Source organism: Delphinapterus leucas, unplaced genomic scaffold (genome assembly GCF_059928025.1).
Source record: "Delphinapterus leucas isolate spDelLeu-1000000601 "Yukka" unplaced genomic scaffold, BTC_Dleu_Yukka2 spDelLeu_asBTCV2_sq25, whole genome shotgun sequence".
NCBI lineage: Eukaryota > Metazoa > Chordata > Mammalia > Artiodactyla > Monodontidae > Delphinapterus > Delphinapterus leucas.
The window spans coordinates 5,938,278-6,060,173 of NW_028322234.1; the positions used below are offsets into that span (position 1 = coordinate 5,938,278).

General features: G+C 50.0%; 2 protein-coding genes across 22 annotated transcripts in view; one reads left to right on the forward strand and one right to left on the reverse strand.

Moving 5' to 3' along the window:
• KLF2 (KLF transcription factor 2) overlaps positions 1-357 on the forward strand; it is a 2,476-nt gene extending 2,119 nt beyond the window's left edge. Inside the window, exon 3 of the mRNA XM_022558666.3 lies at positions 1-357. This exon is cut by the window's left edge and continues 307 nt beyond it. The gene's annotated coding sequence lies outside the window, so the exon portion shown is untranslated.
• A 21,292-nt stretch (positions 358-21,649) lies between these two features.
• On the reverse strand, positions 21,650-121,661 carry EPS15L1 (epidermal growth factor receptor pathway substrate 15 like 1). 21 transcript variants are annotated; one of them, XM_022558735.2, is made up of 25 exons: positions 100,568-106,390; positions 100,026-100,067; positions 99,738-99,827; positions 99,225-99,272; positions 97,492-97,587; positions 96,722-96,784; positions 88,969-89,094; positions 85,445-85,504; positions 81,384-81,617; positions 77,112-77,269; positions 74,566-74,722; positions 74,235-74,320; positions 71,216-71,288; positions 64,906-65,067; positions 64,166-64,363; positions 62,568-62,639; positions 57,576-57,699; positions 56,624-56,674; positions 55,372-55,508; positions 50,758-50,818; positions 49,665-49,747; positions 43,097-43,229; positions 40,592-40,639; positions 27,686-27,891; positions 21,651-22,299 (listed from the first exon to the last, which is right to left on the reverse strand). In XM_022558735.2, exons 1-25 carry the CDS (start codon positions 100,661-100,663, stop codon positions 22,153-22,155), a joined length of 2,751 nt encoding a protein of 916 aa, XP_022414443.1. In that variant the 5' UTR covers positions 100,664-106,390; the 3' UTR covers positions 21,651-22,152. The 21 variants fall into 21 exon arrangements, 18 of the variants coding, with proteins under 18 accessions (XP_022414447.1, XP_022414443.1, XP_022414444.1 ...); XM_022558732.2 differs by lacking the exon at positions 100,568-106,390 and adding an exon at positions 121,574-121,661 and having other exon boundaries at positions 21,652-22,299; positions 62,475-62,639; XM_022558730.2 differs by having other exon boundaries at positions 21,652-22,299; positions 62,475-62,639; positions 100,568-106,389.
• Positions 121,662-121,896: the final 235 nt, after the last annotated feature.

Below are 121,896 nucleotides of genomic sequence, written 5' to 3' on the forward strand. Positions count from 1 at the left end.
GGCTCCCCCCACGACGACGACGGCGACGCCCGGCCCCCATCAGAGACTGAAGGCCCGGTGGGAGAAGACCACAATCCTCCTTGACGAGTTTTGTTTTCAAAATGGTGCAATAATTAAGTGTCGTCTTCCCCCCTGCCGGGTCTACACTAGAGGATCGAGGCTTGATGCCTCGTGAAAAATACAGCCTTAATTTGTACTGTGCAACATTTTTTATAATATTGTACATAATGACTGTGACAGATATTGTATTACTGTAAATAGGAAGACAGGTGGGCATTTTGACTGCCTGGTTCGTTTTTATAAGATTTTGCTGTTTTTTAATTAAAAAAAAAGTTTTGCATCTTTTGAAAAAAATCACAGCACTGGTCTGGCTGCTTGGAAGCTGGGGGCTTGGGACACGTGGGAGGGGCTGGGGGGAGCGGGCAGCTTTGATGGAGGGCAGCCTGGCAGAGGCAGGGTGAAGTGGGTCCTGCCCTGGCCAGCATCCGAGGTTGCCAGCTGCAGCCCCCAGCTGCCAGGAACCTGTGGGTTTTTCTATAAATTTAAACACTGCCTTTTAGGACTGAGGGACAGTTATTTTAAGGTTGTTCCCTGAGCCATAAATTGCCTCTTTTTCCCCAGAGCTGGAGAAACTGCTGGTCCCACTGACGTGGCCTCCCCTGGGCTGAAAAAAGCCTTACCTCCTTTTGGAAGCTTCTGAGGTTTTAGCCAAACTTCTGTAGTGTGCAGACTTTTTTTTTTTTTTTTTTCCTTCAGAAGGGGCAAAACGCTGAGTTTCTGACCTGTTTTGCCTTTCACTAGTCTTGCCTTTTAGCAGAATTTTTTTTTTATTATTTTTAAGATGAGTTCCCCATCCTGTTAGAAAAAAATGAAATCCACGTTTGAGGGTCATGGATGGTGAGTACGCTTTTCCAGGTGAGCAGAGGCCCAGAGAGGTAGCTATGGAACAGTGGTGTCAGGGTGCCAGCCTGGTCTGGCTGCCTCCCAGGGGTCCCTGAATCCCACTAGAGGGATTTCTGCAACAACCCACCTGTTGCTGGTGGTGGAGGGTTATAAGACCCTCTCCTGCAGCTGCCCTTGTGTGAAGGAATCACATCAGAGCCCCAGCCTTGCTGGCTGGAGGCGGCCACTCCAGAAATGTACCTCGTGAGCAAGAGAGGACCCCTGTACAGCACCCTGAATACCTCAATCAGGCGAGGAGGTGCCTCTCCCTGGCAGGTTCCCCCTCCTCTTCCCCCTTCTGGGGGCCCTGGGTGGGTAACCATGGCCACTAACAATTGCATAAGTTCTTTCCAGAAAGTGAAAATAGCTTGTAAGCAGCGCCTGTTTTAAAACACTCTTGCCCTATTGCGACAGAGGCTGGGATTTCCTCCCTTCCTCCCTCTCTTCATCCTTCCTCACCACCCCCTACCCCTGACGGCAGCCCTGGAAACAGCTGAGAGCGTTTGGTAATCCACAAAAAGCAGAAATGGGAGATGACAATCTGATGCATCTTTCTCGAGTAAAGAGCCTGGGCCCACTTCCGCTGGCGATGGGGTGTGTGAGTGTGCGTGTGTGTGAGCCTCTGTACCCTCTCTCTGCAGCTTTTGCAAAAAACGATTCCAGAGCAGAGCACTGGCCCCCTCAATCCGTGGCAACGCCCCTCTTTGCTCAGAGCTGGTTTCAGAGGCAGTAGGAGTAGAAGACTCGCAAGAGATTTTAAATAATTTTTTGGTACGGTCCTCCGGTCTTTCTCGTTGAGTTTTTAAACTTACGGGTAAAGCCATGTTTCTGGCTTGCTCGAAAACACCTCCCAGAGGCCTCTGAATCCAACGAGAGGCCACTTGTAAGGGGACTGAAGCTGCTGAGTTTCTGTTTCCTGAGTGCCTCCAACTGATACAATAGAAAGTGTCAGGCTCCTACGTAGCAGTACGTTTCAGCAAGACGACACGTTTCAGCAAGACAGACACGGGGCCGGCAAAGAGCTGGTTTGCACTGATTAATGCAGAAACACTCCCTCATCGTTTTCTCTGCCCCTTTCTGAAACCCAAATGTTGACTTCCGTCAAACAGCTTCTGGATGGGTGGTTCTCAGCCAGTTGCAACCCAGTCTTGAGATATTTGGGGTTTTCACAACTGGGGGATGCTGCTAGCATCTAGTGGGCGGGAACCAGGGAGGCTGCAGAAACATCGTAGAAGGCACAAGGTAGTCCCCTCCACAGAGAACCATTCGGTCTCAGTGCCGTTAGTGCCGCGGCTGAAACACCTGCTCGAGTTCCTAAAAGATCATCATCATTCATCCCCTTTACTAGCAAGGAGGGGGCTCCATCCCAGGAAGTAAGTTTCCATGACAGATGCCACCCAGAGAAAAGTATGAATAAAACCTCACTGCTGGGCCCTGTCCCCATCCCTGTGACAAGACACAGAACACTATTCCTTCCTGGTGTCCACTTGAGAAAATATAAAATATCAAAGCAGAAAAAATTTTTTTTGCCCTGCATTCTACAACCCAATTTTCGTCAAAGTTTTTTGGAGGAAGGGGTTTCTGGTCAGTGGTTGAATTGTTTTCGCATGGCTGTGACTCTCACTGTATCCTCTTTTTTTTTTTTCCAGGAAAAGTTATAACCATTTTTCCATATATTTTCCTCCACAATATGTTTTTATTATTTTAAATGGCTGCATAATATAACATTTGGACGTGCCAGAAGTTGCTTATGCAAACAAGCGCTGGGCATCTGTATGTACACACTGGGCCACATTTCAGATTGTCCCCCAGGGTTGGAAAGGATGACAGTTTTGGAGGACTTTGGGCATTGCCAAAATGCTCTCCCAAGAGTGACTCCAGTGATGGGGGAAAGATACAGGAGCTGTTTTTCTACTAGGAGTTTCCTGTATGTCAGGGAGCCCCAGGCATCCTAGAATGATGTGGTGTGAAGTGGGGGGAGGGAGAGACTTCAGAGGGTCAGGTGAGTCCCAGCACATGCCTGACTCAGCACCTACCCCTTCAGCAAAGCTGAGCTAGCACCCAGGCTTAGCCACACCCTGGGGAGTTTCAAGGCAGCAAGCCAGAGATGAATGGCTCTCAGAGGCACCAGCACCAGGTGTCTCTGATAGCCTGGACCCACGCTGAGCTGGTGTGTGACAAGCACAGGGGTTTCTCAACCCCATGATCATCAACATCGGGGCTGGATCATTCTCGGTGGCAGACGCTGCCCCGTGCACTGTAGGACGTTAGCAGCATCCCTGGCCTCCACCCACTCGATACCAGCAGCACCTACGCCCCCAAGTTTTGACAACCAAAAATATCTCCAGACACTGCCAGTGTCCCCTGAAAGCAGGTTCACTCCAGTTTGAGAACCACTGGGTTAGGGAGCTCTGTGGACACGTGAGACACTTTGCATCTGTTAACTATCTGACCTGAGGTGCTAGGATGCTGCACGTATTTAAATACAGAAACTGAGTGGGAGGGAGAGAAGAGGTAACACAAACACTGAGGGATCAGCCTGGTTTATGCCATCTAACCCATCGGGAATTTTTTCTGGTGTGCAGTGTGAGCTACGAAGCTACATAAATTTTTTTTCCAAATAATTCATACAGGGTTTCTCAATCTCGACACTGCTGACATCTGAGGCCGCATCCTTCTTTACTCTGGGGGACTGTCCTGCACATTGTAGGGTGTTCAGCAGCATTTCTTGTCTCGACCCAGGAGATGCCAGTAGCACCCCCAGCCCTGCAGTCCTGCAGTTGTGCCAACAAAAATGTCTCCAAGTGTCCCCTGGAGGGGGAGGGTGCAGAATCGCCCACAGTGAGTACCACTGCTTAGGGAAAACCATTCTTTCCCATGGAAGCCCTCAGCTCTGCCTTGCGGGCCTGTTTCCTCGTCTGAGAGGTGAGGGGGGTGCTGCGGGGATGGAATGACAGACGGGAGATGAGTGCCCAGCACTGGGGTGTGGACTGCAGGGTGAGTCTCCCCTGTGAGGTTGGTGTGTGAATTTCAAGTCTTGCTACCCACCGTCTGTCTGTGTCTCTAGATAGACGGACGGACCGACAGATGGATGGATGGATAGATAGATAGATAGAAAGGTGGATGGATGGATGGATAGATAGGATGGATAGATGATAGATAATCTTTCTCTCAATCTCTCTCCCTTCCCTTCTCTCCACCTCTGTCTCATTCTCTCTCTCTCTCAACCTCTCTCTCCTCCACTCATTCATTCAGCAAATGCTCCCAATTCCTCAGCACTGATCTGAGTCCTGGGGAAGCAGGAGTGACTCAGAAGTGACTCAGCCTTGCCTCTTCAACCACAGCCACTGTCAACAAAAGTTTGTTGAATGACTAACCCAGCGTGAACTTGAGCTGAGCTTCAGGCTGGGGCAGGTGCTTTCATCCCGGGCACTTAATACAAATTCTCTCTTTCAACCTTCCCACCAAGCTGGGGGGTTTGGGGGAGTGGAATAGCCACCCCCATTTTCCAAATGCAGAAAGCTGGTGCGGAGAGAGGAAGGCTAGCCCCTTGCCCGGTGTGGGTGTAGGTGGTGGAGTGAGGGCTCCAACTCAGGTTGGTCCAATCTTGACGTCACAGCTCCTACCCACGCCTGGAAACATCTACATGCTAAACTGCATCAAGCTCGCCTTGTTTTCTTCCACGCACACAGGCTGGGGGTTCCTGGAAGCCCCAGTGAGTTCCTTCGAGGCTTCCGTCTGAATATCCCGGAAAACTCACTTTCCAGGAAAATCTTGGGCAGGGAGAAATGGGGTCAGGAAACACAGGTGTCAGGGGGCAGCCTGGCTAGGTGAATGGAGTTCCCTGAGATGTTGTAATAAGAAACAAAAGGAGGCCGGAAGGAAGACGTTTCCCCCAAAAGCTCCCACTCCTAGGTGTAGACCCCAAAGAATTAAAAGCAAGGACTCAGACAGATGCTGGTACATCAGTGTTCACAACAGCGGGATTCCCAGCCCCCAAAAGGTGGAAACAACACACATGGCCATCAACTGATGGATGGATAGACAAAAGGTGACACATCCATGGAACAGAATATTACTAAACCATAAACGGGAATGAAGCACGAACACAGCTACCAGGTAGATGAACCTCAAAAACATTATCCTGAATAATATGTGAGGTCCTAGAGCAGCTAAATCCACAGAGACAGAAAGTAGAAGGGTGGGTGCCAGGGGTTGGGGGAGAGGACCAGGGAGTTAATGTTTAATGGGGACAGGGTTTCTGTTTGAGGTGATGAAAAAGTTTTGGAAATAGTTAGTGAGCATGGTTGCATAACAGTGTGAATAAAATTAATAGCACTGAATCGAATACTTAAAAATGGTTAAAATGGTAAATGTTATGTTATGTACATCTTATGATGATTTTTTTTTTTAAAAAAGGCTTGGGAGTCTCCATAGGCATGAGGTAGGGAGAGAGATTTCTATGAGTCAGACCCTGTGATGAGTGTTTTCCAGGCATTTGTGCCCATTTTACAGGTAGGAAAATGGAGGCCTGGGGAGACAAGGCCACTGTCCACATAATGGAGCTGAGCTTTGAACCTGAGTCTTCCTGAAATGAAAGTTTTTCTCCATCTGGATGTCTCTGCAGTAGACAGTCCCTGGGTCTCTCTGACCCTCTGTTTCTCCACCTGAAAACACCCAGGGCAATGGCTCCTCTACATGGACCACATATTGGGGACAATTTTGTCTTCCCAACAAAATCAGATGGTATCCTATAGCAGGTCACTATCATTCTAGAATAAATCCAAAGATTTCATTGTGGTCTGGGGAGCCCCGCCTCCTCCTGCCCACCTCTCCTTCATGCCTATGTGTTCACTCAGCCACACTGTTCTCCTTACTGTCCAGCAGACATGCTCCCCTTCAGTGCTGCCTCAGGGCCTTTGGACCTGCTGTTCCCTAGACCTGAAATGCTGTTCCCTGGATTCTTCCCATAGCTACTAGTAGCAGCCACGCCAAGCTGCACTGGGAGAATCTCTGCAGCCTCAAAGCCAGAAACCCGATCCTCAGGTGAAAGGCAGGAGGCCACCAGACAAGGGGCCGGGGCCCTGCTGGCCCTCACCCCACAGGGGGTGAAAGAAGCTGTCCCTGGAATCTCAATTCCCATCACCTTTGCTTCTCAAGCCGTGCCTGGGAAAACCCCTCAGAGGCGTCATCTCTCCTCTTGTAGAAGAGGAAACTGAGGCCCAGAGGTGTTTCCCAGAGTCATACACTGATGCTAGGACTCCCACTCTGAAGGTAGGGGTTTTCCCTTAGCTGTGCACTCGCAGAAGGTCAGGTTCACTCTGGTTCATGAGGGAGGCTGAGAGAGGAGGCAAATCTCAACGCCCCATCCTCCACCAGTTTTAATTCTTTTCTTTTTGGAGGAGCGTAAGGGTGGAGCAGGGTTACATTTATGGCCATTTGTGGCTCTGGGAATAAAAAGACATGCCCTCCAGACCTGCCTCAGGGCCTTTGCACTTGCTGTTCACTCAGCCAGAAATGCTGGCCAGCTGCTCCTTGTCCTTCAAGGCCCTGACCATCCATCCAGCTGACCTTACCCCCTCCCTGGGATGGAGGACTCAATGTCCTCCTCCCGCTGGACCACACTCAGCAACTTCTTTCAGATGAATGGGCTCCTCCAGGCCTGACTGCACGTTGGCAAACGTTACCCAAGCAGGTGGAACTCGGCGGTGGGCGGGGCGTGTGGGGGCGCAGATGAACTCTTCAGTGTGCCAGGGAGGTGAGCAGTGCATGGGGAGGCTCAGAAGAGGGGAGGAAACTGCCCGAGGTCACACAGCAGGAAAAGCCAGAGCTCCCTGGAGTTCTGTCTCCCAAATCCTTACCCAGACTCCCCACGGCTGAGACCCTGTGGCCGTCCTGTCTCGGAAGGCTCTGTGCCCCACACCCGCCTCACCCCTCTCCTCCACAAATCCCAGGGCCTTGGCTGGGCCTCCTGGGAGAGCACAGCTGATTCAGCTTCATGGGACCCCCATCTATCCTGCCTCCAATGTTGGGGCTCATGGATTGGCCCACCTGGGAGGGAGTGGAGTGGAGGGAGACCCCACATATGGGGCTTTCAGGAGAGCACAGGAGGGCACAGGGGTGACCATCAGCTTTGTGCTCTCTCAAGCCCTATAACACGGTTCTTCCACCATGACCCACGCCTGCGAAGGCACCCCTTTCTCCTCTGAGGTCCCACACCCTTCTCTACCCTTCTCTGGGTTCCTTAAGCATTTTTCACCCCAGAACCTGGAGGCTGGTTCTGACTTGGGGTTCCCTGGGGGCGGAGGCCAGGCCCTGGCTGGGACCAACCAAGGGAGACAACCTCACTGTTCCAGGAGGGACACAGCCCTGGGAGGATGGGGACAGGTACCCCGCCAAGACCCTGCTCCAGGCCTGAGGACCTTCTCTAGGCTGTGTCTCCTCCATTTCCCTATTCTCTTCCCTTCCATCTCTTGTTTTCTTTCTTTTGTCATTGCCGTAAAATACACATAACATAAAATTAACCATTTTACCCAGTATCAAGCGTACATACAGTTCCGTGGCCTCAAGTACACTCACACTGTTGGGCAACCACCATCCATCTCCAGAATTTGTTCATCTTCTCAAACTGAAACTCTGGCCCCATTAAACACTAACTGCCCAGCCCCTTCCCCCAGGCCCTGGCACCCACCACTCTACCTTCTGTCTCTACGAATCTGACTACCTTAGGGACCTCATGTAAGTGGAGACCTACAGTATTTGTCCTTTTGTGACTCGTTTATTGCACTCAGCATAATGTCCTCAAGGCTCATCTACACTGTTAAATGTCAGAACTTCCTTCCTTTTTAAGGCTGAATAATATTCCATTGCGTGGATAACCCACATTTGTTTATTTATTCATCCCTTGATGGATACTTGGGCTGCTTCCACCTTTTGGCTGTTGTGGGTAAAGCTGCCATGAACATGGGTATGCAGACATGTTTCTGAGACCCTGCTTTCGGGGATCGACCCAGAAGTAGACTTGCTGGATCCCTTGTTTTCTTTTGAAAGCCTTATTCGCTGCCTCTCAGAAAGTCAGAAGTGTTTTTCTTTTCTGAACAGCTCACCCAGGAGCTGAAGGCTCAGGCCGAGCATCTGCAAATCTCTCAGTGTTTGGATGTCCCTTCTGCACCAGCTCGCCACTGTTAGCTCCAACCAGCCACTCTCTGGGCCTCGGTTTCCTCCTCTGTGAAATAGGGGCAACAGAAAAGGGGAGGGGAGCGCTGCCAGCAGCATAGCTTCGGGGTCGCCCGGAAATCGGGGTTTTGCAGCAGCACGGGCTGTGCAGAGAGGCAGAGGCTCCCCAGGAGCTGGACAGGCCTGCGGTCGAGGTGCCACTCACACCCGGCACGCCCGTCCGCCCGCTCAGCCTATAGGCTGCTCTGCTTGCAGCCAGCACCCGGCCCCACCAGGCCTGGACTACCCGGGACAGCCTTCTTGGGAGGGAACACAGACCCCCTGGAGGCCAGATCAAGAGACCCTCCACTGGGCCAGGGCCTGAGCTGGGCTGACGTCATCCACCCTCACTCCGAAGAAGCAGAGGCCGTGCAGTGGGACAGGCCAGCCAGGCCTCCTGGTCCCTTGTTCACCTTGAGCCATGGGAGTGGACACGCTGGCTGAGTGCCTGCCAATGGCACCTGCTTGCCAGGACCTGCTCCATTTTAATCTAGAACAACATGAACAGAACATTCTATTGACAAGCCTTTCTATTTTTCCCTCCCCTCCACCACTTTTTTTTTTTAACAGAGGGAGTCTGGAAACCAACTAGACTGAACAGACACATCTAGAACACTCCACCCAACGGCGGCAAAATACACATGAACATTCCCCAGGATGGGCCACCAACCAACCTCAACAAATTGAAGCGGCTTGAGATAATACCAAGTATGTTCTTCGACAACAATGGAATGAAATTAGAAACCCCAAACAGAGAGAAAGCTGGCAAACCCGGAAATACGTGGAAATTAAGTAATAATAGTACAGAATTACCTGCTCCAAGATCGAACCAGCAAATCCCGGAGGCAGGAAATTAGTTCCGGGGCCGAGGCTGGGGGGAGCTCCGAGGCTGGGGGGAGGTGGGGCGCAGATCTGGCTTTGCTTGGGGGCCTGCGTGCACCCAGGATTCATCTGCAGATCTTGGGGGGGAGGGCGGGTCCATGAGGTCTCCGGGTGTCCCTTGGGGATTTCTTGTGGTTCCCATGGGGTCGTGGCCTCCAGAATGGGAGCCTGCCCTGATGCGCGCGGGTGACCCCAGAACCCCCAAGGGCAGCTCACCTCGTGGCTCCAGTGGGGTGCGCTGGGGGGCTGCTTCTGAGAGCCTGCCCCAGCCGTCCAGAAAGCCTCCTCCCTTGCTTGTTTAGAACATGCTGGAGACTCCTTCACTCTGCATTCTGGTCCTTAATGGTCAGCAGTCTCTCTCCTCTGAGCCTCTGCTTCTCCCACGTCACTCTCCACCTTTCACCCTAATCTCCGAGCCACCCCACCCCCCCACCCCGACCCGACTCACTCTTGCTCCTCCCCAACCCCACATCTTTGCAGAGGCTGTTCCTTATGCCAAAAAGCCCTTCCTATGTATCCATGGAGGGACAGTCCATCCTTCAAGGCTTAGCTCAAGCGTCACCTCCTCTGGGAAGACTGCCCTGACTCCCCCAGCAAAACCTCTTCTCCCCACCATGTGGGCCCGACGTCTGGGGCGGGGGCACCTGCATGGGTATCTGGCACCCCCATCCGATGGAGCCTGAGCAGCGAGGAGTGAGGGGTGCCGCATGACCGGGGGTCCTGGCTGAGAAGGAGTCAGCACCATGAGCAGATGTAGTGGCTCTGTTCCCGGGGCCCTCATACGCAACCAAACCCCAAATTCAGGCTCTCCTGGGGTAGCAGGATTTCTGACCAACTCCAGGAGTCGGTGCTGATGCTAATGCGGGGGAGTGTGCAGCACGCAGTGTAGACAGGACTTGGAGTCTGACAGCCCGGGTCACCCCAGCTCTGGTGTTTGCCTCTTGGCTGCGGCCCCCAGCAACTGCCCAATCTCTGGGAGCCAGAGCTTCCCCCGGGCTGGTCAGAAAAGTAAATCAGAGTCAAGTTCCCTCTGACACACGTACTGTGGGAGCTCAGCCTCTGCTGTTTCCTCCCCTCCATCCTCCATGGGGGATTGAATCTTATCTGGTGGGTCTTGGGCAGTGCCCAGAAGTTGCCATGTGTGCCGCGCCCCGGGGGCTGGCTCAGCCACACTTTGAGACACGCGGCTCTAAATTTTCACAGTCATTCAGGAAATAGTTCTGCACCCGCCGAATGCCAGATGCTGTTCGCTGTTCGAGAGGCTGCCATCCTGCCTTCTTCAGGACATCCTGATTGCCCTCCGCCTCCATCACCCCTGATTTCAACCTTGACCCCGAGTTGGCCTTTTGGGGACTGTCCCAAGACCGAAAGACACACTCCTTGGCCAAACCCCCTGTCTGTGGCCTCAGGGTTCTATGATATTTCAAAGCAAGGAGAAAAACCAGGAATCAGGAGTCCAGCCAGCCCCATTTTTCACTTGGCTTTAAAATATGCCCAGAGGTGCCAATCCCAGCTCTCAGAAGCAGAATTCTCCACATTCCTGGTGTATTTCCGTTGAACCCCAAACCTCAAACACATCCTGATGTCTCATTTCCTCAACAAGGTCTGGGGTGACTTAGGCCAGCTTGCCGGGGGCTCATCGGTTCATTTTGAGTCATCATAAGGCAGGGGCTGGGGACACTGGACAGGTCTGAGCTGTGCTCCTGAGTTCATCACTGTCAACCTGTGACTCCCAGGCCCCCATTTCCTCCCCTGTCAAAAGGGGTCCTTAGCAGCTGTCTTGGTAGCTGCTGTCTGATGGATGGGGCCTGCCCTATGCCTGGCACACAGTAGGTGCTCAATGAAGGAATGGTGGCCGTTATTAAGAGAGAGACAGGGAGTTCCCTGGTGGTCCAGTGGTTAGGACTCTGTGCTTTCACTGCCGAGATCCTGAGTTCGATCCCTGGTCGGGGAACTAAGATCCTGCATGCCTCGTGGTGTGACCAAAAAAAGAGAGAGACAGTAGAACTCCAAAGGAACACGCCCACTCATTCCACTTACTCCTGCTGGCCTCTGGGAGGTGGGACTGGAGGTGGGGGGACTGCCATGTCTGGGGACAGTCCTGATGTCACTGGCAACTGAGCCGACTTCTGCACAGGGAGACTCAGGCACCCTATGGAAATGCACAGGGAGAGCGTCAGTGCAGGTGACCTCGTCCTGGACCTGTCTGCAGTGTAAGCGGGCGTCTCAGGGGTGCCTCTTTGAGTGGGAGGAGCCCCTGCAAGATTTTTGCCTGGAAGAAAAGTTGTGGCAATTATTTTTATTATCGTTGTTGCCGTTGTTGGCATGTTGGTTTAAGAAATAATTGGGGTGTTCATTGCAGCACTATTCATGACAGCCAAAAAGTAGGAAGAACCCGAGTATCCATCAAAGAATGAATAAACTAACACAATGTGGCCCATCCACACAATGGAATATTACTCAGCCATAAAACGGAAGGAAGCGCTGACAACACACGCTCCAAACGTCGATGAACCTTGAAAACATCAGACTGAGGGAGAGAAGCCAAACGTGAAAGGCCATGGGGTGTATGATTTCATTTATGTGAAATGTCTAGAACAGGCAAATCCATAGAGACAGAAAGCAAGATCAGTGGTTGTCAGGGGCTGGGGGAGGGAAGTGGGGAGTGACTGCTCATGGGGATGGGTCTCTTTCTGGGGTGATGGAAATGTTCTGGAACTAGAGGTGGTGGTTGCACAACATCGTGAATGTATTAAATGCCACTGAATTATATACTTTAAATGGTTAATTTTATGTTACGTGAATTTCACCTCAATAAAAGCAAAACGATTTCTAAAGAAGCAATTGGGAATAGAGGTTTCAATGGTAAAACTTTGCTATTTTTTTTTTTTAAACTTTGCTATTTGTAACGAAATTCTTTTCGTGAATGTAAAAGTAAAATAAAATTGATCAAGGGATGCACGGATAACAAAACATCGTATATACATACACACAAGGTGCATACGACGTGCACAATGTACATACATCTATACGATGGAATATTATTCAGCCTTAAAAAGGAAGGACATTCTGACATATACTACGACATGGATGAAACTTGAGGACGTTATGCTAAGTGAAATAAGCCCGTCACAAAAGGACAAATACCGCATGATTCCATTTACGTGAGGTCCCTAGAGCAGTCACCTCCAGGGTGGGGTGCCAGGGGCTGGGGGAGGGGGATGGGAAGTTAGTGTTTCATGGGAACAGTTTCAGTTGGGGAAGATGAAAACGTTCTGGAGATGAATGGTGGTGATGGTTGTACAATAATGTGAATGTACTTAATGCCACTGAACTGTATTCTTAAAAATGGCTGGGATGGTGAATTTTAAGTTATGTGTATTCTACAACAGTTTAATAAATAAGCAAATAAGTAGGAAAATCAGAGTAACAACAAAAAACTAACCTGCAGCCTCTTGGACTCCCAAACAGTAATTTCACATCTGCTTTGCTGACAGTAACATTCACTCATTATACTAACAACGGACACACAGGAAGGGTGAAAGTTCAAACCCTCTTTTCCATTTTCATTACGTTATACTATATAGAGTGCTAGCACTGTGTATCACTGCATACACGAGTGATCTTCAGGAAAACGATGGATTTCCCATTTTATGGTTAAAAAAAAAATTCCTTACAGCCTGAGCATTTGCCAGCCTTGAGCCAAGATGGGAAAGAGGGCCCCGAATATAGAGAATGAGGGATCGAAGAAATGGAATGACCTTGACACTATCGTTAGATTCCCAGAAGGAGCCATTCCTTCTGTGAATTTCACATAATTTCCTTTAAATATATTGGTTCTATGGGAAAACTGGGAGGGGACTTCTGGTTTAACAATGTTGCAAACAATGTAGCATTTAATTTTTATTCTTCCAAGTAATGCCACCTGCACCCCAGAGAGAGCTAAAAATCAAATTACACAGGAATCAGAAACTGTTCAGCCCTAATGAAAAAATTAATTCAGCTGGAGCTCCGTGGGGGCAGAGAAACTGGCTCACCACTGCCTTTCCAGTACCCAGCTCAGGCCCTATATCTGGCCGTGGCAAACTATGGCTTGAGGGCTGAATATGGCGCTCCAGCTGCTTTTGTAAATCTGCTTTTGTAATAAAGCTTTATTGGTACACAGCCACACGCATTCATTGACATCTACTCAATGGCTGCCTCTGTACTATAATGGCAGGCTTGAGTCATTGCAACAGACACTGTATGGCCTTAAAAGCCAAAATATTTACTACCCGGCCCCTTACAGAAAGTTTGCTGTCCCCTGGTCTAGAACAATATAAGTGACAGTAAGAAGTGTGCTGAATTAAATCAGATGCAAAGTAGAATTGGCTGCTGGCAGCATCTCCTGTTTCTGGAAACACAAATGCATTTGCGTGCATCAGGTTCTTGAAGAAATACAGCAAATCGACTTTGTATGGTTCTCCGAGGCTCCTAGGAGAAAGTTACAAACGACAAACAGTAGGAAAGAGTGCCCAGGCCTCGGGACTTGAACAGAGTAACTGGAGCCTCTCAGGTAATTGGAGGGAGGTGATTTGGTGAGAATGGGCGCTGCTGTCATTTAACCAACTGGAAGTGGGAGGAATTTTCTAGATCCAGTTTCACAGCCACCACAGGCCCTCGGTGAAAGTCAGATGAGGGTAGCTTCCTGAGTCTCACTGCCTGACTTCAACCCTTATAGATGCCTTGCAAAGTCTCCCATCAGTCCTGGGTCCCTGAAGCCCACAAGAAAGTGCACAAGCCCATGGAGACTCTTAGTCTGTTTTGTGGGGAGGTGACCCAGCCCATGACTGATGGAAAATGCCTGCTTGTTTGCTCAGCCATGCTTCCAAAGAAGAATTTTAGTTCAAGGAATACATGTGGCACTGCCCTAGGGATTGGGGTGCAGTGTCAGCAAGACAGCATGTGCGAAAACAGGGTTCAAAAGGGTTGGTGTGGATGTGAGAGATGCTGTCAAAAATAGAGGAAAAGAATTTCTGGAAATGTGTCAAAGGCCCTAAAGACAAGATATCCAAAAATGCCACCTGCAGGGTCTCCTCCGGAGCTGGCACATAGGCCTGGGGGACAGAGAGAGCACTGCTATGGGTGATGCATTCTATGTCTGAAAGGAGCCCCACACCCCCAGCTGAAAATCAGGTTCCCATCACTTCCTCCCATCAGATGAACCATCTTCCTTGGCCCAGTCAATGCTTGGGGGCAGGGGGGGGTGCACCTGGGAAGAGCGTACAACTCAAGAAAGTGGAATGGGGAATGGAAAACGGTGGAATTCTCTTCCTCTGTTGGGCAGATGCATTTCTTTCCCGGGAGGGCCAGGTACGAGAGGTGAGGTAAGCCTGGAGTAAGGCTTGAGGGTCAGAGGACCATGATACCGGAGAGAGGATGATGGCTCTGTGGCGTCAAACAGGTGTCCTAAGAGAACGGGTCTTCAGGAAGGCTGAGCATCCCTGGAATTTCTCCTGGGCTGGAAGTGATCCGCTCTGTGGGAATGTCTTGGTCCAGGGCTCATACCAGGACTCATGCATTCCAGCTCCTCAGATGTAAGTGCAGGAGCTTTCTACACAAGAATGCCAGGCCATTTCCAGCAAGTCTCACCATCAGCTATAAAAATAGCCACTGTTGAAGTGGTGACGAGCTCATGATACAGTCCTGTAGTGCCACAGAAGGGCCGTGGCATCTGGTCCCCCTTGCGTGGAAAGTCCCCTGGCTAAGCCTCTGGATTAAAAGTAACATCTTGGTTTCAGACAAGACCGCCGTTTTCCTGAATGGTGGCTGATAATGGACTTGGTCTGTACAAGGCACTCAGTACACTCGAGCCCCCTTCTCTCGTAAGACCACAGAATCATACAGAAAGTTAATGGCAGGGCTGGGCCTCATGTCTTCCTCAACCCAACACTATTTTCCTTTAGAACGAGACTCCCATAATAAGAAGGAATAATGTAGTAGCTAATTTAGTACAGACAGAGTCACCTCTCCGCATGCTCCTGGGTAGTAGAACTAGGATATGTATGCCCTGCTCTCAAAGTGCAAAGCAATCACTATCACAGCAGCCATAGATTTAATAATAACCATCTGACTCAGTAATAACAAAACCCGCTACTACTGGCTGGGGGGAGGGAGAATTGGGGAGCTGTCGTTCCATAGGTACAGAGTTTCAGTTCTGCAAGATGAAAAAGTTCTAGAGAGCTGTTGCACAACAATGGGAATGTACTTAACACTACTGAACTGTACACTTAAAAGTGGTTGAGATGGTAAATTGTATGTTATATGGTTTTTTTTAAAACCACAGTTAGTAATAAAAAGAAATCAAAAACAAAACAACAACTACTACTGTTCTGATTATAGAATGTTCTGGGAACTCTGCTGTGGGTTCTCACAAAAGCCCTGAGAGATAGATATTATCATCTCCACTTTACAGATGAGGAAAAATGACACCAGAGGTGAAATCACCACCCCAAGCTCACCCCACTACTAAGAGAGGAGCTGGGTTTACACCAAGTCTGCCTGACTCCAAGTCTGTGCCCTTTCCAACACACCCATGGCCTCTTCGTAACTTTGTGTCTTCTGTGGTCTCCCTCAGGGGAAGAGAAGCCATACGGTTCTTATCCCAGGATCTAGAACCGGAAAGGAATCGGAGTTCTGGCCTACCACTTTGTTCTCTTAGAACCGGGATCCCTACTTCCTTTAAAAACTATGTTTGTGGTAAAACAATGGCTGCATCTTGTCTTGGGTCTTTTTTTGGCTCTTGGAGTGGAAACTCTGCCCTTTGTCTTTAGTACAAAGAAACAGTATTCGTAGCAGACCACTATCTCAAAAGTCCTTAGGCTTCTAGTCCTTGGAAAGGGCTCTCTCTCCCCTTGGTTGAAGGTTAGCATAGAAAAGCCACTGGAAGTTCACAGAATTGTTCACTTATTAAACTAGTGCTTCTTATACTAGTTTTTTAAAGTTTATAAGATACATACAATTATATAATTGATATTGATATAATTATACTATTGATTTATATTTATATATTACATTATATGAGATTATACTATATCATATTAAACTAGTACTACTTAAATTAATATTTCTCCCTTACCTATCAAATGGTTATCAAGAGCGGGCAAAACATTAAAACAAAATTTTTTTTACACTCCCACCAGCAGTGTATGAAATTCCTGGTTGTTTTACATTCTCATCAATATTTAATGCTGTCAATCTTTTAAATTGTAACCACCTATATAGTATATCATGTGGCTTTAGTCTGCATTTCCTAAGTCACTATTATCGGTGAGCACTTAAGCTTATTTGCCCTACGCACATCTTCCTTTGTGAAATGTCTTTTTAAGTCTTTGGCCCTTTTTTATATGAGTTGTTTGTAGGAGTGGTTTATATATTCTGAATACAAATCCTTTGTCAGATATAGGCATTGCAAATATTTTATTTCAGTCAGTTACTTACCTATTTATTTTTAATGACACCTTTGTTGGGATATGTTTAAAAATTTTATGCATGGAAAATATTTATTTTTATTTAGAAAAAATTTTGAAATATATTTGACATTTAACATTGGGTAAATTTAAGGTGTATAACACGTTGATTTGATACATTTCTATATTTTAATATGATCGCCATAGTAGCAATCAGCACCTCTATCACATTAGATAATTATTTCTTTTGAGTGGTGGGAATAACTTATTAGAACTCACTAGTCTGTTAGCAAGTTTGATGATTATAATACAATATGGTTGTCTACATGTGGACAAAATATTTTCAATAAAGATGAAACTGACAGGATGACATCTATTCCATTTCCTTCTTTTATGTTACCTGAGATCCTAAAATATGTGTTTCTAGAGATTTGAATATTAAGTATTCAAATATTAATCAAGAATATTAAGTATTCTAGAGCTAGAAAGGTCTTCTTTAGTCGTCTAGTCCAACCTCCTCAGCCAAATGAGGAAACTGAGGTAAGGGGCCCAAGGTCACGAAGCAGAGATCACACAGCACGGCCACCAGAAAGCAAATCAAAGCGAGATATTTAAAGACCCACTAAACATAAACACAACTCCAACCATGCAAGCCCACATCACGTAATTTCTTTGGAATATGCTCGTGATAAGGATCACATTTCCATTTCCCTCTATGTTTTTCCAACAAAAGCTCATGATACAATTTGTACAGCCCCTGGTAACCTTTACTGGGGAAAATTTTGGGAAAGAAAAAAAAAAGGACCATGTTTCAAAGGCACCAGATCTGATAAGGGGGCAGAAATATTTACTTCATTATTTCAAGAGGCAGGTTCTTTGTTGCTCAGACGCTTCCTGTTTTAAAAATAGCTCTCCACCACTGTTCCAGAACTAGAATGTCCTTTTAAATGAAATTGGCTTTGAAGATGTGATTTCATTTACTTGGAGCAAGTTTGCAGAAAATCAATCATCCTTTTGCAAAATGCTGCTCAGACCAGGTACCTGGGACCTTTGGGTTCTGGTCCAACTGCAGCCAGAGCTGGGTCGCTGGACCGTGAGGGGGGTTGGGAACCAGCTGCCACAGGTGGGAGCCATCCTAAGGGGACAGAGACTTTCAAGCACCCGGGCAGTAAATCAATGACGCTGCAAAATCACAAGTTGCCACTCATCTGAAAGATGAGATTGGTGGAAGGAGGGTGTTACTCTTAATTTTGTTAGGTGTGATCATAGCCTGGCAGTATGTGAGAAGGTCTCACATGTCTTGGCCATGTGCATTTGACCGTGGAAGGGTGAAGTGACGTCATCACTGAATTGCTTTAAAGCACGTTCGTGGAGAGAAGGAAAGGAAGAAGGGGATGGATGAAGCGAAGGTGGCAAAATTCGGAGGACAGTGACGCCGGGTGATGGGTATTTGGGGGTTTATTGTACTCTTCTTGCTATTATGCTTGGAGATTTTTCACGATAAATTTTTTCAAACTCGATACTCTGTTTTTCAGGAAAGGGTGTGAATGTTCTCTGCCAAGGAAGAGGCTGAGAGAACCCATGGGAGTGTAAATGGATTGGTGGATTTGAGGCTGGTTATTTACACAGCAGGTGTGTGTGTGTGTGTGTGTGTGTGTGTGTGTCTGTGTCTGGGGAAAAGGAAACAGGATTTAAAATTGTCTGCGGGGGGGGGGGACTTTAACACCCCACTTACACCAACAGACAGATCATCCAAACAGAAAATTAATAAGGAAACACAGCCTTAAATGACACATTAGACTGGATGGATTTAATTGATATCTATAGGACATTCCATCCGAAAGTAGCTGAATACACTTTCTTCTCAAGTGCACAAGGAACATTCGCCAGGATAGATCACATCTTGGACCACAAATCAAGCCTCGGTAAGTTTAAGAAAACTGAAATCATATCAAGCATCTTTTCCAACCACAGCACTATGAGATTAGAAATCAATTACAGGAAAAAAAAACTGTAAAAAACACACATGGCGGTTAAACAATATGCTACTAAACAACCAATGGAAAGCTGAAGAAATCAAAGAGGAGATAAAAAAATACCCAGAGACAAATGAAAACGAATACATGGCGATACAAAACTTACAGGACACAGCAAAAGCAGTTCTAAGAGGGAATTTTATAGCAATACAATCTCACCTCCAGCAACAAGAAAACTCTCAAATAAACAACCTAACCTTACACCTAAAGCAACCAGAGAAAGAAGAACAAACAAAACCTAAAGTTAGTAGAAGGAAATCATAAAGATCAGAGCAGAAATGCATAGATGAAGAAAACAATAGCAAAGATCAATGAAACTAAAAGCTGGTTCTTTGAGAAGATAAACAAAATTGATAAAACTGGCTGGTAACTTTTTTTGAGGGGGCGTTCTGGGATGCTCTAAAAATCAAATAAAAAAGTCATGGATACCCTCTGCCTCCCCAAAAAAGGAAAGATTCACAAATGTGCATTCAGGGGTTCACAGATGCCCGAAAGCCCATCTCATCCCCTTGGATGAGAGCTCTTAATTCAATGCATGGTCTTCCATTTCTAAGACACAAAGAGACAATTTCTGTACCTTTTCTAGGTACAATGGCTATGTAAGGAAGCAGCAGGCAACAAGAAATACATCTTTTAAAGATCAGCAAAACGCTGAGCTACAGCCACTGGCTGGCTTTGGGGCTCTGGGCAAATGACTGCAGACAGCGAGCCTCAGTTTTCCCATCAGGAAAATGGGCTAACACCACACCCTCCTCACCTACAAGGTTGTTCTGAGGTAGAACAAAATAACAGATGTTGAATGCTCTGAAAACCGGGAGGTTTTCACCAAATATAGAGTGTGGGTCACATGCTCAAATGGGGACCTGTGACCACCTCGGAGAGAGGTGACGTGGTCAGTGCCTTCCCCAAAGGGACATAATTGTAGGGGTACGCAGCATGGGGCTTTCGGATTTATTCTGATCGTTCCACTGCAGGAAGAAAAAGCCTTAGGGATCACCTCCAGCCATGTTCCTGGAGCTGCTAGCTCTTCTAGAGAGGATTAGGGGCACGTCAGAGGCTAGGAAGCCCACAGGCCTTGGCACCAGGCACCAGGTCCCAGACCCACGTCACGGCAGAGAGGCAAGGCCCTTCCACGGGCACCGAGGAAGCCCACCCACTCCAGGACCTCAGAAAGACTACCAAGGGCTTGGGTTGTCCTGGTTGATCTCTACATTCCCCTAAATCTGTCGTAAACACCAGTTTATGGTTTACTTTCAATCTCACAGAGTATCGGTCTGATGCAAGACTGTGAAACTACATACCTGGGTCTGAAAAACTGTCTTTCGAAAGCAATCTATCCTCAGGTAATGCAGGTCAACAAATGGTGATGAATCCTATTGATGACATGGACTCCATACGATGTGATGAGAAGGGCGTTTCACCCCTGAGGTCCTCCCCAAACCCGTCACCCCAGGCTAACCATGAGAAAAACATGGACAGATCTCAACGGGGGACAACATACAAGACAGCTGACCACTCCTCAAAACTGTCAAGGTCATCGAAACCAAGGAAAGTCTGAGAAACTCAGTCCAGAGGCACCTAAGGAGACACGACAACCAAATGCCATGTGAGATCCTGGGACAGAAAAAGGGTATTAAGGAAAAAACTGAGGAGATGTGAATCAGGTGTGGACTTTAGTTAATAATCATATCTCAATATGGGGTTCCTTCAGTAACAAATGTACCAGCCTGAGGTAAGACGTTAAAAAGAGAGGAAATCGTGAGGGGTTTATGGGAACTCTTTGTATTATCTTTGTGATTTCTCTGCACATCTAAAACTGGTCTAAAAAAATTGAGTTTACTAAAATGCAAAAACAAGCAAGTAAGTGCCTCTGTCAGAATGATTCCCTGGCTGGGATAAAGCATTTGGGGTAGGTAGGGGGCTGTCAACAGCCCTGCCCTAGTTGGGGAAGGAAGGGGAGAAGGTAAGACTGGGACCCAGAGACCCAGAACACACACTGAAAAGGAATTTTTCAAGAGAAGGGTTTCTAGGTATCAGAGCCACAGATACCTAGAAACAGGGCCTGTGCGTGCCCTGCCATTTCCAGTAAAGGCTCCTTCTGATGTGGAACATTCTGGGCCTCTTTAAGTCCTGGCAACTGGGGACTTCCCTGGTGGCACAGTGCTTCAGAATATGCCTGCCAGTGCAGGGGACACGGGTTCAAGCCCTGGTCCGGGAAGATCCCACATGCCATGGAGCAACTAAGCCCGTGCACAACAACTACTGAGCCTGTGCTCTAGAGCCCGCGAGCCACGACTACTGAGCCCATGCACCACAACTACTGAAGCCCGTGTGCCTAGAGCCCGTGCTCTGCAACAAGAGAAGCCCCCGCAATGAAAGGCCCGGGCACCGCAATGCAGAGTAGCCCCCGCTGGCCGCAACTATAGAAAGCCCGCGTGCAGCAAAGAAGACCCAACGCTACCAAAAGTAAATAAATAAAATATAAATAATTAAGTCCTGGCAATGGTGTCTCACCCCCTTTCTGCATGGTTTTAAGGTCAGAGGTTCTGCACTGCATTTTTCGGTGCTCAGGCCACTCAGACTCACAAGTTTTGATCATCTTTACCCAAGGGAAGTTGGCCGGGACTGTCTCGTCTCCCTGGGGACGTGAGAAGCAAAGCAGGGGGCAAATCTGCAATATCCTCATCAACTCCTGAGGTCGTCCCAACAGTTATGTCCAAGCTTCTGGAAGGTTCTAGGGGAATTCAGCTGCATCCCGGTGGAAAGCTCTCCCCGTGTGCTGACTCTGTGGAGACCACCCTGCCGGCCTCACCCCTCGTGCAGACTAGACGAGGCCCCAGTGAACTGTATGCAGGAATCTCGTTTCAAACTGCACTGTTGGGACAAAGGGCCACCTGCCCTAGTCGCAGTGAGGTCACAGCCCACCATTTCAGAAGCACGCTGCATCCCGAGGGACAGGGTGACCCTTGAAAACTTCCAAAACTGGCTTTCTCTGCTCAAACACTTAGGATTTAAACGGGAACGTTCGACCTGGTCTTCCACCTCTGCCTGGTCTGCCTCATGTAACATCACGTGTGAACGTTAATGCAAGGAAAACAACGTTTAAGTGGAAAAGAGAGAGGAAAAAAAAGAATTCTAGTGTTTTGTATTAAAATATTTTATATTAATCATTCAAACTTAATTTTTATACAATGAATGCATACATCACCGGGGTGTCTGTCTCAGAGGGAGGTCGGGGAGGCGACGGGGTGGGGTGCGCCCCGCACGCTGGTACTTGCCCAGCTGTGAGCAGGGGATGAAAGGCAGGAGACAGGCGCTTTCCTCTGCTCGTCCTGCTGGTTCCGGGAGGGAGACGGGGATGTCACAGCGAAGAGGTGGATCCTTGGGCGTCTCCTCGGGCCTCCTGCACTGGGATGAGCTGTGTTTCCGTGCCCTGGGTGAGCCACCCAGAGCCCGAGGCCCTCCGACCAGCGAGCCCTTGACATAACAGTGGCTGTGACATGTCACAACGTGAAGCGGGGACCGCCGAGACCGAGTGTGCGTCTATCTATAGGGACTTCCGAGGCCTCGCCTGTGGCAAGCCTGGCCCGCGGCTGTGCTGCCCGCCGGGCGTGAGCACGGGGCCGCGCCTAGGCGGTGGGCATGTCAGCCTTGCTGAGCGCGATGGCCAGCTCGAGGTCCTCCTGCTCCTGCCGCCGCAGCCGCGCCAGCCTCTCCTGCTCCGCCTTCTCGCTCTCCCGCTTGGCCCACGCCAGCTGCTGCTCCTCATTGCCAAACTGCGAAGGAAAAACAGAGGGTGGGTTACACGGCCCCGGCGCTGGCTGCCTGCTTGCTGGGGCGGGGAGGGGTGGGGGCGTGCTGCTGGGCGAGGAGGCGGAGGCCTGTCGTGGGTGGACGGGTGGGTGCGGGGAAACGCAGTGCTGGGGTGTGTGCGGGAAGGTGCCCGGTGTGCAGGTGAAGACCAGGAAACGCCAGAAGCCCTTGTCTTGGTTGGGGAGGGGGAGGGGACGCGCACGCCCCAGTCCTGACCCCCAGTCTGGAAGGGGTCAATGCACTGAGACACAGGGCTGAGTCTGACCTTAACTGCCACCAGAGAAACCAGCCGTTCCGTCCCTGCAGGGACCTGAAGCAGGCGGAAGCCAGGCATGATATCGGGGACACTGAGAGACTTCCAGGGACTCCCCCCCACAGCACGCCCGCGGGGCCTCTTCTCGGGGGACGGCAGGGGCGTCTCTGGAAGCAGCTGGAGAGCAGAGTCAGTGGAACCCCAAGGAGCTGGGACAGCAAACCCCACGAAGCCTGGGCCTGGACGGGCCTTGATGCCCGGGTGAGAGGCGCTGGGGCTGGAGAGTTCCGGTTCAAACAGATCTCTGCGTCTCAAACGCGTAAAGGGGCCTTGAGGCCAAGCAAGACGATGAGGTCCTGAAACGCAGCATCTCCGTCTCAGCCACAGTCCCAGGAGCTCTGGGAGACGCTCAGAGCCGCCTTGTACTTGGACGTTTACAGGAGCCCTGGCATTTACACCGCCATCTGGTCCAGGAGTTTTTTATTCCTGGGGTCCTTTTCCGAAAGGTTCAACTTTTTAAAGAATAATTTTTTAAAACAAGGGAAGAAATCGTTTTGATCCTGAGATGGGTGAATTCAAACCATTCGGGGTACCTTAGCTCTATGGAAAGAAAAGCAAAGCCAGACCTCACACGCTCTTCCCCTGGTGGGGGTCCCCAGCCCCCCGAGGCCCCCAGTTGCTGTACTCTGCCTCCAGTTGAGGGGCCTCCAGCACCACTGGCCCCGAGCAGAGCTGCAGCCCATTCGGACCCCTGGCCTGCCTGGATCAGCGTCTCTCTTCCGTGCACTGACTCTGGCTGGCTCTCTGCTAAGCACTGGATGACACACCAAAGGTAAAGGGGGGCCTGGCGCCACTCGGGAACAAACAGACCTACAGACAATCCCAACCTGAGAGAGGCTCTTGTGGAGCCCCGCGGCAGGAACAGAGACAGGAATTCATGGCTACTTCTTCACACACACAGTCTGAGTGGCAACCCAGGAGGTGGGCTGACAGTTGAGAACACTGAAGCCTGGGGGTGGAGGTACAGGTGGCTGCAGAGCCTGGGCCCTCGGGACTCTGGACCTCCTCCCTGGTTTGGGGGGCAGTGGGGATGGCAGTGGTCAGCTGTAACTGCAGAGTTGAGGGCACAGGACAGGCCCTGGAGGTCTGGGCACCATCCCCAGTGAGGTGCCACCTCTTGGGCGCCAAGTGCTCAAACTTGGTCTGCCAGAACAGAGCACAGGGTGGAAGGGGCCAGACCTTGAGGGGCTTACAGGCCCCAGAAGGGAGCTAAGATTCTCCTGAGGAGGCTCCCTGGGCAAGCGAACAGGGCGATGGGGTTGGCAGCTTCTGAATGTTTCATGACCTGACAGCCAGTGTGCGGGTGAGGCAGGGCCAGACAGCGGGGACTGGGGCTGGGAAGGGCTGGGTTGGGGGAGGCTGCTTTGGAGCTGGATGTGGCCCCGAGGAGGAGAAGGAGGAAGCAGGACAGCCCGGGAGGCCTCTCTCCACCTGCCTGGGGAGTGAGACAGGGGCAGGTAAGGGTCAGCACGAAGAGGGGCCATCCCCGGGAACAAAGGCTGGTCCTTGTTTTCTAGAGAAACTGCCCAGAAAAATGCTCAGAGGGCTGATGGGTCTCCAAGTTGGACTCCTGAAAGCCAGTCCCCGCCCCTCGTGTTTCCACCACTGGTCACAGATAATCGCCCTCCCCCCCCCACCGCCACCGCCCCACCGTATTCTTTGGGGAATTTTTCAACACCTCTTCAGGAGAAAAACAAGGAAAAAACAACAAATGCTGATGGGAATGACTGCGGTGCTGCTGACAGCAGCGGGAGGGGACAGCTGGGCTGACAGGGACCTCGCCCTTGCCAGCTCAGAGGAGGGGGCGGGTAGGGGCCAACAAGTAATGACCGGGGTGGTCCACACCAAAGCTGAAAACCAAGGCCCGGAGGGGTCAAGGGATTGGCTGAGGTCACATGGCCAGGGACGGGCAGGCTGGGCCCACGCCACGGTGCCTGCTCAGCCCGGGTGCCTCCTGCTCAAGGAGTCTGTGTGTTCACAGTAAACGTGCCGACAGGAACGTTCTAGATGCCTTCGGAGTGGACTGGTTTGAGGCCAGCTTAGGATCCAGGATGGAGACTCGCAGCAGGCACGTGGTCTGCTTGCACTTGAGGAGCACAACAGGCTGTGATGTCTGAGGGATACTGGAGGAAGGGGCTTCTCTGTGGCTCCCTCTGTGTCTCGGAGCAGCAGAAAATCCTTCCCCCGGCCCCGGTGGAGATACCTTGACCGGGCCGCGGTCTTGTCTTCTGACCTGGATGCGTTACACGCCGGCGCGAATCTGGACCGCCTGAGGGTGCAGGAGCTGCTCTGTAAACGGCAAGCTCCGATTTCTGCTTCACTCTTGTGCCGTCGAGGAACCGAGACCCGGCTGGGCACGAGCATTCTGCTCTTCCGAGATACCTCCCGCGCCGGGGCCTGACGGACTCTAAGCGGTTTGTTTTCGGCGGCCTCTCCACAGAAATCCGAGGTTCAGAGGCCTCTGAAGAGGCACGTGAAGCACCGGCACCCTTCCTCCCCAGGGATCGACATGTGCACCCGTCTGCCATCATCACGCGTGGGGACACTTCTAGCCACTTCCCATTAACTCGCTTATCCTGCTATTGCAAGGATAGCAGGATAATGCATGTGGGATCTGCGGCATGTGGGATCTTCCCGGACCGGGGCACGAACCCGTGTCCCCTGCATCGGCAGGCAGACCCTCAACCACTGCGCCACCAGGGAAGCATCCGACTCGTTTGACGGCGCAAAGCGTGACTGATCCTGTCTGATATTTGCTCTGCTCTTAATGCAGACTTCCCAAAAGAAAGCGCTGTTTTGCTCACCTCTAAATACTACTTCCTAGTAAACACATTCACCTGAGACTGAAAGGCTTGTTTTAAAAGAAATACCAGAGAGATTTCCTGTGAGCCGCTACAAGCACAAGTAACCCACTGACGGAAACTGGGGGCTTATAAATGAGAGGGTTCCAGAGTGGCAGAGCCAAGGGGGGGCGGGATTGAGTACACTTGTGACACTGGCGTCCCTGAACTCCAACACGGACCAAGCTGCTTTTGCACGGGTAACAACATGTCCTGATGGCACGCTTAGAACATCCAATCTGAAAGAGTCACGCTGCCAGGCTGCTGGGCAGTTAGAGACCTCTCTGCATTTACTCAGGGAAGCTGAAGTACACAAACCAGAGGAACCAACTTTGGCCTTGAGTTGGCATGTATATTTGAGGTCCAGTGAACACAGAAACCACCGGCCAATGGACTGAGCCCCCGGACGCCATGAAAACGCAAGGACATCCTGAGTCCCTGGAGGTGGGACACTTTTGACCATGTTTTGGACCATGGTATGACTGAGAGGACAAACCAAACCAATTACGTGTCCTGCCTCCCATGCATCCCATCCCATTAGAGTGGGCTGAATCTCCCAGTCAGGTGATTTCCCCTGGAAAGACTGGGGCGTCTGAAACGGGAAAGGTGATTTTAAACGTAAAACAGCAGGGCTGCAAACTGGGCAGAATCCAATTCCTCACCTGCAGTTGAGGGTGATTAAATCCCAGGGGTGTTTTAAAATCGTTGTTAACAACTGTGCTGGAATGACCAGAAATGATGTGTCAAATGATAACTTGAAATCTTGGGGTTTTAAAAAAAAAAGTTTTCCAAAAACCAGCTGGGGACGGGGGGGTGGGGTGGGCACAGGAAATAGAACTGTGCATTTCAGAGAGAGAACAGTCATTTCTTCCAATTGCCATTCAAATCCACTTACCCTTCCGCCCTACCCTAGAGTACCTGAGTCATGCGTGAATAGCTCTATTTTTTTTCATCAGTGTTTCACAGTTTTTCCATTGAAAAATAAAGGCAGTGCTATCTAAGAAACTGTAGATAAAGCGGGTTTTGTTTCTGGCTTTTATTAACAATGTTGCCACTTGTATATATATCCACACTGTGCCCTGGCTGTCAGCAAAACCCCGCTAACTGCAGTCATAAAATATTTACAGGTCGCCAAGAGCCAGGAATGTGTCGGCGTCTTGGGCGATTTCAATAAGCCACGACAGCTGTGCGCGAGGTGGATCTGAAAGGAACTGGGTGTTCACTGGGCACTGATACGGCAGAGCGTGCTTTAAGACGGATATTCTAGGAGTGGAAGCATCTATAAACAACACATCTCACAACGAACGAGGAAACTGCAAAATCGAGGGAAGAAAACCTTTTAAAAAACACAGGTGCGCAACAGACAGTGAAACTGATTCTGGGAAGACAACGTCTGAAGCTCTCTGAGAACAAGATCTCTGGGTACTGATGAGGGTACTGAAAACACTCTAATGTGACAGCGTTTTACAATCTGGAATCTTTTTTCACACCAAGACGCAAAACCAGACTTTCAAAATCCCTGGATTAGCTTCGAAAAAGGCACTTAACTCTGCGAATGGCTTTCTGAGTTTTTGGGTTTTCTCCCTGCAAAAGGAAGGGGATTCAGAGTGGCTGTTCTAGGTTGCATTTCAGTTTTCATTGTAGCTGGTAACTGAAATAAAAGTTTTAAAAAATCAAATTTGCTTTCCCTTCATGTGATCCGGCTGGGTCCTTCAATTCGCACTTGCTGCCCAAAATGCACTGGGTGGGACCATCAGAACTCCCCCACAAAGACTTTTTTGAGGACAGCAAGACCCGAATGTAACCTTAGCAGTCTTGTTTTCGTACTTCAGAAGCGTCTGATGTCGTGGCTTCCAAAAAAATCAATGAACACAACAGGCTCTGGGCAACAGAACTAATACAAAGAGTCTACCGTGAAGGACAGAAAAACAGGCATACTGGGCCACCCTGCTGGAAGAAAACGTGCCCTTATCACAGAGTATCCAAACCAGAGCTCTTTTTTTTTTATTGAGAAACCGTTTTTCTTACAGAAAGCAGCAGTACAGAATAAATAACACGGGTGATGGTGTGAGGTACCGGGAGACTTGAGCCAGGAGGAGGTTTGCCATTCGAAAGAGACAAAAAAGAAATAACCCCAAAGAAGCTGCAAGCGTAGGGAGGGGAGGGAATGGCGCGGAGGCGGAGAACTTAACTTACAGAGGTGAAGTCTGCAAAGCCCAAGGAGGAGGCTTTAGAAGGTTTAGCTGAAGAGGAGGGAGCAAATGGATCTTTTCCACTAAACGGGTCCCCAAACCCCTTTTTATTTTGGAACGGGTCACTGCTGTCAGCCCCGAGTGGCTGGAATGGATCGGGGGGCTCGGGAAAGTCTGCAGAACCAAGCTGGCTTACGGGTGTACTTTTACCTGGAAAGTTTAGGAGAAGAAAAAAAAAAAGGAGAAAAAAAAGAAATACAAGTTACTGACCACGGACAGAACAGAGTCCTGACTGAAGAGCCTGGGCACCAGCTCCCTGGGAAACCCTATCCCTCTTTGGAAAGAGCTGGAATGCCGCTCGTGGGACAGACCCCGGGGAATCTGCGTGGATCTTGGCTTTCCTCTCCATTTATCCCGGAGGCTTAATGGTTTGTGGGCGTTACAAGAAAAGCACTTCAGATGACCCCCTCCCCTCCCCTCCCACCGCAGCTAAAATTTACATCATCTTTAAAAAGCTCACATGCAGGCGTGTTTCAAAGTGATTCATTTTAGCATGGCAACACATTTACTATCACACTGAGTTTTTAAAAAGTCATGGCTGAGCAGAAAAATACACTGCAAGCTTCCAACAATTAAAAAAAAGGGGGTGGAGATTACTTGCAACTAAACAGGGCGATTAGTTTCACAATGTGGTGTGTGTAGAGTTAGCCGTGTTAGTCGTGAGGGTCCGGAGGCAGCTCACCAGACAAACCCACTCTGCCGTCCTGGGTTTAAATTCGTTTCCAGCTCCCGCTTCTGTCCCTTTGGCTCCAAGGGGCAGGCTTTGGGCCTTTCTGGGCTCTTGCCAAGAGGGTGGCTCTGGGATGCCCCGGTCCTGGCAAGGCAGATCTCCACGGGGACGCGGGAGAGAGGTGTTTAGAATTGGAGGGAAATGAGGTTGTGAGGCCATGCTTCGGGGGTATGGCCTGAGGACAGGTGGCTTCTCCCAACAAATCCTGCCAATATGTCAGAACAATCCGCTAGGAACCTGAACCTTCTCCAGGCCTGCTTGGCAAGAGGGGGGCGGGGGGCCCACGTGATGAGCCTCAGGGATCTGCCTGTTTTGCAGGCCAGGTTCCTGCCTGATGCCATTCATTTGCCCAACAGCTGCCCAGGGTACTGGGGTAACCCAGGGGGTGAGACGTTCAATTTGGCAGCTCTGTGTCCAAGCCCGGGCTAGAGGCTCAAGGATACTTAACATGATTCTGATTTGTTAACTGAGCTGCCTATGTTTACTCTTGCAATTTCAAAGTAATGTGCAAAAAGAACCCAAAAGCCGAGGGTCACATTCCACAGAAGACCCTGGACATCCAGCTGCACGTCCAGAGAATGCCCCTGGCCCTGAGCTACAGCTGACCCCTGTAGCACCTGAGCCCAGGACGCCTGCCTTCTTCACCTTGCTCGCCTCCGCCACCCCACCTGCCCGCACGTCCATCTCCGTGCCCAGCTCCAAAACCACCCTCTCTGACGCTGCTTCCCAGGCCACATTTCTGACCGCCTCAAGGTGTCCCTAACGACTCCTGCCTCTGTCACCCTTAGTTCTGAGACCCAGATGAGGACAAACCCCTCAGCTCCAGCTGGCCTCAGTTTCCTGTCTGGGAAGTGGGAACGAAGAGGTAGGGGTCAGACCAGGTGACTGGTGCACGGCATGCTCCTCGGGGCTGCACGGGGCTGCGCCCCACTCCAGGCCACTCAGCATCCGGCACCGCAGTGCCTGCGCAAGCAGGGCTCAGTGTGTGTGGGGCCTGTGAGAGCCTGGCCCGAGGCCCCCCTGGACACGCAAGTTTATTTACTTGTCACTCGACGCAGCAGCTGGGTGGCCGTAAGGTACAAATGCCACCCTGTCTGTCAGCTTCACCCATGCATGAGAAATTCGAGTTACCAGTGACGCGGTCCCGCCTGGGAGAGCCCACGGAGAAGAGATGGGCGCCGAGCCCACCAGAAGCACTGGTTAAAATCCCCACACCCCATCCCACCTGAATCGGGACTTCTGGGTGGGCGGGGGATGCCAGTGCATGGATGCCCCCACCGACAGCTGGAACACAGAGGCCCCAAGCCGCCCCCTCCCGTCAGAGCTGCTGCTGGTTTCTTTTTGCTTGTTCAAGGAAACCGAGAGTCTTAACTTCCCGAGGCTTGCCCAGGACTCTGAGACACATGCAGCCCTGCACCCAGCCCTCTGTTGCTTCCTGCGGTCAGAGCGGAGCACCTCTATGCCCTTGCCTGTGGCCTAATGGGGCCCCTTTGCTGACCCCTGGCCTTTGCAGGCTCTCACTGTCACGAGCAGCACCCCCACGCACGTGTGTTTATTTATAGGAGATGTTTCTGGAGGTGGAGCTGTGGGTCAGAAGGTGTGCCCACTGCAGCCTGGCCTTCCCTGTCACACTGCCTGTCCCAGGCTCCGACAGTATACACCCCGACCAAGAAGGGAGGGTGGAGAGGAGGCTGTAGGCTGGGACATCGGTCAACCTCTCCCTGTGGCCACGAATCAGTTCAGTCAGCCCTGAGGCCCAATAAGCCAGGTGAGCCACCGACAAAGCCCCTGGGTGGGGGGCCCTTCCCCAGAAGGGCGGTGCCAAGTCCCGCGGCACAGCAGGAATTAGGGCCTCTCTCCCCCAGGGTAACTGCTTCTCAGGGTGAAGTCCTGGGGCTGATCCCCACGACCCATCTTCTGTGCAGGCTGAGTTCTCTACCTCTGGTCCCTTCTCTCCTACTTGTGACAGAGCCACAGACCTCAGGCTGCCCACCCCACCCAGCACCAAATGCCCCTCCCTGAGACATTCTCCCTGCTGTTGGCTATCCCGCCTCCTCCTCTCCCTCCTGGACCTCAGCCCCTAGGCTTCAGAGAGCAGGGCGATCTGGGTGCTGGCTTTGAAGAAATGCCTCCCCCAAGGCCACCTTACACAACCAGCCTACTCCCTGGTCCAAGGGTCGAGCCGATGGGTGAGCCAAGGCCTCCCGCGCTACCGTGTTGCCGCGGACCCCTTCCCCTCTCTTCAGAGGCGAGCGTGCAGCTCTGGCGGGAGGGGTCGGGCAAGAGCTGCCCGGCAGCGTGTCAACTCCAGGCTGTGCAGCTGCGAGCAGTCGGCAGCCAGGCGGAGCCCAGGGGCACCCTGGGCAGGAGGGAGGGTGGGCGTGAGGCAGGGTGCTCTGGTCCACATGGCCGCACCACCACCTCAGGCAAGTGGTCCTCACCTCTCCCGGGTCCCTGGGAATCACCCCTGCGACAGCCACTGGCTGCTCACCCTCTCAGCTTCTCACCCCATGGGCCATCCACACCCAGCAAGGTGGCCTTTTAACGCAGAGCTGACCCGACACTGCCGAGCTCTCCCCGCTGCTCTGGGAATACACACCCCAGCCTCGGCCATCCTGCCCCTGCCCAGCGCAGTCCTCTCCATTTGCTGCTGCCCAGGCTGGAACGCTCTTCCTCGTGTGGGTGCCGCACACACAGAGGCCGCCCTCCCCACTTCTGGCTCAGACACCTCTGCAGCCCTCGTCATGCTCCGTCGTTATTATGTCACTTGCTGCGTATTTTCTCTCTTTCCCAACAGAACGTGAGCTCCACGAGGGTGAGGGCCCTGCTGTCCTCAGCTGTGTCCCTGCTGCCTAGGGCAGGGCCCGCTGCTTAGACCCCTCTGTTGAACGGAGCTTTCTAACATGCAAGCTCCACCATGCCTGGCCCTGCCCTGGGGGCCCGCATCCGCTGTGGCGAATCCAGAAGGCCCTACAGCCCACACGAAACCCTTCCCGACTTCATCCCCCAACAGCCCTCCAGGGCCTGAGCGGCACCTCCCCCCCCCCAGGACCCCCCAACCCAGGGATTCTTTTCAGACAGTCCCTCTGCCCAGGTGGCATCTCCACCTCAAACGCCTGTGACCCGCTGTCTCCCCATGCCTGTGTTCAGCCCTCCCAGCTCAGCCCTGGGCAGGGAGTGGGGTGTGGGCCCCTGGAAGACGGTGCAAAGCACGGCCACCACCCCACTCAGCCTTGCTCTCTCAGCCTCAGTTTCCTTATCCATGAAGTGGGGTTGTGATGGGCTGAATTGGTTCCCCTCGCAGCGCCCCCCAATTCACTATGTTCAGGTCCTCTCCCCCAGTACCTCGGAATGTGACTGCCTTTGGACACGGGATCTTTGCAGAAGTAATTAAATTAGTATGAGGTCCTATGAGTGGGCCCTAATCCAATAGGACTGGTGATCTTGGAAGCAGAGGAAAGTCGGACACAGACATGCACAGAGCGGAGACCACGGGAAGACACGGGGGGAGGACGCTGTCTACAAGCCAAGCAGAGAGGCCTCAGGAGAAACCAACCCTACCTATACCTTGATCTCGGACTTGCAGCCTCCAAATCTGTGAGACGATCAGTTTCGGCTGTCTAAGCCACCCAGTCTGTGGTATTTGTTACGGCGGCCCTAGCACACTCACACAGGGTAATAGAGCACCGGCTGTGCACGGCTGCCGGAGCCGGGCTCGGCCTGGGATGGGCTGCCTGCTTTCGTAAATCAAGCGTTACTGGTCTGCCAATGCCAGGCCAGGCTGGCGCAGCTCCAATCCCTAGAGGTCAGGACAGCTTGCCCCTATGGGCCCCACTAGGAAACCGAGGACCCCTGACTGCAGCTCTCTGCTCTAACAGAGCCACTCGTATGTCCTGTGAGCAGCGTGGTGGGCATGTGCAGCCCCTGGGCAACAGTGTCCTCCCCTTGAACTGCTGAGTTGTGTGCACTGGCCGCCACCATCCTGCTTCCTCAGTGCCTCCAGGCAGCCTCCTTCTGCAGGGTGGAGTAGCACCACGCCCCAGGTGTGCTCCACACCCACCACAGAGTCCCCCTGCAGGGCGCACCAAGATGCAGACCCCGCCTCGCTCTCCAAACCCCAAGCCGGGGCATCACTGGGGCTTGATCGTGGACGGACAGACATGTTCCCGAGTGAACTATGCTCGGGGGGTGGGGGGGTGGCCTGAAACACCTGCAGCCTTCTCTGGGCCCAGGGTGATGGGTCCTCACCTGCGAACTGAGCCGGTATAATGTGTGCCTCTGGCAGGGGCACTCTGGGAGACGCGGTCCTGAGGGGTGGTGACACTGAGGGAAGGGACACTGACCTCAGCGGGCACAGTCCCTGCAGCCTGGCCACCGCGGCCTCCTTCCCATAGCAACTAGCGACTTCCACCATGCTGACCGCCCTGCACTGTCCAGCACGGCCAGTCTCCCCCGGCCCTGACACAGCCTTTCCCTTCCCCTGGAAGACCCTTCTCCAGGGCTCACTCCACCCCCGCAGGCTTCCCCACTGCCCTGTCTACCTCCCGTGCACCAACCTGTCTTGGTCTAGCCTCCAGCACACCTGAGGGTCAGCTCCACGTAGGCGGGGCTCAGCACACTGCAGGTGCCAGTAATACCACCCCCTCTTCCTGGTGGGGGTCCTCATGGGCGGGGTGCCACCACCCAGGCTCCACAGGGCCATCCTGAGGGGCCTGAGGCCTTTGGGGGAACCCCACTGATGAGCCAGGAAGGCATCTGGCTTCCCTCCTTTGCAAGAAAGGGCAACAAGTATTCATCGGTGCACTCTTGGGCTAATTTTTTTAAAATCAGAAACTAAAAGAATGGACCAAATAGCAAAATCCAAATCCAATTTAAAGTAAGAGTTGCCAGGGACAGGCTGAAAAGCCCAGGGCCCAGAGCAGCCTCCGGTTCCAGCAGCAAGTCCAGGGTGGACGGCTGCTTGACTTCCTGGAGCACTTCTTGCAGGAGCTGCTCACAAAGGGCAGACATCTGAGCCGGGATAAGTGGGTCAGTCGACCCCAGCCAGGCCCTGAGAGCGACCACAACAGTCCAAATGTTCAAATAAACACATCATCACCCACTTGTGCGCTTTTCTTTTTTTTCCTTTTTCAATTAAGAAGACCTTCCTCCCCTGCTTTGGGGAATTTTTTTTTTTTTTAATCAGTTTTTGGTGGGGGGTGGGGGGCAGTTAAGAATCCAGCCAGCTAGAATGTCAAGTTGAGGTTTCCGACAAGCAAAGAGATGATCGGGGAGATGAGAACTGTCAATCATGTCAAGCACAGCCCAGGACTGGTTTTACTCTGCTGCCGAAACCGTTGTTATTTAGAAATCATGACTGTGTTAATATGAAACCAGGGCACATCAACTGCTCCTGTTTTCGGGGGCGTGAGGGGGAGAAAAACAAACGGTTTTTTCTCGGTTATCTGTTTTTGCGCTCAGGCACAGAGGCTGAATTATCGGACCTGGCACGTGCGAAATCGGTGGCATCCCCGGATCGGCCTGACACGATGCTCACGAGCATAGGCTTCTTACAAAGAAACCCTCGCCCTGATTGCCCTTGGTCCAAACTTCCCACTCTGCGCCCCCGTTTATTTTTAGCAGCTGCACTTTTAAAACATTCTGGGGCTAGTTCCTGCTTTTATGTAACCACTTCTGCTAACTCTTTAATTGTTTTTTTTTTTTTTCCAATTTTCTGAGGTGTTGCTCATCTCAAACGGGACAAAGTAACTCGATCTGCCTCCGTGCCCCCTGAGCAAAGTCGGCTGCCTGGCTTTATGCCTTTCCATGGCTCCGGGTACTGAGAGTAAGGAAAAAGCTTGACTGGGCGTGTTTCAGTGAAGAGAGCACAGATCACCCTTTTTTTTTTTTTTTTTTAATTTTGGTATAAAGCTAACCAGGATGATACCTGGCCTGTCATTCCTAGACACCTGCCCAGGGAAGGGAGCCCTGAGCGTAGGGGAGGCTGTGACTGCAGAGGCTGGAGCCTGTGACTTCCAGCCCTGGGGGCTGGCTGGAAGCTGCTGCCGCGCCCCCCAGAGAGACTCTCCATCACTCAGAGGAGTCTTCATGACCAGAGGGAGGAACGCAAGGTTGAGGATAGGACAGAATAGGACTTATTTCAAACCGCAGCAGTTTCAGCAGCTACCCCAGCGGTGCACCGAAACCACACACAGGACAGCCTTGAGCAAAAACAGTATGAACCCGATGGTTTACCACGGTGTGTGCTGTTAAAAAAAACTTCGGTGGCCGGCCCCACCCTGGTAGCAATGTCTTTTATTCCCCTACTTCTGAACTTTCCGAGGCCACACAGGCCCCCGGCAACCCAGCAGTGGTGAAGCCCGTGCCGACCCTCCCTCCTCGCCTCTCGGGAAGCTCTCTGCCGGGAGGGTCCCTGCAGCGGCGGTGAGCGGAGAGAATGATAGAACACAAACCCCCCTCAACATACAAATGTGAACACTGAAAGAAGCCAGGTTCTCTTGCTTGAAATTCTTTACTTAGAAGAAAAGTAAGAGGGTTGGGTGATTTGGGGGTGGGGGGTCTCAATAAATCGGATGAATGAAAATATCAAAAATAGACATGAGTCTGAGTGTATGTTTTCATCCCAACCAGATACTTGCTGCGTTCTATTTATAAGATTGAGGGCTGCAGTTGGGAAATGCAGTTCTGTAGATGAGACTTAAATACAAAAACAACAAAACACAAAAATAAAAAACAAAGGTTTGTGGTCAGGACAGCTGCCCCACCTGAGCTACTACCCTACACAACACAGGACGTTCCCAAACTGCCATTCGTTGCAACGCGGGACGTCCACACAACTGTCACTCGTCCTACACTACGGGGGACGCCTACACAACAGTCACTCATCCTACACTACAGGGGACGCCTACACAACTGTCACCCGTCCTACACTATAGGGGACGCCTACACAACTGCCAGGCTTCCGAGAGTCGTACTACACAGGAGAGCTGTGGCTGGGAGGAGGCACTCCTTGTCACCTTGGTGCCTCCCTTCCTGCCCCCTTAAACCCACCAACAAAGCTTAACTGGGGGGAGAGAGAAAGCAGGCTGTCCGGAGCACAACCTTTCACATCCATAATCACTTGGGAACATTTTACTGAAGAAGATCGCTTTTCACCAACACACGTGAAAAACACACGTCCCCCTGTGGCGGGATGGGGCGGGAGAGCGAGGAGAGCTAATTTCTCAGGACGTGACCCACAGGGCCACCCAAGTGGCTTGCCAGCGAGGAGTCCTGCAGACACCAGCCCCGCTCGCTGTGGCTGATGCACACGCGAGGAGAAGGCAAGCCCGGCAGATCAAAGCCATGCCAAGCAGCACAGTGCCGGCAGATAAAATCTGAGGTCCCCACCATCACAATCTTGAGATTTTCCACTAAAAATATTTACCGAATTTTAAGAAAAATCTGCTTAATGCATTGAAGGGAACAGGATGAGGTTTGGTTCTGAACTGTTGAGAAAGGCTGAACAAATATTTACTATCATCCACCGGGTGCCCCCTGAACTGATGCGTTTTTCATTCTCTGTGAGCTGCCCAGGGTAGTCAAGGCCGAGGAGCCCACTGGATGTGAGGTCTTCGCACTGTCGGAAGGAAAAGGAGAGAAGGGGGAAAAGTTGCCACACTTTTAGGGTCCCCAAAAGACAAATATCCTTTGGACTGAAAAATACAATTTTCAAGGTTTCCACGAAAAGCTCCTAAGACATTCATAAGAAACCTGACAGGGGCTACTTTAGTTCTGCAGCAAAAACAGGGAGTGGGTACATGACATATAAACGAATTTACAAATCACAAATCAGTCTTTGCAACTAAAATAATGCAGACTGGCAGGTCTCACAGTTCTGCTTTTTGAAAAATCATATTTGTTCTTTGATTTGCGCCTGCAACACACTCTGCTGAATCAGCCCTGTGTGCTGGCTTGCCTCGTCCCTCTGAGGGGCCTAGGGTGCCTTGCGGGGGGACAAGGGAGATGTTAGCTACAGCCTGGTGGGGAGAGCCCTGGGGCCGCGGTGGCCCAGGCTTTGTTCCTCCGTATAGAGCAGTGCCAATGCTGCCAGAACGCCACCACTGCACGGGCAGAGAGGCGCCGTGCCCACATTTAACAAAATCCCCAGGGTGCCACACGGCGGGTCTGGAAGCCAGTTTGAAGGCACTTGTGCACTGGAGGGGGGCGTGCAGAGCCCACCCGGAGCCCCCTCCCATTGTCGGGGCCGCATGAAAGGAGCCAGAGAGCCTGCAGTAGATGGGGGACCCGCCCACTCTCACTCCCTTTACAGCCAGTTCCCACCACCCACTCAGATACACACATGTGCTGTTTTTCAACTGACAATGGCGGCGGCCGGGGGTTGACTCAGTGCTCTGAATGTGAGAGATGAGGGACCACATTCACCCCATCAGAACAGCAAGGGCTGCACAAGGAACATCTTCCTGGGCCCCCTCACCTTGCTGTAGGTGGAACCAAGGGGCTGCAGGAGGCCTGGGGGCAGGTACACGAGGCACCCCCCGGCGGCCGGGGAGGGGGCCACGGTCAAGGTGGCAGCTGCTGTCTGTTCACACGGATGCACAGACACCAGAGAGGGGAGTCCACACTCTCTGGGCCTGCACCCTAACACGAGGCCCTGCTATACCCCGCCACCAGAGCCCAGCTGGCTGAGCCCTGACTCCTCTGCTCCAGAACCCCAAGCCTGGGCACTTGCACCCCGCTGAACGATAGGCAACAAGAGCGTCACTCAACTCCCACTCAATCCACCGCTCGATTCCGGGTGCAGGAGGGTGGGCGTGTGCTAAGGTAGGCAAATGCTTCTATTTTCGAACTCTGCCAACTTTGAGAACAGAAATTCACCCCAAAGAGCAATTCATCTCCAGGCGTTTTACAGGTTAAGAAGCTGAGAGGACAATGGCTTTTCTCCCTCTGCTGGGAGCCGGCTCTCGAGCACACGCTGGCAGGGGTCCCGCCCAGCCCTGGCACAGAAGCTCCCGGCGGGCAGGGGGTGGCCGGCGGGAAAGGAGGACTCCGCCAGGCTGGGCGCCTGAGGCTCCCCTGGAGCACCCCAACCCTGGCTGGCTGGCAACTGCCACAATTTTCCAGGCTCCTCGAGCTGGCAGTGAACTGCTTTTGTCCCGTTCTAGAACTTAACAGGTACCCACCAAATTATCTCTCTGAAATCATCGTGGGAACGGAATTAAAGTAGTTAAGCTCAAGGTTGAGGTGCTAACCGCACGGCTCAACTGGCGAAGCCATTTTAAGAGTGGATCTTGTGCAACAAACAAGGGGACGGAACCCACACGGGCCAAGGATGACCACCCTGGTTTCACCCCCAGCCTGGCATCTCAGAGCCAAGCACACACCTGGGCTGGCGCCACGGATGAACCGGGGGCGTCCTCCCTGACCGAGTCCTGTGTGGCAGCTCCTGGGACGGTCAAGCGGACCACCGAGCCAGCGGGCTTGGCCCAAGAGTGGGCAGCAACCAGAAAACCGCCCAAGAGAAAGATCCCACAGCCAGTCACCCTGTGTGGAGTCAGTCACAGCTGTGGGAGGGGACTCACGTTCTAGGGGGGAAATGATTATTTATCTATTTACTTTTTGAGAATCACTTGAACCAAACAGGAGCCCGGTTAAACGGTCTCCCGTTGTCCTGTGTGTGTTGGAAGAATTATGGGAAGGGGAAGAGGGGCAGAAAGACATCACCAGTGTGTGCGTGGTTTTATCCTGAAGGTGCAAAGGTTATTAGCAGTAATAATAATTAAACTGGGGAAAGGTTAAAGGTGACTGGCTGGTTAGCGGTGAAGGCGCGCTAGCTGGTGTCACCCGGGCGCTGCAGGAACCGCAACGCGGGGCTGCACTTGCAGGAAGTGGCAAGGGTGGGGCCCGGGGCACAGGATCCCGCTATCTGTCGCCGCAGGCGCGAGGCCCAATCACTGACACCCACACAGCCATTTCCTGCACTTAAAAAAAAAATCTGTTTCTCCCTTTGCAAATCAACAACTTTTACCTAGAAACTCTTTAGCGGTGAGTTCTGACTGATCTCGATCTCCGGTCCGTTGCAGAAAGCACACCGCTGTTTACCTGGGGGAGGTGTGCCAGCGCTAACTCTAACTGACAGGTTTCGGCGGCTGCCAGAACGGTCTGTTTTGCATCTGCCTAGAAGAAACCAATTCTCTCTACCCCAAACAGACACCTGCTGGTCATTTCATACCTTGATAGACTTTTCTAGAAAAGACCTCCAGGCACAGAGAACTCAGCGCTGATGCCAAAGCTCCGTGCACATGCCACAGAGGGCGATTCTTGACAGCCCCCAAAGGTCCACTTTCTGGCTTGGGTCAGAGCAGACGGCCAGCCGCGGGCTGCGCCGGTCACACACCTATGGCACCAGAACTCTTTCCCAGAGAACCCTGGGGAGGGTCCCAGTTGGCAGGATCCCCACCGTGACTGCACAGGCTGATGCTTATATACGTTTGTTTGTCGCATGTCAGTTAACCTTTAATCAAGCTTAAAAACACAAACAAAAAACCAGCTCCCACAGAATGTAAAAACTGAAGCCGCTGGTACACAAGAGATGGCACCCCAAACACCAGGAGTAACTCAGACCCAAACGTGCATTTGGTCCCATGAGTGACGACAGCTGAGCTTCGCCAGAGGGGACCCTGGAGACCTCTTTGAAGTTCAACTACCCACGCTCTGACTTTTTTTCAACTGCAAAGGTTTCTGCTAAACTGCAATCTCATGGGGGAAAAGGATCCCTTGATAAATCCCTGTACGCATATGTCCACCTCAGGCCCAGCCTCTGTCTTTCCCGGGAAAGGAGCTAGGGAAGGAGGACCCCGAGTCCTGGTCTCTGTACCCTGGGGATGGGTTGGGGGATGCACACCATGCCCATCATGGTAATCACTGTGCAAGGCACTTACCAGAGAGGCCACATGCTAGGCCAGAGTTGGTCCCATGTCCAGGCAGGGAAACTGAGGTTCGGCGAGGTTAAGACACTTGCCCAGAGCCCCTCAGGGAAATGGAAGCGGCTGGAACGTGAAACCATCCTGATCACACAGCCTCTCGGGATTCTAGTGGGACAGGTGGCCCAGATGCTGGAGGGATATGGCATCAGATTCGCCTGTCCTGGCCTCACACATCGGAGTCGACTCCAGACGCAAAGGCCTGGCAGGGTTCTAGAAACCTCTGGGTCCCCTGCAGACCAGCCTCAAGTGGGAATGTGGCCAATCAGACCCATTTCACATGCGGGGCGGCGAGGGTTACAGAACAGCCCATTCCTTCCTCTTGGTATTTGGAGTGCAGGTATGAAGCTGTGTGTGTGGGTTGTGAGAAAAATCATTATCACGCAGCAGGCTGGACTGTCCACTCGCCTACCTTCGCGGGATCACAGCTCGACCGCCAGGGCCACACGTCCCCGGGAGCAGGGTACCTGCCTCATCTCCTCCCGGCTCAGCCGCCTGGGACCAATGCTCCCCCACGTGTCAGGATGGCCCCTGAGCGTGACTGCCCGGCGTTGCCACGTGCTGGCCACACGGCCCCTCAAAGCGGGAAAAGGCTGGGTCAGCAAGACGAGCAGAAAAGCACATTCCATCCCCTCCCTTGCAAACTGCTGGACTTTTGTTTTCTTACAAAAACAACGACAACAACAGCTGGACATCTTCTTGGTTGCTTCTCATCTTTAGCAGCCAAGAGAACAAGAGCCAGGCCTGATGCTTTCATAACAACCGTTCTGAGTGGGACTTCCTCCAACTCTCCTCTGCTGACCCGTCTTGCTAAGAACCAGATAACTGCCAGGCGGCTCCGGTTTAAGTGGCCTTGCTCCTTGCGGCCTGGATGGGGGAGGGGAGAGCAGGGTGCACAGCTGGGCTCCAATTCCCTCAATCAGGGAAGCAGCGTGGGGTGGACACCTTCCTGCGCATCCCTCAAAGAGCCAAACGCCCCCCACCCACCTACATCCACCTGCTGGGTCAGGTGTCCCTCGCGGGTACATCGGCATCGGCACAGCCAGCAATTTCCAGGTTGTTAGAGGTTAGTATGAAATCACAGCAGAAACACCACTGGAAGTGCTCCAGGGGCACCCGCCACACAGTGTGTACCTACCACCCAGCAGTGTGTACAACGCAGGGATTTCCTGTTCAGCCACTGCTTCTAGGTAAGAGAATCAGATGAGAGACATTTAGGCCTCTACGCAGACACATTGTGGCCACTCACAGATTAAGCACTGCACACAAGCTGACTACTGTCCAGAGCACCCGAACCTCACAGCTTGATTGTCACTACAGCTGTCTATGGGGGTGGGAGGCCGGCAGGGGGGCGGTGGTGGTCCCTGGGTCCAGGGCTGGTCCTGCTACCACCTTGCTGCGTGACCTTGGGCCACACGTGACCTCTCTCACTTCCCTTTCCAGTTCCGGTAAGAGGGCATCATGGTGCCTGCCCCGTCTTTGCGGGTCTTGCTAGAATCTGGCAAGCTAACAGTCATGCACGTGCACCTTGAGGGCTGTGATGTGAAGACGATATTCGGGGCACCCGGCACCCTAGCAGGCTGTGGCACAGCAAGGTTGCGGCAGCCCAAAGCCACGAGCAAAGGCAGCCTGAGACCCCCGGCATACAGGGCCAAACCTGCCCAAACGTGGACAGCGCTCTAAAAAGCCCGAGCCCTGAAGTCAGCTCCAAGGAGGTGAGCCGTGCCTCTGGCGGGCTCTGCTTTCTAAGTCCACGGCACACTGAAAGCAGAAGCCAAGGCGGGGTGGAGAGGCTCGCAGAGGGAGACACAAGGGGAGGTGACAGCGGAGGGCAAGTTCAAAAGCACCCAGCATTGGTTCAGGGAAGGGGAGGAGGCTGAGATGAGTGTTTCCAAGAAACCCCGAGAATGAAGCTCTGCGCCTGCCACAGCCAGTGAGGGGAGCAGCTCCTCCACGAGGCCCGACAGATGCCGAGCTGCTGGGCACGTGTGCACTCGTGTGTGTGTACTTTCACGTGTGCAGTGTGCATGCAGGTGTATGCAAGCACTGTGCAAGCGTGTGCACGAGTGCAGCATGTGACTGCGTGTGCACGTGTGTGTAGGTGTGCTGTGGCTCCCATCTTTGAGGCAGAGTGAGAAGGCCCGATGTCATTCCATCAGGAGACCGTCAGGGGTTCCCTAAGGGCCACTGCCTCTAAGGTATATATAAGCGGCCTCTCACAGACACAAGGGAATTCCTTTGTTGTTTTTGCTTTTCTCCCCCGTTTTATGATAAATGCCTTTGATGCGTGGCTTACAGAAGCGATCTCTTTATGTGTGTGTTTCTGCTCACAGTTCACATTAAACCTGTTATAAATTCATCCCGCCTGTTGGTCGTGCTTTCTCTCATGACCCATCCACAAGGAGGCCAAACTGGGCCCTGCGGGCGGAGTTCCTGTACTCCTGAGAGAAAGCTCTGGCCAGCCCAGGTGACAGAAAGGGAGAGGGAGCATTTTTAAATAGCTTTTCCCCTCTGTTTGGCTCCAGTGGCAGGTGTAGGAAGACTGGCCAGCCTTGGACTGATGACCCCTTGAAACTAGAGAGCTTGGGGGCCTGCACCGATGACCACAAGGTGCCAAGACGAGTCCCCGGGGCCGACTGACGGGGAAGGGCGAGCTCGGGCGGGAAGGAGAGCACCGTCCCCCCGACAGAAAGGACCAGGGAGAGGAAGGCTGTGGAACAGAAGGCGCGACCGAGGGAGCCTGTGGTTCTCCTGAGGCCACCCAGAAGTCTAAGGACAACATAGGTGACTCTGCTGGGAAATGAGCGCGAACGATGAAGAGGGGACAGATAAATGGACTGGGAAATTGCAGTGAATCTCTCTGCCGCTTGGAGCAATAGCTTTCTGCTTTTGAGTCTGGTAACCTGGCCTGTTGGCCTATCGCCATCACGTAAGAGAGGTCCCCTGCATGAGCTAACAGTCCTCAGCATCCTCAGGGGGACATGCCAGGCTCACCCCTGAGAGAAAGCAGCCACACCACCGCAGCCATGAGAGGTAGAGTCTACAGGAAACCCCTTGCTCGGAGCCATCCACCTAGATGCTGGGGCCGGAGCGGAGGAGAAGGGAGCCCCGAGCCATCCTGCCTCCTCTCACATCAAACATGGCCAAGGTAGACGCCCCACCCCCCACCCCTCCCCAAGTCCTTAACCAGTCTGGAGGCACTGGATTGAGTGGAGGCCTCAGCCACTGCTGCTGCCGTCCCCACCCCTGGGCCCTCCCTGAGCCAACCTGGGAAAGAGCTTGGGTCGGGTGGGGAGGCCGGAGGGGCCACGACTGCATGCTGAACCGGGGGCCATGCGGCAGCTCTCCCGACCGCAAGGAGGGCTCTGAGCTCTTGGCCTTCCGGAGACCACCCTGGAGCCCCACACAGAGCCCGGAGCCAAGAGGCCCAGAGGACGAGGCGAGGGCAGGTGGGGCGGGAAGCACGTCCCAGGCACACAGTGTGTGCGGACCCAGGCGACGGGCCGGAGGAGAGACCCTCCCGCTCTGAGTGCAGGCCCTGCAGCGTCTGCTCTACTCTGGGCTGGTGAAAGGAGGGGCCCTCAGTGCCCCCGCTGCCTGGCGACGGTGGGCGGGTGGCTGTGAGAGAAGAAAGCGTACTGACCGCTGGGCGGTTTAGGCCGCGGAGGAGCAGGTTTCTTCGGAGGCAGAGCGGGAGTGTCCTGTTTACTTTTAAAGGGGTCATCTGAGCATCCTGCCCCTCCAAAGGAGGAGGTGAAAGGGCCAGAAGTTGGGGGCTGTAAGAGAGGACACGAAAGAGAGGCAGAAATAATCATTAACACGGAGGCAGCGGACATCCACCGAGCCCTCCGGGCTTGCACAGCATGGCCGCCACTCGGGCCCAGGGTCTCTCACAAGCCCCCCCCACTTTCCTCCACCCTCAACAGCCGGGGTCCTCTGGCCAGTGAGGAGCAGCCAGCAAACACACAGAGCAGGCGAGAGTAGCCCGGTGCCTCGATGGGCTTCTGACATGGGGTGGGGGTGGGGTGCTTCCTGCCACCCACAGGGGGATATCAGGTCTCTCCTGACCCCAGGGTCCCCTGGGCTTCCTGCTCATACTTCAGAGATGCGCCCAGCCTCTCCCCCTTCAGTCAGTGTCAGGCGCTGGGTCAGAGCGGCACCAGACCCTCTCTGTGCCCGTGGGCTGCCTGACCCAGTGGCTCAGGTCAGAGCCCACCGCAGCCCCGTGGGCACAGCCATCACTGCCTCCAGTGGGCTCTTGTCACCTCTGGCCCGGACCCTCCCGCAGCCTCCTCCTGCTTCCACCCACCTCCACATCTACCACCTCAGACCCAGGAGGGACCATGTCAACCAGCAACAGAGAGATGCCTGGATAGATGGGTGGGCAGGTGGGTAGATGGGAAGGTACAGCTGCCAGGCAGGTAGGGAGCTAGGTAAATGGGGGGGTGGGTAGTAGCACTGAACAGCCCTGAAGCTTGAAGGTAACCTCCAAGCACTCCTCAAGTCACGCAGGGCCTCCCTCACAGCCCCTCACCACCCTACCCCCCTGCCACTGCCCAGGGCTTTAGCTTCATCCCTACAGTTGCCCCAACCCTCTCCTGGCCAGTTCCCCGGTGCCTGGAACCCCCTTGTGCCGCATCTCGAGGCCTCCATATATACAGAGTCCCCAACTGGGGGCTCAGCCCACCCCGTCCACCTCAAGCCCCTCTTCTTCCTCAGAGACTGGCTAGACCTCACTGCCACCCCCAGAGCTCTCCCTGACACCCCTTCCCACTAACTGACTGTTCGGACATCCTGGTGGGAGCTGACGGGACACACATCATCACGCCGCAGTGACGGGTACTCAGGCCCCTCCCACCTAACTGGGGCAAGTTGCCTGAAGGGCAAGTGCCAGTGACAGGGCACACACCTGCCAACTGCCTGCAGCGGGCAGGGACTTGTCTACCTGTGCACCCTCACCTGGAGCACCAGCACAGTACCAGGCATAACAAACCTCCACCGACAGACGGATGAGCACAGACAGCCAGAGCTGCACCCCAAAGGGAGGAGACTGCTTTCTACAGAGGTGGGAGACCACGTTTATGAAAAAGTAGAGCAAGGAGATTCATAGCTGCTAGACACTAAAGGAATTGGTGGACACGGGAATGAAAATGCTAATACGGTCCTCAAAAAGCAAAGGAAAGGAGACGCGCAGTGGGACAGGGTGGGCCACACGCAGCAGGGGTGGAGCGGTGGGGGTTGCGTGAGGAGGGGCACTTGCAATGCCCTCCCCAGTGGGGCAGGTCAAGGGACAGAAGACAAAGCAGGAACACAAGAGTGCACTTGTGGGACCTTCTTAGGTAATCCGGTTCCGACACATCACTGGAGAAGTGGGGAGAAGGGCTGATGCCAGTCACGGGGACGCGGCTCCCCCTCTTCCGGATCCGGTCACGGGGACGGGGATGCGGCCGCCTCTGCCCCTGGTACCTAGATACTAGCCTCAGGTGGGAGAGAGGCGGCCAGCCCACAGGGAGGAGGAGGGGGCCCGGAGTGGCTGCTGCACACTCAGCCAAGCCCACTGGGTGCCCTGGTTCCTCCCCACAAGCCTCTGGGGCCGCCAGGGTAGTAGACGCTCACTCGCCAGGGTAGGAGACGCTCGCTGATCTTCTCACCACATCTTCCCAACGGCCTTGGGACAAGTCCTACTGTCACCACTTCTACCTTATACACAGGGAAACTGAGGCACGGGGAGGAGATGCAGCCTGCTAGTCACACAGCACCTCAGCGGGGGAGTCAGGGCGGGAACCCACGCCGTCCACCTCCTGGGCCAGGGCTCTCAGGCCCTGCCCTTGGCTGCTGGCAGCCCGCCGCCCGCCCCCCACGGGAGGTCTGGGGACTGTCCTCATGCCCATGAGGGAGACATGCACAGATGCAGGCAAGGGGCAGAGCAGGGCAGAAGGCCCTGGGGAGGATGGGGTCTAATGGGAAAGACTCATTTCCCTGCCAAGACCACCTGGGCCCACCGGGAAGCTCTGAGCCAGAAGGGCTGCAATGGAGCGAGGAGGTCCCTCCCTCCACTGCTGCCACCCCCCTTTCCCAGGCTCTGTGACGCTTGTCCCTTTCGGTACAAAAGTCTGGGAGTCTCTGCAAAACCTGCTGCTCGAGTTTCCAGAACGTCTGCTGCAGAGCACAGTGGTTGGGATGGGATCTGGAGGCCCTGCTACCGGCTCCGTGCCTCTGTTTCCCCGTCTATGAAACAACGATAATGACAGGCCCCAGCTCGCAGGGCTGTGGCAAGAAAACGAAAGGTAATGCATAAATTGCTCCAGCTGGCACCTGGACTGCATCGGCACAAAGATAGCACGATTATTATCACGCCAAGGATGTGGATGTGACTAGAACTCTCTTGGATACCCACAAGAATCTGCAAACGCTCCATCGGCCACCGATGCTTCATTTCTGCTGCTTCCCGTCATTCACAGAGCCTTTCCCAGACGAAGAGAGCAGTAGAGCTAAGGTGCCGTGTCGACCAGCAGCTTAGCTCTAAAGTGAGTGGGTTAGGGTCTGCTGGTTGGGAAAGACGCAGTGGGGGCTAAGGACAGGGAGAGCGAGGGAATGCTGATGCCTCTGCTTCTGCCGTTCCCAGGACACAGCCTGGCTCTAGGACTTTTGCTACCCTCGCCACAACCTGAGACGGGCAAGGGGGAATCAAAACTAATCTTGACAGAGTGGAGGCGCGACCAGCCCCCGAGGCACCTGCGTGGGCCCCAGTTCTTGTCTTGGGTGCTGCAAAGGCGCCAGCTCTGGGGAAGGGGTATAGAGGGACACCCAGGGCTCTCTGGACGTGACCCCCCCAGAGTTGTGGGGTGCACGGGGCCCTTGTCCACCCAGCCCGTGCAACCCCCAGCCTGGAGCGCGAGCTGCAGTGAGCCTCCCGGCTGGCTGGGGACTCCACGGGCCAAGCCGGCTCTCCGCCCCCTCGTCTGTCTAAACCCACGGAGCCAGTGGGCCCGCTCCAAGGCGAAAGGGTTCCAACTGTAAGCGCCTGGTTCGCCCACAGCAGGGAATTATATCACTTCTGACACCAAAAAGCCTGCGTCATTTCCGAATCCTAATTTTCATGACTTGAAGTTTCCCAAGAAGCTTCCTTTGGGACCTGACTGGTTCCTACTCAGGCTGTGGCTTCAGGGAAAGTTGCTATTTTTAGAAGGGTTTCAGTAAAGCCAGTAGGGGCTCTCTGGCTGGGCTAGAGTGAAGTGTGCTCCAAAAAAAAAAGAAAGAAAAAGAAAAAAGGACAGACAGAAAAGCTACTATATGAGAAGCAGCTCTAAGAGATTCACAGTTTAAAGAATTGATTTAAAGCAAACGACTCTAAACTTAAAAAAAAAAAAAAAAAAAAGCCCTAAATAGGAACGCACGCTTGAAAAACAACTGAAAATGGGCTGACAATGGGCAGTCAAGTATTTCATAGGTGGTTTTTTTTTTAGGGCGGGAGTAAAATAATTAAGTTAGAGTCTTGTTTTTATTCTCAGATGCTCTCTGAAATCTATTCTGGGGAATGTGTTTTTAAAGCAAGGTAATACTGTCTAGAAAAATCTTCTCGGGTATTGAGGGACCTCAACGAAGGGTGCAAGCCCAGAGAACCTCCCAAAGGAATCTACTGGAGTCAGACTGCTGGCTGGCACTCTCCTCTAGCACTGCCAGGCAGAGGGAGGACACTCTAATTTAGGGTGAAGTTAAGAAAAGGAGCCAGCATGCATCGCCAGCGTGCATTGCCTCCCCACCCCACTCAGGTGGAGAAAAGATAGTGATGTTAAAACACACACACACACACACACACACACACACACACAAACCAAGAAGTCAAAAAAAAAAAAAAACACCTTCTTGCCACTTACTTTCATTTCCTTCAGCATTTTATTTATATACACAATGTTGTTCTTGAAAAACAGAAAGGGAACCAAAAGGGAAAAACAGACCTATGAGGTTAGGGCCCTGTATTCAGTTGGGCAAGTGGCATGAGATCAGGAGCTGATGGAATCATGGAAACAAAACAATGGAGTACTGGAGACAAACTTTCCACGGCCCCATCCAGCTCCATCCCGCCCAGCGCCACGAACAGGAAGGGGCACTGGCCCTGAAGTCGCAAGTGCACGTGTGTGCAGCCTGATCTGGGACACGCGAACAAGGAGAGGGAAAGCGGAATTAGAAAGGGGAAAATGCAACCTTAGGTTAGAACGGGCAGAAGGAGGGAAGGGCCAGGTTCTGAACTGCCCAGCTCTGGGGTGTCTCTGCAGCTACGGGAAACACAGGCACTGCCTGGAGGAGGGAGACGCGGCCGTTCCTGCCATCCGGGGCCCCGCCAGGCTGGCCACGCCACACACAGCCTCAACTCAGGGGCTTCTTGAAACAGAGGACCCCGTTCGTGCCCTCGTCCTTGTCCCAGCTCAGGGGCACTGCTAGCTCTCACTCCCTCCTCGGCCTTGCGCAGGGAGAGGTCCCACTTGTGCCAGCTTGAGAATACAGTGCGAAGCCCTTCCCCGGAGACTGCCGCCCCCGTGTGGCAGAAGTTTTCTCATTTCAGGGGATGGTTTCCCACCCGCTAAGCACGGACAGAAGACAAGGACACATAGCTCCACTCAAGGAGTGTGTGTAACAGCCACGCAGTGACGGGCAAACATGAGGGCAAATCTCAGGCCCTGGTCCCTTCTGGCTGATCCCAGATGGCGCCCCGACCGTCAGCGTCACAGTTCCCATACGAGTGATGGAGGCTCATTCCCTCCAGGCACTGGAAGGAGAGAGGCCGAAACCCCAGCACTTCTGGGCTCCCTTCTGCGGCGGCCAATGGGCAAACAGATGCTCTGCCTCTGGCCAGAAGCTACATTTGCTACCTCAACAGTTTATACTCGCGTGTTTCTTTGAAAACATAAACAAAATCCCAAATGTTTCTTGGAAGCCACGCACCACAATCTCACGTTGCTAACCACGAGTGCTCAGCGCCCAGACAGTCGTGCGCCCCTCAGGCTGAGTGAACGTGGAGGAAACACGCAGGATGCCCTGAGGAGCTGGCACGCGGGGCGAGCGGTGCCCGGGACTCCCCGCCGTGGGTGCCCATCCCACACACTCCGGGGGGGCTCCCTCCCCACCCCACCCCCACCAGCGAGGAGACAGGAACCGTATCTGCATGTGGCCGCCCCCCAGTGCTCATGACACCTGGGCTGGAGCAGGCGGCCGGGACAGACAGGGTGGACTCAACAAAGAATGCAGGGCTTTATGGCTCCGCGGCCACACGCAGCGCTTTATCTGTGACGGATCCCACCCTCACCCACCGAGGCCAAGACGCACACACCTAACGCTGCTTCCCTTAATTCTTGGAAAAGAAACACGGGCTCACGGTCAAAACCAAGGGACACTAAAGGTTAGAACAAAGAACAGCAGACCTACTCGCCTAGGCCAACATTTTCAACTTCTTAGCAGTTTCTTCTGGAATCTACCTCTCAGTTGTGGGCCTCTACTCTTATTTCTTGATCTGTCCATTTTGGACATATCTACTGACTGACTTCCTGCTACGTTAAGCACCATCCTCCAAGCCCCTCTCGAAAGAGCTTTAACACCATCTGTGGGACTATATCCACAGTCAGTTTATGTAACTATGGCCGTGTAGGCACCATCCAGTCCAACCAGGAGTGCCTATCGTCCTTCCTGAAAGGCTCACTTTTCACCTGCATATTTATTCACCGAGCCTAGCCCTCGGTTTCCACATCCTTCTCGGGTTCTGTCCATGGGCAGCTCCAGACACACCTCCTGCCTTCTGGCCCAAGGCCCACGGTTCCAGCCTCAGCGGGCTGCACGCCAGGCCTGGCCCTCAGGGCCCAAGACCTTTGCAACTTTGTTCAGCCACAGAGACGACTTTATCACCTGAGGTCTGACTGCCATCTGACACCAGTGGCAGTAGCGGGGAGCCCGCGGCGCTTACACATCAGGGAGGGACTCAGGGCTCTGGCAGTTTCGCTTGGAGGAAGGGAAGTGGGTCCAGCCACAGCCATGGGCACTTTCTGGACCCCGTCTGCTGACTCACGACCTCACGTGAGAATACATTTCAGAGTTTGACAGGTGCCAAAGAAATACATACGTGGCATTAAACAGTTACACCTGGCAGCCCACGACAAGACCACGACAAGAGGCACAAGGACACTGGCAGAGGCACAGGGGCTCCATGGGAAGGGCTTTACCTTGGACATCTGGCTGAAGTCGGCAAAGCCCTCAGCACTATTGAAGGACCCACTTCCGAAGGGGTCTAAGGTTCCAAAGGGACCTGCAAGCAGCACCAGCAGAGGAAGAGTTACAGGGCATTCACAGAACACGCCTCCTGGGAGCAGGGGGAAGTGTCACCTCTTGGTTCTCAATGGCCCCCAAAGCAGGAGATCCATGGAGGTCACGTTTGTTTGATGGGGTGGTGAATCGGGTGCAAGTCCTCAACAAGGCCCCCTGCCCCTGCCCACTCTGGCTCATGGTTGGTGCAGCTCAGCCAGACGGTTTGCGGCCATGAGAGTCAGCGCAGGGAGAGCCAGAGGGACTCTGCCCTGCGGCTGTGCTGCAAGCCAGCATTGTTCACCGTCACCAAAGGAGTGACAAGCACCCTGTGGAAGGAGAGCCTGCTGTCTGTCCTGCTGGATCAGGAGGGCAGAGTGAGAGGGAGGTGACCAGCCACCCATATGATTTATGTGGGGAGGTCATCTGCAGGTAGAGATTTTTGCTGAGCTTTCTCCTTTGGTGGGTGGTGCGATTTGTCCATAATAACCCACGAGTTCACCTACGAAATCAAACTCTGCAACTAACAAGCACAAGATGTTAGGCAAGGCGGCAGTACCAAGTGGAACCTGTTTCCAAAAGCAAGGGGGAGTCCGCAAACGCTGCCCTCCCTTAAAGGCACACCTAAGAGCTTTATGCTGTGAGGGGAGGTTCCCTCAAATCCAGTGCCCATAGCACAAGCCTCAGTAGAACTTTGGATTCCTTTAGGAAAAAAAATCCAGAGGTTAGAACCAAAGATTCATAAGGAGGATTGAGCAAAGAGTAACTAATACATTGGTGTTATTACTAAATTAATCCCTACCGCCAAGCTTCCTTTCCATCCAGTAAGACGCCAGCTATTGCTCAGAAAGATGAGCAGCCAGAGGGGAATGGCTTTGGCTGCACTGCCTCAGGCGAGGATCTGGGTGCCACTTACTAATGACATAAACACTGAGGACACACCAGATTTGGAAATGGGTGGGCCGTTCCACTGCCCGAGGAAGAGTGAGAAGGAAAATAAGCCATCAGTCTCACCTGATCCTTTTGAGGAGACACTGGAGGATGAAAAAGGATCACTGGATTCAAAGGGGTCGAGCTGAGTGAAAGGAGAGAGGAGAGAGTGAAAAGCAGTTCCTTTGTTCATCATCCATTCATTCAACCACAAACTTTCTTGACATCTATATGCACCATATCTGCTGTCCAGCCTTGGGGAGGATAAAATGATTTAAACTAAATCCCGGCAGACTTAAATCCCAACAGACCAACCCCTCCCGCAGATAACACCTATAAACACTCTGAACTGGAAGAAAAAAAAAAAAGCCATCACCTGAAGACCCAGGAAGTGAACCAAAGCAGGAAGACTTTGGAAAAGAATTGAAACTTGGCAGAAAAAGCAGTACAAGATTGAGTTTTCCATTTTTTTGTTTTTTTTTTTTCCTGTGGTTCTTTTTATCTTGGCCACGCTGCTTGGCTTGAGGGATCTCAGTTCTCCGACTGGGGATTGAACCCGGGCCACGGCAGTGAAAGCACCAAGTCCTAACCACTAGACCACTAGACCAGGAAACTTCCAAGCTTTTCCCTTTTGACAGCTACAGTCTGAGAGTACTGGGGGGCTATGACTCCAATAGAAAACTCACTGTCTTTCTGGACTGAAGCTCAGAGGAGGGAGCCCCAGGACAACCACAGCCATGAGAAAGGGATGCGGGATCTAGAAAGGAGAGGCAGAGAATGGGAGCCCCAAATGCCATGACAAGCTCTGTCCACGTCTCAGGCTCACCCCTACACTGTGTGTGGGTTGGCAGACTCAGAGCAGCCTACAGCTAAGGCCACAGGAATGAAACCACAGGTGAGAGAGGGAGAGTTTGCAATATGAGTCTCACCAAGTTAGTTGCCTACTGAAATAAAACCATCCACACTCTTTGGACGAATGCAACAGAATCCAGTCTCCACAACAGAGCACTCACAATGCATAGAATATATTTTTAAGTTATTCAACATAAAGAGAGAACCTGAAAAATGCGGTTCTCAAGGGAAAAGACAATCAATGGAGTCAATCTCAAGATGACCCAGATTTTGGAATTCTCAGATGAGGATGAGTTTAAAGCAGCAATAACTGTGCTTAATGAGATAAAGGAAAAAACACTTAAGATGAATAAAAAGACAGGATATCTTAGTAGAGAAATGGAAACTATACAGAAGAAACATGGACATTCTCAAACAATGTAAAGTACAATATCTAGAATAAAAACTTCACTAGGTTAGCTAACCAGCAAATGACAGAAAAATGTAAGTGAAGTTGAAGATAAATCAGTAGAAATTACCCAATCTGAAGAAAAAGGAGAAAAAAAGAATGAAAAGAAACAGAGCCTCAGGGACCTGTACCGACAATAGCAAAAGGTCTAACATCTATGTAACTCGAATCCCACAAAGAGAAGAGAGAGAGAATAGAATAGAAAAAAATTTTTTTTCAAAAAAATAATGGCAGAAAACTTATCAAATTTGGTGAAGACATAATTTATAGATGTGAGAACTTCAGCAAATGCCCAGCAACATAAATACAAAGAAAAACATATCCAGAGCCTACACAAACTACTGAAAAGCAAACGTAAAGAGAGGCTCTTTAAGGCAGCCAGAGAGAAGAACATAACTATTTTTCCTCTTTAGAATTCATACAGTGGATTAAAGCAAAAATTAAAACACTGTCTTATGGAGTTTAACATATTTAGATGTATTACATTCATAGGACAACTATAACAGAGACGCTGCTGTTTGGGGGAGGGTGGATAAATGGACCTATATGATTACAAGTTTTCTACATTTTACATTAAGTGACATAATATTAATTCCAAGTAGCCCATGATAAGTTAAAGAGTGTATATGGTAATCCTTAAAGCAACCTCTAAGAAATAATGAAAAAAGGTATGGTTAAAAATGGCCAACAGATACCAGAAAATGGAATTCTAGAAAACATTCAAATAATCCAAAAGAAGACAGAAGAAGGGGAACAGAGGAATAAAATACAGAGGATAAAAGAAAGTAAATAATAAAATAGTAGACTTAAATCCAACCATATCAATAATTGCATTAAATGTTAACAGACTAGACACTCCATTTAGAAGGCAGAGATTTCCAGACTGGATAGAAAAGGAAGGCCCAACTACATGCTCGACACAAAAGACATCCTTCAACTCCCAGACAGGTTGAAAGTAAATGGATGAAAAAAGATATATCATGCAAAGACTACGCATAAGGAGAATGAGGTGGCTATTTTAATATGTGATAAAAATATATTAAGACAAAGCACCAGAGGAAAAAAGGAACCCTTTACAAAGAAAAAAAGGTCACTGCATCAGGATGACACAACAATCATGAATGTGTAGGCACCTGACAGAGCTTCAAAACACATGAAGTTAAACTTGACAGAATTAAGGAGGATATGGACAATTCTGCAATCATAGGAGATTTTAACACTCCTCTCTCAGCAACTGGTAGAGCTTACAAACAAACAAAAACCATAAAAATAGATGACCAGGGCTTCCCTGGTGGCACAGTGGTTGAGAATCTGCCTGCCAATATAGGGGACACGGGTTCGAGCCCTGGTCTGGGAAGATCCCACATGCCACGGAGCGACTGGGCCCGTGAGCCACAACTACTGAGCCTGTGCGTCTGGAGCCTGTGCTCCGCAACAGGAGAGGCCACGACAGTGAGAGGCCCGTGCACGGCGATGAAGAGTGGCCCCCGCTCGCCGCAACTAGAGAAAGCCCTCGCACAGAAACGAAGACCGAACACAGCCAAAAATATAAATAAATAAATGAGTTAGTTTAAAAAAAAAAAATAGATGACCAGTCCTGTAACAAACCATAATGGAAAAAGTATATATATATATATATATATATATATATATATATATATGTATATATGTATACTGAATCACTCTGCTGTACATTAGAAACTAACACAATATTGTAAGTCAACTATACCTTACAGTTTAAAAAAAGGAAAAAAGGGGAACTCCCTGGCAGTCTAGTGGTTAGGACTGGGCACTTTCACTGCTGCAGCCTGGGTTCAATCCCTGATCGGGGCACTAAGATCCCGCAAGCCGCATGGTGTGGCCAAAGGGAAGAAAATATAGACAATCAGGACAACCACCTTGACCTAACTGGCATTTACAGAACGTTACACCCAACAACGGCAAATAGACATTCTTCTCAAGTGTACAAAGTATGTTCACCAACACAGACCATAAAACGAGTCTCAATAAATCTAAAAGGACCGAAAACATGCAAAATATGTCCTCTAATAACAGTAGATTTAATTAGAAATCAGTATTATAAAATACCTAGGGGGAAAAAAAAGTATCTTGAAATGAAACAATGTACTTTAAATAATCCAGGTTCAACAGAGCATTCACAAGGAAAACTGGAAAATATCTCAAAATGAATGACAATGAAGATACAACATACCAAAATGGATGGAATGCAGCTAAAGCAGCACCTCAAAAGAAATGCATAGCTTTAAACACTCATATTAGAAAAGAAGATCCAAGACCAACGACCTAAGGCTGTATCTTAAGAAGTTAGAAACAGAAGAGCAAAGTGGGAGGAAGGAAATAATGAAGAGCAGAAATCAGTGAAACAGGAAACAAAGAGGAGAGAAAATTAACACAGCCAAAAGTTGGCTCGTGGAAAAGATCGACAAAATTGATAAACGCAGATAACACAGACCACCAACACCAGCGATGAAAGGGGGGGATCCCATGACAGGTCTCGCAGATAGAAACGTTACGGGTTAATCCCTGCCTTCAAGGAGCTCTGGGGCCAGTGATACATACCAGTAGGTCCATGGAGAAGTGAAAAACTAGGGAATGGGTAAGGTGGGGACAGAGATGCAGCCTAGAACGTGAAGGAAGGCTATACATTGCCCTCACTTAGACACAAAAATTCTCTATTCAATCACAAAGTTACTTTTTGCTTTTTAAATCCTCATTTACACCAATTTAAACCAGTCTGTTGAGTCTAACGTGCAAAAGGTACGGTTTACTACTTGCTGGGGGGCGGGGGAGCACACTAAGTGCAGCCAGGCTGTGGGTCTGGACTTCTTCCTGCCATGGCGGGGACCCACTGAGGCTGGCTGATGCCAATGTCACCATTAGTGCTTTGCACTAGGAAGATGGCAGGAGCAGTCACATGGAAACCTGTGGGAGTGTGTGGTGCTCTATTTTGTCTTTATTGGGAGGTGGAGTGGCACTGGGGGCAGGCGACAGAGCAGAGAACCCAGCAGGTGGGCCTGAGCTGAAGTAAAGGGGTACAGAAAGGGACAGAGGAGTGACAGCTGTTCAGGACACAGCCCGCCCTGACTTGGGCTCACTGGACTGCTGGATGTGACACCTTGCTTCGTGGGACAAGCCTCTGGAGGGATCGGCAGAAAGGGTCACCTTGCTATGCAGTAACGAGGCTTGGCCTTTGAGCCAGCCCCTGGGGAATCCCCTGGCCTTGCACAGCCCTCGTTCATCAGGCTTAGCACTCACGGTCTGAGTGATGGAGGCCCTGACTCGGTCCACAGAGGGTGGGGAATGGAAAGGGCTGCCTTCACACATGCAGAGTATGCACACGGGCAGCACCAGAAGGCAGCCTTTCCGGGGTCACTCACCTTTGAAGGTAAGGAAGGGTTTTTCGTGAATGGGTCTGAGGTAAATGGGTCGTTCTTTGTCTGTTTCTTAAAGAAGTCGTCGGGGGCAGAGCCATGGAATGGGTCATTTTCTTTGAAAGGATCCCCTCCGAATGGATCTAGGTGTTTTGGAAAGAAGAAAAAAAATGCCCCATGAATAAACATTATGCCTAGTGAAAGAACCCAAATATAAAAGAACACACAACTGACTGGCACTATTTACATGAGAGTCTAGAAAAGGTACAAACCGTAGTGGCAGAAAGCAGGTCAGTGGTTGCCAGAGACCTGGGGGGGTAGGGGGTGGGGGAGACCAGGGAACCTTCTGGGACAATGGAAATGTTCTCTCTCTCACACAACTATACACATTTGTCAAAACTTGTCCACTTCTGCACTTAAAATGGGTGAGTTCTGTTGTGTGTTAATTATACCTCTCAATAACACTTGATTTCAAAATAATATGAACAAACAAATAAAATGAGTAAATCCATAAGGACAGAAAGCAGGGGCTGGAGAGTGGGACTAGGGAGACTGCTCACGGGGACAGGGTCTCCTTTTGGGGTGATGGAAATGTTCTGGAGCTACACAGAGGTGGTGGCTGCGTAACACAGTGAATGAACTAAACGTCACTGAAATGTGGTTAATCTGTGTTATGTGAATTTGTTAATTTTGTGTTATGTGAATTTCACCTCAATAGAAAAAACGAATACAAGGGGAAAAATTAGATAAATAGGCAGCAAGATCCCAACACCACGCCCAGGGTACGTTCATTCTCCTCGAACGTGAGGTGTGGGCCTGGTGACTATAGGAGGGGCAAGCCACCATCACCAGCAGGGAACAAGATGCTAGGCTTTTATGCAATGCGATGCTGTCCTTCCCAGTCCACTCCCTGGTATGTGTGGGCAGAAGTGCCACCGCATGTGGGTACCAACGGGACACCCTGATGCCACCACAGGTGACACAAGTGGGCACAAGTGTCCAAACAGTGGCCTAGCTATCAGGGGCTTCTTTTCTAGTTCTAATTCTCATCATGCTGTGCGACTGGCAAGAAGGGGCACCAGACTGTGAAAGGGAGGGACAATGGAGGTTCCTTCAGAAACTGACCTGGCAAAGGAGGCTGCAAGGTGTTTCCCCATTTCCCTCAACCTGAACTAGGAATGGGAATATTCTGAGAGCCAGTCCACAAAATGTTTCTTTTAACAAAGGCTTAGGCTTTTTTTTTTTTTTTTTTTTTTACCTGTTGAAGCCGTCTGTTGTTCGGCAAAGGGGTCGCTCTGGAACGGGTCACCTGGATTTAGAGGAGAGAGGACCGTTCAGGTCTATGGTAGAAATGACCTTGGCAGAGCAAAGTGGGGAAGCAGGGGCAGCCACTGACTAAGGCAGTTTGTCATGGCGAGGACAACTAAGATAAAATGAAAAGTATTGTTGGCTGCTCAACACGGGCCCAAATCAAGGAAAATGTAGGGCAAGCCTGAATTCACTCTCTCTTTCTACACAGTGCTTTACTCTCCTGTCTCACCCCTGCCCCTCCCCGACACTTCCCAGGGCTCCGAGAACCTGGGACCCCGGAGCTGCCCCACCCTCAGCCGCATGGCACATCTGAGTTTCGGGAGCTGCCTGGCTCATCTCTCAGAACTAAGGTGCTTCCACTCCAAATCTGAAACTGGAAAGGCACTCCCTCTGCCCTCTCCCTGCCCTGGCATTTTTCTCAGAAAAGTACAGATAGCCTTCTTGGAAATACTGTTTTGCTCTGCAAAAACTGAAGAACTTAGGAAATCTTGTTTCTAGAATTCTTCTTATTCTTGACTCGTGTGTGGATCTGGATGAACTCACCACGTTAAGACCTTAGATGTTTATGTGGGGGGATCTGCTGTTTACTAGGTGGTTCCATAATCACCACTATGTCTGATTATCTTATCAATCCCGAGAGGTGGATGGGAACTGAAGCATGCAGAGTCTCAGGGCCAAGCAGGCCGCCCTTGAACGTGGATGTCTCTTGGTGAGCCTGGAGCTCTTCCCACCCCCTCCCCTCAACACCATAGCTCTTTAGATAACCAGGTGGGGTGAAAAACTCAAGAGGCCCATTAGGCTCAAAGAATTTCTTTCCTCCTAACTGTTCTAGTCGCTGGACAACCCCAGGGGGGCACAAAACAGCCTTTCAACGATAAAGTGGGTGCCAAATGAGATACCTTTGAAGGGATCGGCTCCTTTAAATGGGTCAGATTTGAAGGGGTCTTCTGCCTGAAAAGGATCCGGATGCAATTCTTGGGCGTTGTTGCTAAATAACAAGGCTTTATTTTTGAAAGGATCGTCCTATAATTTTGTGAAGAGACAGGACAGGGATTTAATTATTTCAGATTTAAAGCAAAGTACGGAATTCTATACCTAACTGGTATATTTTCCCTGTAAATGATGTGACCCTAAAGAGAGTAATTTTTCTAAAAAACCATAGAAGATGGACTTTAGTTAATGATAACATGTCGACAATGGTTCATGAGTTATGATAAATGTACCGTATAAGATGTTAATAATAGGAGAAGCTGGGTGTGGGGTACATGGGAACTCTCTGTACCATCTCTGCAACTTTTCTGTAAGTCTTCTAAAATTAAAAAGTTTATTTAAAAATCATTGAGTGGAAGCAACCCAAGCGCCTACTGATGGATGAGTGAATAAGCAAAATGTGGTATGTACGTACAATGGAATACTATTCAGCCTTAAAAAGGAAATTCTGACACATGCAACACAGATGAACCCTGAACACATCATGCTAAGTGAAAGAAGCTAGTCACAAGAAGACAAATATTGTGTAATTCTACTTACATGAAGTCCCTAGAGACATCAAATTCATAGAGACAGAAAGCAGAATAGTGGGTGCCAGGGACTGGGGGAGGGGGGAGGGGGAGTTATTGTTTAATGGGTATGAAAAAGTTCTGGAGCTTAGTGGTACAATGTGAATAAACTTAACACTACTGAACTGTATAATGAAAAATGGTTAAGATGGTAAATTCTACGTTACGTGCCTTTTACCACAATTAAAACAAAAAAATCGAGTCAGAAAAAAAGTCATGTTTTTGGAAATGTCAGAAAGAAAATGTAACGAGCCACCAACGACTGCAGCTAGAGGCCTTGTTCAAAGGTGTGCCTCCCTCAAACACCTTCTCAGAGTGTGTTACCTACGTGGGCATTTAAAAAAATGCCGTTTCCACACCAAGAAACATGCTGGCTATTTACATCCTGAGAGGAAATGAGTGCTTACGCAGTTAGAACTACTAGAGCACATGCAACACTTTGCATTTTTTTAAAAAAGTGCTTATTTCTAGAAACAAACAAGAATATTTAAATCAGAAGGGAAAAAAACTGGCTTTTGAAGAGCACGTCTTTATAGTGGAAAATGACCTGAAAGGGCTGGGGAGAGGCTTCACAGTACACATAGGGATGGTGTACTTGGTTCAGAAATACTGAGATATTTTGGTTAATGAAGACACACCCTCAGTGAAAACATGAAGGTTTCACTATGATGTTAAAAAGCACAACATCCTCACTGAATCTGGCAAATGTGTCAGCAACCTCGGGGCTGGCAAACTCAGCCATTATTCCAACTGACCAAAACCAAATGATTAAAGAGCTGGGCTTCCGTGAAAATACAGGGCAATGACGTCAAAGGGGCCAAAGGAAGATTCCTGACGAGGCTCCTACCACCCTGGGCCAGTTGACTTCAGGGAGCAGGACGGATCTCAGAGGCAACAGGCTAACAGGAAGCCCAAGGCTTCCGAAGGACTGACCAACACCCCTGCCCTCTGATGAATACGGAACGATTTTCCTTACCTGAGAAAGATTATCTGGAGCCTCCAACCACAGGGTTTCCCAAGGTGGGGAAAATAAGCCAGTTCTTAGGCAAGTAAGTACTGATGTCTGAAAGCACCGTGTCCGGCAGCAGGGCAAGGACTCAGTAAGGACGTCGTACTGCTAACTACTGTGACATGCCCGCGCCAGCAAGCACCCAATGGGGTTCTGAGACACAGATCAACGTGATGGAGAAGTCCTAATCTAAGGAAGCCAGGAGGCCGGTGTGGAAAATAAACCTCTCGCACTGCAGCCCAGGGGAAGGAACGTATCTGTTCCAGAAGAACAGAGAGAGATGATGTATGAGGTGGATAAAGTAGTGAGTTAAGAATGACAACTTGGCCTCGGTGTGGAAGCTTCTATTTAGTTTTTAATTAGCACTGACGTACAAATTGGTTGTGTTGTTTTGTTTTTGTTTTTATAATGTTTTCAACTGCCACTTGGAAGACTGACAAGTAACAGTGGACAATGGCAGAGAAGAGACTGATACTGGGGGGTCTGGCCCGAAATCCCCTGAGCAGAAAGTCAAGTCTGCAATCTCTCTCTCAGGAGCAACTGTTTGCCTAAGGCAGCAACCGCTCCCTCCCCTTCAAAGGAGAAGCCTAAGAAGACCCCGGCAGGATTCATGTGGTTAGGGTAACCACAGGTGGTTTGGATTCCATTTCACAGATCCAGAGCAGAAAACTAGATTTCCCCTGGTGCAGAGAGGCCGTAAACTCCACCATCCACTGACCTCCTGCCAATGAGCACGGAGCCATCTGCCCACTTGGGAGATGCAAGTGCAGCTGCCAAGCACGGGGTGAACGATCCCACCCATGGCAGAGGGAGAACACCTCGAACAATGAGTTCTGGTCTTAATTACTGCACTTCTTGGGAAACAGACATGACAACTCTGAAAGGGCATCTAGGTGACATTCTGTGACATTCCTTCCCTTTAGATGGGGGCTAGGCAGTGGTGTGCTGATGAACCAGCGCTCTGGGGGAAAAAAAAAAAAAAAGCCCTGATTGTTAGCCTCTGCCAATTCCCATGGTGTAGCTACTCCCACCATGGTTGACGTCCAGTTACCAAAGGTTGAATAACAGCTTACAAAATTCCTATTTAATAATCGGCTCTGGAGAGTCAATAAAACTGGCTCCAGCACTCCAGGGGCTGGATGTTGACAGACAAGCCCTTCTTTCATGATGAGTTCTCGGCGAGACTGAAGTCTGGGATGATTTATTACCTTCTCTCTAGTAGACCGGTTGGCTGAGTGCTGACTCCAAGGACAAGAGGCCAGTATTCTCATCAGTGGATGACAGATAAGAAATAAATATGGCTTTAAGAATCCTGCTGTCTTGGACAAAGTAAAATCATGTGAGCCTAACACTAAACTTAGTAACTTTAGTAAAACCGCCCAGACTTAGAAAGTTCTAGACGCACCTCTTTGGTTACACTTGTTCTCAAGAAACTAAACTCCTCACTTTCATCCCCTCAAAGAGAACTAAGAGAGGTCCCTCTCCTCCGGAGCAGTCCTGAAATGTCCAGGAGTAAACAAAAAGCCCTCTTCAAAGTGTTTATTAAGAAATGGAAACAAACCGAAAAGTGCTTTAAAAACTGTATTTGTACAACAAGATAAAAATAGTTTTTCTCTCAAACACTGGTTTTGAGTTTCTACGTAACATATGCGACGTCCACGTTTCAAGATGAATTGACTATCATGTAAACTGTGCCCACTAATGAGATGAATAAAAATAAAGGTAAAAAAATCTGTGGGAGGCAGGAGAGGGGAGGGAAGTCCCATGCTGCTTTCAAACTGCCACTTCACTGTCAACTTTTTATCCAAGAAAACCAATCTTATCAAAGCCTGCGAGAGGGTTTAAAAGTGAGCTGTTCCGTGAACTAAGACGGAACAGGGCAAGCCAAGAGCCGTGTGAGGGTACCAGTGACAGAGGGAAGAATAAGAGCGGGGCTAAGAAGCTGAAACGCACACTCTGAGACAGACAGCCAAGCAGGAAATTCTGCCTCACTCGGTTCAGGAAGAAGGAACGTTCACAGTCTCTATTTAGACGGTAAAGCTGACGAAGCTGACAACGGGCCCAGGAGCAGATATGGAATTCACTCGTTTACAATTCCCTGAGGAAAGGAATGTGTGAATGGCAGAGGGAGGCAGTGACGGCCAGAGACAGGAGACAGATGAGAACACCAACAGGTCTTCTGCAATCCGGGGGGAGGAGGCGTAAGCTTCCCCATAAATCCTTGGGACTGAGTACTTGGCTACTGAGAAAAGAAACATGTCAAGAAATGCACAGAAAGAGCCGAGCCTCACATGAAGAGAGACAGAGAGGCTGAATTATTACAAGGAGGGGAAGGAATCCATGAGGCAAACAGGGCCAGGAGCAAGAGCCTGGGAGAGAGAGATGTCAGTGCGGGGCGTGCGGTGAAAGGCTTTGGGAGCAGAGCACGACGAAACCACCGAGACCAACAGCATCCCACTGGCTCCCGCAACAGCACAGAGATGCACAAAGACACTCTCGTCAGCCAGAATAAACTGCAAAACGGCACACGCCAGGGCTCAGGGCTGCTACGGCCAACTCTGGCAAGAACAAAGGACAAAGTAACACTGCTGGATGTCAGCAGCCTGAGGGCCTGCAGAAACCTAAGAGGCCGGGCCTTCACCAGCACCCCCAGGGTCATGAGGTTTGAACCCAAGTGCCAAAGTCTCAAACGTGACCAAGATTTCAGGAGAGAGGCCAATTCGTAGGTGATACAGCAACACCCCAGGAGGGCTGTCATTGTTCTTGATCTTTACCTATACGTGTGATTTTCAAGGTGCTCCTTGTAGAAACACAGAAACACACACACACACACACACACACACACACACACACACACATTCCTCCAAACTCCCAATTAGTAGGATGCGGGGTTTCACAATGTATGAGAGTTGATCCAATTTTGGTTAAGTTTGGGAAGCCCTCCAAATTCCGGTGATCAGCTCACGGAGATGGAGGTCTTTACAAACTGGTCTTAGAAAGGATTCAGGCCTATCCTTGGCTTTGTCCCAGACACCAGGATGGAGTGTGGCCCCGGACGCCAGGCTGCAGGGCTGGTGGGGACACGCAAAGCAGCAGCGAAAACAAGAAACACCCTGCACTTGAACAGAATCGAGGCTGGCAAGTGCTGGATCAAGCGGGCAGGGCCTTCTCTGATCCCAGTGTGGGGCCTGATCCCAGGACCTTTACATTTACATTTATTCAACCTTTACCATGGCTCCAAAACCGCCCCTCTCTGTCAGGGAGACGCCCTCGCTCAGCTCTGCTAAGTTGGTCAAACTGGCGCCGTGGGCCCCGTCGAGCACCTCGTCATACTGCTCCAGACTCCTCTGGGCTTCCTGGTGGCTTTCGTGCAGCTGGGAAAGCTTGCTTCTTGCCTGTACAATAAAGACATCGTCGGCATCAAGTAGGGTTTAGGAAAAAAGTATTAGGCAACACATTTTTTTCTCCTAACATCCAACCCCGGACGATTCACAATGGTAACTGAATTACCCATCTACGGAGTAGACAATCCCCGTTGCCATGTTTATGAGACGCGAGACCGCTTGTAAACCAAGACGAGACCCTTCTGCTGCCCCAGGCGGTCCCTGAGAAAGGCAAGTGTTCAGACATTTGGTGACTCGGAAGGAAGTGAAATGGGACAAAATCCAGATGCACAATCTATTCAAAGTGATATTCAGCGGTCACTTCCCTTCGTGGGATTTATTACCCCATTTGCTCCTCCTTGCTCCTGGAGGAGGCACGTGAGGCCAGGGGAAGGAAGGCAATCTGTGACGTCAGACACACCCCAGCTTTATCTTAACTGTCTCGTATGCACTGGTGATCTAACCTCTCTGTTTCCTCTTCTCCAAGATGGAGCCCTGGAAATGACGGGTAAAACCCCTCTTGCGGTGTCCAGCAGGGTGGGCCTTAATAAGCAGCAGCTATCATTTTTAATATCATTATCATTATCACTAACATACATTTATGTCTTGGCTCCTACCTATGTTTTATAAACTCCAAAGGCTGGGAGGGAAAAGACATAAGATAACCCTACAAGTATTAATTAACAAAAAAGCACAATATATGGCATTAAATCCCTGAGATTTGAGTTTGTCATCAACTTTTGCCAGTAAACTGGCAAAAAGAGCAAAGAGATCGAGTCAGTCAAAAGAAAGGAAGCACGAACACGCATTTAGATACTGCCAAGGTCAAACAAACATCACCCTCACTCTGTAGGTGGGACACTCAAGGGCCAGCAAGGAGGCCTTTGGCCGTTACATACAGGGGAGCAGGAAAAGAGCTCTCCCTCTGCTGGTGGGCAGCGGCCACAGGCCTCAAGGCCTTCACCCCAGAGCGGGACAGGGAGGGGTACCTGGACAGGGGCCCATGTGGGGCGATGCTCCTGAGAGGATGGGGCCTCCTCGGTGTGCTGGTCTTCAAACTATCAATGCATGGGGACAGAGGGGTGCTGGAAGGCGTCTTGGACTCTGTCCCTCTTGCTTGTACAAGGACCAAGGCTGGGGAGAGCATGTCCTGAACCCAAGGCTCTCTCCAAATGAGTTAACTTAATGTCCTCACCCAGACCCCGCCCGCTCCACAAAAATGATGTGCACTCAGGCGGGGAAGTGGAAGGCCGGTGAGGCAAAGCAGACGCCACCAGGCCAAAGTCAACACGATGGTGGAACGCACGCTGGGGGCGTTCTCAGCACTTCACCTTCAGGCTGAATGAAGGCTTCCAAGAAGAAAGGGAGGTGGGTGAGAGCAAAGAAAATAACTACTGCAGCGCAGACACCTGGGACCGCTGGTCGCACACCCCTCTGTGACTGCTTTGCTCGTGGCAGCCACCCCGCGTGGCAGGAGACCCCAGAAGCCCCCGGCCACAGCCAGTGGTGGCAGGCCCCGCCCCACCCCCTCGAGATACCTGGTTGATTTCGTCTTGCGTGGATTTCAGGGACTTGATGATGGTTTCCAGTTGAACTTTCCCAGCCTGAATGCTCTGCTCCAGCTGCGTCTCCTCCTGCTGCAGTCGGTTCAGCTCAGATTTGGCCCGGTTCAGGTCGTCTTCCTGGGACTTGAGGTCGGATTCCTGGGACTGGATCTGAGTCTTCAGTGAGGAAATCTGAAAAGAGATGAAACACGACTTCGAGGAAGAATTCTGGCTCATGTTCTTGAAACAAGCTGACCCAGGGAAGAGGACACCAGCCTGAAAGCCCAACGCCTGGCTTCCTTTACATGGACCCCTCTCCACACCCGGGACAAGCATAGGCAATCTGTCTGTCCCCTGGGGCTGAATGTCCCCACAAGAGGCCTCAGACCAGGATGTAAGGGTTTTACAGTCTGCTGAAGCTGCAGCCTCCCTGGTTTGTAACAAGCAGCTAAGACACCAGGGGAGGGGAGACATGTGCCCACACCGTGCTGTGTGGCATGGGTCAGGGTGGTATGCACACACGGGTTCATGCTTATACATGTAACATGGTAGATGAGACTGAGGTCAGGCCACAAATGCTTGGACACTTTTCCACATGATACGTTCAACTACTCTATTAAACCAGTAGACATCTCAGCCTTGAGCTGAGACGGTCATGGTGAGCTCAGGGAAGTCCGTAAGAAGCCTCCTTCCCCTGCTGGGCTCAGCGGGGAGAGGGGGGGATGATGACTTACCATCTGGGTCTCATCCTGGCACTTCTGCCTGACGTCACTCAGCATGTCTCGGAGCTTGGCCTTTTGCTGATCCATTTCGTCCAGGCGGTCTTGGGCGTCCTGTTTCTGAGCTTCCAGCTCTTGCAAACTGCTTGTTTCCCGGTCTAAATCATTTTGCAATTCCTAGGAGAGGGTGGCATGAATTTACTCGAGACTTGTTCACATGGGGCACGTCCAAGCTAACACTGTCACAGCCTGGGCTGGAGCCCCCAAGATGTCCTACAAAACCGCACACTCCACAGGGAATACCACACACATCTCAGTGTGGTGGCCCCAGCTGAATCTCTCACTAAGTCCCTCAGCAAATACTTACTGATGGCCTAAGAGAGGCCAGGCACCAGGAGTGGGGCTGGGCTCCTGGCAAGAAGAGCTCTCCAGTGACATGTGGTCATCATTGGGGCGGGAAGGGCATCACCCAGACACGAACTGAGACGAACACGGGATAGCATGGGTCAGACTGTCAGTCAGAGTCACGGGGGCATGGGGAGACCATACTGATGCTGCACAGGTGGACAAGAGCTCAAGGAAGCACCACTTCGACGGACCCAAAGGACGAGCAGATGGTAGCCAGGAAAAGAGCCAGGAATGTGAAGAGTGGACGGGGCCGCAGAGGACCCCGAAGAGAAAGGGGTGCCGTGCTCCAGCTGGATCAAAGGAAAGCGGGCCGAGGGCACCAGAGGCCGTGCCCCACAGGCCATGCCAAAGACGGCACTGGCTTCTGCAGCAGGAAGCCCCTGCAGACATCTAAAATGGGAGCAGGACATGATGATTCTCAGCTGCTAAAGCTCCTCCACGTGGGCTGTAGCTAACGAGACGACCAGTGCGAGTGTCTTCAGGCTCGACTGTTAGACCTCTAGGGAAAGGATCCTAGAGGGGGATGGCGCAAGTGAAAACGTGCAATGTTTGCGATGGCAAGATCTGTCAACAATGCAAACTTCCACAGGCGGAGTTGGCTGGACTTGTAGCACAGCCCACCCTGAGGGACACCTCACCTTGTAACCGAGTTATAATGTGAAATGAACAAGGCATGCGGCAGAACACACATGTGAGGCACAGTGGCATGTGTGCAATCAGGAAGGGGGGATATGCACAGACGTCTCTCCTGACACACACACATGACCTTCCTGGAAGGCCTCATGGGAGCTGATGGACTACACCTCTGCGGGTACAGGGGAGGGCAGGAGGCGTCCATTTTCAACCAGGCGAATGTCTTATGGGATGTCTTACCTACCTGTAAGATAGATAACTAAAGCAGGGATGGGATGGGAGGGGAGAGCATGGCCTATGGGGCTGACAGTGGGGAGGGGACTCAAGCTGGGGCCGAGGGAGAGGTGATGGCAGCCTGGGTGAGGTTGTGGCCGTGGGTATCAAAGGAAGGGGCGGACTTGAGGGGACTGTTGGGCGGTCAGGGAGGACAGGAGTGGTGAGGCCAATCCCCAGGGCTGGCCGGGGCTGCTGGTGGCTGACGTCATTTCAGAAGAAAACTCGAAGGAGGTGCAGGGTCTCCCTCTCCCTGCTTTGAGGACAAAAAAAATCACGGCTCTCTCTCTCCTCTCTCAACAGCCAAAACACACCTCTGAGCTATTTTGGGGGTCTAGGTTCTCTGCTCCCCAGTCTCCCTGTCCCCGACCTTTAAGAACAGATCTCAAGTCTGACAAGTTTGGGAGAGCTAACAATGAATGTCTGATAGGAAGCTAATGGCAGAGTAGGGAACGTGGGTTTGCCACATCTGAGGGAAGGACAAGTGATGGGGGAGGGGGAGACGAAGGAGGAAGGAGGGTCAGACCTGCCGTAGCCATGGAAAAGCCCACGGGAAGATGACCTGCCAGCTTCTGGTTAGGAAGAGCGCTGGGATCAAAGTGGGGGAGGTGTCTGAGCAAAGAGAAGACAGAAAAAACCCAGACAACCTACAGACTCAGAGCAATCCCCACTGGAACGCCAGCCAGCTTCTGACAAGCAGATTCTAAAATTTATAAGGAAATGAAAGGGACCCAGAATAGCCAAAACTCTACGGCCACACCACGCGGAACGGGCGCGACCTCATCAGGAGAGCCAAGACAAGCTTGAAAAATACGACGCTGGAGGACTCACACTTGCCGATTTCAAAACTTACTGCAAAGCAACAGTAATCAAGACAGTGTGATACTGGCATAAGGAAAGGCAAAAATCAATGGGATAGAACTGAGAGTTCAGAAATAAATCCACATGTCTACGACCAACGGATTTCTGAAAACGGTGCCAAGACCATTCAGTGGGGGCAAGATTAGTCTCTTCAAGAAATGGTTCTGGGACAACGGGCCCTCCACATGCAAAACAATGAAGTTGGACCCCTACTTCACACATTACGTAAAAATTCACTCAAAATGGATCAAAGACCCAAATGTAACAGCTAAAACTATAAAACTCTTAGAAGAAAATGTGTGGTAAATCTTTGTGACCTTGGATTTGGCAATGGGTTCTTGGATATGATACCAAAAGCAAAAGCAAAACAACGTAATAAATAACTGGAAAATTTTAAACCTTTGTGCTTCAGGGAATTCCCTGGCAGTCCAGTGTTTAGGACTCCTCACTTTCATTGCCGAGGGCCCGGGTACAACCATCAAGAAAGTGAAAAGACAACCCAAAGATGGGGACATAATATTTGCAAATCAGTTATCTGATAAGGGAATTTATCTAGAAAATATAAAGAACTCTTACAACTCAGCTATAAAAAGACAAATAACCCAATTTAAAAATGGGCAAAGGATCTGAACTAGCTTTTCTCCAGAGAAAATACACAAATGGCCAATAAGTACGTGAAAAGATGCTCATCAACATTAGGGACAGCATCAATGAGATACCACTCCACACCCACTAGGAAGGCTATAATAAAAAATGGAAAATATCAAGTGTTGGCGAGGATGTGGAGAAAGTGAGAATGAAAAATGGTACAGCCACTTTGGAAAACAGTCTGGCAATTCCTCAAAGGGTTAAACATACAGTTGCCATGTGACCCGCAACTTCACTCTTAAATGTATATATATACACACACACCTAAGAGAAGTGAAATCATATATCCACACAAAAACTTGCACATTAATATTCACAGTGGCATTACTTGCTACAGCTAAAAAGTAGAAAAACACAAACAACCATCAACTAATGAAGCAATGAATAAAACAGCCATACACTGAAGCATTATTCAGTCATAAAAAGGAATGAAGCACTGACACATGCAACAACATGAATGGACCTTGAAAACTACACTGCGTGAAAAGAGGCCAGACTCAAAAGGCCACATAGTATGTGATCCCATTGATATGAAATGTCCTGAACAGAAAAATCCAGAGGAAAGAATGTAGATTCGTGGTTGCCAAGGGCTGGGGAGGACTGGGGATCGCTAATGGGTAGGGGGTTTCGTTTTGGAGTGATGAAAATGTTCTGCAATTGACTGTGGCGATGGATGTACAACTCTGTGCATATGCTAAAAACCACTGAATTATACACTTTAAATGGATGAATTGTATAGTATGTGAATTACATCTCAGTGAAGCTGTTGTTACAAAAACAAAATGCAACAGTAAACCAGGCAAAGATGCTGCAGGTTCTCACTAAGACAGTAGCCATGGAAATGGAGAGATCCCCAGGGCAGGAGGGGGAAGGGGAGGCCTGAGGGGGCTGAAGCTGAAGCTCCCGCTGCTTAAAATCAAACATAAACTAACCTGAGGACCAAGGCCTGCTACTCGACGCTGGGCCCTGACCTGCAGCCTGTGCTGGCAGGCATGGCACATGATCTCCTGGCCAAACCCATCTGGGAAAAGGCAGCAGGAACCAAAATCAAACCTGGTTTTCACAGAGGAACTTTAAAATATATATAGTGTTCTGTCCCTGACCAAGGAGCTGCCATCACACGACAGCAGGGGCCTGTCCTGGTTGGAGTACACGTGATGCTCCCGTGGGACAGGGGCTGGCCTGGCTGGAGCTGGGCCCCCTGCAGCTCTGAGGGGCCATCGGGGCCCACACGGACCCCAGCATCTCAAAGGCTGCAGGAGTGCGCTGTCAGAGCCCAGTAGCGAGGGTTTCGGGTGGCCTTGCTGAGCCTGCCACAGACCAGAGGGGAAAGCACCTCCAGACATCACAGCGACCCAACGGCTTTCTTAGAATCGCCCAGGAGCAGGTGCCAGAGACCTGGTGACTGGTTTCCCTGGAGCCAAAGGACATCACAGCACCCAGATCCCCAGCTTTGGGAATGCAAACCAGAGCTCGTGCAGAGTGACCCAGACACAACAGGAGGGAGAACTGCCCAGGGACCCACATGGCCAGCCGGGCCAGGGCCAGGGCCAAGGTGAAAGGGACGATGAGGCCAGCACCACCACACCAAACAGCTGAAAGGATTGGGGTGAGGTGATACGGGTGACAGCGAACTGTGTCTGAGGGGTCAGTTCTAGGATATGGGTGGAAATCAGAGGGCTGAGGTGAGAATAAAATGATAGGATGAACATACAAACACCCAGAAAAATAGAGTCGCTTCACCTGTGGTCATATAAATGATGCAACTCCTTTGAGCAAAAAAACCCAAACAAAACCAAAACACGATGATAGAGGCAGGCTGTTCCCTGCCTTCTGATCCAAAACATTCCAGGGGACCATGTAAGGCCCAACCCCCGATGCCAACGTGTACAGAGTGAGAAGCCAGGGAAGAAGAGCCTGGACACTGCACAGCGTGAACCAATGAAAGTCCCAAAGCATCCACCCTACCCCACCTGCAGACGGCAGCTACGACAGAGGACATTTCCGGCAGCCGGCGGGCAGGCACTGCATGCCATCTGTCCCCTGCATATCTCATGGAATCCTACAGCCCCTCTGCGGACAGGCTCAGGGGAGGGGGAAAGAGGGCCGCCCTTGAAGAGACATCGGTTCCGAGATGTCTCAGGTCTGAATGAATAGAGACGGCTCTGCCGTCGTGAGGAGACTCGAGTTGTCTCTGGGGCTCTGAGAGCGTGGCTGAGCTGTGCCGCTGGGCCTGACAGTCTCTGCGTGGGGCTTCGAGCGCTCCGAGCTCAGAGCCGGGGAAGGAGGAGCGAGGCTGAGCAGTCAGCGCTGCAGCCCCCACAGCTCGGCCCCATGAGCCTGACTGAGTCAGGTGCTGCTTCCCCTGGCCTGGCTCAGGTCGCTGCCCTAGGAGGTGGCCCAGAAAGAACCAGCCACTCAGGCGGTGTACACGGCGGCCAGATGCTGCTCTTGGCGCTGATCCTCACTGCCAGGTGGGAAGACGGAGGCTGGGAGGCTGAGCCACCCACCCACAGTCCCCTGGCCGAGCCGTGGGGGCTGCAGCGCTGACTGCTCAGCCTCGCTCCTCCTTCCCCGGCTCTGAGCTCGGAGCGCTCAAAGCCCCACGCAGACACTGTCAGGCCCAGCGGCACAGCTCAGCCACGCTCTCAGAGCCCCAGAGACAACTCGAGTCTCCTCACGACGGCAGAGCCGTCTCTATTCATTCAGACCTGAGACATCTCGGAACCGATGTCTCTTCAAGGGTGCAGCTCCCACGCACTGACCATTTTGCTTCTGGCACAGTCTCCCTCTGCCCAGATGACAAGTGACTGCTGAGCACATGCCAGACCCCATGCTCCAGCCCACCGCCCAGGAGAGCAGACCACTCACTATCAACGTCACGCGAGGCCTAGAGATGTTAAGTAACTTGCCCAAGGTCACACAGCTGCTAAGGAGAGCCAGGTTTGAGCCCCAGCAGTCAGACCCCCAGTGTCGCTGTCACCACCACCCACAAGGAGACTCTCCAAGCAGGACTATCCTTCAGGCTGAGTGAAAGAAACCAGACACAAAAAGCCGAATGTTGTATGATTCCCTTTATATGAAATGTCCGGAACGGACAAACCCATAGAGACAGAAAGTGGATTCGTGGCTGTCAGGGGCTGGGAGCGGGAATGGGGAGAGACGGCTAATGAGGACGGGGTCCCCTTTTGGGGTGATGGAGATGTTCTGGAACTAGACAGAGGTGGTGGTTAAACAACACACTGAACATGCTAAACACCACTGAAGTGTATACTTTAGAACAGTAGATTTTACGTTATATGAATTGTACATCTCAATTTTTTAAAAATCCACTACTTATGGTATAGGAAACTAAAAAAAAAACTTGGAAGCCCCCAAAAGCTCAAGTTTCCAATGAGTGCATCGGTGCCCCCCCTTTGCCCTGCTCCACCATCACTGCTGGGAACTCCCTGCACTGCATGTGACACAAGGTTGATTCCTCCAAAACCAGCCATGTGCTTACCTGTACTTCATTGGTTTTCTGTCTGATTGCCTCTTCCTTTTCCCTAATGTCTTGTTCCAGGGAGTATTTCTCTCTGTGTGTTTAAAAATAGTTCAGGAAAGCACAGGTAGAGTGAATGAGTTGACCATTCCCCCAGTATCCCAACTTCTCAAGACCCAATCCCATCCATCCCACAGAAACCCACCCGGGCTGACCCCACTCAGTGGGGGCAGAAGTATAGGAACGCCCCCCGTGACCATCTGCCCTACCTGACCTCCTCCCCTACAAGTGTGGGTCAAACCTGTGGATGCCATGAGGCTTTGCCCCCAACATGGCTGCGCAAGCCTTTTAAAGCAGAGAATGTCAAAGCAATGTCCAGGGTGAGAAGGGCTGGATGTGCCCCTGCTGACTTTGAAGATGGAGGGGTCACGAGAGAGCAGGCACCGGGCAGCCTCTCAGAGCAGAATGAGCCCCTGGCCACACAGCACGGAAAGCAGACCCCAGACCCCCAACTTTGAGGAACTCAATTCAGATCCCCACCTACTTGGACAACACCTTGAATTCGACCTTGTGAGGCCCTGAGCAAGAAGCCCAGTTAAGCCCATCTAGACTCCTGGTCTACAGAGCTGTGCACTAATAAATTTGTGCTGTTTTAAGCCATTCCATACACAGCAAGAGAAAATGAATACATTCTCTAAATCCTATGTACACTTGCTCATGAATGGTGAGCAACAACTGCTCAGAAGACTGAGCACTGAAGACACGACGACACACAGAGAGAGGCCCTGCCTTCATGGAGCTCACAGGCCAGTGAGAGAGACAGGCGACAAATCAACACACAAAGGCACACAACCTAAGTACCACGAAGGGAAATCCAATGGGATAAGGAAAGGGGGTGTGCAATGTCCTGCATAGGATGACCAGGGAAGGACTCTGAGGACATGGCCTATGAAGAGAATATACGATGGAAAAACATTCTAGGCGATGGGAACAGGAAGGCATAGCTCGGCTGGGGGAGCCATGGTGAGGTGTCTGGAGTGATGCAAAGTTGGATGAGGAGTCCAGAGGACTGGCAGCAAGACGCGGCAGTGAGGGTCTCTGGGCCCGGCAGCTGCCCCCAGCTACTCCCTCACAGGAGGCTGTGGCTGGCCGCTGTGCGCACCAGGGCTTGGTGGGGCCCTGCCTGCCTCCTCAGCTGCAAACAGCTCCCCCGGGGCAGCAACCAGCCTTGCTCTCCTCCTTAGAGACTGACTGTTTGTGCCCCCCACAAATTCATATGTTGAAACCCTAACCCCCCAGTGTGAAGGTTTTTGGAGGTGGGGCCTTTGGGAGATGCTTAGGTCATGAGGGTAGAGCCTGCAGGAATGGGATTAATGCCCTTACGAGAGACCCCAGAGACCTCCTTGCCCCTCCACCCTCTGAGAACATGGTGAGAAGACACTGTCTATGAACCAGGAGATGGGCCTCATCAGACACTGGATCTGTCTGCACCTCTATCTCGACTTCCAGCCTCCACGATGGGGGTAAGTATGGGCCTGTTGTTCAGGCCCCCCAGTCTGTGAGTTTGTTACAGCAGCCTGAAGGGGCTGCCTCGGCATCAGAAACCTCATGTGGCCAACATACCCCGCCTCCCCTGCTGGGAACCCAGCCCTTGCTCGACAGTAAGGCCCCCTCTGGGACATTGGGCCAGACACGGAACCGCGAGCATCTGCACGTTCGTTTCCACAAGTCTAAGAACTACCTAACGATACAACGTGCTCTTTACATCCAACCCATTACGACTGAGTCACGTCAAGGGGAGAGGCGTGTGTCGCCACACCGCCAAGCAACAGGCCTGAAGGTCACTCTCAAAGCCACCCAGGCCTGGCTTCCTGCACACTCTTGCTCTGCACACGCTTGCCTCTTGCCTTCACAGGGAAACGCTCCAGGCTGCCAGAGGCTGCACAGCTGTGAAGAGGCAGCCCTGGCCTGACTGGGACACCACTGTCCCTTCCAAGACCCCAACCCTTGCATTACAGGGTCCCCTCCCTCCTCTACCTGCAGTCCTGATTAACAGGCCCACCCAGGCTCTAAGACACTGGCCCTCCATCCTCACAGACCCTCTCAGCCTTGCCAGGCTGCACGTGCTGATTTCTGGTTTGGAAATACAGCCCCAGGGAGCAGATGACAGAATGGGAGCCATCCTCTGGGCTGAGCATGAAGCAAAGGGTCTGGCTTCAGCAGGCGGCCAAGGCTGAGGCTTTGTGGCCAGCCAGCCACCCACCTAACCAGTCTCACATGACATCTGACCTGCCTTTGCTTCTCAGGGCTCTGCTCCACTAAGGACACAAACTACACCACCCAAGGGGCATCCAGCTGTGAGTGGGATCCAGCTCGCTCTGGCGAAGTGATGTTGTTTTCATTTTCGGTCAAGAAACAGTCCGTCTCCTGTGGAGGGCTGGGTGCCTTTGGCCCTTCTGCTCGTTGCACCCCACCCCCCAGCCCTCCCCCAGAATTAATTGGTAAGAGGATGCTGTTCTGCAGAAGATCACAGGGGCATACAGGAAGTAGATGTATTCTTTTATGCCAGACTCTGAGAGTACAGACACCCCATCCAAAGCCCTTGTTTACAAGTGGGGAAACCAAGGCAGTGGGCGCTGGGAACGAAGACAGAAACCTGGACACAAGGCCTGAGACTCAGAGTTGACCTGTTGCTCCTAAGCAGCAATGTCACTACCTGAGACTCAGTCACTTTATGTGTTCAGAAATTACAAGGCCCTCCTGAGGCGGGGGTGGGGGGTGGTGGGGGGGTGCCCTGCAGGCCGCCCAGCAACAATGTGTCTGAGACCCCACAGCCCACACCGGCTCCCACTGAGGATGTCAGTACTTGAGCTCATTAAGTCAATTCAGGAACTCAGGAGAATCTGTGTCCCTTCATTTCTGCTGAACAAACTCATGATGGTCAACTCGCCACATGGTTCACAAGCCTCTGCTACTTCCAATAACAACCTGGGACGTAGATTTGGTTGGAATCTGAAGGGAAGGAGACGCTTTAACATACCTTTGTAACTGGGCGATCTCTTGACTGATATCATCAAGTTCCTTCACACCAGTAAACTCCCCCGATCCAAGAGAACTTGAACTGTCCTGCAACCAAATTCAGACAAAGAATTACAAATTGACTAGCTGACCTCACCGCACAGCATGGGCTAGTAGGTCTTAGAATAAGGGATAAAATCATCTGTCTCCAGCCCCCAACCTGGGAACCATCTGGGCAGCCCAGACACACCCCGAGTGGCCCTAGTGAAGGCTGGGCAGGCTGCCAGCGCCACCTGGTGGCGGGATGAGGGAAGTGACGCAAACACGATAGGGATGGGCCAGCAGCTACTCACCGGGATGGGAGTGACTCTCTCTGAAGGTGGGACCATGTCCGGCGAGAGGACTTGAGGGGGGTCGATGCCTTTACTGACCTTCTGCTGAATGAAATACATAGCTAACGCGAATTGGTCTTTGCTTAACTTCCCCGTTTGCCTCGTATCGGCCAGGGCCCTGGGAGAAATGTGGGGATGCTAATTACACATCACAAACACCAGAATTGGTTCCAAGTACACGGAACCCACACTTCTAAAAAATGGACAACAAAAACGATAAAAACAACGGGCCACAGCTGCAGCTCCTTTTCTACTGAACATCCCCCTCCTGGGGAGCAGTCCCAGCCCCCCCACCAGAGCGTCAGGGCAGGAGGGGGCTCTTCTCCCAATTGGAGAACCGCCAAGCCCCCATCACGGGCCGAGGAGCCGGTCCCTTGGGAAGCCCTGTTAGCAGCCAGGAGACACGCAGCTGGCTTCTGATGGTGTGCAGGCAGTGGATGCGATTCACATTCCTGTGCAAACGGAAGCTGGAGCCGAGTGCACACACTCAGACCCTCAGCTGGTTCCTGCAGCCTTGGGTTATCAGAATGGCCTGAGCCGCTGGTCTTCAATGGGGATGACAAGCAGCATTTGGGGTTGTCATCATGAGGGGACGGGGCCTGGAAAGCCAGGCATGGCTACACAGGGGACAGTCCCTTGCTGCTAAGGTGACCCCACCCTTGTGGCCTTCTGGTGTCCTGGCACATGGGCAAGGCAGTGTGGAAGCTCTGCCACACCCGTGGTCACCGAGAGCTGGCCGTACGGGAAGGGAAGCCTCACGCAGCCAGGACAAGGCCTCCACATCTGTGAAAAATGTCATCCCTTCACTCTGTCCACTCAACACGCAGTCTCCTTCCCACTGCACGTAGTTACTGAGAGGGTAGTGAAACCATGTCCTGATGCAGAGCGAAGAAGAGCCGGGGACGTGTAACAGACTCAGGCCCAAACGCTGTGAGCGAACAGGGCTGGTGGAGATCCCTGTAAATGTCTCTATTCAAGGCTGGTTTTAAAATGTCTGTTCTTGTCACAGTTCAAGGGCGGGGCGTGATAATTTCGAACTGCAACTATTTCTCCTGATTCTGCTGGCAAGGGCCAGTCCTGCTGCACACCCAGCCCACGGCAGCTCTCGGGCTGCGGTCCCATCTCTCTGGCCCGTCCCTGCTCCCTGGTCTCTGAAGGAGCGGAGGCCCCCAGGCCCACGTGCAGGGGTACTCTGTCCGCGTCCACCCAGGGCAGCATTACTGTGCTTATTCTGACACCACGGGGAGTGGCACGGTGCCGGGCACTGCGGGGGACAGGCCTGCGTCCTCGTTTTGTCCCTTCAATCCTTCCTGGCTTGTTATCTCCACTTTGGATATGCTCCCACACCCGGCCACCTGCAAACAAACCCAGACTGTCCTTTCACTGTCCCAGTGGTTATTCTAGAGCTCACTCTTTCGTCCCTGCCTTTTTTTCCCTGTATGCAATGCCTTCTGCGTGTTTTCTTTTTAATCCAAGCGTATTTGTGATTTCGTTGTGTCATTTACGTATTGTCATGTCACTTACAGGTTGAGATACATGTTATAAATTACACTATGTTATGATCGGGGTATAATTTGAATTCCGTGCACGTGCATTTCAGCGTGATAAAGGGGGCACTGGATCTGAAGGGCCTGATAGAGACTGCCCCTGACTCGTCACAAGGGGCCAGGCTTCCCACAGTCTTTTGCTAACTGACTAGGTGTCGTGTGCTTCTTGAGAAGGGACAGCCCGTTTTCTCCAGCAGGGCCTCACCTTGTAACGTGGCTATCTCTGAATTACTGTTAAGGATGGTTATTTCCCCAAGTCACAGTGAATTTCACAGCTCTATTTGGAGGGGGTCACCCCTCCGGAATTACATGGAAATTCTCTTCTTACAAAACTCTCAAGTGAAGCCCTCTAAAGTGGGAGGGCTTTCTCCCCTGAGAAAGCTAGGAAGCGACTTTCACCACTGGCTAGTTACAAAAGGAGCCATCCCGGTGCCATGAAGATCGCTCTGCCGGCCCTGGAGGAAAGTGGGGGTGAAGACGGCTCCTCGACCAGCCCTGAGGTACAGACCAGTCTCACCCTCTCCCACCAGCCGTGTCACTGACCTTCACGGGGCAGGGCCTCTAGGAGAGATGGCCACAGCCCTGATGCCCAGGGTGGCCCTGCCGGAGCCTCTGGGGCCCTTACTGCACCCTCCCACCAGAGGGGGGTGGGGCCGAGCAACTGCACCCTCACTGGCTGGGCTGAAGGCTGCATAACCACTAGCAAGAACTTGCCCCAGAGCTCTCTGGAGGGACAAACAGGAGACCTTCCTGCTGGAGGAGGGTGAACTGACATGCACAGAATACAGGGTACAGGTCTTTACACTCAGCCCTGACTACCGCTCCCTCCTGTCCTGCTCACCCGCTCCGGCCCTTCACACAGCACAAGTCTCACTCAACGTGTGAGCCACCCACAGCCGTTACTTTGACACAGCGAGACCCCCTGTACTTAGGAAGAGACGTCCATCTATCTGCTCTTACCATATGTGTGCTAGAAGGTTCTGGGTGAGGCCCGAGTGCATGAAGATCTCCTTCACCTCCTGGCCGCTCACATAGCCGTCCAGGTCTAGGTCAGTCTTCAGAAATATCTCGTCAAATCGCATCTTGTCCGCCACTGGCACCACCCAGTTTACTGTTGGCTGAAAAGGTTTTTCAGAAGTTAATCCTCAAGCTTTTTATCACCTGCAAATACACACTATTAAAGTGTTTTCATGCTCATTTTAGCAGAAAACCCTCCACGAGCCAAGAGGGCAGACAAGATCCCTGTTCTGTAAGTGCGGAAACTGAGGCTCAGAGAGGTTAATGCTGACTCGGTCAGTCTTACCCAGTGGCCAGTCTGTACCTCTTTCCACCCCATCACAGTGCCCTGAAATCTTTGTACTGAGAGGGATGTAAAGACGCAGCAGGTCCTTCTACCAATAGCCCTTCCATCCCCGCTGCCTGGGACACGAAGGAAAGCCTTCCACGATGGAAAGTGATCCCCTTCCAGGAGGGGGCTTCAAGTGTACCAGAGAGGACCCTCCTGACCACTCATTTTGGAAGGACTTTCTCCCGAGAACCGGCCCAGCACCGATGCCAGCGTTCCTGGCCTTCTGTCCTCCACCTGCAGACCTTCTTTGCAGCGGCAGGGGCATTCTCAACGCCCACAGTTCCAGGATTCTGTACTCCATGCTTCTTTGACCCTGACCCCACTCCCTGCGACACAGCAGACCCCCTGTGAGGTGTCAGTACACACAAGGCACTGACAGGCACTGAGTGAGGCTGATGTGAAAACTGCACCTGCATGACAGGCGGGCACTCAGGGCCCTGTGGTGCTGGTGGGGGAGCCCACGCCTCTGAGGAGCACGCCCACCACCTGTGAGCGCCCCACATTCACGAGGACCCTGCTGTGGCAGACGAAGCTGAGAGCCCAGCGAGCTGCTTTGATTTCAGTGCATTGGGGCTCGGCCACCTCGTGCACCTGTGACCTCTTACACCACCTGCTCCAGTTCTACTTAAGAAAAGCAAATGCCAGGGTCCGCCAGGGCCAGAGCACCTCCAACTCAGAGGCATCCAGGCCCCTCGGGCACTTGGTGGCAGGCCTCTTCAATTGCTTATTCTGGGTGTGTCACCTCTGACCTTTGGGGCTCCCATCACAGCACGTTTCACAGCGTCTCTGCCCCTTTTTGTAGAGATGTTTCCTTTCATCTGCTTTTCTGACCAGGTCTCTCTTATCATCTAAATCAGTGGGATCCTGATGTGAGCACCAGGAATCCAGAAAGCAATTTTGGGAAGAAAGGGACAACACATTACCCAGGGTTTGGGGTAGGGAGTAGAATGATTTAGGACAGCAAGGATTTATCAAAAAAAAAAAAAAATCATCAGAATTTACGGACCAGATTCAAATTGCAAAGGCTCAGGCAGCGAGAACTGAGATAGCGTTTTACCTGCTGCATTACAGGAATTTTCTAAGCCACCTCAGGTCTGTCATTGAACAGTTCAGAGGAGACGTGAAGATGCACATAAAGGAGCTTTAATGAAGAGGCTTGCTGTCTTTAAGTCAAGAGCCTGGAACGAGCTCATACGCTGACACTGAGATGCCCACAGAAGAAGGAGCAATGGTCAGACAAGCTGAGCTGAGGCGGGATTGGTTTCTGGGTCCCATGGGCCCCAACAGATCATGCCTCTGGGATGATGAGGGTCCAGACATTCATTGCGCAAACACAATGAACTTGCTGCCTCATTTCTGGGGGTCTCAGGGTATGTCAGCAGCAAGAATCCGATGCCTACTTAGCTAAAAATCCAACACTGAACAACCTCCCCCTTGGAGCTGGGTCTCCTGGAAAGGGCTGGGTTTAAGGTCAGCTTAGCAGCTGTAGGCCTCCAGTCAATGGGAACAGACCCTGGTGGCTGGAAGGGGCTTCCCCTCACATATGGCCACGAGAGCTGGACTGGGCGGCCCTCTGGGGGCCCCAGGTAGGGTGTTGTTGCCCTGGGGATGAGGAAAGTGGGGGAGGGGAAAGCATGGAACTTGTGGGTCCACAGAAATGCCCGTTCTCATGTCTGCAATTCCACCAGCTGCCCCTCTCCCAAGGGGACAAAGACACCCCCACCTGTGACCCCCAATAGCGGCCACTAGTACAACTGGTCTAGTCAGGGGGGTCAGCAGCATGCTCCTGGGATCTGGGGAGAGCTGCCAGATCACCAGGGGGTGGTATTATGAGGCTGGCTGGCCTGCACCCAACAACAACTTCAGCCCTGCCTGCTTCCTTGTCGGTAAAACATACTCCATCTAGCCTAACCTACAGTACTTAAGAGCTTTCGGCAAGAATTCTGCAGACTCAAGGTGTTGGGTCTTGAAACACAGCAGCTCATGTAGGTCTAAGTAGCTGGCCTCAGCCCCGCTTCTCCGACTCCATCTCACCATCCCCTGGCTAACCCTGCCTCAGCCTTTTTCCAGTTTCAAGGACACACGGAGCGTTTCCACTTCAGAGCCTTGCCATGCACTAGTCCTCAGATGGCTTATCATTCAGGTGTTAGCTCAGATGTCACTGCAGCAGCGGTAGCCTGCCAGCTGGCCCCATCTGCGGGAGCACGCCCCCCTCCTCACCCCGACACTTCCAGGCCAGGCCCTGCTCTGCTTTCTCATGACTGGTGGACCTTCCTTAGTTTACCAATTTGCTTATCGTCTGTCTCCCCACAGAGGGCAGGGGTCCATCGCACAGTCACTGCAGCACCCCCAGGAAGTGCCGGGCATGGCTGGTGAGCTGGCAAAGGTGCCCAGGCTGGGCCATCTGAGGCTGGGCTCCTTCACAGAGAGCCGCATACAACTCACCAACCAGAGGCCACGCCTCTCCAACTGGCCAGAGTGGTGAGGGGAGTTGTGTTAGCCCCTATGACCAAGCCTCATCGACCCTCTCTGATCTCTTTTTTTTACTCTAGGATGTGATAAGCTCCTTGAAAATGAGCCTTGCAAGTCGAATATTTAACTTTAAAATTATGTCACTATCAAGAGAAATCACTGTCTCATTATGCCTTTCTCGTTTTCATTTTTATCATAGTCCAAACTTGCATGGGGTGCTGGCTGGCCTTCTTGTCACAACTCATTGTTTTGCCTTTGAAACCACAAATGAGGTAGAAAGTAAAGCATGATTCCACATGTAACTCACGTCCTTGCACATTTTAGACAATCTCCAAGGTGCCCTTTTATAAAGAGCCCATTATGATGCTGCCTTTGCCAGAATAAGAAACGTCTTTTTTGACATATAAGATACTGCCACATGGCGAGATGGAGCCCCCTCCTGTCTTCCTAACACGAGATGGATACCTCCCTTAATTACCTGATTACTCAACATATTTTTAATGAGCATCAGAGTACCAGAGATTCTTCTAGATGCTGAGATTATAACCAAGAACGAACTCTGCTCTCATGAAGCTAATGGCGGGGGGTTGGGGGGGAACTGGACAGATGATACATAATTAACCGCATAACAGGCCAGCTGTGGGAAATATAGAAGAGAGCAGGTAGAGGGTGGCTGGTCCAGGGTGTGGTCACACCAGGCTCCCCAGATGAGGTGCCCCGTGAGCAGAGGCTCACGACGCCAGGTGCCTCAGTATGCAATCTGGGGACACGCCCTCCCAGCAGAGGGTCTGCCCGAGGCAGGAGGGGCAGGGGGGTGAGTAGTGCTGGGTGTGCTTGGGGAAAGGCGGTATTTATGTGTAAGTGAATGAGAAACTTAATTCTGAATCCCTGTTGCTATGGTCTGAATGTTTGTGTCCCCCGCCTCCCCTCAATTCATACGCTGGAAGTCCTAAGCCCCACTGTGATGGTATTAGGAAGTGGGGCCTTTGGGAGGTGATTAGGTCGTGAGGACAGAGCCCTCACGAATGGAATTAGTGCCCTTAAAAAAGGGACCCCAGAGAGCTTCCATGGCCCTTCCGCCATGTGAGGACCCAGCAAGAGGACGGCCACCTGTGAACCAGGAACTGCCCCACCAAACACCGAATCTGTCGGCACCTCGATCTTGGACTTCCAGCTTCCAGAACTGTGAGAAATGAATATCAGCTATTTAGAAGCCACCCAGTCTACAGCATTGTTACAGCAGCCAGAGAGGACTAAGAGACACCTATTGTAAAGATTTAATTTAATCACAGACTTTACCCTTCTTGGGCCACGAACTACGTGCTGCTGCTGAGAAACATCTTGCTGGCACTCTACACAGCAGTGCAAACAGCTGCCCGGAGACGTGGCCACGCATGCAGGGGGCACCGTACCTGTGTTTGCTTGATACTGTGCTTGGGAGACAGGCTTCCAGTGCTGTTCAGGCTGCTGACGCTGCCGTGGGAAGGCGTGGAGCGGAGGCTGTCTTTCGGTGGGGGGCTGGCAGGCAGGACAGGCACAGCTCCCGGGAACACCGTCTTCTTCCTCTTGGATGGTGGGATGAGGGATGGGGGCAGGGCGGAGGGCACAGGCTCCTTCTCGAGGGCTCGGTACACCAAGTGCATGGCCTGTGAGCACAAAAGAGAACGGCGTTTAGGTGGTGAGGCCCAGGGCCAGGGTGGGCAGAGGGCAGCTCTTTCAAGGGCTGCAGTGATGTGATGAAGACTGCTCTTTTTGAGGTTGCTTCCAAATGGAGCACAGTAAAAATAAACCTTTCTGATGAGCTACACTGCCAATGCATAATTTTCTAAGACATATGTTTAATCATGAGAGACTGAAATGAGTACAAAAGGAATACAATCATGCCAGACTCCACACATGTCCCTTCGCCACACAGCAAGGCCACTGTCTCCAGGCCTGACGACTTTCAAAGTAATGGAACGTGGAAGTCTACAGACTCACCATGATAGTACACCTTAAACCTATATAGTGCTGTCTGTCAATTACATCTCAAGAAAACTGGAAGGGGAAAAAAAGACACACCATGAGAGCTGCATGTACTTCAAGATATTCAGGAGACACAAAACTACCCAAAAGGGTGTGTGTGCTGAGGATGGACAGGTGGCTCTCCTGCTCGAGGTAGGCAGGGGAAAATAAACTTTGTCTAAAACAAGGATTGAAAAGTCTATTTTAAAAAGTAACAAAACAAAACCAAAATGACAACCTCCCCCTACCCCGCCACTTCAAACTAGTCTTTAAGTTGCTACCAACAGATCATTAACACAGGTAAAAATTTAGTCACTTAAAAACTGTACTAAATGCCACTCAGCTAGTGATGAAAAGAAACACAAAACGACACAACTCTAAGACCCACTTATAAAAGAATATAAATCTTGGCTGAAATGATGAGAAATGATAAAAACAAAAGTAGAAATTCAGGGCTCATGAGGCTATGAGGAGAGAGGCGTGTTCCTGGGTTCACTCCAGGCCAATCACCCCTTCCTGGAGACCACCCCAAAGGCAGTTCAATGATACTAACTAACACCTGAAGTCAAATGCCATCAAAAGAAATATAAAAACAAGTAAGGGGCTTGGGGGAGGGGGGATGGGGAGTTAGTGTTTCATGGGGACGGAGGTTTAGTTTTGCAAGGTAAAAAGAGTTCTGGGGATGGATGGTGGTGATGGTTGCACAACCATGTGAATGTATTAATACCACTGAACCGTACACTTAAAGATGGTTATGATGGGACTTCCCCGGTGGTTCAGTGGTTAAGACTCCATGCTCCCAATGCAGGGGGCCGGGGTTCAATCCCTGGTCAGGGAATTAGATCCCACATGCCGCAACTAAAAGGATCCCACATGACACAACGAAGATGCCACACGCGGCAATGAAGATCCCACGTGCCGCAACTAAGACCAGGCACAGCCAAATAAATAAATAAATATTTTTAAAACTAACTAAATAAAAATGGTTATGATGGTAAATTTTGTTATGCGTATTTTACCACAATAAAAAAAATAATAATGGACAGCTAGTGAAAAGGAACAGGATGATGGAGAAACATGGAAAATGCTCAAAGTAAAAAAGGCAAAACAGAGTCGATGTGTGGGGGAAAAAAACACAACTGAGTACTATGGGGTGTAAGAGATGATGAGTGGAATTGTAAGAGAAATTTATAATTTCCTTGGCAAATGGTTTAAATTTAACCTAGAAGTTTAAAATCTCAAAGGCTTTACACCATAGTATAGTAAGATAATAACAAGCTTTCATTCATGTGTATGTTGTAAAATCACATTTTAAAGACATTTAAAATTCCTAAAACAGAAGATGTACCTTAGGGATATGGATATAGTTCATCGTTTTCTATGACTTAGGAATTCCCAGCTTTTTTTTTTCTGCTTGAACTTAATTACTGTTTATTAGAGCACTGTCCTTATCTACAAGGGGCTACTTTATTCTACTTTGAGATTTAACAGAATGAGATGAGTGAATAAATCTCATGAACGGGAGAGAGAGATCAAAGATGTGAGTAAGGAGAGGGGAAGGGAGAAAGAAAAAGAGGGACAGAACGACATGGGCCCAGGGTGGGGAGGCGAGAGCCAGGCAAAGTCAGTGCAGCAGGCAGCTGGGAGAGGTGAATGGTGAGCTACGGGGGTGTGGAGGGAGGGCAGCTGAATGGGAAGGCAGCCCATAGGACATAAGAGCCCCAATCCTCACATAGATCTAGCACTGCTGCTAAAAGGAGAAGAGGGTGGGAGTGTCAGGGCTCTGGCATGAACAGAAGCAGACGTGGAAGTAGATGGCAGGCTGCTAGGGCACCTGGTGGGCATGTCTACACATATGCCTACTTCCCAGCTCTGTCTGCTGAGAAGGCCTGGAAGCAGTGGCATCGCAGGGGCACTGAGCACCCCAGTGCCCAGATCCTGGTTTCTAATACCATTCTCCACTATAAGGAACTGGGGGTCCCTGGAAAAATGGCTGATGATGGAGCTGAGAGAGGGGATGGACAGGAAGAGCCAGGAAAATCCCATCATGCCAAAAGTAAGCAAGTGCTCAAGAATGATATGATGTGACCAAATGACAAAGGAGTCAGCTGGGAGGAACTCCCAATGGGCACAATAAATCATGCCAGTAAAGGATTATAAACCATGGAACAGAGAACAGAGGACACCTCCATAAGTCCACTCTGATATGAACAAGTGCCTTACAGCAGAAGGCCAGCTAGAAAATGTGCAAGGAATGACAGAATTAGAAAATCATCATCTGGCAACTACCAGAAACCTGACTGATTCAGGTGAGACTCCTGGGAGGATGCAAGAACTAGCGGGTGAGAGGTGTAGGGGTAACAGGGTATTCAGTCTCCACGTGTCTCTCATGAAAGATTGAGCACAAAGGAAAAGAGAGAATCCGAACTTGATCAAGGTCGGGTCAAGGTTGACATCAAGGTAGTACGACATGGAATAAGACATCACATGTCCTATCGATGTCATGTGCCCTGGGGAGAACAAGCGTCACCTCGGTGGGGACCTACCACACAAAAGTGCATGGCCTGGATCATCATCAGGAAACAGCAGACAACCCCACACCGAAGGAGACACTACACACCACTGGCCTTAAAAATGCCCACATGGCCATGAGACACAAAGACAGATGCAGGAGCTGATCTAGATTATAAGAACACGAGGCTGGGGCTTCCCTGGTGGCGCAGTGGTTGAGAGTCCGCCTGCCGATGCAGGGGACACGGGTTCGTGCCCCGGTCCGGGAAGATCCCACATGCCGCGGAGCGGCTGGGCCCGTGAGCCATGGCAGCTGAGCCCGTGCTCTGCAATGGGAGAGGCCACAACAGTGAGAAGCCCGTGTACCGCAAAAAAAAAAAAAAGAACACGAGGCTGTAGTCTCTTTCACTATAAAGGACATTTTGGGAACAACTGGCAAAATGTGAATAATATCCTTAGGTTAGATAATAGATTAATACAATAATAGATATATTAATATATAACATATATGATATAACCTATCATAATAGATACTGTAATAAATTAGACAATGTCAATTTCCTGATTTTGAACTGGACAGCGGTTATGTAAGAGAATTCTCTGGTTTGGGGATACAAACACTGAAGTATTTCAGGATGAAAAGGCCCATGTCTGAAACTTACTTCAAAATGGTTCAAAGGGAAAATTAATTGTGTATACATATCCATGTATACATTCATATGCAAATGAGAGAGAAGGAGAGAGGGAAGGGGAGAGAAGGAGAGGGAGAGAGGATAAAACAGTGTAGTAAAACAGCAACACTGGGGAATCTGAGTGAAGATTCGAAAGAATTCTCTGTCAAATTACACCCAAATTAGGTCAAAATAAACATTTAAAAAATTAAACAAGAAACCCCCACATGAGCTGCACATTTGCTTCCTCAGCAGAGTGGGAAAAGAGAGTCACAGCAGGGGCCTACCACAGCAAACTCATCTCTGTCCAGGTGCCCGTCCTTGTCGATGTCACTGAGGTCCCAGACCTGCAAGGGAAGAGAGCAGCAAGGCTTAGCGGGGGGGGGGGGGGGGGGGGGCGCGGTACCAAGGGTTACTGCTGGGAGGAAGGGCCTGTGTGGCAGCACGCATGCCCACCAGAACTCAGATTTTGACTGCACACCAGGGTTAAGACAAGGCAATCAAAATGCATTTAAGAACCAGTCTGTAGGTTCTCTGAAAAACCATCATCCAATGAAGACTGTCAATTCCAAGATCCTTTCCACCATATTAACATTCATTTTCTCTAACAAATGATCATGATTGTAATCACGTCCACCCTGATTTTTAGATTCTTTGGTTTTGGTGCAGGTGTTGCTCTGAACACAAGCCCGCCTTCCCGCCCCCACTGGCTGACACACACACACACACACAGACACACACACATCTAGCCCCTGCCCCCATTCACGGCAGGGCCACGGGAATGCATTTGAGTAGGTCTGTGGGATCTTGTCTCCTCTCCCCTATCAGTGGATGGTGAGAAAGATCCCACAAAATATGCCAGGCCGACCTAGCATCCTGAAAGACAAGGCAGGCATGGATCAAAGGCTGTGTGCTGGGTTTTCTAAAGTACAACCAAGGCACTAGCTTCCTGACCCAAGTCAGCCCTCCAGGACCAGAAGCCTGTCTGACTTGGACAGTGCTGCACACGGCACCAGTGCCCAGAGCCAGGTAGAAGCCCAGGGTCCACCTGTGATGCTACATATGCTGGTACCTGCGCCCCCAATCAATCACTAGGATCTTCAGCCCAGGGATGTTTCTCACATGTGGACCCTCCTCTTCACCCCCTGCTGCTGTGTCCTTGGCTTGGGCCTCTCCAACACTCCACAGAGGCCAGAGCTTCCAGCTGGCCTCCCTGCCTCTAGTCCTGTACCCAGGGTAACCACAGGACCTGCTCTAGAATGCACTCTCACCCCACCTCACCCTGCTGACGGCATCAAGTCCCTGTGCACATGGAGACCACTGTGCCCTTAGCTGGTCCCTCAACCCCAGCCTAGTCTTGATCTCCACCTTGATCTCTAGGGACTTCAAATTGTTCGCAGTCCCCTCAAGCATACGGATGCCCTTTTAAAGGTGTCTGGCACTCGGCTGAGTGTTTTATGTCTTTGACCTCAATTTAAGAAGCAGAATCTCAGAAGAGTAATGTTCCCAAAAATATGGCACATACAGGCCTTCCTGACTCCACAGTCCTCCCCTGCCACAGCACCACTGATATTCGGGGCCAGATCATCTCTGTGGTGGGACATCCTGTGCATTATAGGATACTGAGAAGCAACCATGACCTCAACCTACCTGATATCAGTAACACCCAACCCAGGTGGGACAACCAAAAATGTCTCCAGGTACTGCTCAACATGCCCTGGGGGTAGAACCGCCTGGTGAGAATATCAGCCGTACTCAGCGTGCCTCTGCTCATGCTGTCTTGTGCCCGGCCTTCTCAACCCGTCATCTGCCACCTGTTCCTTCCCTCTAAAGGCTATAACCCAGGGGCACCTACTCTAGGCAGCCTTCCCTGCCTGCCCTGTACCCCTCTGCTCTGGCGGGTCAGGAACCTCCCCCTCTACCACTGTCCCCAGCAAGCAGAACCGTGATTATCAGGGAGGCAGTGGTTGTGGGGGGGGCGGGGAGCACCAGGGAAGAGTGCAGGCTCTGTGGACCACCAGGACCTCATTCCCTTCTCCATGCAACCCTGAGCGACTAACCAGCCACTCTGAAGGACCCCCATTTCCTCACATGGAAAATGGAAGTGACACCATTCATAACAAAGTAGTTGCAAGTACTTGGTGACTTCATTCCTGCAAAGCGCTAGAATAGGATCTAGCACATACTAAGCCCTCAACAAATACCAAGATCTTAACTATTACTTACTTATTTGATCTCCTGGACTGTATTTAATTTCATCCCCATTTTCCCAGTGCTCAGTACAAAGATGGCCCAGAGAAGACTCCGAAAAATGCTTCTGAATGACTAAATGGATGCATAATGCGTGGGTGCAGGGATGCACAGGTGAATAAGTGTGTGCACAGATGCAAGGATGGATGCCTGAGTGCATTGATGCATACCACAGATGGATGGATGCATGGACACAGATGCATGCATGGGTGTGAATGCACGCATGCATGGATGGGTGCGTGAATGTGGATGCATGCATGGATGGATGGGTGCATGGACATGGATGCATGCATGCATGAACGGGTGCACGTGTGGGTTGATGCTTGGAGGGAGGGAGAGACCGAGAGAGGAGTAGATGAGAAGTGACCCCTGTGGACAAGACCTGGAGCCAAGGTAGAAGATCTGCAGAACTCACCCTTCCTAGCCATAGCTCCCTTTCTAATAAAGCACACTCCACCTCTGTTGATCTCTTTGTCTTGTTCAGGATTTGGCTCTATAACATTATTACACCCAACTTTCAGGTATTTTGAAGAACTGTCACACTGTGCAGGAGCAGATCACCCCATCCTGCCTCATAAAGACCACTGGTGATCAGCGTGGGTCCCCATCATAGGCCTCCGTCTACACCACACCACAGCCAAAAAGAAGACAAAGGGATCTGTGAGATCCCCTTTCTTAGTGGCCTCATTTCAAAACAAAGTCCTATCTGGATCCTATCAAATGGGCCAGTATATGCAAAAGTGATATTCAAACAGGAAAATTATTAGGTGAATCCAAGTGGGTAGGAATTTGCACCCTTCCCCATGGTTCTACCAAATGTCATGAGTCAGACCCACAGGCGTGGCCTGGGGCAGCAGGGACCATGCTCCACCCTCCTGCTCTAGGTCTGCACCTGCCACAACAGCAATTCCATCCAGAGAGATGACAACATCCATCCCCTCTCGACCCAGAGCGGGAAACTCAGCACAGAGGTAGCCATGCAGAACTGGGCTTTGTGCACAGAGCAAACATGAGGGGCCATAACGCAAACCCATTAGAAGGAAAACAGTCTGGTTTAGAAACCTGTATCTAAAAAACTTGTATTTAATAGGAAGAAAACTGAGGCTTTTTTTTTTGTTAATAAAAATGGGGGGAATGCATAAAATTTTATCTAAACTTGCAGCAGAATTGAAAGTACCTTTACCTTAGGTTCATAGGCAGGAAAAAACAAAAATTAAAAATAGAAAAGAAATACAGACATATATGCCCATACTCTTCCCCTAGAAGCACAATGCAGAGGGGGAAATCACAGTCTGGGTTTGAGTCCCCAGCTCTGCCTGCCCCGAGCCCTGGGTAGTGAGTGCACTTCTCAGGCTGCTCCCCATGTGTGCTGGGGAGCCTCTGTGAGCTGCACCCTGTGAGGCCCCAAGCCAGCCCAACTGCAGCAATTGCTCCACCCATGTTGGCTCTCATGAAACCCAACACTGCATGGCTGTGCAGCAAGGCCTCGAAGTGTCCGTGGGGGGTGAGCATGGGGCTGACTGGATTCAGCAGCAGTGCCCGGTGTGAGAGAACCACTTACCCTACCCAGGACATCAAGAGGCAGCTTTGAGTTCATGAGGACTGGCTTGACTTTGTCTCCAGAAAGCAAACCACTGATGGGTAAGAGGCTTTCAAAAATTCCATCAAATTTTGCCTTTTCTTCTACCTAGTTGGAAAGAAACAGCCTGAGTGAAAAAGTGTGAGAGTCCAAAATGAGCCCTGGCCTGAAGCTGATTGAAAATGGGCAAGGACACAGCGCTGGGCTCACCTAAGAGTACAGGACTGTCCTACTGCACTTCCAGAGTGAACTCTAGCCAGAAGGATACAGCCCTCTGGTGACTATGGATCTGGTGGCCAAGATCAACAGGGGAGAGAGGAGCTGGGCTTCACTCTCTGCCACAGGGGATGCCTGGGAGACCAAGGTCATTCCTACCTACCTCCTAGCTCACTAGGATGAGAAAGATGAAAGAACGAAGAACTAAATCTGGATATCAATCCATAGAACTTAAACAACTAAAGAACCAAATATAAAAATAAACCAAAGATGTAAGTAACTAATTATCAAAATCAACTTTAAGCATAAGAAGTCCTCTGTGTCTGACAATAAAAAATAAATAAATAATAAAGCTCCTCAGGAACAGAGTGAAGGGCTGGGCAGGGTTTGCAATGCAGAATAGCAGCCTCTACCATTCTGAAATACAAAATGCGGGCAGCATGTAAAGGGAGCTGTCAGTGAGGAGGGTCTGGGCAGGGGCCTCCAGTCTGCCCTCCTATGGAAATAAAGCCTGTGGCAAGGGGAAGTGAGGATATGGCAAACCTCTCACCACTCTGACCACAAGCTGGAGCCACTGGGAGCCCTAGGAAAATACTCTCGACAAGTGTCCATCAATGGAACAATGGATAAACAAAATGGTCCATCCATACAATGGAACATTATTCAGCCATTAAAAGGAATAAAACACTGATGCACACTACAATATGGATGAACCATAAAAACATTACACAGAATGAAATAAGTCAGTTACAAAAAGATAAATGTTCTATGACTCCACTTACATGAGGTCCCTAAAGTACTCAGATTAATAGACAGAAAGTAGCATGGTGGGTGCCAAGGGCTGGGGGAGGGGGAATGGAAAGTTAGTGTTTAATGGGGACAGAGTTTTATTCTGCAAGATGAAAACGTTCTAGAGATGGACAGTGGTGATGGTTACACAACAACGTGAATGTGTCTAACACTACTGAACTATACACTTAAAAATGGTTAAGATGGACCTCTAGGACAACTTCAAACATACTAACATTCACATCATAAGGGTCCCAGAAGAAGAAGAGAGAGAGAAAGGGACAGTGAGCTTATTTCAAGAAATAGCTGAAAATTTCCATAACCTGGGGAAGAAAACAGATATCCAGGTCCAGGAAGCACAGAAAGTTCCAAATAAGATGAATCCAAAGAGGTCCACACCAAGGCATCATAATTAAAATGGCAAAAATTAAAGATAAAGAGAGAATCGTAAAAGCAACAACATAAAAGCAAGTCGTTACATACAAGCAAAGTCCCATAAAACTCTGCTGACTTTTCAGCAGAAATTTTACAGGCCAGAAGGAACAGGCACAATATACTCAAAGTGCTGAAAGAAAACACTTACAACTGAGAATACTCTCTACCCAGCAAGATTATCATTCAGATTTGAAGGATAAATAAAGAGTTTTACAGACAAGCAAAAGTAAGAGTTCAGCACCACTAAACAAGCCTTATGAGAAATGCTAGAGATTTCTCTAAGTGGAAAAGAAAAGGCCACAACTAGAAACAAGAAAATTATGAAAGGAAAAAAATCTCATTGGTAAAGGCAAACATACAGTAAAGGCAGGGATCAACCACTTATAAAGCTAGTAGGAAGGTTAAAAGACCAGCAGTAAAATCATCTATTTCTATAGTAAGTAGTTAAGAAAAACACAAAATAAGAAGATGCAAAATACGATGTCAAAAACAAAATGTGGTGAGGGGAAGTAAAAATGTACGATTGTTAGAATGCGTTCTAAATCTAAGAGAGCATCAACTTAAAATACTCACCTATGCATACGTTGTTATACATGAACCTCACGGTAACCACAAACCAAAAACCTATAATGGATCTACATAGACACAAAAGAGAAAAGCATCCAAACATAACACTAAAGAAAGTCACCAAATCACAAGGGAAAAGAGCAGAAGAAAAAAGGAACTCAGACTTCCCTGGTGGCGCAGTGGTTAAGAATCCGACTGCCAATGCAGGGGACATGGGTTTGAGCCCTGGTCCGGGAAAGATCCCACCCCACGGAGCAACTAAGCCCGTGCGCCACAACTACTGAGCCTGCGCTCTAGAGCCCATGAGCCACAACTACTGAGCCCGTGTGCCACAACTACTGAAGCCCACGTGCCTAAAGCCTGTGCTCCACAACAAGAGAAGCCACCACAACAAGAAGCCACCACAATGAGAAGCCCGTGCACCACAACGAAGAGTAGCCCCCGCTCGCCGCAACTAGAGAAAGCCCACATACAGCAAGGAAGACCCAACGCAGCCAAAAATGAATAAATAAATTTAATTTTAAAAAAATGGGAATAACACCACCAAGAATTAGAAAAGCATGCATTTAAAAAAAAGAAAAAAAGGAACAGCAACAATAAAACTACCAAAACGAACTGAAAACAATGAACAAAATGGCAATAAGTACATACCTATCAATGACTACTTTAAATGTAAATGGACTAAATGCTCCAATCAAAAAACATGGAGTGGCTGGATGGATAAAAAACAAGACCCATCTATATGCTGCCTTTAAGAGACTTCAGATCTAAAGACACATACAGACTGAAAGTGAGGGGTTGGAAAAAGATATTCCACACAAATGGAAATGAAAAGAAAGCTGGGGTAGCAATATTTACATCAGACAAAATAACTGTAAAACAAAGACTGTAACAAAAGACAAAGAAGGGCATTACATAATGATAAAGGGGTCAATCCAACAAGAAGATATAACAATTGTAAACATATATGCACCCAACATAGAAGCACCAAAATACCTAAAGCAAATATTAACATAAAGGGAAAAATTGACAGTAATACAATAATAATTGGGAATTTTAACACCCCACTTACATCAATAGATCATCTAAACAGAAAATCAATAAGGAAAGCATGGCCTTAAGTGATACATTAGATCAGATGAAATTATTAGATATATATAGAACATTCCATCCCAAAACAGCAAAATACACATTCAAGTGAACATCGGACATTCTCCAGGACAGATCACACACTACAGCACAAAGCAAGTCTCAATAAATTTAAGACTGGAATCATATCAGTCTTTCTGACCACAACAGTATGAGACTAGAAATCAACTACAGGAAAAAAACTGCAAAAAACACAAACACATGCATTCTAAACAATATGTTACTAAACAACCAATGGGTCACTGAAGACATCAAAGAGAAAATCAAAAAATACCTGGAGACAAATGAAAATGGAAACAAAGTGATCCAAATTCTGTGGTATACTATTGTAAATCAGCTATATTCCAGTAAAATTTAAATACTTTTTAAAAAATCTATGGTATACAGCAAAAGCAGTTCTAAGAGGGAGTTTATAGTGCTACAAGCCTACCTAAGGAAACAAGAAAAATCTCAAACAATCTAACCTTACACCAAAAGATACTAGAAAAAGAGAAACAAACAAAACCCAAAGTTAGTAGAAGGAAGGAAATAATAAAGATCAAAGCAGTAATAAATGAAAAAGAGACCAAAAAGACAATATAAAAGATCAATGAAAGAGCTGGTTCTTTGAAAAGATAAACAAAATTGATAAGCCTTTAGCCAGACTCATCAAGGAAAAAAAAAAAAAAAGGGTCTAAATAGATAAAATCAGAAATAAAACAGGAGAAATTATAATTGACACCGAAGAAATACAAAGGATAATAGGGGATTACTATGAACAATTATATGCCAACAAATTGGAAAACTTAGAAGACATGGATAAATTGCTAGAAATGTATACTCTCCCAAGACTGAATTAGGAAGAAATAGAAAATGTGAACAGACTGATTACCAGTAATGAAACTGAATTAGTAATTTTAAAAACTCCCAACAAAGTCCAGGAACCACACAAATTCTACAAAACATTTAAAGAAGAGTTAACACCTATCCTTCTCAAACTACTGCAAAAAATTTAAGAGGCAGGAAAGCTTCCAAACTCATTCTACAAGGTCAGCATCACCCTGATACCAAAACCAGACAAAGAAAATTACAGGCCAATATCACTGATGAATACAGATGCAAAAATCCTCAATAAAATATTAGCAAACCAAATTCAACAATACATACACCATGATCAAGTGGAATTTATTCCAGGGATGCAAGGATGGTTCAATATCAATAGCACAACATTAACAAATTGAAGAATAAAAATCATATGATCATCTCAATAGATACAGTAAAAGCTTTTGACAAAATTCAACATCCATTTGAGATAAAAACTCTCCAGAAATTGGGTAGAGAAGGAACATAATTCAACATAATAATGGCCATATATGATAAGTCCACAGCAAACATTATACTCAATGGTGAAAGGCTGAAAGCATTTCCTCTAAGATCAGGAACAAGACAAGAATGCCCCCACTCTTGCTACTTTTCTTCAATATAGTATTGGAAGTCCTAGATGCAGCAATCAGACAAGAAATAAAAGGAATCCAAATTGGAAAGGAAGAGGTAAAACTGTCCCTGTTTGCAGATGACATGATACTATACATAGAAAATCCTCAAGACACCACCAAAAAAATACTAGAGCTCATCAATGAATTTGTTGCAGGATGCAACATATACAGAATTCTGTTGCATTTCTGTACACTAACAACGAACTATCAGAAAGAGAAATTAAAGAAACAATCCCATTTACAGTTGCATCAAAAACTATAAAATATTGGGCTTCCCTGGTGGTGCAATGGTTGGGAGTCCGCCTGCCGATGCAGGGGACGCGGGTTCGTGCCCTGGTCCGGGAGGATCCCACATGCCGCGGAGCGGCTGGGCCCGTGAGCCATGGCTGCTGAGCCTGCGCATCCGGAGCCTGTGCTCCGCAGCGGGGGCCACAGCTGTGAGAGGCCCGCGTATCACAAAAAAAAAAAAAAAAAAAAAAAAAAAAAACTATAAAATATCTAAGAATAAATCTAACTAAGGAGGTAAAAGATCTATACTCAGAAAACTGCAAGACACTGATGAAAGAAACTGAAGACAACACAAACTGATGGAAAGATATATCGTGCTCATGGATTGGAAGAATGAATATTGTTAAAATGACCATACTACCCAAGGCAATCTACAGATTCAATGCAATCCCTATCAAAATACCAATGACATTTTTCAAAGGATGAGAACAAATAATTTTAAAATTTGTATTAAATACAAAGGACTCCAAATAGACAAAACAATCTTGAGAAAGAACAGAGCTGGAGGTATCAAGCTCCCTAACTGATGTTACAGAACTACAGTAATCAAAACAGTATAGTACTGGCACAAAAAACAGACACAAAGATCAATGGAACAGAACAGAGAGCCCAGAAATAAACCTATGCACTTATGGTCAGTTAATCTAAGACAAAGGAGACAAAAACAGACAATGGAGAAACGACAATGTCTTCAATAAGTGGTACTGGGAAAACTGGACAGCTGCATGTGAAAGAATGAAATTAGAACATTTTCTTACACCACATACAAAAATAAGCTCAAAATGGATTAAAGACCTAAATGTAAGACCAGAAACCAGAAAAATCCTAGAAGAAAACATAGGCAGAACACTCTTTGACATAAATCATACCAATATTTTTTTTGGATCTGTCTCCTAAAGCAAAGGAAACAAAAGCAAAAATAAAGAAATGGGACCTAATTAAACGTAAAAGCTTTTGCACGGCAAAGAAAACCACCAACAAAATGAAAAGGCAGCCTACTGAGTGGGAGAAAAGATTTACAAATGATTTCTCTGATAAGGGGTTAATATCTAAAAATATACAAAGAACTCATTCAACTCAATATCAAAAAACAACCTGATTAAAAAATGGGCAGAGGATCTGAACAGACATGTTTCCAAGGAAGACATACAGGGCTTCCCTGGTGGCACAGTGGTTAAGAATCCACCTGCCAATGCGGAAGACACAGGTTCGATCCCTGGCCGGGAAGATCCCACGTGCCGCAGAGCAACTAAGCCCGTGTGCCACAACTACTGAGGTTGCACTCTAGAGCCCATGCTCTGCAACAAGTGAAGCCACGACAATGAGAAGCCCGCACACCGTAACGAAGAGTAGCCCCTGCTTGCCTCACCTAGAGAAAGCCCATGTGCAGCAACGAAGACCCAACACAGCCAAAAATAAAAATAAATAATTTTTTTAAAAAAGATAGTGAACTCTATATTATGTGTATTTTACCACAGTTTAAAAAAAAAAGAGAAAAAACAAATCAGAGCACAAGGAGACACTGCGTACTCGAGTCACCATAAGCACTGAGAATCCCAACTCCCTGCATCCGCCTGGAGTATGGAACTCTCCCTGGATCTGTCAGACTCGCTGGCTCAGGCTTCAGGAAGCCCAGGAACTTCCACCACAGAAAAGAACATTAACACTTGTCATCGTTTCTCTGAATGGACTGCAAAGCTCTCTGCCCCACCACAGTGCCATTCCTGCCCCAACTCCCCTCTTCAAGGCCTCACAGGCTCCTGAGCCGCCAGCTCTTCTCGAGGCCTCAACACAGTTCCTGCCAGAAAGGGGCCGAAACGGTTCAAGGAATAATAAGATCCCTTTGGCACCATTTTCACAACAAAGCAGCTGCTTTTCAAAGTAGGCGCCGTGCAATTGGACTACAGAGAAAGAAATCCTTCGGCACTGCAGCAACATGCTTGATTGCTCACAAAGGCAACTTCCTGACCCCTCAGTCACCTGAGGCCTCTTCCTGCCCTGTCCCTGCACCCGACCTCTCCCATATAAACCCTTTCAAGGAGGGAACACACCAACCCCATAAAAAGGGACAAAAAAGCACTTGGGGCTGGGGGGTGGGTGAGGGGTGTCTATTTCATAGCAGGACTGCTATTAATGTCAGTATTTAAACCAGATAAAAGTGAGGAAATGTGACAACCCGCTCACAGTGAGTTGGGAGGAGGTCTTATTACTGGGAGACTGTCTCCAAGCCATACACAAGTTGCCTTCTGGAGTAAATTCCGCACTTATTAGGAGACACCACTCGTTTTTCTTTCTAGAAGCAGTAACACAGCTCTACAGCCACAACATCCTGTCTTAAAAAGAACACATTAAGTGTTGAGAGAAGCTTTTCAAAAAGCAATAGGAGCAAAACAGAAAGGAAAGAATTATAACGCATAAACTGGCTGGAAATAACGAAGAAAGCTACGAAGACATCCAGGAAGTCTTCATGCTTTAGAGTTCTCACAATTTCTCCTTCTATCCTGATTAACCAACCCAAGCAGCAAAACCACAGAACATGACCTAGAAATACGAGATTTCAACTGTAAACATTTCAGAGTCCAACATCTGAAACTTAGCTAACTGCCTTAGTAGGCAACACCCAATTATAGGAAAAGGGGATAGATAGCCTTTGCAAAGACTCTAATTTGGAAAAGTATTTTGTCCAACTTCTGTGGCATACTCACTCTGAAACAGAGTGGATGATACAATCGTCCTATGAAATGTTCTGAACGTCACAAATGGCTAAACGGCTGCATGTGAAAGACAGCCGAGGGGCGCCTTCCCCGGTCACTTACCCTCACAGCCCAATGGGCCTCTGCAGAAGGCGGCGTGACCATCAAAGGGCTGCTGGTGTCGTGCTGAGGAGAAAGAGGTACATTGCACTGTAGCTGGCACAGAATTCTACTACTGGAGGATGTGTTCACTATCAGGGTACACATTTCAAAGTGCTTTCAAAAAGGAGAAAAACCTCAAAAAGTTAAACACAGGATTACCATATAACTCAGCAATTCTACTCCTAGGTATAGACCCAAAAGAACTGAAAACAGGTGTGCAAACAATTCCTTGTGCATGAATTATTATGTCCACCAACAGACGAATGGATAAACAAAATGGGATAGACCGCACAATGCAATCTTATTCAGCAACGTAAAGGAATGAAGTACTGACACATGCTACAATGTGGATGAACCTTGAAAACGTTATGCTGAGTGAAAGCCAGCTGTATGACTCTATAAAATGTCCAGAACAGGCAAATGCATAGAGACAGAAAGCAGATTAGTGGCTGCCAAGGGTTGGGGGAGGGGGAAATAGGGAATGATTATTTAATGGGTGTAGAGTTTTCTTTTGGGGTGACGAAAATATTCTGACCAGTTAGAAGTGATGGTTACCACAATATTGTGAATGCACTAAATGTCACCCAATTGTTCATTTTTAAACAGTTAATTTTAGATTATGTAAATTTCCCTGCAATTAAAAGAAAATTAAAAAGAGGGAGAGAGAAAACATGGAGAGATAGATAAATAGATATTAGAAGAACGTGAACTTGAAGGATTTTGACACTTACAAACTTAGGCGGCGGCATGTTCAAATTCAGATTGCTCAAGGTAACTTCGTGGCCGCTCTGTGCACAGGCCACTAGTCTCAGTGCAACATAGAAACCCTGTAAATCCAAAAAAGGGGGAGGCGTAAACCCCACCCAGCTGGCAGCGGCAGTGGCAGAGCTGTCTGCAGCAGTGGGCTTTGGGGAAAGAGGGATTTCAGTTTACTTCAACAAGGAAGACCACATGTGAGCAAGTCACTTACAGTGTTGAGCAGAACTGGTCTCACCCTGGGAGCACTGTTTAAATGAATATGCTAAAATGGACTTAGCCCATTGCTTTCTGAACACCGTAAAATTTCAAATAAATGTATTTTCAAATAAATGTATTTTCAAAAATAATCTCAACATTTAGGAAATGCTAGACTGTAAAAGTAGCAGACTGCAGTTTAAGAGTCTAAAGGATGGTTCAAATATGCGTTGACTTTTAAAAAATGGTTTGAAATAGACACAGTTGTTTGGGAATTGACACTCGCGATTCCCTGGGATGCCCCTGGCCTCACTGAACAGAGCATCTCCCACTCACCCTCCCTACTCCCCAATGGCCTGACGTGGACTTCACTTCCCACATAAGGACAAAGGACCTGAACCAGGCCAGCAGGGCCCTTGGCTCCTCCTCGCCCTCCTCCTAACCCAGAACTGGCCATGCCACAGTCTTAGTGGACTCGTGTGGCATCACCTCGTTTTTTTTAAATTGATCAACGGGCCTAAGCACATGGACTCTTTTTAAAACTGTAAACACAATTATGGTTTTAAAAACTTCTTCAAAGAGATGAGCACTAGAGCAGCTTTTCTCAAGCTGATGTCTACAGAATGCCCGTGTAGAGTGTAGAGAAATGGGGACATTAGTAAGGTTAGAAGAACTGCATTAAGCAAAGTTAACAGGGCTCTCTTACACAAAGATCCTCAGAACCCTTAACACACAGATGTGTACTGTGAATCTCAAGCGAGGGAGGAAAAGCTAACGGTGCTTTCCCGACGGGTCGGATCACGGACAGTGAGACACCAGGAACAACATCCCTTGGAATATAGTTTGGGGAAAGACTGAACTAAATTAAAATATGACCATTTAAAAATCATAAGTACTATAACATTCCATTTATAGAACATTCTCAAAATGACAAAATTATGTCAGAGAAGGAACCAGTGGTTGCCAGGGGTCAGGGTGTGACTACCAATGGGCTACATGAGGGAGACTCTGGGGTCTGAGAATGTTCTGATCCTGACTGTTGTGATGGTTACGTGAATCTATGCAAGTGATGAAATTACATAGAACTATATACAACAGAAACAAAAACCACAAGAAAGTGCAGGTATCAATAAAACTGGTCAGCTCTGAGTCAGGCTTCTGAGCAGTGTGCTTTGGTGAGAGCTGGAAAATGATACACGGGAACTCACTGAACTATTTTTTGCAACTTCCATGAGAGTCTGAAGTTATTTCAAAATAAAACGTTTTGAAAACATTTCAACTGCTTGTAAGCACACAAAATATACCAGATACGCTAACCATGAAAGATGGCTCCAAGAGTTCAAAAGACCTTTATTTCAAAATGAAACCTTCCCATTTTAACAGTCTGATGTCCGCACTTATGACCAGTAATACTTGTCAGTGGAGACAACGAGGAAGGAAGTGGAGAGGTGACCCGGCCTGGGGGCTCTGGCCCAGCCCCTCCACTTGCTCTGTGTATACGGGTATATACCTGTTTGTCCAAGAACCCTTTACCTTCTGGGTCGGCCAAGTCCCATATCTGTGGAAACACAAAAATGCTCGTGAGTGCGACCGGCTGATCATTGACTGTTTAATCACAAAACAGGAGCCACCATCGCTACATGTGGGCCTTATGTATAGGCCACAGCAGCCACAGATTCAGAACAGGTGAATAGCTTTCACCCCTCCCTCCCCCCAGGGGCACACAGCGGTCAGTGGCAGAGCCCAGAGAACACCCAGGTACACCTGGCTCCAAGGCCAACATAAATCCACAGCTATCAAGATCCCAAGAGCACTCAGGCCTCTTGTCTGCTATGCAAGCAAAGGGTGGCAGTAGCCATCAGAGCACTTGGATCTACCAATTACAGACCCGAGAGGCTCACAAAGGCCAGCTCACTTCCAAGGGAAGTACAGACCGCATGAAGAGGGGTCTGCACAGGCCGGCCTTCACCTGCCGGGAGAGCCCTGAGGGCGGCCACAGAAATCGCTATCATTCATCACATACCTTCCCAAGGATAATGTCTGAGAGCCCAGACTTCTTTAGAAAAAGTGCAGCTTCACTCGCCCCAACTCGCCCTGTGTATGCTGGGTCTACCTGGAATTGGGGAGCAACACTTGAGACAAGGCTTCAGCAACAGAGCAGCAGGTAAAAGCATTACCCATGACACTGGCTGCTAGCTGATAATTTGGAAACAGAAAGGGATGAAAGGCCTTACTGGGCTGCAATTCACAGCTGTGGTTTCTGAGTCACTCACTCTAATTTCAATCCAAAAAGACACTAGTGAAAACTTACCTGCTTATAATAAGATTCATATAATGGATTTCCAGTGGGAATCTGTAAACAAAACCACAGATATTGGTCAAAGGTGGACACAAAACCCTTCCAAAAAAAAGTGTCCCTCAATTCTGTTATCACCAAAATACACAATAATGAAAATCAAAATTTATGCACTTTAAACGTCCTCTATACGTGGACTGTAGTTTATTTTCAGGGATAACACACTTACTTGATTTAGAAAAAGGAAATGTTAATGCTCTTAAATAATCCCGATTCCAACACAAACAACACAGTCGTTCAGGAAGGAGCAGCAGACCAGAGTCGTTTTCTATTCACTGACCGATGGGATTTCGGTGTGTCCAGGAGCTCAGAGGGAAAAGACACCCTTATCCTTTGAGATCGTTCTCTGGCTCCGGAACCAGAACAGGAGTTTCTGCACATCATCATGAATCACCAGTCACAGAAGCTTCAGACTGGTTTCCCTGCTCCAGGTCTCATCCCCACCCATCTCGTCCTCCACCAGCCGCCCACCCAAGGGCTGCGCAAAAACCACTGACCAGCCCCAGCCGCCAGGAGAGAGCTGGCCAGTGACTGCTCCCACAATGACAGGCAGGAAGTTCAAAATCCTCAGCTTGGCACCGAAGACACTCCATGTTCCAGACATTCCAGATTCCCCAAGATGTCGCTGTTCAGAGAAGGTAACCACCCAGTCTAGGATCAAGCGGCAAATTGAGGCCACGCCTGGATTCAGCCTGGTTGGCGGCCAAACCCTCACACATCCCACCGTGTCACGGTCTCTCTTCCCAACCTCAGCAAGCTGCCCGCCAGTGGGGAGGAGGGGATCTGCAGGAGTATGCCAGCAGGGGTAGGAATTCAGCAGCCACTAAGATGTTAGCTGTAAAGGCTTACACGTGTTGGTTTTTTACCTCATGAAGGGAAAAAAGCAGGACATGGCTAACTTGCCATTGATTTAGTGAGCAAGAAAAGTGAAGAAGACACCATTATGCTTAATCTTATGGAAGAACTGGTGTGTAAACAGGTGAAGAGAAGAATGCCAGGAAAAATGAGTACCAGATGAGAGGCGGGATGACAGTGTTTATTTTAAAAGTCTTTGAATGCTGTTGTGCAACTTTTCATAATGAATAAAACTGGGGGGGAGGCGGGTTCCCTTCAGTTACAATCGCTGATTTGAACCAGCCCAACACTTGCCCAACTGTGCTGTAAAAAGTCATTTCAGGTTAAAAATAATGCCCAGATTACGGTCAGCTCCTCTGGAGGATGCCAACACCTGCAAATGCAGAAAGAAGCGAAAGTACAAGAACACCAGCAAGAGAGAAGGAAAACAGAAGGAAAAGAGCAAAAAGATCTAAAAGGCAGCAGAGGAAAGTCAAAAAAAAAGAAAAACGGGAAAAGAAAGAGGGAAATCCTGAAAAGGCAGAAAAAGCTAAAAAGCTAGGCAGAACAATGTGAAAAAGCAAGAAAGGAGGGTAAAGGCCAATGGCTTGAGAAACAAAAGGCGACAACACCAATAAGAAGAAATGAGAGCTAAGTGGGGAATTCCCTGGTGGTCCAGTTGTTAGGACTGCGCTTTCACTGCCGTACTAAGATCCTGCAAGCCGCATGGTGCAGCCAAAAAAAAAAAAGAGCTAAATGTACAGCTACAGCAGCTCCCTGGAGGGAGGGTTCCTCCTGCCCTGGGCCCTTGTGTATACCGTCCTGGGGGAGGCTGTCGCCTTTAGCTTCTTATGACTTAGATGGCAATGTCCACCATCACACCCTGTTTGATCTCCAGGGTTTAAAACCCCACATGAACTCATACAACTCAATAGCAAAAAAACAAACAACCCAATTAAAAAATAGGCAGAGCATCTGAATAGACATTTTTCCAAAGAAGACATACAGATGGCCAACAGGTATGTGAAAAGATGCTCAACATCACTAATCATCAGGGAAATGCAAATCAAAACTACACTATCTCACCTCACACCTGTCAGAATGGCTAGCATCAAAAAGATAAGAAATAACAAAGTGTTGGAGAGGGCGTGGAGAAAAGGGAACCCTTGCACACTGTTGGTGGAAATGCAAATGGGTACAGCTGCTATGAAAACAGTATGGAGGTTCCTCAAAAAGTTAAAAACAGAACTACCATATGATTCAGCAATTTCACTTTTGGGTATTTATCCAAAGGAAATGAAAACACTAAGAAAAACAAACAAACAAACAAACAACAACTCCATGTTCACTGCAGCATTATTTTACAATAGCCAAGCATGAAAGCAACCTAAATATTTACTGATCGCTGGATGAACAGATAAAGAAAATGTGGTGTGTACACACACACACACTCATGCACACAGAGAAATATTATTCAGTCATTAAAAAGAAGGAAATCTTGTCATTTGTGACAATGTGAATGAACCCTGAAGACATTATGCTAAGTGAAATAAGTTAAACAGGGAAAGACAAATACTGGATGATCTCACTTATATGTGGAATCTAAAAAACAAAAACAAGAAACCAAACTCACAGATACAGAGAACAGATGGGTGGTTGCCAGAGATGGGAATAGGGGGTAGGTGAAATGGGTAAAGGTGGTCAAAAGGTGCAAACTTCCAGTTATAAAATAAGTAAGTCATGAGATATAATGTACAGCATGGTTAATATAGTCAATAATACTGTACTGTATACTGAAAGTTGCTAAGAGTAGATCTTAAAAGTTCTCATCACAAGAAAAGAGATTTTATAACTATATGGTGATGCATGTTAAGTACTGTGATCATTTCACAACGTGTATAAATAGCAAATCATTACATCGTGCACCTGAAACTAATATAATGTTATATGTCAACTATAACCTCAATTTAAAATAATTAACTAATTAAAATTAAAAAAGCTCTGCATGCTTTCAAAACACATCTCCCCGGAGAAGTAAGGCTGACAGAGGAAGCAAAGTCAGGCAGGCTGTCTGTCATCTATCAGTAAAGGTAACCGTGCTGGGTCTAGATAGCACATCCTGTGCCCTGGCTCATAGAAATGGAATGCAGAGACCCTAGGGACCCCCACCTTGACAAAGGTCCCCTTCCTGCCAGCAATCAGAGAGGCACGGGTCTGAAATGCATTTCCAGTGGGATTTTTTTTAAGATCTCATGGTAAGCAAGAGAGAGGTTTCCAAGCTACTACGATTCCAATGAAAAAAAGTTACGATATTTGGAGCATAGATGGTTAGTAACTGTCTCAAACTTCCCAAACGCTTCTGAACTAGATCCATAATTAGGAGGAACAAGACCCCAAATAGTCCAGAAAAGGCTCTGAAGCCCCAGGCCCAAAGCTTGGACCATCGATGCTAAAGGCTCATCCTATAGACAGTCTATGGCCAAGTGTTGATCCCAAATGACCTACAACTAACGGAAAACCACAGAATATGCCTCACCCATTCCTCTCTAAGTACAGGAATCAATTTGGGTAACCTGGGACAATGACAGCAGTGAAAGGTTCTGATTTAATTACACATACCTCAGGCACTACATAAGCAGAAGGGGGAGTAAAGGGAGAACACCAACAGATCTAATGGCACTTCCTCTTACCACACTACTTCCTCCTGGCGACAGCGGAGTCACACCTGCAAGCTGCCCAATACACCGTTGCAACAGAGCTGAGGATGAATGCTGCTAAGGCCTCGAGTCCCCAAGTGACGGGCAGAGACCTTGGACACAAACAGCTTGTTGGTGCAGGCAGCCGCTCTGCTGGGACAGAGCCCTCTGAGAGCTGAGAGTGGGCACCAGAGCTGCCCACCTCTGCCTAACCCCAAAGCGAGCCCAGGGGCAAAGGTAGAAAGAGGACAGGCCAGGGGACAAGGCCTTCAGTGTAAGGGCTGCAGACAGCTCTGAGATGGCTTCAAGAACGGACGGAGCCGGCCCAGGAGGGTGTTCTTCTCCACCAGCCCACTGTGCTAAGACGCCATCTTTGACTCTGAATTATTCATTGAAGTTCAATATAACTTTCAATGTGATCTTTCAGTTGATCTCCTAAAATACTAAGAAAACTTCCTGTGGCCTCTTCGCTCTAACCTCCACCCCAGAGGCAACCTACAAATGGGGAGACTGGGAGGGCAGCACATCAGGGAACAAGTTCACATCCTTCTGCTGGGAGGCCTTTAAACTCCACAGTTGATGCAAGTGTGCACAATTTTAATGCTGGAGAAAACCAGCTTGAGGTGAGGAACATAGCAGTACTACTTTGGAGGGGAAACCCTAAGGACTGGGGTTCTGGCCACACCTAACCCTCTCAGGATTGAGTCCATCCAGCTCTCTGATTCCTGCTTTCATCCTCCATGGGCAGAAGCTCTTATGCAAAACAAAGCAATGATCGCTGGCCTTGCTTGTTTCAAAATGACATTTGTAAAGCAAATTAATTTTCAATTTAAAACTTTTAGAAAAGTATAATTCCTTGTTCTGATAAATAGTGGATCACATTTACTGAGCCTCACTATTTTCTATCCTGTACCTCATTTAATTGTCCCAAACAATGCTATGGGCAGGTACTACTGTTCGTCCCAATTTATGGGTGAGGAGACTGAGGTTACCTTGCTCAGGGTCACACAGCCAAGGAGTGACGGAGCCAGAGGAGACCCAGGCCATGTGGCACTAACCTACTCTGCACCCTGCAAAAACAGCCCAGGCATGACAGAGCCAGACACAGGGCCACTGCACAGCCTCCCGTGCATGCTCACCTAAGAAAAGGCAAAACACGTGATTATGTCATGGTACATTTTATTCAACAGACATGGTCAAAGTGCAAGACTTGACTTAAGCATATGAACTAACTTGAAAACCAGCACAGCCTGCCATTTCCTCAGGAAAACTGAGACCCCATAACGGCTGTGTTTTTCAAAGCTGTTGCCAAGTTTTGCAGGAAGTTAGGCACTTTACACCAAAAGACATCCCTGTCTGAGTTCCTCCTTGGAAAGCAAGATGCTGACTCAAAAACAAGGCTAGAGAAGTGCTCACTTGATAATCCCTGCATTTCACCTTCCACTTAGAGATAGTTCCCCTCACTATTTGCACAACCATTACCTTGGCGGTGCGCACAGCCCTCCAGGCAGGCCGGACCACATTCTGCAGGTAAGGAAACCGGGACATAACTCAGTAGCACTCAAAGAGCATCAGCAAACACTGGGGCATCCTGAACCTCCCTGAAACTGACAGCTCACTCCAACTGCCAGATGAGAAGTTTCTAAGCCAGAGCTAAGGTGAACACTGCCAAGAGAACTGAGACATGAGAAAGAGCTTTCATAAATCCTGAAGAAAAAGACACCCCAATTTAAAAATGAGCGAAGGATAAGAAAAAGGTGATTCGGAAAGAAGAGATGCAGCAAAGTTAGGGGAGATGTTCAATTTAGGTACAGCAAAATAGAATGAAATACCAGTTGTTTGCTATCAGGTTGGCAAAGTCAAAGAGAGGTGCCATGCAGGGTTGGCAAAGCTGGAAACACATCTTGGGCCCTGCCAGTGGGAAAATAAACTGAGTGGAATGGCCTTCTGGAGGGCAATGCAACAGCATGTGATAAGCAGGCTTAACGTGATTCTTTGTTGATACAGATAAGATTACTCTAAAATTTATACAGAAAGGCAAAGGAGTTAAAACAATGTTGAAAAAGAATAAAGTGGGAGGAATCAGTCTACTCAATTCCAAGGCTTGCTATAAAACTACAGTAATTACGACAGTGTAGCACTGACGGAGGGAAAGACACGTAGAACCATGGAACAGAACAGTGAGCCCAGGAAGAAACCCACACAGATGCTCCCAGTTGACTTCTGACAAAGGTGCAAAAGCCACTCAGGAGCAAAGAGGCCTGTTCCACAAATGGTGCTGGAGCAACTAGCCATCCAGAGGAAGAGAATGAGCCTGGAGACCTAAGTCTCACACTTTTTACAAAATTAATTCCAAGTGGATCATGGACGTAAATGTAAAACTATAAAACTTTTAGGAAAAAACAGGAGAAAGGGGCTTCCCTGGTGGTGCAGTGGTTGAGAATCTGCCTGCTAATGCAGGGGACACGGGTTCGAGCCCTGGTCTGGGAGGATCCCACATGCCGCAGAGCAACTGGGCCTGTGAGCCACAACTACTGAGCCCGCGCGTCTGGAGCCTGTGCCCTGCAACAAGAGAGGCCGCGATAGTGAGAGGCCCGCGCACCGCGATGAAGAGTGGCCCCAGGGCTTCCCTGGTGGCGCAGTGGTTGAGAGTCTGCCTGCCGATGCAGGGGACATGGGTTTGTGCCCCGGTCCAGGAAGATCCCACATGCCACGGAGCGGCTGGGCCCGTGAGCCATGGCCGCTGAGCCTGAGCGTCTGGAGCCTGTGCTCCGCAACAGGAGAGGCCACAACAGTGAGAGGCCCGCGTACCGCAAAAAAAAAAAAAAAAAAAAAAAAAAAAAGAAGAGTGGCCCCTGCTTGCCACAACTAGAGAAAGCCCTCGCACAGAAATGAAGACTCAACACAGCAAAAATAAATTAATTAATTAATATTAAAAAAACAGAGGAGAAAATATTCAGGATCAGGGGCTGGGCAAAGAGTTCAGACTTGCCACCAAAAACCTGATTCATAAGGAAAAAAAATTGATAAACTGGACCTCATCAAAATTTTAAATGTTTGATCTACGAAAGACCCTGATAAGAGGATGCAGAGACAAGCTAAAGATCAGAAGCAAATACAGCTGACCCTTGAACAATGTGGGGGTTAGGGGTGCCCACCCACCACACAGTCAAAAATCCGAGTGTAACTTATAGTCAGCCCTCCATATACAGTTCCTCTGTACCTGCAGTTCCACATCTATGGAGTCAACCAACCTCAGATCAAGTAGTACTGTAGTACACATTTACTGAAAAATAAAAAAATTTTTTTAAATAAAGAAATAAGAAAAGAAAAAATTCACATATAAGTGGACCTGCACAGTTCAAACCTGTGTTGTTCAAATGTCAACTGTATTTGCCAATCACATAGCCAACAAAGGACTAGTATCTGCAATACATAAAGAACTCTCAAAACTCAACAACAAAAAAGGAAACAATCCAATGAGAATATGAGCATAAGACATGATGGAACAATTCACCAAAGAGGATATACAGATGGCAAATAAACACATGAAAAGATGGCCAGCATATCGTTAGCTAGGAAATGTAAATTAAAAACCACTGTGACAGGGAACTATATTCAATATACTGTAATAACCGATAATGGAAAAGAACCTGAAAAGTTACACATATAACGGAATCATTTTGCTGTACACCTGAAACTAACATATTATAAATCAACTATACTTCAATTAAAAAAAACTGTCTTGAAAAACCACAGTGAGAGGCCACCACACACCTACTGGAATGGCTAAAACAAGAAATAGTGACACCGGGACTTCCCTGGTGGCACAGTGGTTAAGAGTCCACTTGCCAATGCAGGAGACATGGGTTCAAGCTCTGGTCCAGGAAGATTCCACATGCCGCGGAGCAACTAAGCCCGTGCACCACAACTACTGAGCCCACATGCCACAACTACTGAAGCCCGTGCACCTAGAGCCCATGCTCCACAACAAGAGAAGCCATTGCAATGAGAAGCCCACACACTGCAACAAAGAATAGCCCCTGCTCACCGCAACTAGAGAAAGCCCGCGTGCAGCAACAAAGACCCAACACCCAAAGCAGCCAAAAAAAAAAGAATCCACCTGCCAAGGCAGGGGACACAGGTTCGAGTCCTGGTCCAGGAAGATCCCACATGCCACGGAGCAACTAAGCCCGTGCACCACAACTACTGAGCCTGAGCTCTAGAGCCCGCGAGCCACAACTACTGAAGCCTGCATGCCTAGAGCCCGTGCTCCACAGCAAGAGAAGCCACCGCAATGAGAAGCCCATGCACCACAACGAAGAGTAGCTCCCGCTTGCAGCAACTGGAGAAAGCCTGTGCACAGCAATGAAGACCCAACGCGGCCAAAAATAAGAATAAATAAATAAATAAATTTATTTTAAAAAAAAAGAATTGGTGACACTGGTAAGCATGCAGAGAAACTGGATCACTCATATGGAGCTTGTGGGAATGTAAAAAGTTACAACTACTCTGGAAAACAGCTTGGCAGCTATTAAAAAAAAAAAACTAAACTAAACATGCAACTATCACAGGACCCAGCAACTGTCCTGGGCATTCGTCCAGAGAAATGAAGACTTAAGATCACAGAACATCCTGTACTCAAATGTTTAGTGCAGCTTTATTCATAATCGCCCAAAACTGAAGCACGCCAGATCTCCTTCAATGGGTAACTGCTTCAATGAACCGTGGTCCCACAGCACCATGGAATACTACTTGGCTATGAAAAGGAATCAACTACGGATATACACAACAACCCAGGAGAATCTCCAGAGGATTATACTGAGTGAAAAAGGCCAATCTCCAAAGGTTACATACTGTATGATTCCACTGTACATTATTAAAATGCTGAAATTATACAAATGAACAGATTAGTGGTTGCCAAGGATCAGAAAGGAATGAGATGGGAGGGAAGTGGGTGTGGCTGTAAAAGGGCAACCAGAGAGATCCCTGTGGGGATGGAACTGTTCTGCATCTGACTGTAGCAATGTCAGTGTTTTGGTTAGGATGGTGTCCTACAGATTTGCAAAATATTACCACTGGAGAAAACCAGATAAAGAATACACAGGATCTCTCTGCATCATTGTTTTTTAACAATTGCATGTGAACCTACAATTACCTCAAAATTTTAAAAATTAAAAAAAAAAAAAGACTCAGGAGATCTCACAACCAACGCAAGGTGACATTTTTAGATAATCAGGGAAATTTGAATATGGACTGGGTATCAGATTATTATTAATTAAGTTGTGGTATGGCACTGTGGTAATGTAAAAGAAAACAGTCTCAGCTACTAGAAGTGCATATTGAAATATGATTTCTAAGATGAGAAACACTTGGGTAAAGACATTTGCAAAACGTTGGCATCTGTTGTGAACGGGTGGTGAGTACATAGGAGTTATTAAACTCTTCCCTCTACTTTTAGTGCGCTTAAAATTTGACATAATTAAAGACGAACATTTGTTGTGTTTCTGCTCTGGCAAGGATTTTAATGGTACAAGCTGCTTCAGGTTTAAGTGCGATAAATGAAAAGTAGCTTTATCACTGGCAGGATCGTGCTTTTGTCAAATGATAAAAACCAGAATTTGTCTATTTGTTAATTTCTTTAACAAATAATTTCTTTCTTTTTATTATTTGACAAAACCAGATTTTGCTTTTGTCAAATAATAAAAACCAGAATTTCTTTAGGCCTTCCCGATACTCTAGGGTCTCCTCCTGGGATTCTGTAATGATCAGATATGCAGGAAGGCAGGAGGGCAAGAGGGTTGGATCAGTTTGCCCTTCTTCAGGGCAGGACTGCAGGTGACAGTAAAGGACTGGAAATAGTCAAGAACTAGTTAAGCCAATAATGAACTGCTGTGTCTCCTTGGGACAGAATACCACAAAGCGGTAAAAATGGCACAGGCAGAACGTTTACGATGTTTGCTCAAGTGAAAAGGGAGGGCCCAAATCAGCATGCAGTTATGACCTGGCTGGTAAGCACACAGTGATCACATCTACTTGGATCTAAACCTGGCAGGATGGACACCACATGTGTACAGTGATTCCTACCTGTGAACTGGTTGCCTCTCCCAGCTTTCTTGAGTTCTCCAGTGATCCACGTTAGCACACACTGCTTTTTGTAAATAGGACAGAAAAAGGAAAAGGAGACGCGAAAGGAGAAGAGGGATCTGAAGGATGATACACGATTCTCCCCAGGGACCAAAATGACCGCCATGATGAAGGCCAGCTGAAGACGTGTGCCTGCCATTTGGCACAGAATGCGGGGCCTCCCTCCTACCCACGCAGAACTCAGGGCCTGCAGTGGGGACGTGATACAGGGGAGTTCTCCTAAAAGGAGAACCAAGGAGCAAGAGAACCACACCTGAAAGTCTAGACACACAATGAGGTATCAATGTGAACAAGCCAGGCAGGGGTAGTTTAGGGTGAGACGCCATCTGGAAGAACACAGAATCAAGGTGTGAAAGCTTCCAGGCTCCGGGAGTCCAGCACTCTCAATCCCATCTACCGGAAACAGAAGTGAGGAAGGAACAAAAGTCACTGGAGGCAGCCTTCCTGCTCCAACACACTGCCCTGCACAGGATGCAGGACCAGGCAGGAATGGCAGACACAATGACATGACAGGTCTGCACACCCCTTGCTGAGAGGTCAGAACGTCATCCTGTCCTCCTGAAGGCGACCTGAGCAGACGCGCTCGTGAGGTGAACTGAGTATGCACTCAGCTACTTGGATCGGGTGACAGGAGGGAGGGGAGGAAGCTAGGGAGAGACTGCCATCGTCCTCCAGGAGAATGAGGCCCAAAGAACACAGCCATCCACGATGCGGAAACACTCAGATAAGAGGGGGCTGTTCCCCCTTGAACATTTTTCTCTGGGATGTCCCTATGGGACGTCGAGGTGGAAATCTCTTTTCCATTCCAGCAGTATCTATGGAGTGCCTGCCTGGTCCCAGGCACTGGCCTCCATGGGGTGCAACAGTGAATAAGGGGACCACGCCCCCACCCCAGCCTCTCGGAACTCCTGGTCTGGAGGAGAATGTCATTAGACATGACAACACACGCAGCAGGCTGTAAGTGCTATGAGGAAAAGACAGGATGGAGGGCGACTCTGTAGCCCACAGACACCCACCTGTGAGGGCAGGGAGACGGCGGCTACACTGCTGAGCCTGCCCGAGGGGACACGAGACAACCAACAGGCTGAGGAGCACCGCCACACGGATGCGCTGGGGGAAGACAGGCCCACAACGGAGAAAGGAGGTGCCGTTGGCAAGAAAACACCAAGGGAGTGGGGTCTTGTGGGGACCAGAGGATGGGCACAGAGAGAGGGGTACAGGGTTGAGTACGGCCATGCAGAGGAGCAGGTGGATGACACTGGAAAGGGACCTTGCCCAGGCAGCGTGGGTGGGGCAGGGAGCAGATTCCAGCCAAACACTGCAGCTTAAGATCAACGTGGCCCTGGGGACTTCCCTGATGGTCCAGTGGTTAAGACTCTGTGCTTCCACTGCATGGGGCATGGGTTCGATCCCTGGTAGGGGAACTAAGATCTTGCATGCCTCGTGGAGTGCCCCCCTACCAAAAAAATTTTTTTAAATTAAAAAATAAATAAATAAAAAGACCAACGTAGCCCTGGCCTCCCTGCAGGCCTCCCTGGACACCACTCTTCCAGGCATCACAGAGAACACCCCCCGCCCCATCATTTCTATTCTATCTTTCCTTCCTCCATCCGACGGACCAGGCCCTGAAGAGGCACTGGGGAGACTCATAGGGGCGACATCTTAGCAGTAAGTGCCCCCTACACAGCAGGGCACCTACAGCCCTCCTTGAAAGCACCCATTTCTCATGGTGCTCCCAACTTTCCCCAAGTGTGCCCCGAACCTTCCCAAAATTCCTTTTCTACATCGGCCACCCCAGGGTTCCAACATCCCTTCCATCTTCTGAGCCCTGGCCCAACATTTCACAAGGACCCAGGGATCCCCAGGGCAGATCGAGTCAGCAGCTCTCTGTGCCTCCTCCCTGCTCCCCTCTGTAGGTGGCACGATCAGCCTCCCACTGCCCACTGCTCTTCCTCAGAGCCTAGGAGCCCTCTAGGCAGCAGGCACCAAGCCAAGCTCCCGGATTCCACTGTGAGCAGAAAGGCAGTCCCCGCCAACCGCAGAGCAGAGCATCACATCATGATCTGGTCAGGGAACAAACACACAAAGGCACTGGCAAGGGCAGCACAGGAATGGAGCTTTGTCCTGCCGGGCAGGCAGGGAGGGATTAGGTAGACACAGCAGCGAGAATGGCCTTTCAACCCCCTCCTCGCTCTGCACACACCTGTGACCAGGTCCCAGCCTCTCAGGTGGAACCTCACCTTCACCAGCTTCCCCCTCCATCCCATTTGGCAAGAGGTCACGCCAAAATGAAAAGACGCTCTGTGGTTGCTGAGGGAGTGTGAAGCTCCACCCGGCCATGCTTTCGATGCACCCCAAAGCCACCTCCTGGCCCTGCCAGGTTAACTTCCCCCAAACTCACCCCTACACACACACACACACTCACTTGCTCACAGACACACAAACAGCCGTCAAGCCCCGCCTTCCTTCCTGGTCTGGCAGATGCTCTACTGAACACACTGTGCACCTTTCACCCTTGTCTGGGCACAAACTATCCTGGGGGGAGGGGGCATCTGCCTGATGAAAGCCAGTTACCTTCCAGCCCCAGCACCAAACCCCCTGCTGTAAGACGCTGCCCCAATTCCGAGCTGAAATGAGTCCCTCTCTCCCACACTCCTAATTTATGTTAAGGCTACTGTTATGACCAGGCCCCCTCCCTACATTTCACTACTTGGGGGGTGGAGGTTTCACATTTATTCAACCCCACCCACAACGCTGGGCCCATACCTTCAGGAAAAGTTTGTTCATGGCACAGGTGAGATTTAGATGAAACCTCGGGAGGGAGTGGGTAAGATGGGTGGAGAATGGTCAGTTCTCAGGCAGACAAAGCTCCACCCCTCGGACTTCCCTGGTGGCGCAGTGGTTAAGAATCCGCCTGCCAATGCAGGGGACACGAGTCCCAGCCCTGGTCCGGGAAGATCTCACATGCCGCGGAGCAACTAAGCCTGTGCACCACAACTACTGAGCCTGTGCTCTAGAGCCCACTAGCCACAGCTACTGAGCCTGCGCTCTAGAGCCCACAAGCCACAACTACTGAAGCCTGCGCTCCTACAGCCCGTGCTCCGCAACAAGAGAAGCCACCACAATGAGAAGCCCGCGCACCGCAATGAAGAGTAGCCCCCCCACTCGCTGCAACTAGAGAAAGCCCACACGTAGCAATAAAGACCCAACGCAGCCAAAAATTATAAATAAATAAATAAATTTATTTTAAAAAAAAAGCTCCACCCCTCAGAGGCAGAGTGAAAAGCTACAAAGCCTTTCAGGGCCTCAGTTTCCCCATCTGTAAAATGGAGATAATACAGTGACTGTCCTGACCATTCCTATAAGTATCAAATGAGAATATGTAGGTAACTAAATGCCCATTGACAGATGAATGAATAAAGAAGATGTGGCACATATATACAATGGAATATTACTCAGTCATAAAAAGGAACAAAATTTGAGTTATTTGTAGTGAGGTGGATGGACACAGAGTCTGTCATACAGAGTGAAGTAAGTCAGAAAGAGAAAAACAAATACTGTATGCTAACACATATATATGGAATCTAGAAAAATGGTACCGATGAACCTAGTGGCAGGGCAGGAATAAAGATGCAGACGTTGAGAACGGACTTGAGGACACAGGGGGGAAGGGGAGGCTAGGACACAGTGAGAGAGTAGCATTGACATACATACACTACCAAATGTAAAATGGATGGCCGGTGGGAAGCAGCTGCATAGCACGGGGAGATCAACTCGGTGCTTTGTGACCACCTAGAGGGGTGGGACAGGGAGGGTGGGAGGGAGGCTCAAGAAGGAGGGGATATGGGGATACGTGTGTGCATATGGCTTATTCACTTTGTTGTACTGGCAGAAACTAATACAACATTGTGAAGCAATTATACTCCAGTATAAAAAAAAATCATACACTCAAAAAAAAAAAAAGAATATGTAGGTAAAGCACACGCTTCAAGGGGAAGCAGATGTGGTAACTATTTTTGTGGTGGTTGTTATTATTGGTACTGAGACAGAAGAACAGGTTTTATCTACAAAGAACTGTCATCCTTACAGCTGGCTGTGACAAATTATCTTTTTACCAAACAATAAAATATTTCACCAAATGTTGAACACTCTATAGTACATATCATACTCATTTTCTCACTCAACTAGTTGGCTGAGCTGCTCCCAACACCAGGACAGAACAGTCTTTACCAGTTCTCTTAGTCTCAGTGGTTGTTTTTTTTAAACATACAATTTCACACATAGTAGGCTAAGTACATACCTATAAAAACCCACTTACAGGGTTGTGAATTAAAGAATATTTTCCAGTGGCAAAAAGGCAACAAAAAAATCAAAAAGTCAAATGCCAATAACTAAAAACTTGGCCTGAAATAAAATGCTGATTCCATGGCCTGATGTGTGAGCACCACAGTGACCCACAGGATTGCCCGACCCACTAGGCAGCATGGGTATCAGCTCATCCCTTTGGGAACCCTCTTCTCCATAGAGGTAGTGTTCAAAATGTTCAAAATGGATGTAGGGGTGCACTGAGGGCACAGAAGCCGCCCTAATCTTTATCAAAGAAGACACCCAAAGGGAGAAACATCTGTGATCACACATACCAAAATCTATAGGGTTCTGGGACCTCCAATAGTGCCGTTTCTCGGGTGTGGGGGAATTTAGAGGGCTAATCCATCCCCAAATCTTCAGAGTCCTTGTTAAGCAGTCTCCTAAAGAGGGCCTCACTGTCAAGTTTTTTTCTTGTTTAATCTTTCCTCTTTAAAAACAGCCTGAAAGAAGATAGTTTTGTTTCTCCACTGGAAATGTAAAGTTGAAAAGCCCATCCTATGTGGGTTAAGAAAAGCCAATCTTCTATGGATCAACAGGGATGCTTGTTACTGTCACGAGTAAATCAGAGAACCCCTTCTCACACCCTCTCACAGCAGAAGTGAAGAGGCATCGGGAATCCTGGGGAGGGGTGGGGGCCTGGCCATCAGGATGCTGGCCCAGGGGTGAGGGGGGTGCCCTGACTTTCGTCACCAGTAGAGTACGTACATGCCTGTTTCTTCACCCAAGACATAAAATACAAAATGTTCCCACCAATCGACTACCAACAAGAGCAGCTAGAGAGAGACTGCGCTCCTGGCTGCTATTCAGAGCACGCAGCAATCAATCAACAGGTGACGATCACCTGCCTGCTTCAGATGCTGGGACACAGCAGGGATAGAGCTGCTCCTGCCCTCCCAGGAGCCCACAACATGGCATCCACGGGAGTTTTAGATCTGTGGGCCAACCCAGACACCCCACCTCCCCAGGAGGTCTGACACCAGGCATTTTACCTCTCTCCCTTTTCAGTTTTCTTGTTCAGAAATAAGCACAAGAATGATGACAATGACACCTCCCTGACAGGGAGTCAGTGGTGAATGGGCACAAAGTGGGTATCCAACCACACTCCCTTACTTGCATGCAAGACCTGTGCCCCAAATCTCTCCGCAACACCACTCTGGGACACCCCAGGTGACCAGAGTCTGGGAACGGGGGCTTTGACTGGGCAGAGCGGATAGGAGGGGCAAACTGTAAAGATGGGGGTTGAGGGGCAAGCAGCCAGACTGAAAGGCTGCACACCTCTGCTTCCTCCGGTCCTACTGGAACAGAGGAGGGAAAAGAAAAAGGGAGATGCCAGTCTCCTCTTCCTCCTCTCCTATGTCCAGCCCAGTGGAAGCAATTCATTCCACTTCTGCGGGCTGCCACCAGACCTCCACAAGGATGTCCGCCACAGGGTGTCCGGATTATCCGTGCCTGGGAGCCCGGCTCCAGTTCAGCCATCTGAAGGGCAGGTGTTCAGCTTTATTTATCTTGGGTCTGAGCCAGCACAAAGTAGGTGCTCAGTAAATGTAACATTGCAGGGTGGGGGGTGTCCCCAGGAGATGGGCTGTGCCTCAATGTGGGGTCTGGCCCAGCCTGGAGGGCCTGTTGCAAACGTGATGAAGGTCTGGTCTCAACTGACACAGCCACCACCTGGTGCCACCCACCTGGCTCCCACAAAGGCTTGTCTTGTCCTGCTGGCTGCCCACACCACACCTGCTTCTTCCTCCTGCTTCCTGCCCCCACTCAGAGGATCCCTGTACTGGTAGCCAATCCACATATTCCTTTGATCATCAGCCGTTCTGCTCTTCCAGAAACCTCAGGCCAGGTTGCTCTGTACCACTTCAGGACTGTAGCACAGCAAATGTCTCTGAGCTAGTACCCAGCTCTGGGCATTCCCTGTATAAGCAGTCAGACAATCTAAACGTGTCACTTCACTCCTCAAGAACTGCCAGAGCTCCTAACTGCCTCTCATAAAGTGGACCTGCCCTACCCGTCAGCCTTTAGTTCAACAGATGACTCCTAGCACCTAGGGTACGAGGTCAAATTAAAACCTGCACAGCCCCTGCCTTTGTTGACATGGTCTAGGTAGTGGGAGAGAAAGACCATCAATCAAATACTCCCACCAATAGAAAATTACAAACTGGTATGTGGAAAAGTACAGAGTATCCCCAAAGGCAGTAACAGAAAAGCTGGGCCAGGCTGTCACGGAAGTGATGTGGCAGCTGAGACATGAAGAGGAGTAGGGATTAACCGGAGATGAAGTGGGGGAAAGAACAATCCAGAGAGGCCATGAATACCATGTGCAAAGGCCCTGAGGCAAGAGAGAATATGCAAGCAACTGAAAGAAGGGCCTAGGGGCTGCAGGGCAGAGCAACAGGTCTGGGAGGTGCAGGATACAGGGGTGCCATGAGCTGGGTGGGGCAGAGGCCTGATCCAGTCCATAGACAGTGACGGCTAGGCACCACCTTTCCCTGCTTTCAGCCAGTATGTACAAAAGGAGGAGAACCAACTCTCTATCAGGCAGTCCAGAACACAGTCAGTAAATCGATTCTGCTATCAAGAACTACAACAATCCCACTCATCAGGCAGAACCGGGCGGCAATCTGAGGAGACGGCTGTTTGCGGTCATCTGTAACCTCTGCTTCGCCCCCCCCCCCCATCAGCCTGTAGCAGTAAGACTGCTGTAGCGGGCAAAGCACTCCACGCAGGAGCAGCCTTTGGGCCACAGAGCCGGCAGATCTCCTTTCCTCCCCCACGTCTGCGTCAGCTACTCTCTGGACAAGCAGACACCCTGTCAGGCCCTTTTGTCTCAGGCCAATTTGTAGGCCAGGCACAGACTCCTGTGTCCCATTTTACCATGCCACCTTCTTCCCTTCAACCCTAAGTCACCCTAGTTAAAAGAGGGACATGTACCCCAAAGTCGCATCCCCGGCCTCACATTCGGCCCTTTGAGCTGGAGTTCCAGTTTCTTGGCTTTCGCTCATTCTGCTCTGCCTCTGTCAGAAATGCCATGCCTCCCTCCCTTCCCAGGATCTCCACAGCCCAGTCCAAATGCCCCTTCTCCTCCAGGCAAGCGTCTCCAACACACCCAAGTGCAAGCAAGTCACCCGGCCCTCCTCCAGCTCGGACCTGAGCCTCCCCAGCCTGAGCAGAGTGCACTCTCCCTGGGGGCTGGGTATGGCCCACTCTTTCCTCCATCAGCCTCTGGAAGCACTGAGTACCCACTGCAGCAGGGAAGCCTGCTGATCCCTCATAAAGACGACAAGCAGGTCTTTCCATCTCCCCCTCCCCATTAAAAAATAATAAAATAAAAATGTAAACAAGTGATCTTCTCTCCACCAGACTCCATAGAACCTAATGATGAAGTAGCAGGACCACTGTTTAAAAACAAATGAGACCTCACACTACCATAACGCTTGGCAGCTTAAAAAAAAAAAAAAATTCCAAGACAGGAAACTGCAGTGCAACGCAGAACCCAGGACGGGGGTCAGAAGAGCCGTGTCAGCGTGAGCTTGCTGGGTGCCACCTTTGGCAAGTGACATAAGGTCTCTGGGCCTCAGTTTACCCCTTTATATAAAGCGAGGATGACTGACCAGGGTGACTGGGAGGATAATCTGAGCCATCCAAACGCCTTTCCTACTCAGTCCTTGGAGCCTGTGTGGACTCCAGGCCTTCCCAGACCTCCGCATCTGACTGTGCCCTCCTCAGCTTTACACTTCTCACAGCGCAGATGGCATCACTATACTGTGTACGTGTTTGTTCATTTCTGTACGTCTGCGCCCTCTCCTTAGAACCTCAGCTCCCTGGGGCAGGATGGTCTTCAGGTTTGCTGGTACACCCTGCTGCCCAGAAAGCACCAGCCAAGAGAAGATGCCCAGTAAATGCCTGAACAAACAGTGTGCTACACAAATGAAAGCACTTTGCGCACACGTCTATCACCCTGAGGGATTCTGACACTCCACTGTTGTAAGACAGATAAAACAGGTATAGAGTATTAGTCCCAATTTGCAGATGGGGAAACTGAGGTGCAGAAAGTACTGCATAACTGAGGTCACTGAAAGAATATCTGGGAACCCTAACATTGAAAAACAGGCACCCTGAAGGGGCCTCAAATGATAATGGGGCTCCAAGAGCACCGTCCCGAGGAAGAATATCGAGTAGCTTTCCGAGTGAGTGCTGGCTGCTCAGTTCAGGTCAAAGTGGACAGCAGCCCTGGAGTGGGGCTGACGAGGTGCCTCTCACCACCGGTGGCCGGGGCTGTCGGCACAGCCTGAGGCATCAGAGAGTGGACGCTCTATCCAATACATCTGATCAAAGACAGTCCCTTGCTTCCCCGATCAACTGATCAGGATTAAGAACCAGGCAGGGGAAAGCTGTTTTAAAGCTCAAAGTTGGGGCAGAAGAGGCAAAACTTACATGTTCGTGCTTTACCGGGAGCCACGTAGTCAACAAAAACCAGGTTGAGGCAGGTCAGTAAGACAGAGACAGCCAGGGAACTCTGGATCTTACAGGGTGAGCCAAATTTACTCTAAAACCTGGCTCTCACAACATTGTAAAGCAACTATACTCCAATAAGAATTAATTAAAAAATAAAAATAAATAAATAAAACCTGACTACCACCACCACCCCAATTTATACTGCATTAACATTCTAGTAATACACAGAAACTAGCAGTTATTTTGGAGGAAAAAACAAGGGACAAAAGGACAAACAAGTGTCCCAAGCACTGAGTCTTCATTCCAGACACATTTGCCTGGTGCTGCTGTGGGCCAGCAGGCTGCCTAGAAGAGCGGAAAGAGCAGGGCTCTGCAGGCAGACAGATGTGGGTCAACCCCAGCTCTGCACCCACCAGCTATGGGACTTCAGCAAGTTACTTAATTTCTCTGGGTCTCAGTTTCCCGTTCCTGCTTCATGGGTTTACCTGACACCCCCTGGGTGCTGAGCACAGAGTCAGGAGCGCTGAGCAAGAGATCTATGTCTGGTCTAATGGGGACACAGACAGCAAAGAGACCCACAGACATCTGTGGACCATGACTGGTGCTGACGGGTGGTGTGGCGGAGGCACAGTGCTAGGGGAGGGGGACTTACAACAGGTAACCAGCAAAGGCCTCTGGGGAGAATGACATTTGAGCTGCCACCTGAAAGGAGCCAGGCACTGGCACCATGAAGGTAAGAAATAGGGATGAGCACTTCAAGAAGGAGGAACAGCCCATGGGACATCATAAGGACAGACAGAGCTTAAACTACGAGCAGAACAGAAAAGCCGCAAGTATGGCTGCAGTGTGGGTGCCAGGGTGAGAAAAAAGCAGGGGAGGCTGGCAGGCACCTGACCAGCAGGGATTCCTGGGGAGGGATTGGGATTTTATTCTAAAAGGTGCTAAGCAGATGAATCACATGACCTGATTCAGGTTTTCACACCTTACTTCACAGCAGCAAACCACTGCCTTCCTCTAAAGCTAATCCTTCATCAGTAACGTAAGAAGTAAGAATCCCCTCTCTTCGTTGTGTGGATAAGCACTTAATAAACTCTAAAGCACTCAATTAACCTTAGCTATTGTCATCAAAGTTCAAATTAAGGGCTTCTCTGGTGGCGCAGGGGTTAAGAATCCGCCTGCCAATGCAGGAGACACGGGTTCGAGCCCTGGTCCGGGAATATCCCACATGCCGCGGAGCAACTAAGCCCGTGCGCCACAACTACTGAGCCTGAGCTCGAGAGCTCATGTGTCACAGCTACTGGAGCCCGCGCGCCTAGAGCCTGTGCTCCACAACGAGAAGCCACCACAATGAGAAGGCCGTGCACCGCAACAAAAAGTAGCCCCCACTCGCGACAACTAGAGAAAGCCCACGCGCAGCAATGAAGACCAAACGCAGCCCAAAAAATTAATTAATTAATTAATTAATTAAAAAAAAAAGTTCAAATTAAGGCAGGTGCCGAAAGTGGATAGGAAGTTTTAAAAACCAGGGGCGCTTCCTCATTAAATGAGCCTAAGCCTGTTTCTCACACACACACACACACACACACACACCCCACCATACCCTAAAAGGTAGCAACTGCCTATCAATAATAATACCCAACATCTGTAGGGCACTTAATAGTTTACAGAGCACTTTCATATCTGTTAATTCATAACCACTGGTCTCTAATGCTTTTAATTTAGTGACAGTGTTACAAATTGGCTAGTTCTGGCAATATTTAGCAAGTATGCACTGTCTCTCTCCTTGGATCAGCTGACCAGTCATGTCAACCTGCCTAACAGCTCTCCTGCGGTTTGGCATTCTCACAGCTGTAATCTCTATTTCCAAATGCCCAAATCTGCCAGAGAATTAAATAATGGTTATAATTACAGAATCAATGAGTGAGTCCGATGTGCCAAGCACTGTTCTAAGTGCTTTACATGCTTAATCTTCACCTAACCCCAATACTTTTTTCATATTCCCATTTTCCAAATGAGGTGGCTGGGGCATAGAGAGGCTAAGAGCTTCGTCCAAGGACAGTCAGAGAAGTAAGCCTTGGAGTCAAGATCTGAACGCAAGATGCTGTGACCCTGTGTCCTCACTCTCAATCCCAATGCTGTGCTAGATAATTCTGGCAAAGTGCGTATAATACGGTGCTTGGTACAACACAGATATTCAGCAAATAAAAGCAGCTGTTACTAGCAGGACACAGGTAGTTTCTAGTTCCCACGAGAGTGTCGCCTCCAGGACAGCAGCAACCTTGTTGGTCTGGGTGACTGCTGCGCTCCCAGCACCTGGCCCGACGCACATTTGACGGATGGATAAATGAATGAACGTCGCTCCCAGAAGGCAGGGTTGCCTGCGCATGGCTCTTTTTTGCACGTCTGTGTCGCGCCACTGATACTGCCCCTTAGTAAGAGCATCTGGCTGATCTGAGGGCACCGCAAGGCGCCCGGAGACTTGCGACCCCCTTCACGGCGTAGGGGTGGCGGAAGCAGCTCCCAGCGGAAGAAGAGAAGAGTCCGGGATCGCACTGCTGGCAGGTCCTGGCTCCGGCGGGGCTCTGCCCTCCGCCGCGGCGGGGACACTGCCGCCCCGGCGTTGGGACCCGGCAGGAGACAAAGACCCGCGAGGCTGCCGCACCCGCAGAAATGCTTGCTCCCCTGGCCCACCTCCCCGAAAGGCAGCCCAATGCTACCGTGCATCACCCGGCCTGGAAGCTGCGGAGAACGCCGGGCCCCGGGTGGAACAGGCACGCGCTGCGGCCCCGCCTGCGGGGTCGCCGCCCGCAGAGGGTCGCTCTGGTGCGGGAGGCCGAAGGCCGGACCGGCCTGTCACCTTCAGGACCACACGCCCGCCCTCCGCCGGGGCCCCTCAGCGCGAGCCGCCGCCGCCCAGCTGGGCCTCCTCGCGCTTAGGCCTCCCCGCAGCGTCCGCCTCGCGCCCCGTACGGGCGGCGGGGGGCCCTCCTAGCCAGCCCGTACCTGCTGGGAGAGGGGGATGAGCGGGGCCGCCATCTTCCCGCGGACTCGGGCTCCGAGCGCCGGGGGAACAGGGCGGGGCCGCGCGTGCGCACTGGTGCGAGGGGGGCGGTGCGCGCGCAGCCCGGCTCGGGAGAGGGCGGGGCCGAAGCAGGGCCGCCCAAGCTCAGCGGAGCCTGAAGGGGAGGGGGTTGAGGGCGGGGCCGCGCGCGCCTAGCCCCAGCTGGAGGGGGCGGGGCCCGGGACCTCTGCAGAGTGGTTCACGCGCTCCTTCACCACCTCCTTCCCAATTCCTTGGCTCGTCTGCCAAGGTTCCTTACCCCTCC

Excerpts from the sequence above, each read along its gene's own strand:
- EPS15L1 (XM_022558730.2), bottom strand. The coding sequence starts at position 100,663 with ATGGAGTGTCTTCGGTGCCAAGCTGAGGATTTTGAACTTCCTGCCTGT. Across the intron at positions 89,095-96,721 it reads AGGCCCATTGGGCTGTGAGG|GTAGAAGAAAAGGCAAAATT; the intron begins GTAAGTGACCGG and ends CTTTCCAACTAG. Across the intron at positions 40,640-43,096 it reads GCGGCCTAAACCGCCCAGCG|AAGCAGTGGCTGAACAGGAA; the intron begins GTCAGTACGCTT and ends TCTCTTACCTAG.